The 144,179-nt window shown below is 36.1% G+C and overlaps 1 protein-coding gene and 3 long non-coding RNA genes across 6 annotated transcripts in view; 1 reads left to right on the top strand and 3 right to left on the bottom strand.

The window, feature by feature from the left end:
* LOC308188335 overlaps positions 1 to 998 on the top strand; it is a 13,604-nt gene extending 12,606 nt beyond the window's left edge. Inside the window, exon 2 of the long non-coding RNA XR_013945414.1 lies at positions 650 to 998. This is a non-coding gene — a long non-coding RNA (uncharacterized lncRNA). The remainder of the gene's footprint in view (positions 1 to 649) is intronic.
* The window catches only part of LOC308188338, a 112,703-nt gene extending 101,454 nt beyond the window's left edge, over positions 1 to 11,249 (bottom strand). The window contains exon 1 of the long non-coding RNA XR_013945417.1: positions 11,177 to 11,249. This is a non-coding gene — a long non-coding RNA (uncharacterized lncRNA). The remainder of the gene's footprint in view (positions 1 to 11,176) is intronic.
* A 38,776-nt stretch (positions 11,250 to 50,025) lies between these two features.
* Positions 50,026 to 113,975, bottom strand: HGF (hepatocyte growth factor). 3 transcript variants are annotated; one of them, XM_080557671.1, is made up of 18 exons: positions 113,571 to 113,975; positions 100,980 to 101,145; positions 96,093 to 96,205; positions 95,446 to 95,560; positions 90,750 to 90,892; positions 88,903 to 89,023; positions 84,102 to 84,220; positions 71,603 to 71,777; positions 69,482 to 69,609; positions 67,937 to 68,039; positions 65,619 to 65,758; positions 63,542 to 63,580; positions 62,973 to 63,069; positions 60,016 to 60,090; positions 59,284 to 59,430; positions 58,439 to 58,545; positions 56,356 to 56,498; positions 50,026 to 53,513 (listed from the first exon to the last, which is right to left on the bottom strand). In XM_080557671.1, the coding sequence occupies exons 1-18, from the start codon at positions 113,644 to 113,646 to the stop codon at positions 53,343 to 53,345; spliced, it is 2,178 nt and encodes a 725-aa protein (XP_080413797.1). In that variant the 5' UTR covers positions 113,647 to 113,975; the 3' UTR covers positions 50,026 to 53,342. The 3 variants fall into 3 exon arrangements, with proteins under 3 accessions (XP_080413797.1, XP_080413798.1, XP_080413796.1); XM_080557672.1 differs by having other exon boundaries at positions 56,356 to 56,501; positions 90,750 to 90,877; positions 113,571 to 113,971; XM_080557670.1 differs by having other exon boundaries at positions 56,356 to 56,501; positions 113,571 to 113,970.
* A 9,652-nt stretch (positions 113,976 to 123,627) lies between these two features.
* LOC308188336 lies at positions 123,628 to 130,712 on the bottom strand. The gene is made up of 2 exons (XR_013945415.1): positions 128,597 to 130,712; positions 123,628 to 127,337 (listed from the first exon to the last, which is right to left on the bottom strand). It is a non-coding gene; the product is annotated as an uncharacterized lncRNA (long non-coding RNA).
* Between the last annotated feature and the right edge of the window lie 13,467 nt (positions 130,713 to 144,179).

The following is a 144,179-nucleotide window of genomic DNA, read 5'->3' as shown; positions in this document are numbered from 1 at the left end:
AATTCTGCCCTGGACTGACTAGGTAAAAAAAAAAAAAAAAAGAGAAAGATAAGGAACACGTGAAATCAAAAGAGTAAAATATCCAAAGTGTAATTTTCTTCTTTTTAAAGTTATGAGAAGACTAACATAAGCTAGGAACATTAGCAGGATTTCCAGGGTCTTGATCCTACAACGTTTTCTGTTGAACAGTCTAAGGTACCTACAGAAGACCACTGAAATCAAAAAGTTATGCTTAAACACAGATGTCTGCCCAATTTCCATTGCAATACAAATGCAATGAACTGGGGGTGGGGGGGGTGGGGTGGGGGTGGGGGGAGAGTAAATGAAATAATGCTTATTTTACAAAGCAGTAATTAAAATAATTGACATTTTCATTCATTCACATGTATAATTAACCAAAAATCCATTCTTAAAGCATAATTTATCTCTTGCAAAATATGTGCTTTATACTGATGTGTGAATGCCCTAATGCTTGCATCTAAATGGCATTCCTGTTCAGTAATCCTTCTGTTAAGTGATGTTTCAATCAATGGCACTCCAGTTTAGTTTCACATACTTAACAGGCCACATCATCTTTCCACAGATACCTCCCTCACAGTTTTCACAAAGATTTAGAGGAACTTGTGTTTTTCTTTGGCTTTTTTTTCAGAGAGAGAAGTTGAAGCAGAGCATGTCTATGATGCACTGTGGAGTACTGCACAGAATTTCTGAAGTCCTGCCTCTCAGCACCTCCTGCTTTCATGGAGAAGACTCATACCACTTCATCTTAGCAGTCTCCCCATGGGAGGTTTCCATCTAGGCATGCCCAATGAGAAACCAAGTTACCAAATGTGCACTATTGGTTACATAACAATTTTTCATGTATTATAATCTATTTCAATAGTTTCTTCAGGATATGGATCTCTTGCAACAACTGTATATACAACTACTGAGGTGGTATACATTTCAGGACTTGACACTAAAATGCCTTGGAATAAAATAGAAGATGGGACAACTTAGCTTGACTGAATCAAGTTTTTATATATAAATATGTATTGCATAAATGCTGTCAGCACTGAATATCTCTGGTCGTGAGACAAAAGCTGAATACACATTCATTGATTTCAATTAAATTAATAAAAAACATATTGAATTTAATTAGTTCCAAGAGAAAAAATGACTAAACACCCAGGTGTAGTTAAATATCCTTGTCCAACAAAGGCCATACATGGTACAATAAAGTAAAAGTCAATTCAGAGACTGAGGGCTAAAATTGCTGATGTACTAACTTTCATTCATTTCTTAAATACAACCATTCACTGGCACAATTTAACCTTAAAACCTCTCAGAGCACAAAGCCAAGAACAGAAAACGGAGCTAGTCTGGACCTTCCAGATGCCTGTCTTCTAGCAGATAATGATCCTGCAGTGTGAGGGGGATTGGAAATAGATGATCTCTAAGGTCCCTTCCAACACAAACCATTCTATGATTCTGTGATCTTAAATGGAGAATTGTTCCTTTGCTTATTCCCTTCAGAGCAGATGAAAGTGTATTCAATTTAGATAACTATACAAGTCTCATTCCATTTCTGCTATTTCTCATTCAGCATCGGAAAATCATCTCTTTAATCCCTTGGATTTATGATGTTATTCTGCATCACCACCTTGGTCAGTTTCTTACTTACCTGTCTTGGTTAGAAAGGTTTTCCCACAAACATTTCCATTACTATCTCATGATGCTCCTCCACTCTGTTCCTTAAATGTATCATTTAGCTAAAAATTGCTACATAAAATTATATAAAATATAGCAATGCTGAGCAGTGTGTCCCTGCGATTTACCATGTGTAGCATATTTCTTGTCTTAAACTGCATTCTATAGCTCAGAGGCTATTTTGTGCCCTAAAACACCTGGCATGCTGTGGTTCTGATCCACTGAATCAGGTGGTATTTAATGTAAGGTGTTGATTTGGGTTTTTGTTATTAAACAAACATTCTGTCTACCTTCATTACAGTGGAAGAGTTATCTGAATATGTGTATAAAATACTGCATTTACTAAATTGCACTATAAATAATGCAAATAAAGCACAAAGAGACTATAGTAAAATTTCGCACGGCATACTTGTTTTTTGCAACCTAGAAAAATTCTCCAAGACAAATCTAAGTTGGCTGCTACAGAAAGTTGGCTTAATACCTCAAAAGAGAGTCCAGGGCACTTGTTCAAACAAATCCTGTACCTCTGGCTCTTACTGCAGCTAGAACAAAGGAAATATAACCAGGCCATGTTTTAAAGAGTGACTCTGAAGTGAGGGGCTATGTGAAAGACATGTATATTGGCAGGGGTGATTCAGATCTTCAGTTCCAATGCACTCCACCAAAATAGATTCAAGCTACTTGAACTTTGCATGACTACATCTAATTTTTCTCAAGGAGTTATCTGAACAGACATGACGAAATGTAACAATAGGTATAGTAATAGTACTATACCTTTAGGTATAGTAATAGTACCTTTCATTGTTTATTTATCTTTGGCTGTGGTGTAGTATGCTATAGGATTTGTTTTCTCCTTATCATATTAACAGTCTTCTGTTGGTTGTGCCATTTAAGTTTTACTATCTATAACAAAGGCAACATGAGAATTATGAAGTCATTGTCTATAAACGTTGCCTTCCTTGCACACATATTTGTGTTTGAATCACACTTTTCTACTGAATATACTTTGAAGTTCAATGCTAACTTGATTGCTTATGTAGAAAAAAATGGTTTACATTCACATTATTTGTTAGTATTTAGAAGCAAAAATAAAAATAACTAACTAACAAAATAAATAAATAAATCTAAATAAATCTGGTGTCTCTCAGTTCCAGAGGCACTGGGTGAACTTTAGGCTTTTCAAGATTTTCAAACAGGATGAAGAAGCATTACCATACTTGCCTGATAATATCTATCTATCTATCTATCTGTCTGTCTATCTATCTATCTATCTATTTATTATGAAAGGGAAATGAGCAAGATCTCATTGAAGTATATCAGTGACTGCTACTAGGGAGTGCTACTAGTTAGGGAGTGCTTTTTAAAAAGTATTTATGAACACAAAAACAAACAAACAAACAAAATGTTCACATTATTATTGCCAATGTGTTTTTAATTGAAATTTCAGTGTAGTAAAGAATAAAAACAGGTGAGCAGATGGAAACATGGGTATTAATTCTTGCTTTGGTACCAACATTATTTTAGTACTGAAATTCTTAGTTGAAATCTATCTTATGAAAGCCATGAGGAATCCTTGGAACTCAAGAAATTCCACTTCTGAAAAAAAATATTAGTTTTATTCTTGAACTGAAATCAAGAAAATATTGAATCAAGGCTTAAATGCTGCTGATCCAAAAACTGAAATATTTTAGAAGCTGGAAAATAATATCTTTTATTTGGAAGGTCCTAAGGTAAAATAAGTTCAGAAGTTATCCTGAATAAAATGAATATGTGAGAGATGACGTAAAAAGAATGAGTAGCTAGATTGAAAACATACAGAAAAACAGCAGTTTATAACACTGTTTTAGAAACAGGAAAAGACAGCTGGGCTTCAAAGAACTGTGCTGAAGAAAGGAGACAACTATCAAATCTGCTAAATAGAGATGATATTTTGGAAGCTCTCTAAGGTGGTTCCTCAACTGTAACTCCTCAGGGTATATTGTTCTAGTTCTGTTGACTTTGAATGACAATAAATACCTGCCAAAAATCAACCTGCAATCTACTTTTCAACAAAAAATATGAGACTACCAACTGAGTGAGAAGAACAAACTCGAAAAAATGCTTTTAAAATGTGAATAACTGTGGTATTTTGGATTCTATCCATATGAAATACTGCTCTTTTTCAAATACATGTGAGCATTTACTGGTATTAAACAGCTCTGGGAATTGTCACTGTCATGAAGGAGATTAGTGTCGTGTGCTTTCCTCATGGTATTTTCAACTTCTGAACCAGCCAATAACTAAATTTTCATAATGAAAAACGTTTGCAGTACTAATACTGATCTCATTTCTCTCTTAAATGCTAAATGAACTTTAACCTTTTGAATCTAAAAACTCTTCTTTAGAAACCAAAATCTTATCATTCATACATAGAAACAGAAAATATTGGACTTGCTAGTATCCAAGTAAAACATTGTCTTTGAAAATGAACAGGTGATAACACTATTTACATCTCTGTCTGTTCTTTTTAATCTTCTTAGATTCTTTCCAGCAGGTTTATTTTCAGACACATTAATAGAATGCTCAAAGAACAGCCTATGCCAAAGGTTTATTTACTCTAGAGAAATCAGCAGTGTTTTTTTACTTCCAGACTGGACTTTTACAACCACTCTTATGTGAACATCTTTTTTACTAGGTGAAATGAGGTGGTTTTGCATACTAAATAATGATCTATTCTATATGTATTGCATTTCTTAGTCACAGTTATCATCAATAGCATCTCAGAATTCAGGGCATCTAGGAAGGAAAAATTAGTTTCCCAAAAGAACTCTATTCTCAACATTAAAACTCAGGTCACTCTGTTGACTGTTAATGCACATGTATGTGTGCATGCTTCTTTTTGCATTGGAAATCTTATGAAAGCTGATCTGGGACAGATTTAGAAATCCAGCTAATGCCAGATCCCAACTCAAAGGCTTTTTCATCTGTTTTTCACATCACAGGCAAGTGAATGACAACTTTATCAACTTAGTTGTTGCTGAATTTTAATTAATACTAATCAATACCCATATACTTTTTTTTTTTTGGGGGGGGGGGGGGGGAGGTGTTATTGTAAGCCAATCCAGAATTATGTATAAATTTAATGTGAATGGACAGAAGGTATTATTTCCATTCAGTTTACCAACTGATTTCTATTAATCCGATTCTGTCCTGATTTTTCTATGCTAATAATAATAGAGAGGAATTATTGATGTGTTTTCCCATGTACACCCTGTACGTTAAACAATGGACTCAGTCTATATAATAACATGAAAAATCTGAAACTATTTAAATTGAATTAGGAATCCAGAAAATTAATCTCTAAATGATTAGTTCCTAGTTTCCAATTATGCTGTCAATGGATGAAGATATAAGTCATTACAATAAGCACTAGCTAACTGACATTTTTTTTTTCTGAGCATTCTCAAAGTCAAGTTAAATTCTGAATGCTCATGAAGACTGAAGTTTTCTTCTGAATATGGAATAAGTCTCCATGGATTATGTTGTGATATTTTAGCAGAAAAGTACTGGGATATTTCAAGACTTTCATTATGTATATTGCAGAATTGTCCCCGAGTCAAAACTAATGAACAAATTTTCACTTCTATACCTGATTTATCTTCAGTAGCACCCTCCTGGCCAGATTTTGTACCCCAGGGGAAACCCAGCTGTACTTGCTACTAAATGTTAATATGATATTGCCCTGTGACTGCCTTTAAACAGGCCAGACAGGATGCTTGCCTAGGAACATCCCCAAGGTACTGTCCTAGGAGAGTTGCTGGATTATTTCTTGAAAGGTCATGATGTATGTCTCTGACTTAAGTCAGGCAGGGCTTTTTTCCTCTCAGAATGCTCTTGTCATTCATATTTCATTACTTGCAAAGGAAAAGTGCAGGAAAAAAAACATTTTCCTTTAGTAAATTTAGGATCAGTTATGTCTTGTTTTATCAGGAAAGTCAAAAATGTTGATTATGAAGTTCTTCCTTTCCCTATGGAAACAAACAAATAAAACTTATTATTTCAGATTGTCAGTTCATACCTTTTTACATCAGTTTCCAAACTGAATTTGCTAACATTTGTAATGACACTAGCACTTGGAAAAGAAAAAAAAATAATTAATTAAAAAAATAAAATAAAATGTAGATAAGCATATTTTGAAAATATGCATACCTTTCTTGAGACCTGAAAAGTTTTCCTTTAATATAGTATTTAAAATGATTTCACATGCATCCCAGATACTTTGGAATGTCACATTTATAAATGAAATTTTGTTGGGATATAATTAAACTAAATTCATATGGCAAAAGCCTACTATATCAAGCAAAGGAGGCACCCATGGGAGGTAAGGTTCCAAAATTTTACCTCTTCTTTCAGCAAAAGATTCAAAAGACTTGGGATTGAGCGTCAATGGCACAATCTGGATTAGTCTGTCCTAAATCAGTTTTTATTTATAAACTGTAAATTTTAAACCTATCTTTGAGCCCCCTGTTTTAAAATAGTAAAAATTCCTGAAGGACTTAAGGGTTTGTAGAACTGTGGCTCATTAAAAGGACTTCTGCCTATTTTTACTGACACTTCTACATAGACTTATAAAAAGTTTTCTTTAATAAAATAGCTTGTAGTAGAACAGGAGTGTACTCAGTCATGCTTGTGGAATGTTTTTTTGTAAAAAGAAAATATTTTGGAAGCTACATTCATGGAATGAACACAGATTCCAAATCTGACTTTGTCCAGTGAAGATGCTAATCAGAACTTAAATGTACTTAAATGACTGAGTAGAAAGAAAATCCAGAACTCACTCGAGTCAGTGTCAAATTCTTATGAGCTGCCAACAATTCAGTAAGATTTTTTCCTTCCAACAGGAGCAGAATCATAAACTTGGCTTAGTTCTGTAGGTATAAGCTTGATCTTACTGAGATTCACTGAGTTAATGATAAATAATGAGATCACCTGTAACCTTAGGAATCATGATAAATAAAGAAAGGAGCAAGTGAGAATCCTTTTAAATACAGAGGAAGACTGTGCCATCTTTGCGCAGGTTTGGTTGACTGGCGTAACACAGAAAGTGAACTGAACCTCACTGCTAGTTCTTACTTGTGGCAAGAATTCAGTCTCCTAGCTGAACATCTTATGCAGGCACTGACTCCACTGCACCAGACTAAACAGCTGCATCAGTTTAAGGTTTAAACCCCTCATCTTTCTGCTTTGTTTTTATGCCAGAAGTTATGCAACAGAATCAGGGGTAATAGAAGCAAATGTGTTTATGCCTCAGTACAGATTCATTGGTGCAACTCCAACACTTCCAGCTTCAGTTGCCAACACATTTATTCTGTCACTCATTTTTAAACTGTCCAGCAAAGTGGTAAGGTAAAAAAATAGACAGAGACACTATGTTAAAAACATCACAGCTAGATTTTCCAGAGGTGTCAGTCCTGTGGATTTTAATAGCTTATTTTAGTGACCCTAGTGATTTACTTAATACATTTTTCAATGTTACATTTTTTGCATTGTATCTCTCATTACAATATCCTTGTGAACTCATTAAGTACCTTATGCCAACCAGGGACAAAGTAGCAGTGTTCGCATCCTCTATTTTTTCTCTCTTTAAACTACCAAGAAATTAACATCCAAAAGCCAATAACTATCCAGCTTCTTTCATAAAAAAAAGTGAGTAGGTACCCCAAGAGTTTTCAGAGGAAAGAGAACAATTTGAAGCTTGTCAGTTGTTGACTCCATCTTAAGCTTTGTTATTTCATCTTCAGAATATCTGCACTTTCATAAACAAGAATAATGATACTTTCACGGACTTGTTGCCACAAATCTCAAATCTCAAGCACGTGGACAAAATGAAACACTTCAGGCTGGGTACTAACCAGTGTATCAAGGAAACAACAACAGCTCATGCCAGCTCAATGCGTAATATTTCCTTTGGACGTTTTCAAGCATAATTTATATATATATATATATATTTTTTTTTTTGACATTTGGTGATTTTCTGCCCTCAAAGTGCTGTTAAGCTTGATAATGAATACCAGAATATCAGGGAAAAAAAATGTTTTCAAACTGTATTCAAACCTGCTCCTGCACAAGACACTTAAAACAACTAAATGTGCACTTACATGTTCTCCTGCTTCCCTTTGCTTAGAAATTGCTTAGAAACAAAACACAGTTGAAACAAACACTTCAGTAAGCTCCCTGAAATGACCCAAAGCCAGATTTCATTTTATTTTTTATTTTTTTTCCTAAGAGGCTGAAAGTACTTAGGTCATATTACAGTTCATAAAAGTTTGTTTGTTTGTCTGCCATAGCTGCAGATGACAGAGATCCAAAAACCTATTGACTTGAATAGGTTTTGGATTGACTATAGGGAAAGGATTTCCACTATAAATAGGAATGTTAAAAACAACAAGACTCCAGTTTCAGAAAAATGGTTCCAGCCTCTCTTTTTCTCTCTTGCACACACACATATTTGCCTAGGATCAAATTCTGTCTCCTTTGTTCATGTTAGATAACTATAAAATCACTTAAGCTATTCAAAGAGCAAGGTGTAATCAATATGAATGAAGCCTTAAATACTTGCCTGAGAGGTGGGAATTTTCCCTTCAGGCCTTGTTGAAAAGTTATCAGACACACCCTCAAATGAGGTCAGTAGAATCACAGGTGTTTTTATATACTATATTGTCATCAAAATAAAGCCTTTGCATTAAAATCACATTAAATTGCAAAGTCGGGTACTCAGTGGCTACAGTATGCCAAAATCCAGCGTTGCCCTTTCTTCACCATATAGAAATAACCTAGCCTCAGTCTGGCTGTGCTTTTCCAGGACTATAACTCACAGATGCAGAGTGACTATTCCAGACAGCACTCACCAACACATGCAAGTCTCAGACTTCCTTAGAACAGCTGAAAACAGGATTGAATCAGTTACTAGGAACAGAGGACTGAGGCAGAGCAGCCAAGTAGCTTGCTGATATCAATCATTTATTTTCAGCTTTCAAAAGAAAAGAAACATTTTAAGAGGGGCAGGAGTGCATGGGGAGAGTAATGGGGAGGGAGAAAGGAAGAGGGAGAAAGGAAAGGGAGCTCTGACTCAGTCAGTGAATCACTCTGTTATGGTGTGTTTTTTGGTTTGTTTGTTTGTTTTCCCTCAGCAAAAGTTCAGACTTTTTGCAAACTGGAGTTTTTCTGAACTGATAACTTAAGTAGCCCAAGGAGAAAAACAGTGATTTTCATTTTTTTTCCATGATAATCCAAACATTTTTTTAATTTTTTTTATTTATTGATTTTTTATTGGATTCATTAAATCCACAGATTTCTGTGTTAGCAAGATATTAATCTATCAGGATATTGCATAAATGAACTTGAAACAGGGGAAAAAAAAGGAAAGAAAATAAACATATTCTTTCTTTTTCAAAGAGAAAGATGAAGTTACATGCTGAACACAATGACCAAGATTTATAGAATTACCTTAGGAAATAAACATTGAAGGCTTAAGACACACAAAGTGATTGAAGCCCTTACCGGTGGACTTTGTGCACCCATCAGGACTTTCCAGAGATTATGGAGACTTATCTGCTCATTCTGGCTCTGCCACTGGCTTACTTGTTAATTACGGACCACCCATTTCTACTTCTGTCATTTTACAAATGTCCTTCTGATTCACTTTGAAACTAATGGAAGAGAAACATTATATGAGATATGCTTTACTCAATACTTTAAAAAAAATGAAAATCTGGTCACTAAATATAAAGGATGCTGTTTCAATGTACATGAGACACATTATTAGGATGTCTCATATGTGACAGCCAATTGACATACAGGCAGAGAAAACCTGTAGGCTGAAATCTATCTCACAAAAACACCTAGATTTAAATGCTACCCGGTATGTGAGGTAAAAGATAACTTTAATGGAACCTGGAGAGTTGTTTGGTGTGGGATTCAGAGACCCACACACAGGCATAGGCAAGAAGTGCCATTGGAGATACTTTGGGCAGCCTACCTTGCTTCCAGCTGCCAGAAGAATATGACTGTCCCAGAAGTTCTGCATGATATCTGCCACCTCCATGCAATTGAACCAGTTACCCTAACATATCTAAAAAATTAAATGCACATGCTCTTAAAACAAATCTTGCCCCAAATAGTTATTTACTTTGAAGGTATTTACTTTAGGATGAGTTGAATAGCCCCCTAGGTGTCATTGACTACACTGTATAAAGATTCAATTCAGTTGCCCTTTTATTGGGGTGTTTAGTGCCATCTAGGATGCCGTCAGGTGTCCTACCTGTACTCTAGTCAATGGTCCAAAAGAGCACTATGTTCCTATGGATCCCGTATCTGACCTGCCTCATCCACATGGTCATTTGGGTTACCCTAGAGCAACCATCCCAAATGTCACTACAAGCTTGTGTTGGATGATGGACACAGACTGTAATGGGAGCTGAGATCTTATTTCAGATGTAGGCACTTACATTTAGATGTTTCAGGTTATAAGTTGGATCTTATCCCTGTTTTCCAAACCCCAGTAGGAGTTTAAACTTAGAATAGATGTCAAATTTCTCTGTACTAACACTGAGGCAGATTTGTGAATGCACAACAGCAGAACCTGTGACATCTGCAGCATTTTGGTACTTAAAATCAAAACATACAGCATGTGGCAATGACCAAAATTAAAACCCAATATCCAAACCCAATTATAAAGATAGATGTCATGAGTATAATCCCATTCTTATCACTTCTCTCAGTTAAAGAGATTGGACTGAGATAACTTGAAAAACATTATGTTCTCATTCCATAAATTATTCTGTGAAATAGCACACTGTTTGAAACCAAAACTTCCTGATTAAAACCCAATGTATCTACTGCATCCTGGTGTAGCTATATTAAATGCAAACACATGATTTTAGTACTATGGACTATATCTGAATTAAACATCTGCCTGGTATTATAACATCTCTATAAAAAACTATTAGACCATCAAATTATCATTTTGCAAAGCCGAGGAATACATCCTATCTGTGGGGAATTTCAAATATTAGACTGATGTAATGTTTGTTCTTAGCCAAGTAAACTTTATGCTATTTTCTTTTTTTCATTACATATAAATTTGTACATGCATTGTTTATACATTGTATACACTAAGTAAGGCCAGGCCTTATTCACAGCTGTGAAATTAATCATCCTTTATGCACAGGGGATTTCAGGGAAAATTTTTTGGTATCAGTATTCTGACTCCTTAAAGTGTTCATTTTGTTGTGTGGTAAAGCTTTAAGGCCAGACAATGCAAATGATAAATTAAATCAATGATTATGTAACAAACTCAAAGGACAGAGGATTAAAGGTACAAGAAAAAAAGAAAAAAAAAAGCAAAAAGCACACAATTACTTCAAATATATAAAAAAGCATAAACTTACACCCTTCAAAGCATAAGTAAACCATTTAATGCATTAAATGTTTGACATAAAATATTTACCTCATAAGGAGTTCCTTCAGCAATTCCTTCTCTGATGCAGACAGCAGTGTACAACAGCAGAAAGATGTCTGTCCTGCCGGAATGTGCAGGTGACAGGAACTCACAGGGAAAAAGATCAGTGGGTGCCTCTTAAAATGCAAATCCAGATTAGTTTGTGAACAGCTTCTATGCGTCATAACACAAAAAGGGCAGCAAATTCATTTTTTACTGTCATATACCCTGAATTGCTATTTATGCTGTTGTTCTACCAGTGATTTTCTAAAATTACTATTATCATGAGGCAACAGAAAACAAAGAAGTTACAATTTGTCTTTATTTTACAATAAAGGAAATAAAAACTCTGGGTTCTAAACATGATTTTTCAGTAAAGGAACATCTGTACATTTCAAATGTGGAACCATTTCTTCTTCCAGTAAAGGAATATCTATACCTTTCACATATGGAACCATTTCTACTTCCAGATATGTTGTTTGGGATTGTTCGTAAGAAATCAATAATTAGGAGGTCTATGCACTGGCATTCATTGCTAGTGACTTATAAAACTCTAGAAAAACATAGAGTCATAGAATGGTTTGGGTTGCAAGGGAAGTTAAAGATCATCTATTTCCCCCCCGCCATGGGCAGGGACACCTTCCTCTAGATCAGGTTGCCCCAAGTCCCATCCAATCTGGCCTTGAACACTTCCAGGAATGGGACATCCACAACTTCTCTGGGCAATCTGTTCCAGTGCCTCATCATCCTCAGAGTAAAGAACGTCTTCCTAATGTTTAATGTATATCTACCCTTTTTAGTTTAAAGCCATTCCCCCTTGACCTATCACTACACCCCCTGAGAGAGTCCATCCCCAGCTTTCCTACAGGTCCCTTTTAGGTACTGGAAGACTGCAATGAGGTCTCCCCAGAGCCTTCTCTTCTCCAGGCTGAACAACCCCAACTCCTTCAGCCTGTCTTCATAAGAAACCTGTTCCAGCCCTCTGAACACCCTTGTGCCCCTCCTCTGGACATACTCTACCAAGTATATATGTTTGTCTTATGTTGCAGGACCCAGAGCTGAATGCAGTGGGGTCTTATGAGAACAGAGTAGACATGGAGAATCACCTCCCTCGACCTGTTGGTCACACTTCTTTTGATGTAGCTCATCAAAATGGTGAGCTGTCTGGGCTGCAAGTGTATATTACCAGCTCATGTAGAGATTTGCATCCACCAGTACCCCTAGTCCTTCTCCAACAGGATGTTGTTTATCCACTCATCTCCTAGCCTGTATTCATTTTTGGAATTGTTCTGATCCAGGTGCAGGACCTTGCAATTGGCACTGTTGAACTTCATGAGGTTCACACAGGTCCACCTCTCAAGCCTGTCAGGGTCTCTCTGGGTGGCATCCCTTCCCTGTAGCATGTCAACCACTTAGCTGGGTGTCATCCACAAACTTGCTGAGGATGCACTCAGTCCTACTGTTCATATTGCTGACAAAGATGTTGAATAATACTGGTCCCAGTACTGGTCCCTGAGGATCACTACTTGTTGCCAGTCTCCACCTGAGCACTGAGCTGGTGACTGCAGCTGAGTGTGACCATCCAGCCCATACCTTGTCCACCAAGTGGTCCACGCATAAAATACATGCCTATCCAAATTGGAGACAAAAATTTTGTGCAGGACAGTGTCGAATGCTTTGCACAAATCGAGGTAGATGACACCAGTTGCTCTTCCCTTATCCATAAATGCTGTAACCTCATTGTAGAAGGCCACAAATTTTTTCAGGCATGATTTTCCCTTAGTGAAGCCATGTTGACTGTCACCAGTGACCTCTTTATTTTCTATATGCCTTAGCACATTTTCCAGGAGGATCTGCTCAATGATCTTGTCAGGCACAGAGGTGAGACTGCCTAGCCTGGAGTTCCCTCACTGTTTCTTTTTTCTTTTTTTAAAAGTGGGGGTTATGTTTCCCTTTTTTTTTTTCCAGTCAGTAGTAACTTCACCAGACTCCATGACTTCTCAAATATGATGGATAGTTGCTTAGGGACTTCATCCACCACTACCAAAGGACTTATAGGACCTATGTTCCCTTGGTACAGAAGCTATAGACAAAGCAAGACTCCCATAGAACTGAAAATTACACTAGACAACGAAGAAAATCAAGTCCTGCATATCTTATCTGAATTTTTATTTTTATTTTTTTTTAAGAGATCTTGAGAGGCTTTCCAGATTTAGAAATGTTAGATAGCAGACTGTCCTATGGCTTATGCAAAATATGTTATTTCTTCACTCTCCTTTTTCAACCTTCATCTCAGGAAAGACTAGTGCAAAGGGGCTCTGGGGCAGGGTCTGCTCTCCTGTAACAGTCTTTAGTGACACGAAAGTATAAGATCAAGATCTTCAAAGATCCAACCAGTTTGTATTGCACACTTAGCAGGATGACCCATACTTAAAAAAAAAAAAAAGAAAAAAAAGAAGAAAAAAAGAGAGAGCCAACAGAGGGAGTCAGATGCCTTTGAACAGTAATTCTGAAGGATGGTATAATGAGCAGAGGAAGATCCTGTAATTACAGGACTTTTATGTATCTCTGCTTGAGGTCCATATCCTAGATCTCTCTCCGGAGCCAGGTGGTTAGCATCTTTCTAAGAAATCCTGGGAAGAGATGCAGCAGCTTCCTCTAAACATAAAGTCTCCAGTCATTTCTCTCCTTAACCACTAATTTACAGTGTAAAGCTTCCTTCTGCTTGATCTGATTCCAACATCGTACTTTTTGAATCCAACTCTAGTGTATGAAGGGGAGGTTACAAGCACATGGGATTATAGAATCATCACAGAGTCATAGAATGGCCTGGGTTGGAAGGGACCTCAAAGATCATCTTCTCAAACCCCCCTGCCATGGGCAGGAACACCATCCACTAAATCACGCTGCTCAGGGCCTCATCTGGGCAACATGTTCCAGTGCCTCACCACCCTCTGAGTGAAAAATTTCCTTCTAACCTCTGCTCTAAATCTCCCCTCTTTTAGTTTAAAACCATTCCCCCTTGTCCTTCCTGAGTAAAGAGTCCTTCTTCATCCTTTTTATAAGACCTCTTTATGTATTGATAGGCTGCAGTGAGGTCACCCCGGAGCCTTCTCTTCTTTAGGCTGAACAGCCCCAGCTCTCTCAGACTATCTTTGTATCTTTGTAGGAGAGGTGTTCCAGCCCCTTGATCATCTTTGTGGCCCTCCTCTGGACCCTCTCTATCAGTTCTACATCCTTCTTGTGCTGGGGGCTCCAGACGTGGACACAGTACTCCAAGTGGGACCTCACAAGGGCTGAGTAGAGGGGGACAATCCCCTCCCTTCACCTGCTGCCCACCCCTCTGTTGATGCAGCCCAGGATGAAGTTGGCCTTCTGAACTGCAAATACACACTGCTGACTCATGTCGAGCTTTTCATCCACCAGAACCCCAAGTTCTTCTCCTCAGGGCTGGTCTCAATGAATTCTCCTAGTATGTACTCACATCCAGGATTTCCCCAGCCCAGGTGCAGCACCCTGCATTTAGGCTTGTTGAATCTCATTAGGTTCATATTGGCCCACTTCTCAAGCCTGTCCAGGTCCCTTTAGATTGCATCCCTTCCTTCTGTCATATCAACCATACCACTCAGCTTGTTGTCATCTGCAAATTTGCTGAGGGTGCACTCAATCTCACTGTCTATGTCATTGATGAAGATATTAAACAGTACCAGTCTGACGGCAGACCCCCCGAGGTACACCACTTGTCACCAGACATAGATACATTGTTCACCACTCTCTGGGTGTGACCTTCAAGCCAATTCCTTACCCACTGAATAGTCCATCCACCAAATCCATATCTTTCCAATTTAGAGATTAGGATGTCATGTGTGACTGTGCCAAAGGCCTGGCAGAAGTCCAGATAGATGACATCAATTGGTCTTCCTTTGTCAACTGATGCTGTAACTCCATCGTAGAAAGACACCACATTGGTCAGGCATGATTTACCCTTGGTGAAGCCATGCTGGCTGTCTTGGATCACCTGTTTGTCTTACATGTACCTTGACATTGCTTCCAGGAGGATATTTTCCATAATCTTCCCAGGCACTGAGGTGAGGCTCACCAGTCTATAGTTCCCCAGGTCCTCTTTTCTACCCTTTTTAAAAATGGGAGTGATGTTTCCCTTTTTCAAGTCACCAGGGACTTCACCTTACTTCCAGGACTTTTCAAATATGATGGAGAGAGGTTTGGAAACTACATCAGCCAGCTCCTTCAGGACCCTGGGATGCACGCCATCAGTCCCCATAGACTTGTACGTGCCATCAGGTGGTCTCAAACCCGCTCTTCATTTACAGTGGGTGGGAGTTTGCTCCCCCAGCCTCCTTCTATGGGTTCAGGGAAATGAAAGACTTGGGAAGTCTGACTGTTGGTGAAGACTGAGGCAAAGAAGTTGTTGAGTACCTCTGTAGTACCTGGGAACCTCTGTAGGTCTTCATTACTATACTCCTTTTAATGAGAACAGGTTGGGAATGGAAGGAATATGATGGGAATGGTCTGACTAACGGAGTGCTAAGTGAAATGAAGGAATTACTCCATTTACAACTACATTTAAGAAAAAAAAAAAAATAAGACACCTAAGCCCAGAGAAGTATCTCAAACACTAACCTGTAGGTTCTTACCTTCAGCCTTAAGATGTATGCCAAAAGATTGTTGTGATAGAGTCTCAAATCAACTATCATCTTTGGCCTTTCCTATTAACTGCCTCAGTGCTATTTTCAGAGCTTGCCTCCAACTGAGTACACACGGAAACAGAGTAGAGATCTAATACTGCATTGTGAATGCTACCCCCACGTTTGTAGCACAGGAATTTTAGTCAATGCCTAAGCTGAATCAGCTCCTGAATCTTAAAGAAATTTAACCAAACAAAAGAAAATATTTTTTTCACTTACTGAGCATTTGAATTCAGCAGCTCTAAACTTTTTTTGAAAATTAAACTTTATGTTTATATCTCCGTTTGATGGCTTTGGGAGAAAGATCTAGATTCCTGGTTGCAGTTCTACAAAATAGTAGAGTGGAAAGAATCTTAAAAATAAGACTAAATCCAAAACTCAGCAGCTGAAAGCTGTAGAACTTGTTGTCCTTTCTGAATGTGTAAGCCCACGTACAGAACAAGAGATCATTAAAGTTAATATTACTCCATCCCATATATCCATACTAACTTTGGGACTTTACTGTTTCATACTTTTGGAGCCAATTCTTACTGAAATTATGGTGTGCCATAGAAAATGGAAATTGGAACATGCTTATTTTTTTTTAGCTCATGACAGTTGACTAGGTGAAAACATTCTGTTTTAATTAAAACAACAAAAATAGTGTTCTTTATATTTAATGGTTTTTTTTTTTTTCCCTAACAAAAGGCACAAGATTCTTACTATATAGCAAAATTTATGGCCATTTCTTGATAAAAAAGAAATTTATTTCCTGTCTACTGAATACTGTTCACATTTCTAATTCAAAAAATGGCACTTAGTAAAAAAGTAGGATTTTTTATAAAGTAGATAAACCGGATTTGACCTCATTTATGATCATCCTGAAGAAGATACTTAGAGAGAATAGGTAATATACTGAGAAATGTTAGTCTGAAGTCACAGGACAGAAAAGGGTGTTGCAGGAGACTTTTTCACAGTAAAAATACATTTCATTTTATTTAACAAAAGTAAGATGATCTACTCATAACCAAGTTATGTTATCCATTGCACTGGAAAGATCCCTCCAAACTGGAGAACTGTTCCCCATCCTACATGTCAAATATTCATTACATGGTTTTGAATGGCACCTTTAATTGCCAATTTAAATAAAAGACCATATGTCAAATATTTTGCATAACTTGTCATGAAAGCCCCAGTTATGGGTTCAGACATTTAATTCTATTTAGAAGTGCTGATTTCTTCTGAAAACACAAATGCCACAGGCATTCATTCAGAAGGACAGCTGCCAGAGAAGCAGCAGCTATGTTCTTCTCTTGATGTTTACCATGTGCCAGATCATATACTTAGATGCAAGAAACCTGGATTCAAAGTTCCTCAAAAGTGAACTCTACTACACATATTCCTCTTTCAAGAAGAGTGTCCCAAATGCCAAAATCATAAGATGTTGCCTGCTCATTCTGGCTGCGCTTCCTGAAACAGCTTCTGTCTGGAGCTTGAGCAAAGAAACTTAGTTCTCACAGTCTCAGAACAAACTGTGCACCTGATAAGACACTCTATTCCCTCTATTGTTTCTGTGCTTTTGTATTGATTTCGGCTGGAATAGAGTTAATTTTCTTCACAGTAGCTTCTATGCTGCTATGTTTTGGATTTGTGACGAGAAGAGTGAACACACTGATGTTTTAACTATTTCTGAACAGTGCATACACATTGCCATGGCCTTTTCTGTTTCTCACTCTGTCTTGTCACCAAGTAGGTTGGGCATGCACAAATTGGGAAGGAGGCACAGCCAAGACTGCTGACCCCATTTGACTAAAGTGGTTCTCCATACCATATATCATCATGCTCAGCAAAAATAAATAAAAAATTAAAATAAATAAATAAATAAATAAATAAATAAAAAGCTAGGGGAAAGAAGAAAAAAGGGGGAGATGTTTGGAGTTACGGCATTTGTCTTCCCAAGTAACTGTTGTGTGTGATGATGCCCTACTTTCCTGGAAATAGCTAAACCTTTGCCTGCCAATGAGAAGCAATGAATTAATTAATTCATTTATTTGTTTCTTTATTATTTTGCTTGCACATGCAATTTTTGCTTTACCTATTTAACTGTCTTTATCTCAACCCACAAGTTTTCTTGGTTTTACCCTTCCAATTTTCATCTGCATTCCAATGCAGATGGAGTGAGGAAGCAGCTGTGTGGTGCTTCACTACCTACTGGGGTTAACCCTCAGCAGTTTTACATGATGCCTCCTTGTATAACATGCACAGAAAGCTTTGGAGGAAGAGCTAAATCCTTTGCAAAAGATTTTTTTGCTGTCTTTTCTATAGTGATCTCCAGGTGGGCAATCATGATCCTTTCTTCACATTCAATAAATTATTAAACATTTCTCTTAAAGAAGTAAGATAATATATTGATCCTTTCAGCAGTAAGATCAATGAACATTCCATATGACCTGAAACAATGCTTCTACTCTTGCATTCTTTGTTAATGACTCTTTTTTATATTAGCATGGTGTGTGTTTGTTTGTTTGTTTGTTTTAATTTGTTTCAACAGGGATAATTTAAATAGTTTTAAAAGTTGTGAATCCTAGTCTCAGATATGGCAAAATATTCGAGCTTCTGTAATACAAAATCTTTATTGTCTTTAAATATGCTTACTGCTTACAGGTGGCAAGAAAATTGTTTTAAAATGGTATAAGACGCATAGTAAGCATGTACATCCTATCCAAAGAGACCTTAAAAGATCTACAGACATTAACCACAGAAGAACAGCACAAAGTATTAGAAACAGAAGGGTATTTATCAAGAAGTGGAAAAGTGGAAAATACTTTCAAGCAAAGGAAATGGAATAAACTGTAAACTCTGGGTAGTCTGGAATAAGATAGTCCAAAAAATCACTTTGTTGAATAATAATGCGTAAAGGATAAAAACTACTAATAAAACTTCTTTGAACACATCAAAACCAGGATACTTGCCCATTTTTCTTCAGGGTTGATAGATAAGATAAATAATATAAAATAATTTCTCCAACAAGATACAACCAGAGCAGAAATAGTGATTTGCCTTGGTGTTCGCTATGGAGGAACGTAGGTATACATTGACACTGAGCCTTTCCTTATGGCAAACACACCCAAGTAAATATCTAAAACTGAAGAGTGCTTAGATGAGTTTTAGTGTTCTGATGAGCTGTTTATCATTGATAACATGAAGAGAGCAAAGTAGTTTTCCCTTGAAATTCAAAAATGGATTATATTTGATATTGTCAGAATTGCTCCAATCAGCTTGGATACCAGAAGATGCTGAATGAAAAGTTGAGTATTCAAGGAAGCTGTCAGAAGAAATCCAGGAAAATATACACCAGTAAGCCTCTTTTGTCCTGAACCGAGCAGCTGGACTGCATAACTAAACACATGAATAAATATGATGTAATAGGGAATACTGAACATGATTTGGGGGCGGGGGGGAGGGGGAAGGGGGGGGAATCATGCATCACTGAAGATTAAGAGAATCAGGGATTACAGATGAGCTAATTGATACATTCTTTCTTCTTAGATTTTCAAAGACCTTTCAAAAGTTTCTCACCAAACTTCTTAGCCTAAAAGGAAAAGTCCCCTCACAGATTAATGCTTGGTTAAAATCTGGGAAATAAATAATGAGAACAAATAATTAGTTTAGAAATATTACTGTTGGAAGACCATGAGGATCTACACTTCAATGCATATGGCTAAACATAAATGGCTTGAGGTGAAGAAAAGCACAAATTTGTTTATTTATTTATTGATATACATGTATTCAAAGCTGCCATGCCAGAAACTGACTGCAAATAGTTGAAGATTGATTTCATGATACCAGATGATTGGATATTAAAAGGTCAAATGAAAATTAAGTGTTGACAAGTACAAAATAGTTGAAAAAAAGTCTAGCTACTTATACATCATGATAGACTCTACAATGCCCTCAATGTGGAAGGGATGTTTGGATCATTGTTACTTCTCTGCAAACATCAGATCAGTGATCACCCACAACCAGGAAAACAGAATGCTAAAAGACAGAATAAGCAGCCTTGCAACCACTGTAGAAAGCCATAGCAAACACAGGCCTTCCATTCTATGTAAAGTACTCCTCATCCTCCTCTCCAAAAAGATATAGTAAAAGCTGTAAAAGGATAGAGAGCTGTGACAAAGGTAATGAGAGGTAAGGAATGCTTCCCATATGAAAATATTTTAAATAGACTAGAACTCCTCTCAGAAAAACTAAAAAAAAAAAAAAAAAGAGAGAGACAACTGAGACAACTGAGGGTGATCTGATAGATTGGAAAATCATGAATGGGATAGAGAAAGTGACAGGGGAATAATCATTCACTATATCTTATAGTATGAGAATGAGAAAACACCAAGTAGAATTATCTGGCGGTAGGTCTAAAGGAAATAAAAGGAGTACTTTTTCACACAACACCTCATCATATTGTGGAACTCACTGCCACAGATTGCTTTCATTGCCAGAAGTGTAAATGGGTTCAAAAACACATTAAACAAATTAAGGAATGGAAGATCCATCAGAATCTAATTAACCTGATGATGTGGTGCAATCTTCAGTTTGAGAAATCCCCAACCAGTGTTGACTGGAAGCTTCATGGCTGTGCAGTTACTGAAGCATCTGCTGACCGCTATCAAGAATGCGATATTGGCACAGATGAGTTTTCAATATGAATAAAAACAGATGTTCTTATGTTCTTATATTCCTCACTTTTTTTTTTCTTTCAGTTTCTATTGAGTTCCCATTACACTGAGCACAATTCCTGACAAAGTGACAGCCTTCATCCAGCTTAATTTATCATTTGAGTCTATACGTTTCATATGCATATCCTCATTCATATTGATCCCATGGATTATGCCCATGAAGAGAAAGTAACAAAAATTTTAGGTCAAATGAGTCCAACCAGGACCACATTTTTTCCCTATATAATTTTTTCTCTTTCCCTTAGCCACAAAGGTTTCAAAATAGGCGTCTCAGTTCCATGATAACAGTTGGGTAGGGCAGATCTGAATGGTAAAGTAGTTTTAGATTCCTTTGCCTTTCTTAAAAAAAAAAAAAAAAAAAAGTGGTGAGCAGAAAGAGGAGAAGATACTTAGAAACAGGGAGGGAAACTATTAACACTAAGTTAAAAAGAAGATGAAATCATTGCTGATGATTGTTAAGACTAGAACTGCCCATGACCATAAAGATCGAGCATTTTTTATATGTATAACACACGTGAAAATTTTCAGTTTTATTTTTACTTTTGACCTACTTTTTGAGCCTCCTATATTTGAATAATATGAATAAAACATTGAAAATATATTCATTCATTATCCTGTTTACTTGCCTTTGAATGGCAGAAAAATGCTACTGAAGGGAAAAATAGTAATACTTTATAAGGAATTTAACTAAAAGTACAATGAAGATTCTTTTTCATAACTGGTAGACAAGACCCAACCAAGCTAAGAAGCAGCAGCATAGTTTTCAGGTATGGCTTGTTTTTTTGTTGGTAGTGTTTTTTGTTTTTTGGTTTTTTTTTCATCATATGCACAGTACTTTATTCCAGATACTGTACAGTATTTGTATACAGATCATTCTACAAAAAACTAATCAGTATAGGCAGCTCAGAAGTAGCACTATGAAACACATAAGAGTAAGGGGGTTGGACTAGATGATCTTTAGAGGTCCCTTCCAAACTCAGCCATTCTGTGATTCTGTGATTAACCCAAAGCTATCGGGTTCATTTAAAGAGTAGAGAAGGTAAATACAATGTCCTGTTCAGCACTGTTGCTTTAGATACAGAAAGTAAATGCTTGCAAAGAATAACAAATGCACTTTACTTGGCCATCCTGGAAAATGAGGTAAGATGCAATAACATGGTTTGATTATGCTACATGTTACTAAATATTTTGTAGAGTGTAGGTCATCATCTTTTGTCCGTTGATTTCACTCTGTTAGGTATGCCTTTAGCCCCATCTTTCCCTGTTTGGTCCAGGCACATAACTGACCTCCTCTCTAGTACAAGAGTTCAGGAAAGCATATGCTTTTCTCCAGATACAGATGAAGGGGGTCAGTCAAATAGAAATTTCTTCTGCACCATAATACCTTGTAGTTCATTGCTAGCATTTTCAGGGGGACTTTTTTTATTCCGAATCCTAATTGTCAGGGAACTGGTGAAAGGCTGATCAATGTTTTAGAAAATGTCTTTTTTTTTTTTTTTTCCCACTAAGAGACCAATATTCATTTCTTGGTATTGTTGTCAAAAATGTAAGAGCTTTTGTAGAATGTGCTTCCATGTTTACTTCACAGACAAGTCCAACCTCATCTGAAAAAAGTCAGCAAGCAATTAAGTCACTATTATAGACTCAAATCCATTGACCAATTTGGATATGTCAAAGTTCCAGGACCTATAAATGTGGGTTTTTTTTAGGTCCCTGAAGCCAGTTCTCAAAATCTGTCATGCATAAACTGGGTAGTATCTTCAACATCTTCATGTATGGCTATAATTTCACAGTTTGGTGGAAAAATGTTAACCTACAGAAACATGTCCTGATTTTCATAGGCAATGAACAATGATCCTTTTATTCCTTTTATTGACATCCTCTAGATGTAAACTTAAATCTGAAAAGCAGGTAAGATTATTTAGGTGCTTCAAGACAGATGAAAATGACCTGTGTTTGAAAATGTTGGCATACATTTTCTTTTGGAGAGAGTGGGATATATGTTTTTTTTTTCTAGCTGTCTCACAGCAGCCTCTGTGACATTCCACTTCTACTATGTCACAGTGGAAAAAAAATAATAAAAAAATTGCACTTTGATAATAGCCTGCCTGTCTTCTTGCTGGGATGTTATTACTTTAAGTTTCAAATAGTTGAAGATTGAGAAAAGGTGTTCCCTTTCAGTACTCAAATTTCATGACACACTGCTTTTTTTTTTCCTATCACAGGGGAAATCCCACACAAGAGAGAGGATGTATGAGCACAACTTGCAGTTACTTTGAGATGACAAATACCATGATGAAACAAAAGAAATTTCCCATTAAAATAAACCACATGTCAGATTTCAGCTCAGAATCAGCCAGCTCCCAGCTAAGGAAATATGCTTTAGCTGTAGATCACGGAGTAAATACATATCTGCTTTACTCAAAGTGGCCCATGGAGAAACAAACAGAAATATGAGCTGGTGCTGAGTACGAGAATAAACAGAAAAGCCTTCCAAGAGCAACCCAGCTCATGTTATTACCAATGTACCCCTGAAAGAAAAAGATGCACACTTCTCCTTGCCTTAGGCAATGCTTAATTACCTTATATCAAAATAAGCCACGGAATTCAAGGCCAAGAATACTGCACTTCAAACTGCTCAGGGTATTCTCCTGTCACTGGATATAACAGCCATGAAGAACTGAAGCTTGCAACAAGGTCCAGCAAATTATAATAGATTTCCTTTGCTATAGCTAAACAGATTTTTCAGAGACTTCTATTTAACCAGCTAGGAATAATAAAATAGCTTAAGGGAATAAAAAAAATAATGGAAGTGGGTAAGGAAAAAAAAATCCTCTTTGCTACAAGTGATTAGCATTCTCTATCCCTTAATTAGATAGAGCAGAAAGATAAGCTACATGTACAGCATTTAGGTTCATCTGTTCAGACTGTCTCCAGCCAATAATAATAATAATAATAATAATAATAATAATAATAATATGAAAGTGCTTAGAAATTTTTTGAAGGATTTTTTTTTCCTTACTACTCCATCATTTCAGTACAAGCATATATATTAACAAATTATCTTTGGACAATGCCTACCAGGAGGAAAACTCAGAACAGGAATTATATTACTGCTTCTACTTCCTGTCTTTCTTTTGCTCCCCCTTATCATACTCCATTCTCAATTTCATAAAACATAATTTTGTCTTCATTCAGACATTCAACAAAATCTACACATTTTCAGGTCAGCCTGCTTTGGTGTTATCCCTTAGCTACACATGGGGGAATAAAATATTCCAGGAAAAACAGGTGAACTAACTTTCCTGAAGTGAGAAAAAGAAGTCTTGAATGTCTGACAGAATTTCAGGCCTGATATTTAAATGTCCTCTCTGTAATGTACATCTTGTTCTTCTTGGATGAAAAGTCAATATTAATAGTTTTCTAAAATTTCTTTCAATCTATGACCCAGTCATGAGTCAATTATATAGCCCTTAGTACCTCACCAAATGTTCTTTTCTCAGATGAAGTACTTGAACAGCTTCTAAGTTCTTCTATGAATGGGACAATCACTGTCCTCACACTTCATTACAAAGAAATAGGAAGGAATTGCTGGAGGGATTCATATGTAAAGCTCCCATAAAACAAAATAAAGTAAAGAAAGAAAGAAAGAACTAAAATAATTTTCTAGTGAAGTGAAGTTTAAATAAAAATCAGACATGGTAAAAAGAGTAATGCAAATTTAATGGATATACAGTGGTGCTTCAATATGCACTGTTCTAATTGCAAGTTTATACATGTGAATAACTGGATGATAATAGAAGTGCTCATTCCTATTATGCTGTTGACTATATTTCTTTAAAAGATCCACATTTAGCAACAGCTTTACTATTTTTTTTCCCTAGAAACTCATAGTTATTACCAGGACTTGCACTTAGGTATCTTGGTTTTAAATTTAAAGGATAAATATTTATTTGATGTTAATATATTATGTTTATTACATTTAGAAAGCACACACATGTGCTATTCACATTCTTTTTGAATAGAAATTTTGAATATAAAATTTCACTTTTTAAGAAGAATACATACAAAAAAAAAAAAAGTGCTTCAGGAATTCATTTCATTCCATAGCTTATGATGTTTTCTGTAATCTGCCCCATTCAGTAAAAGTAGGGCAATCAGCTATAATAGTAATGTAAGGTACTAAAGTTGTATAAGGTAAAAGTGTTTGTATAGCTAATGATTTCAGGGATAGGATGAATTTCCAAGGTTTAAGTTCAGTTATTGGTTGTAAATAGTTTCTTTTTTATTACTCATTCTAAATAACTTAATTTATTTCTCCTGGTCTTCTCTCTCTATATATATTGCAGTATGAAATACCTCAAAGTTGTCAGCTGTCCTCCTGTGCCTTCTGACAGGTAGGCACAGAGTAATGCCCACAGAAGAGGTTTTAGTCTGGGTAACTCATTGGATAACACCAACCCCAGTTTCAATTTGCTGGGAAGTTCCTAAAATTCTCAAACTTGTTTGCCATTAAAGGCAGAGAAAATGTGGTATCCACAGTATTTTTACATGAAATTTTCACTTGTGAGGATGAAAAAGGAGAATATTTGTTTCACTTTGCTTTAAACACAAAAATACTCATAGAAGGCCATCAAGACAGAGGAGTATATTTAAATATAAAATTGGAAGTCAAAATATACTAAAGTTATAAGCAATAATGAACCACAAATTTATACAATACTTTACTTATTCCCATATAGAGATCAGCTCCAAAGTAAATTGCAGATTTTAATGAACCATGCATAAACAGATCGTGTGATGGCTCCTTTACCCGGTGACCTTCTCCTTAAACATTATTGCTCCCTCAGTGAAGCATTTAAATGGACTCCAAAGAAAAAAAAGCCCATGATCTTATATTCTTACAATCTGATTCTGGCCCACATTTTTTCTTTTTCTGCTTATAGTCTGCATGTCTGAGAATCTGCTTCAAAATGCTCTAAAAGATATTATGACTGAAACCTGTGGAAAACTGAACATAAAGACATTTTTACTCATATTTCCACATTCATTGTATCCCAGGATTTCCTCTATTTGCCATATTTTATATTTTGTTTGCATTTATTTATCTCTTAAGTGTTTGGAAAATGAATATTTCATATTAATATCACGATGTTATTTTTCTTCCTTTTCCATGTTCTACAAACAATATCACCTGCTTCTCTATTTTCTATCCCACATTATATAGCTAAACTAGTACTTCTTCACATGCAAACATCTGTTCCTTCCTCTTTGTTTCACAGTTACTAACTATCTTTCCTCTCCAAAGGTCTAATTGATAACACATTTAGTAAAAGTTAGAGTCTGGTTTTTAGGATTGATACATGTCAGACCTCAAGAAAGGTATGTCATTCAGAAGCCCAGTCTAGTTTTTCAAACTATATCTGCTGTTCTCATATGTGAATAATCACTTGTATGGCTTTTGACTGGGATAGTGTTATTTTTTTTTTCCTGTGGTTCCGTGTTTTACAGTGTTGAGAATGATGAATTGACTGGAGCATCTCTCCTATGTGAAAAGGCTGAGAGAGATGGAACTTTTCAGCCTAGAGAAAAGAAGTCTCAAGATTTTCTAACCAATTACTATAAATACCAGAAGTGATGGTGCAAAGAGGACAGAAATAGGGTCCATCCACTGGTGCATCCACAGGACTAGAGGCAATAGATACAAACTGGAACACAGTATGTTCCATCCAAAAATCAGGAAACACTTTATTGTGTGAGAGACTAAGCAATGGATAGCCCAGAGGTTACTCATAGAGGTAGTGGTCCCTAACTATTTGGAGATCTTCAAAAGCCATCTCCACATGATCCTGGACAATCTGCTCTGAGTGACCCTGCCTGAGCATGGGGTTGGACCAGATGGCCTCCAAAGATCCCTTCCAACCTTAACCATTCTGTGATTCTGTGATTCTGAGAACACACTGACTATTTACCTATTGCTAAGCAGTGCTTGCACACTGCCATGGCCATTTCTATTTCTCACTCTGTCTTGTCAGCAAGTAGGTTGAGTATGCACAAAGTGGGAAGGAGGCACAGTGAGGACAGCTGACCCCAATTGACCAAAGTGGTTTCATACCAAAGAGCATCATGTTCAAAAAAAAAAAAAAAAAAAAAAAATCTGTGGATGGTGTGATGGTGCCCTGCTTTTCCTGGAAATAGCTAAATTTTTGCCTGCCAATGTAATGAATTAATTCCTTTTTATTATTATTATCATTTTATTTTATTATTTTTTATTTTTCTTGCACATGCAACTTTTGCTTTACCTATTAAACTGTCTTTATCTCAACCCATGAGCTTTCTTGGTTTTATCCTTCCAAATTTCTTCTGCATTCCTGTGCAGATGGAGTGAGAAAGCAGCTGTGTGGTGCTTAGCTGCCTAGCAGAATTATACTACAACACCACTGAAATTTAATGTATCCAAAAATATAACAATCACTGAAAATTATATAAAAATTAAAAATTTAAAAAAAAATAAAAACCAGAAATGTGCAGAAGTTAGTGTCAGTTATTTAGAAAACAGAAGAGTAACTTTTCTATGAACAGCCCAGCTGAGTTTTAGCTATATCAAGAACTTGCAGACATCACAATTATAGTTAGATGGATCTGTATGATTTCTCCTTTTTTGGTATTACATTTCAAAAACTCTTTGTTGAAAGAAATGGCGTGATAGAGACAGAAGTGATGAATGCACTGAAAAATTGTTTCCTGTCTTAAATGACTTTATAAACCTACTGGGAAACTTTTCATGTCTACATCTGGTAGATGGTGACTAATGCAGGATAATCAAATTAGAAATCATTCAGCCAGTAGGGACTAGTGACCACACGAAGGCCTAGTGTCTAAAGCAAGATTAGAAGTTGATATGTGTAAATCACAACTGATTCTAATCAAAAACAGATGCCTGATTTTAGACAGGTCTTCGTGAACAAGAAGTCAAGAAAGCTTAGAAACAATTGAGTATATGGAGACAATGGAATGCAGACTACATGATAACACAATAATATTATCAGTCAATAATATTCTATACAATCGGGTATGTATAGTTTAAATGCACAGTATCTACCTGCTGGTTGTGTAATGAATGTAAATGAATAATACCTAATGTACACATCATGTGCAAACATCTTGTGAAAATGTGGAATTAATTATTAAATTGGACATATGAGATAATATTCTTATTCTCTTATTTTTGATGGGCTAGCACCATCAGAATTAAGCATTTGTTATTAATTTATAGACTGAAAATATGGTTTTAGTGATTACATAGATATTTTTATCCTAAACCAAACCAGAAATATACATTTTAAAAGGTTCCTAACAGTGAATATCGATAAAGAATCACAGAATATTTGGAGAAAAAAAAAAAAATTGTGGTACTTCTACATCAATTTTCTTATTTACTTCTGCAGCTCCATGGAACTTTCCTATAATCATGGAATAGTTGAGGTTGGCAGGGACCTCTGAAGATCATCTAGTCCAACCCCCTGCCAAGCAGGATCACCTAAAGCACATTGCACAGGATGGCATCCAGGCAGGTTTTGAATATCTCCAGAGAAGGAGACTGCACAACCTCTCTGGACAACCTGTTTCAGTGCTCTGTCACCCTCACAGTAAAGATGTACCCTCTCATATTCAGCCAGAAATTCCTGTGCTTCAGTTTGTGCCCATTGCTTCTTGTCCTATTACTGGGCACAACTGAAAAGAGACTGGCTCCATCCTCTCGAATAATAATTTATACATATATATATATTTATATATATATATCTTTCCTATGCTGATCCTATGTAAAATGTGTCTCAGTGTCTATTGAAGAACATGAGTTAAATAAAGGGACGGTATAGCTTTTTCTATCCTAATCATTTTCACAATCTATTGTCATAGTTCAGGAGTACTGAATATATAGATATGTCTCAGTATTTTGAAGAGCAAATACCAAACATAACCTTCTGAATTTATTTAGTGCACCTACCTTATTCACATAGTTTCAAAGAACTAAACATCATAAACCATCTGCTGTATTACACTGGTTTGAATTCATGCATTATAGAGAATGTCCTATATCTATAAGGCATGTAGATACCTATATCTACATGTAGATATCTATAGGGATATGTATATATCTAGATATATACAATGTAGATATCCAAAAGATATGTTTTGATGTAGAAGGATTTCTAGTGCTAGCAGAAGACAATTCTCTTTATAAAGCCAAGAGAATATTTCACCAGTAACAAGCACAACAATGAATATTGAGAAAACAAATTTGACATTCAGATAATTAAAGATTTTAACAAAGTGCTTGAGAAATGCCAGAGTACAAGTTAATTTTACTGAGTTCCTTTATGATTCTTCAATATTTAGTTCATTTCTACTTCTGATTACGTGATTTTCAGACACTGATTGTTTGCCATCTTCTTATTCTGAAAATTCATGTGACTCATTATAAATTACTCACACCAATTGTCCAACTAAGTCTCACATGGCTCTTTCTCCTGTATGGCTCACTGTTTAACATATAAATGATGTTTACTGGTATTTAATTATAATTTTGTACATAAATATTTCTGTGAATTGAGATTTGGAGGTACACATGCATAAACACTATATTGACAAAAATGTTCTTCTAAGCCAAAGAACAATTTGAACAAAGTAAGTTTTGGACAATAATAGTAAATACGTGAATCAGAATCTTTCCTGCAAACTGTGTAGGTGGGTAAGATTAATGGAAAAGACTGAGCGAACAATAAAGTTGCACCTCTATTTTTGCTTACTGAAAAGGGCTATCCAAAAAATCAATTGGACTATTCCATTTATATATTTTAGTTAAATATTATTTATTCAACATAGGTTTGGACACAATGTAAAAATTTATGGCTCCACTATCACATTTATGGTATATCTGGAATTCTAAGAAGGTAGATGTGATTACATTTTTGTAACAATTCTGCTCCACTGAAAACAATGTCTTACTGAAAACAGTAAGAGCAGGCTCAAGTTGCTGGCTGCTAGTAGAGCACGTATAAGTCATGTACAGTAAACATAGTGTCACTCATCCAGGGATGAAATCAAACTCCAGTGCAGAACATAGGAACTTCAGTTTACCCAACCATACACAATAGTTTCCTAAAGATCAAAACAAATGTTTGTATTTTTACTGTTTCTACAGTGACTGATAGATTAAGAGAAAAAAAAAAAAGAGTTTGTGTGAGCGTATATAAGATATATTTGGAAGGACAAATTCATGACTTAAAACACTTGTAATTAACATCTAATTACTTTTCAGCTTCTGAATGAAAGCACTTAGTAGAACCAGAAGAAATTAACAAAAGCAGAAAGTATATTGCACACTCTCAACAGATAGGATTTTTAGCATGAAAAAAAAAATTACTTATGTTAATTCTCTGAAGCAATAACATATGTTGTTTACTTATTGTTGCATCTTGCAGAAAAATGAAGTTGGCTTCAACAAATAATGAGCAGATGAATTTTCAAGAAAGAGGACTGTGCAGCTAGAATTACGAATACCAGACAGTAATGCCATTATACTGTGGGCTTAAGGTTTTACCACAGCAAATAATAGCCTACCATGCAGACAAACAAATTAGCTGATGATGGACCTCCATTCCACAACTAAGCTTTAATCTCAGACAACCAATTTAAGAAATGAGGAATCATCCTCTTGTACTACTGTGATAATATGAAAATGGTGTGGAACAGATAAGCTGAAAAGAGTTGGTCAAGTTTTTGACCTTTCTCTGAAGTGCCTTTGACATTAGCTAGATGAGAATGTGAGGACTCAACTCTTTGAATAAGTCTCCAGTGATCTAGCCCCTAGAAGGTCTCAAATAACTTTTTAATCATGACAGGCACTTTGGCCTTTCTCCCAAAACACACTAACATGTAAATTCAGCTCCTACTAAAAACTGTTAGTGGTTTGAATTCATCTCACTTAGCTTTAACCAATTTAAATACAAGGGTTTTGTCTAAACTGCTCACTTTCCAAAATTCTCACACAAGCACTTAAGACCTTTCTGTTCATGATTTTCTCTTGTGAAGTCTTTAGAATTCTGCTCTAAGGCATGCTCATTTTGAGTAAAATACTGTAAATTTGCTTAGCAGCTGTCTCATACTTTATTCCTGTCAGACTTACAAAACAGGAGTTTTTGACCATCTGATGTCTTCTAACAAGCGAGTTCAGAGAACTTGCAAGTCAGAATTGCAGGAGGATGTCTGTAATGCAGCCCTTCCTCAACACCAACCTTTTTTCTACTTGATCCCTCGGATGATGGACCATTCAGATTTTTACTCCAGTGTAACAAAATGCAACTTAAACTCATGCCCTTCACATTACAGTATGACTAAGAAGTATTCAGTGTGCTATGTAGTAAACCTTTTGGGGAGAGAGCATAAATAGGGAGACAGAAAGCACAAATTTTCTCATTTTTTTTCCAATTTTTACTGAAGCTGGTCTAATTTTTACAAAATGAAATCAGACTAAGGCATGAAGAGGATGAGGGTATTTTGCCCTAAAGGCTGTGGAAACAAGCATGAAAATATGTTTAAAATATAATGTAAGCCTAATAAGAATTTTCATGACAATAAAAAGCTACTGTAATAGAATTGACAATGTTACATTAGCAGTGGTATCAAAACATAGACACAACTACGGGTACATGTTTTGGGGTAGATTTTCTCTCTACCTCAGCTGCCATTGAGGGCAATGTTATCTCACTTTGCATCAGCTCTGTGAGAAGACTTACATTGTCAAAAAAGAAATAAAAGGAGGGACTAAACAATACAAAGGTTTCTTTGCTTTTAACTTTTCAGTCCTTATTTTAAGAGATTCCATGAAAAAGAATGGAATTAAAATATGGACCTTGGAATCAGGACTTTTGTTTCAAATAAGCCCTTGTGTCTTTGGTATTGTTGCGGCAGCTAAGCACCACACAGCTGTTCGCTCACCCTCCCCCCTCTCTCTCTGGAATGGGGGAGAGAAACAGGAAAGTGAAGCCCGTGGGTTGAGATAGAAACAGTTTATTAAGACAGGAAAATTATTATTAATAATAATAATAGTACTACTAATAATAATGTGTACAAAACAAGTGACGCACAATGCAATTGCTCACCACCCGCTGACCGATGCCCAGCCTATCCCCGAGCAGCCGGCCCCCCACCCCAGCTAGTCACCCCTATATATTGTTTAGCATGATATCAGATGGTATGGAACACCCCTTTGGCCAGTTTGGGTCAGCTGTCCTGGGTCTGTCCCCTCCCAGCTCCTGCTGCACCCCTAGCCTGCTCACTGGCAGGACAGAGCGAGAAGCTGAAAAGTCCTTGGCTTGGTGTAAACACTGCTCTGCAACAATTAAAACATCAGCATGTTATCAGCACTCTTCTCATCCTAATCCAAAACATAGCACCCTACCAGCTACTAGGAGGAAAATTAACTCTGTCCTAACTGAAACCAGGACAGGTATCCAGAGCTAATGACAAATGGCTCTGTGGATCATTCACTTTTCTGATGGAGTCACTGGGGAACTTCACTTAACAAAGTTCACGTGATCCTCTTATACTCATGGAGGAACACTGAGACAAAGCAGTAATAATTTATTTATACAAGTGATAAACTGGAGTTATGACACTTTTTCAGAGTGGGTTTGCATGATTTTGTTTCTAATTTCTGAAGAAAAGTTGAGTCATCCAACCTTTCTAGCTACATTTAATCAAAGGCAAAGTGCTAGGCAAACATATCATGAAAAGAACTATCCTTTTGGCTTATTGTTTGATATTACCAACAGGACTGTAATCAAAAAGCACTGCTATTATTGTCCTCAAGTTATTTAATAGATTAAAAACATTATGAATCATCAGAATGGGACCTATTTGTCCATATATTCTCCTTATTCCCACTGCAGATTTCCAATTCTAATGATGCTCCACCCTTTGCAGGTGGAGCTTCTGTGATTCCTCTTAGTCTGCTTCTGAAAACTCTTGCAGATCTCATGCTTATAAAATCTGGGATTATTGGTAAATATTCTTTTTTCTTCCTATCTCTTACTCCAAATTCTTCTCTCTGCCTAATGCTTTTTTTGATAAAATGTTGCCTGGGTAGCAAAAAGTTTGGAGCAGGGGATGTGAGGAGTCTGTGAGATATATTCGTCGTAAAGTTTCTGTGAGCAAGAGGTGCTCTGAAGACAGGTTATGCCTCCTTATTAAAAATTCCAAGACAAAGATAAAGAAATGGCAGGACCCATGGATAAGTCAAAATGAGCTCTTCTTTCTTCTCGCTGGTGGAACAGAGTTAGTGCAACAGGGCAAACAATATTCTGTGAAAGCACACGTGGCACCACAGTACCTATCAGTACATTCACAAGTGTCCTATTCTACTGGTGACAGTATGCTTTAGCTGATGTGTATAGTCTGCACTACAAATCAACATCATGGGTAATGTATATTGTTTTTTTTTTCTACTTGTAGCATATTTACTTTTTGTCTAGACTTGCTTTTACACATTTTCATATGATGATATCAAACATGAAACCATGTTTAGCTACATTTACGTCCACTGTATTAACTTCTGTGCTAGAAAATATTCCCCTGAACTATTGAAATTTGTTTCTGGTGTCTAAATTTCACTGGAGTTGTGTTCTCAGAAACACAGCCATGCAGAAATTGCCTTGGGATTTCATCTTCTGCCCCTTCTGATTGAAATTGTAGTACTTGAGAAGACATATCTCCCAAAATACAACAAATATTATGTTAGAGTACTTTGATAGGATGCTTCAAAAGAACAGCTATATTAACAATAGAACATGAAACAGAACCTGACTTTGAGTTTAAAAGCTCTGTGTTTAAGACTTTAAATGCTAGAATGTGAATTCAACATTTCACTGCACACATAGATTAATCTCAGAAAGTGGACTTCCATTTATGTAACCTTTAAAGCCTCAGTAGGACATCTCAGTTTATCTAATGACAAAAATTATTACATTGTCATAATGATCATACAAAATAATCACATATAAATCTGGTCAAATATTATAGTGCCAAACTAGCTAGTTAATAGCACAGACTCGAGGAAGAATATAGGGAATGTTCTTATTATGAACTGAGAGCTGAGGGATCATGTATATTCCATTTTGGTATTTCCAGGGGAAATATATATATATATATTTTTTTATATATAATATATATATTATATATATATATATATATATATACGCATATATATAGAGGTAGTACTTTACTTTAGTGCTCCATGGATTTCCAGAGGGAATAAAGTGTATGGATTATGACAATAAAACTATAATCCAGATAATGCAGAGTTGTGGACATTTTTTTAAGAAACCACCTATGTTGAATGTGATTTCAAATATCAGAACAACATGGGCTGTTATAACATCTGGTAGCCCCATAGTACAGAATGTTTCCCCAGTAATCCAGTGGTAAGTGTTTTGAGTAACAGAAGGAAAAAAGAGTGTTATGACACTTAGGGACAAATTACCTTCAAGGTTTGTGCAGACAGACCACAACAGTTAAAACCTGGAAAGAAGCAGACTTTGGTCTAGAATTCAATAAAAACAGCCAGATGGACAACAGACACAAGAATTAGCAGTAGAAAACAGCATAAATAAGAAATGACACCCCCCTTCTCAACATATATGACTTCATTAGGATTTCATTAGGAAAACAATATCTTTATTACTCTTTTTGATGCGCTAGCTTCAGAGTTCTGATGCTGTCCATAGACGTAGTTCCATGCTCTGTAAAGCACAACCATTTGTCTATTTAAATAGACAAACCCAGTCAGCGTAAGCTTGTCAAAAATCCTAGAATTGCATGCCATGCATGCAAGGATGGCAGACAGAAAAGGCTTTCTAAATTAATACAAAAAATTATGCACAAAGCATTCAATTTAGTTTAGTTTTACAGAATTATTTTTCATAGGGGTATATTTAAAAGACACTTCAGGATGGACTCAGTTGATAAAGTAGTTTAGAAATGAATGAATGATTACCATCTTAAATGACCCTTTAGGAAAGGCAGATTCTCTCTTTCTCATGTTCAGATGTCATCTACAAACATTCTGTGTTCTGCTGAAATTCTGTCATCATTTGAAGCATCAGGAGTTGGCTGTTATTGAAAGACAGATACAAATGCTGATTGTCCTTTAGATGGATAAGACATACAAATTTTGTTTTTATTTGCCTTGGGGCATAGGAGATTTGAACGATACAATGCAAGAGTCTTGATGTGAAATAAATTGGAATAATTACCATAAATGTCTAATCATACATGGCATAAAATAAACCTCAATTTCAATACATTTCAGGAAAATCTAATGAGGTCTGATGTTTACACCTATTTTCTGGCTCTAGACCAAGATTATATTCTCAACAAATCTGAGTGGCTTTGGCAGGATCAGAATCTCTGGCATTATAGCAATAAAAACATTGGAAATATATATATATATATATATATATAAAATACTTAAAAGACACAAGTTTGTCTTTTCTCTCTTTTTCTACCACTTACACTTTTTACTCGTGTTTTTAAAATTAGGTTTCACTCCCTCGGCCATCTTGATATATGAGGTTGTCTTATGTTATTGCCACATAGAGTAGCACAAGATGGAATAAATAATTTGAGTTATAAAGATTGCAAAACTCAGATAGCTAGATTTTGTTCATGAGTAAGAATTGATGCACCTATATTCATCATTCATGCCTAACAAGGTGTGTTGTATCTACCAACAGCAGGTATCTGATGAGGAAGGACAGAAGAGTCAAAAGAAGCTGTTCTATTGCTTTATTCCCTCTCTCACATAAACACCATAATGTTATCCATGCAGAACTAAAATTAACAATAACAATAACAATAATAATGCCATGAATCTCATATAAACTGGGATCTGGGATTGAGATCTCCACAGGCTACCACATTCAAATCAGCAGCTCTATTTTCCAGGACAACCTAATCCTGTATTTGTGAACTACCTTCCTTCACAGCCTTGACCTCAAGTTGATCCCAAGTACTTCTGACGAGATAGATGACAGTCTTTTAAATACAAGCAAAAGCATTACAGTTTAGGGGCAACCACACTAGAAATCTGTTTGTGTTCTGGATCAACCACAAAAGTTTTACATTGCTGTAATTTCAGCCAGCCTTGATAGAGGACAGATACATTTCGTACACTCTCTAACTGGCCCCAGTCAGTGTCTGCATAGTGATACAGGTATAGCAGACCATGGCTTCAAGGTTGAAAACATTCTGAAGGGAGGATTTAATCAGTATAAATTTTTACTCCACTTGTATCTGGTGGACTGTTGCCACCGTGTGTCAGCTACAGCTTTGGTCCTGTAGATTACCTTATTCATATTTCCAGGAGACTGGTTTGGGAAACCAGAGGAACAGTGTGCATAATATAAACATTTTCAGAGACCTGGGTGGAAGGATTACAGAAACACAGGAGGCTTCATCCTCAGCAAAACAAGTCCACATAGAATTTAAGATTGCTGAACAGTGTTTCATAAACAAAGTGAGAACAGTGAATATATACTATGAATTGAATTAATATCTTTCCCTGTTTGCCATATTAACTAAAGCACAGACTTAAATTTACACTAGAAAGCCTTATAGAAACTTGGCAGAAACACAGAACAAAACCCACAGGGAGTCAGAAAGATTGGTCAGAATTATTGTTTTATATAACACAATGAAATGCATTGGTAATAATTCAAAAGCCATTATAGAAGTCTGCACTGTCCACATAATTTCAATATATTTAAGAACAAAAAAAGAAGAAGACAGAATAGTACTTCTTACTGAGGATATTTTTACTATTCCAGACATCACATGGGAATAATAGATCTGTAGAGACAACAATAATATTTTCATAACAATGAGTGTAATCTGACTGTTATGCTGTTGGATCTAAAGTATAGTTTTCTGAATGCAATGGTCTCCATGGTTCATTTCCTCCAAATGACTACTGTGTTAGCCAAATAAGTTTTCTTCAAAAACTAAGATTTATATCACTGTTTGAGCATGTTTGTGCATGTGAGTGTTCATGTGTATAACTTAGATTTTTTACAGTGGTCTCATCTGAAGAAAAACCTCATTAAACAGTATCCTAGCTACTACAGAACATCTTACAAAGGAATGGGTATTGTTCTTTTTTGATTAACAGCTGCTTTTAGTTTAAGTAGTTTACTGTTGCTAAAAGCTCTGACAATCCAGATACTTTTAGTTATCAAGGTTTATCTCAACCTGTTAAAGTCTAGATAAGGGGTTGCCAGTTTCCCTGCTTCAAAGGAAACAAGAGTAATTGGAACTATAAACTCTCCCATTCATCATTAAAATGCACATTTTTATAGGGCTACAGAAAGCATATGTATCTTGACTTAGACAAGGCATGCATTAGACAGATTTAAACTGAGACTGCTCAATACTGCAGATCACTTGTCTGACATTTACAGATGTTAATGCGCACACACTCATTTTAGAAGAGGAGAAAATAGCACATGCTTAATCAGAAGATTATTTTACAGAATGAGGTTTTCATCCAGCGTAGTTCTTTTCTTTGTCTGAAGCCAAGGGCCCTTAGTCCTTCACCAAATGGATGTGGTACCTGCCATGATCCAGTCCTACTAATTTTCAGTGTAGTTTCTCTCACTTGTGCCTTGACATAAAGACAATGCAACATCCAAGAACCATGCACTCCTGAAGATGATTCCAAACATCATGTCTTGGCCAAGTCTGACAATTATTCATTTCTATAGTCTATTAACAAAAAGTGGAGTCTACATAGCGACTAAATAGCTCTTGTTTGTACATGATGTTCATATTTCCTTATGGCTAATTTGATGGAGTCTTCCCCTGCTTTGTAATAGCTTGCAAATTCAACAAAGAGAGAAACAATTTCAAAGTTAAGTTTACTCCTACATGTTGCCATTATCTTCAGAATATATAAACTCAACAGTCTAAAGTAAGGTTTTTCCAGAGAGTGAGTCCAAATTTTTTTTCAGTTCCTTTCCCTTGCACTCAGTAATTCTAAAATGAGTCACTGTTTCTGTCCACTGGAATGCCACAGAGAAGGTTGCCTGATAAAATTCCAATTAACACCCAAAAAAACACCCTGCACAGATATTTTAAAGATTTGATATATATGTGTTTAGATAGGTTTCCTAAGGAAGCAGATCTCACAGGTTCAGATAATCCCAGAATGTTTGATGTTGAAAGGGACCTCTGGATGGCATTTTGTCCAGCATCCCCTGTTCAAAGCACAGTAACCAAGAGCAAGTTGCCAAGGATGGTTATCCTTCCAAGAAGAGAGATTCCATAATCTCTCTAGGCAACTTGTGCCAGTGTTCAACCACCCTCACAACAAAAACTTACTTCTCTTATCTTTAATGTAAATTCATGTATTTCAATTTGTGCCCATTACCTCTTTTCCTATCACTGGATGCCACTGAAAAGAGTCTGCCTCCCTCTTCTTTACATATTCCCATTTACACTCACTGATAAGATCCCCTCTGAGCCTTTTATTCCTGAAGCTGAACAGTCCCAGTTTCCTTAGCCTCTTCTTATATGTCAGAAGAGTATTAACAGAAAAATACTTTGTTTATTGTTATTATTTGGGCTATAGATATAACACAATATAAATTTAAATAAATTTATGACAAGTCACTCAAATTTTGAATCCAGTCACATAACTAGAAATTTCATTGAAAGGAAGAGATCTGATATTAAGTCACATATAAGTTTACTAGCTTCTCTTTCAGTATTGACTCCATCAGGACCCAACAGTGTTAAAAACTTTTGATAATATTCCCTGAAATTAGCACTCCTGGAGGATTTAAATAGGATAATAAATAATCATTTATTACATTATTGTATAACAAATATTACACTAAACCATGTTATCCCTACCCAAATTATATTTTTATACTATAGAATTGTGACATTCTGTTATAAAACTTTCTGTGCATGTCTTTATATATAACTTCTTTAGAAATCCTTCTAAAGGGCTATGCAATCTGTTTTATTTTGAAAACATGCTTTGCCAGTCTCTTATTTTCTTTTATGATGTGTCTATTTTCTTCGGTTTGTTGCTGTTGTTGCTTGTCTTTGGTATAGTAATTATGTGCAAGTGGTTTGAAAGGTTCCTTCTAAAACTCCATATGTATTTTTATAACAATAGTGTTTGAGGTTTTACCTAAGCCTTATAGAAGATTTTATATTTGAAAGTTGTACAAAGAGAGACCCTTTCATTGCTATGTAATTACTTTCTATCTGTACCAGGCCCCAAAATGTGCCTGACCCATCTCATGTATCTCACATTTAAGAGTTTTCAGAACACAGTTTGAGGTGGTTGTTCAAGAATACTAAATAAATAAATAAATAAATAAATCAGTGCTGAATTTCCTCTCCTCAAAGAGCTGTTTCATGATAGAACTGAATGAATTTTAAAACTCATTTTAAGATCTGGCAATCTGAGCACCATTGGCAGATAATTTTTCAGCAAGATGAAATATGCATGTATAAGAAATAAAAAAAAACTAAGATACTTGCAGTCTAATCCATTTAGCAATCTGTCTCTAATTTTAATGATGTATTTGTCATTTTATTACTCATGAAATGTCATTTATATGAAACTGTCACTATGATATTAGAGGGGAACAGCTTGTGTTAAACTGTGTAACATCTTTGCCAACTTTGTGTTTCTTACATTCTACCTCCTTAGAATTTCCCTTACACTTCAAATATAACATGGATACTTTCCTACACGTGCCACACTTTTGTACATAGCTGCTGTAAAAAATGTGGTGGATGCAGAAACCACTGTATTTATTTAATTTGCCAATATGAGAATTATTCCGAAAAGCCCTGTGTAATAGCCTGAAGTGAAACGAAAATCCTACAGTATTCTAAAATATCTATAATTGTTTTCAATATTAGTATTGAGTAGGTGGAGCTGTAATCACTTTCAAAGAGAAACAGTGATATTAGATTTCTTTTTCTCTGAAAGATGTTTAAAATTATTGTCTTACTGACAATCACTAAACTGGAGGAAAGTTAGACCTCTCTTTTGTTGATATTCACATATTTATATCAGTAACTCTGCTTGGTTAGTTACAGTCAAATGCAGAAAAAAATCCTGGTAGTTAATAATTCCCAAATCTGTAAAATAATCTATAGAAAATACAGATAAACAAACACAAAGGCAGCACTTATTCTCTTTTTATATATATGCATACAAGGGTTTTAGTGGTCTTTAGGTTCTCATCTACCTTATAGGAGAACTCTACTAGTTTTCTCACGTTTTTCATGTTCTATTCAAAATTGTTGCTATAAATAGTTATGTGTTAGAAGAACAGCTTTCAGCTGTCTTCTTTTGTAAAATAAAGGCAATATCAGCTAATTACCTTTCTATTGTCTCGTGAGGATTCAGAAGGCAATGTAGAGCACTTCAAAGCATTAAACATAACACAGAGTTCTTATAAAGTTGTTATTGAACTCAAAGCTCCAACACAAAGAAGGAAATGTCTGTATTTGAATTAGATGAAATTGTGGCTGAATTAAGATGAAAGATGTTTGTTAAAAAGGGAGGATTTCTCAAATGAAAAGTTTTCTTTAGGAAGCTCCAAGAAATTTTATTTCAGTATTTTCTAATGGTCAGTCTTTGATTTTCATTTTGAATAAACAAACAAACAAAACAAAACAAAACAAAAAAATACCTGTCACTTAAAAAATAACCATTATTAGAAAAAAGATTGAGACTTTGAAGACTTGAATTACTGGGCAGAAGGAAGATTGTGAAAGATGTTTCATATCAAAGTTCAGGTGGATGCTACTTCACATAGGCACAAAACATTCACTGCTGTAAGAAATACCAGAAACTTTCTTCTTGATTTCATACTTTCTCCATTAAAGTAAAGAAAAATGTGTTATAATTATTTACAAATAAAGAATTGATGGGGGCTCCCTGGGTCCAGGGGACAGCAAGAACTCCATGTGGCAGGCCTCAGCAGACTGGGCCTATCATCATCAGCCAGGACCATGACAGAATGGAGGCAGCTGGGAGAGGCCCAGCTGCAGGAAATGGGGTGCCTCCATGTGGACTAAGGCCTAAACAGTTCGAGGTAGGGTTTCGGTATGGCTGGAAACTCTGTCCTGTGGCCTTCACTAGGGGAGGCCCCAGGTGCTTGAACGTTGTCCTAGGCCATGGACAGGGTTGGGGAAGCCTAAGGGAAAGGGTTTGTATTGTCATAAAAATATATAGTTTAATGGTTATAAAGAATTGATATATACACTGATCACAAAGGACGATTTAAGAACTCATTCAACAATAACTATGGAAGATTATATCTTCAGGTTTTTCCCCATGAATCCACCACTTGTCATCAGCATTTGTTTTCAGTCCACAAAGCTTCCATGTTGATCTCAAAGCTTTTGCCCTGTTTGTAGAGCTGTGGAATTGACCTTCACTTAATGACTTAGCGTGGTTGTTTTTTTTTGTTTGTTTCTTTGTTTTTTAAACTATTCAATTGGCTTGATCAAATAGTTCATATTACTTAAGTATTTGTACTATACTTTTCCTTCAATTCTTTTTCAGTCTTCAGAATTCCTTACCAGAGTGGACTACAGTTGAATTCAGAGAAGTTTGGAAAAACAAGATTTGGGACTTTTGCAAATGCACGCGTATGCTTGTATTCTATAATGTAATCATAAAAAGGTTTCAACCCTGCCACATGTGAATGTTTTAGATTTAATTCTGATCTTAGATGAAGCACGTATCAGATACAGTTATCATCATGTTATAAATATATCTCTACATTCTATCAAATAAATGTCAGGTCTCATATACAATCTGTCATTTGTAATTCTGCATCCTAAGAGATATGTCTAGACAAGTATTATAGATGCGGCAGAGATATACACTCTAAATTCTGCTCCAGACCAGAGGCCAGTTATAGGTGCTCCCCATGGACTCTGAAGTAATTGGACTGCATACTATTAAAATGCAACCATATTAGTATTTTCTTTGCATTGTTTTTCGACTACATAAAGACATATAATAAGTCTCTGGATACCAAATAACCACAACACACCTATTTCCACAGGAGTTACACAAACTGTGGTTAAACTAGAAGTAAATTTTAATCTGTGTCCTCTTACATATAGTTCCAGTTGTTAAGACTTTGAATGTCAGTTCATTTTACATTTTTTAAAAAAGGAGAGGAATATGAGGGATCCATTAACATTTTGAAGTTAGTTTCAGAACTCTTTTTATGTTTATGGTGTTTCTGGATTAGGTACTCTATAAACAAGTCCCCCCGACAATCCTTAATGACATTTAGCCAAAGCCATAATGCTTTCCAAATTTCACTGGTTTATTTGTGTCTCCAAAAGAAACCAATGGGACTTAAGTTTATGCTTGAAGCAACACATATGTTTAATTAGGGACCCAACCCAGGACTTTAACTGGTGTGTTACAGTATTATCCATTCATCTCATACATATGAGATTCTCTCTCAACATTTTGAACATTACGACAGAATTTCAAAAAGCATAAAAACACAGAGCATGATGATGTCGTACAGATTCATCTCTTGCTAGAAGTATGATGTTTTGTGCCATAGAATGTTTAAATTGAACAAAAATTAATGCTTTAGTTATCTGGTTCAGCTATCTTGTACATGATAAACTGACTGCTTTCTCTCACGCAACATGCCTAAAAGCAGTTGCGTTAGAATTCACATCAAAGATATCCTCTTAGGAGAAATATCCAGCTTTGATTCTTGCACTCTTCCAGCTACCAAAGCTTCACATAGCTAGAAGCAGAATTTGTAGGAACTATATCTTAATCTTTTTTATTTTCATGGTTTGACAGACTGCACTTCATCTGCCCAGACACAAGAATTAATCAAATGAAATAACTTTGATGAAATTTGCCAGCTGGTTTTGACTGCAATGTGGCAGTGGAAGACTGCTGTAAACATAACAGTTGAAGAAATTTATGGCAGCTCTGTATCATCAGAGGAACATAGCAAAGACAAAATCTGCTGCTGAGCCTGACCTTTGCATATCTCAGATTATTTCTATACTTCACATTGTCATTTAACTGTTTCTTACAGTGGTCCTAACTATCATCTTTATTAGCATTAACATCAATCCTATGTGGTACAGCTGAGTGACCCTCTATCACGTATTACAATAAGTACTAGGTAAGGCGACAGTCTCCTGTAATCAGACACATTCTACTTCATGTAATTTATTTTACTGGAATAAACATTACAGTTTTGGGGAAAGCCCAGCCTAATGAGTCATCCCTTAATACACCTCTGAATGGCCTGTCCATCTTTGGAGCTGCAGTTTTGTGCCAGATTGCAGGCATGTACATTTTTTATTTATTTTATTTTTGTGTGTGTGCAAAAATCTTCTATGCACAGATAGTTCTCAGTAATATAAAGTACTGAACAACATCCCTAAGGCTGTAAAGGTGAAAAGTCAGTTACTTGAGGATTGTTCTGTTTCGTCTATACTATTAAAAATATCTTCATTTCCTTAGAGCTGATATTTTATTTGTTTTGAATGTAGGACATTAGGAAAGGCCTGGAGGGAAGTCTAGCACACAAGTGACTAGTAACAATCTAATCCCCCTGTACTATTGAAGGAAAATATGTTTTGGTTTCTTTCTTCTTAGTCAAGTAAACAGATAAATATATTTCCCCTGGCTTCCATTACAGCAAGTTGGCAGTTACAGAAGAATCCTTTCAGTTTTGATTTCCTGTCAGCTTTACGAATGAATGACCGCAGAGTACAGTATTCTCTTGGTGTCGTTTTTATATACTCTATGCCTTAAAAGGAGTGTTTCTGAATACTATATTTGTTTCTGAATAGCTATATGATTTAACTTGGAGAGGCTTGTTTGTTTTCTGTATGCAGTATATTTCCACTTTTAATGAATGTGTGAAACTGGGAAAGCAATAGGAAGGATGTGGCCTGAAAGAAAACATTTTATTTATTTTTAAACTTCTCTTTCCTTGATTTTCCTCTCCTAAACTGAAGTCAAAAGACCGACTAAATGCACATATAGACATGAAGTGGTTCAGGACGCTTTTTCAATTTTCCCATAGCAGGCAGAAACCTAATAAAATGAAACCAAGATAGCTTTAAGCCCCGTGTACAAAGAGCTGATCTCAGGGAAGTTAGTGGTATGCTGTAATTTCTCTGTTTAAGCTGTTTCTTGTAGGTGGATCTTCCAGAGAATGAGGCCTGACAGCTACAGGGGTCATAACCTATGGTCAGAAGCTGCGTGTCCTAAACTGCTTCCTTACAGTTCAGTGGCCACTCCTATGGCCTGGGACCTAAAATTATTGCCCTGCTTTCTCATGTCGAAAACTCCCTGAGGAGTTTTAGACACCCCTGCAAAGATTTTCTCCTTGGAGAACTTCTCTATTTCAAATCAGGCTTCCATTCCCTACTCATGTGCAAGTAGTAGCCCATCTTGAAAAGAAATCAAAAGCTTACTGTATAAGCAGCAATCTCTTCTGAAAGTTTTTCTCTTTTCCAGAGTGACTTTTCCTTTTCTTCTCTCTCACACATCACAGAGCTTTGTCTTTGCAGGTATGGTGTCTGAAGAGAGGAAAGCAAGTGTAGAAATGTCACTCAGTGCATTTGCAGTATTTCATTCTTCACAACATGCCCAAGTAGTTCTTTGCTCTGTACTCTGCAGAATGAAAGTGTCCTGCAGTGGCAATGTTCAGTACTGTTGCTGCATCTGTGCTGAGGCACAATACAGCAATGCGGAGAGGAAAGGGGGAGGGAAAAAAAAAAAAAAGAGGCAAAATGACTAAATGACTTCATCACTTCTGTCCTCACAAAGAAGATAATGAAGAAAGCACTTTCCAGATAGAGAAAGTGAAGTGTCTTCAGTCTTCAGACAACTAAGTAGGCCAAGAAAACTTCCAAGAGAGGAGTAGAGGACATTCCAAAAAGCTGCCTTTAGCAGACTATAAATCTTACCCAGCAGACAGTTCAAACACATCACTTACACGAGTCTTACTCTTCCCTGTTTATTTTCTTCTTGTCAGTGTTAAAATGGAATAATAAAGTAGCATGTAAACAAACAAGAAAAATAAGAAAATAAGCAAGAAAAAACAGTAAAGAAGAAAAAGAATTTGAGTCCCTGTCTGTCAGCAGTGTTGAGGAGTCCCTTGGACTGCATTGTGAAAATATCACTGAATCTTCCATGTCCATTACAAGAGGAGAATTCATGAACTTATCTTAAGTGTCAGAAATAACCATTCATAAAAATACGAGAATGTCAAGACTATATTTAAATTTTGCAAACAGACGCACATCCAAAATTTCTGCTTTATACCCAAGTGAGGTAGACACTGTAAACCTTGGTTGCTTGAGCTCACATCAGCTTCATAGATTACCTCCTGTATTTAGTTAAAAATTGTTTGAAAGATAAGGAACACTTTATGCAGTGAAGAACTTGTCAAGGAAAAGGGAAACAATTTCTCTTCTCAGTGTGGAGAGGTTTGAATTGTTATGACCAGCCTCTCGGGAGCCTGCTCTAACTCTGAAAGAGTGGGAATGATACAAACCCCTGCTTTTAAAAGGGAATGTACAATCCCCAGGCAGGGAAATACCTCTTCAGAGGAAACTGCAGAGAGAGTGAGCCTGGGAAGGTAGGCAAACACACCAGAGGGAAAACAAATAGATTTCAGTTGGAAACCAGCCTGGTCTCTGTCAAACATGGTAGTAAAACTGACATAATCTTGTAGACTGAGTTGGTAAGATCTTCACGTTATGATGGAAGGCTTACTGATAAGAACATTTTATAGTAGATTTAATGCAATGCTAATAAAAAAAAAAAAGTGTGGTTTTTTGTTTGTTTGTTTCTTTGTTTGTTTTTAAGCGCATGTGTAAGCCTGACAGGAAGATACAGCTAAATGAGAAACTTCAGTAGAAAGTTAAAGGAATTACTGCTCAGGGATTAGAGTTAGGGAGTTATATGGACTAGGGAGTCATTAGGAGTAAATGGTATCAGAGGGGATTAAAAAATACCATGTTTACAGATACAGCCCAGCCTCTGTGCTAGATAAAGTAAGATACCAGCCTGGAAACCCATCCGGCATTGTAGAAGAGACTCATAATCAAATTAGTTAAGATGGCAACACAGAAAGAGCTCCAGTTCAGTACTGGAATCAGGTTTCTACAGGAAAAAAAAAAAAAAAAAAAAAAAAAAGCCTTAAAGGTAGAATTAACACTAAATCCTGTCTCTACTGATAGCTAACAATATTAAAGTGTAATAAAAAGGAAAAAAAGCATCTGGAAGGGTCTCCGAGGGCCTGTGCACCATTTCAATAAGCACTGTGGATGCAAATGGTTAGTACTGATTGTCTAGAGGGTTTGGATATCTTAAGAGCCGTGGTTGAGCTTGTTCACCTCTAACATTTAGGGCCTCAATGTTCAGACTATAGTTGCACTGATGGGTCCAAACCTGAATACAGCTGGTTGAACACTAATCAGATTTACTCATTTGCTTCCAATGACAGGACCCATATAGTGCTTTAGACAGAATAGCTGCATATGTATATACACACACACAGATAGGCACAGACAAAGGCATGTAAACAGGCTGCCAGTGCAGAAGTGATTGGATTGGTTTGGATCAACTAGTTATCTGTATGAATTTGTATGGGTGTGGGGTGCATACATTTGTGTGTCCCTCTGTGTGGTTTAGTGCTCAGTCACATTAAGCCTCTGGCTATCTATGAACAGTTTGGTGTGGATGGCTGCAGAGCATCTCCCTAGGGATAACTGAACCTCACTAATGTAGGATATGTAGAAGCCATTTAACCCCTAGCATCTGCCTTTCCCTGTGTTAATATACCTGAGAGCAAGCAAGAAACAGTAATGAGGATAATTGCAGTCTGAAAGCTGTGAATATTTCAAGACTGCAACAACTTCTCCCCTCCTACAGGCATTCTTATAAACATATTCCAAAGATGTTCAACAGCAAAAGCTAAGGCTATGTAGGGACTTTGTCAACAGAAAATTAAACTTCAAAGAACTATAGGATCAGGCAATAATGGAGATCCATTTAGGGATGCACAGGGAAAATAAGGACTTTCAAATTAATGCTTGATACAAAGCTACCACAAGCAGCAACTTTTCTGAGCTTTCATTTAAGAAAGAGAGGGAGAAGGAGAGGGAGAGAGAAGAAATTATATAGTTGCAGTTTATAGTTATATAGTTATATAGTTCCTGCTCTATGAAGTTACAGCACTGTTAAACTGAATGCTGAACAGCAGATGGCATATTTACACCCAGTATATAAGACTATTGTTGACATGGTTTGTAATAGCAATGTTGATCTAAATGCCTATTTCCTCAGAATGTGTATCATCCTGACATTAATCCACAAGGAAAGAAAACCATCTGGAAAATTTTCAGTTATCTGAACTGAATTAAATACTGTAAACTCACATGTTACTCAAGGGAAAACTTCCCTCAAGTGGAAAGGACTTTTTGTGCTGTACACTAGTCTCACCTAATCCCATGTGTGCACCCAATGCCGTATTTCCTGCCTTATTTTTAATAAAATTGCTATGAGTTGCACTCTCTTGTATAACTTTTCTCCCAGTAAGATATATTAAATCACCCAACAGAGGGCAACACCAGCTTAAATAGACACAACTTGAGATATCTCAAGCCATCCCCTAAAACACTTGGGTTCTGAAGTGGTACAGTTTTTTTCCCTCGTGGAAAGTTTATACCTTGAGGATATATGTGTATAAAAACTACATTAAAACTAACTGCATCCATCATGTTGTCATTGTTTTTATTGTTGTTATTATTATCATCATCATCATTTTAATGAAAACAAGATTTGAATGGAAGCAAATGAACCAATCCTTTTATTCAATTAGATTCTGACTGAACAAAGCTGATAGTCTTCACTGGAAATTCGATGTGCACGTTTGAAGAAAGCATATGCTTTTCTCCTCTGCCACGCAGGATCAATCTGGAACATGCCCTGAGTGCTTGACAAAGCCAGATTCTGAAACAGTTTATGAGAAGGTTGAGGGGTTCAGGAGGAGGACTTAGGACCTAGCTATTAGCCCTAGATAATTCTTTGACATTAATTTCCATGCTAGTAGGATCAGGTCGTCAGACACAGAAGCACAGCATGCACTACATCTTTGACCATATGGAGAAGTCATTGCACCTTTCCAAGTGTTCTGAACCAGAGTGAATCAGCTTTAGGAAAGCTAGGGCTATTAAGATATTCTATTGCAGCTTTTCACACCACATATTGTATTATAAAAATTGAGACAGCATTTAAAAAAAAAAAAAAATCTGTTCATTTTAGGGCTTACTTTGGTGTTAACCTTTTTATGATATGTCTTTTTCCTTCCAGCTGTTTTCTTTCATATTTATTGCAAGTGCTTTTTATTGGAGCATAGCTGTCCAGAAATCGGTGCTTTTGAAGGCAGAGTTGATACACAACTGAACTCTTCTAAATGGCCTGCTCTGTTTACATGAGGCTTGTTAAACAACAAAGAGCAGAAAGCAAGTTCTGAGCATTGATGTGGATTTCATCATTTATCATCTGCAGAGTACAATGTCCTTGCAACTTCAAAAGATAAAACCTTAACAGAAGATTGTAATAGAAAGAAATATTGCTTTTTAAATCTTTGTTGTGCAAATTGCTGTACAAGCAGTTAATTCTCCTGGCTCCCAGGAGGTAGACCAGTCACCTGAACATCTTTAATACTTTGAATGTAAAACTGTAGGTCTGGTTTTGACATGTGGGAGATTTCTACTTTTATAATTTTGGAAGCATTCCTGCACATTTGAAGTTATTGACAAGTTTCCCATTGATTTCAGAAGTTTTTGATAAAATCCACTGTTTTTATGAATTAATGAGAAAGTCCCCTTTTTGGACTACAAATATAAAGAATGAGATGTTTACCATGGAAGATCAAAATCAGACTTCAAACACTCTGTACAAGATCATCGGAAGAATGATTCACTCTTGATATAGCTGGAGTTGTTAGCAAATTTATATTTAAATCACCAAAATTTCAGTGAAACCAGAAATGCTTAGAACTTAGAAATTTCAGATGGAGGCGCTCATCCAGTGATGCTAGTAAGGCTCATGCTTGTCTCCTTTTTTGCTAGCTATTGCTATTGGTTGGTTTTGATATCAAGTGCAGCAGCAACAATAGCCCCTAGGTTTGTGCAAGGTATCCTCTTTTGCATCAGTTTATGTACCACCAGTAGGACTAAGAGACATAGTGAGGGAAGCCATTTCCTGAAATGTAATTAAGTATATTAAAAGAAATACTTAAAATGCCAAGCCTCCCATACTGACATTGTAAGGAACTACAACCTTTTGGCAAATGCTCTTGTTTAGATTAAACACATCCTTTCCACCCCAAATTACTCTCTCCATAATATGCTTAGGCCATTGTCTGTGCAGAATTCCAGCAGGAACCTCTTGGGGATACTCAACAGTATCACATCCTGGATTTGGTTTTATCTTTCATTTTATGTGTGGTCTTGCTATTAGATGCATGAAGATCTTTAAAATACCGGCCCTCCTTACGCTGCACAGTAAAATCCCTCACTGAAATTAGTACTGGGAGACACTCATTTTCATTGGGAGACACTCATTTTTCTAAGCCTAGCAATGCAGTTCCAAACCTTCTTCTTTAAATAAGAAATATAATGCTAATTATGTAGATGTACTTTTTTTTTTATAAAATACTTTATTAAGAATAATAAGAATAAACAAGGTTACAAAAATACCGACTTTATTAACTAATGAAGATGCCATTAATTACAGAAGATTTGCAATACGAGTTATAACCACAGTGTTCCCTTTTCATTAGGCTTTCAACTAGTTGTCTTTAATGGGAGCATTAATTTTCTCACTTAAATATGAAAAAATACTCTTATCATACACTGAATTCCAGAGGCAGCTCCCTGAAGTTAGATCCCACACAAGGAAACACCATACATAAATGCCCAAGAGTGTATCTAAAAAGGAACACCATAAAATATTAGGATGAAAAGCCATGTCAGTTCCTGCCAGCAGCCCCAACATTCATAAAACAATAATATACCAGTGCACATAAGGGAGGAAGAAAATAATCAGTAAGGAAAGAAGACTAAATAACCAATCCTACTGGTTTTATACAGGTTCCATGGGGGTGAACTGGTTTACAACCAGCCTTCCAGAAGGATGGCAATAAAGCCTCGCCTGCTGTTTCAGTTGCTGTGAAGTCCAGAACTGGTGGGCTTTTCCGTGTACAAGGATGCATATAGTTCAGTGCACAGCTGTAGGGAAAAGCATTGAGCAAATTTCAGCCCCCGCTTTTTGACAATCACATTCACTGATTTCAAGGGACATTTTGCCTGAGTAGATTTTGACCGTCAGAGACATATTTGGACCCTCACCTGAAAAAGTGAGTACCTCTGTCAAGTACAAACAACAAAGATCTGCAGAATGTCTCAGGGAATTTTAGTCTTAAGCTAGAGAAGATTTCAGCAATAGCAGCAAAAATCTGGACCAGTACATTCCCAATGAGAGCAACAGTTTCTCTGAGAGTCATGAGGTTTATGAGAGAAAAAGAAATAGGGAAAAAGCTTTTTTAAGGGAAAAATATATTCATTAATGAAAGGAAGAAGTGTCAGTCTGTTCCAATGACCAAAGAAAATCAGTAATTAATTCAAACTAACTTCAGTAGCACAAATCAGGTCTTAGGTTTGAATCCCAAAATTTCATAACCAGTTACTACACTTTTCAGAGTCCATGAACTAGTTGCAGTAAGGAAAATGAAGATGACATTCAATGGAGTCTAAGAATGTTCTTCTTAGATAAGGGTTTAAGTTCTGTACCCTTTAATTTTAATATGAGTAAAATCATATCTACAAAATAAATTCCAGATCCCACTGAAGTTAGTAAGAGGCCTTCCAGAAATTTAGATGGGCACTAGATCAGGTCCCCCTGCTATTATAGAGAGAAATATGTTAGAACAATTGAAAAAAAAAAAAAAGTATCTATAGAGTGTACTTTCTTAAGAGAATCCTGTAGTTATAACAGTTGCCTGGTACGGTACCATTGGTACCAACAAGAAATATTCACAGGAATAAATGAAGTACAAATTCATTACCACATATCATTATTTTTCTCTTCACTTGCTCTTCAGAGCCTCATGTGCCCTCGATACTAAGTTAGGGAGAGCAAGAACACCTGATGAGCAAGTGCATACAAACATGTTAAGTTCTGGAGCAGCAACTCTGCAAAAATTTTACTGAGGCGCTGTCCAGAACAAACAGGTAAAAATCCTTACACATTGTCTAACAAAAAACAGTATTTTTATCATATATATATATATGTGTGTGTATATATATATATAGAAATCACAGTCTTCTGCACAGCAGAAGCTTATAACTAAAATATTTTAGGGTTCAATTTCTTAGATAGACTTAAAATGCCTGCAAATATAATACAGTGAGCACATAATTCTTAGAATACAAAAAGTGAACATGGAATTATATATTTCATCCACATTCTACTTGTGATTGATAACAAAACTCACTTGGAGTTTTTTCAAAAGTCTCTCTTAAAAAGTTAATCCTTTCAGTATGCTATGGTCCGTATACACTTAGTAAGAATACACCGTTTACATACATAGCAATAATTAATTGTAAATACAACAGGCTAAATCCTGCCCTCTTTAGGCCTGGTGAGTGAGAGAGCCCAAAAGGAGCATAAAGCCTTCAGAGGCAGACAGAATAGATCAAGACAGACTATCCATGTAGCATCCACAACCTCAGATCCCTTGTACAGGGAAGTTGCATCTTGTCCAAAGAGACTATTTACATCAGGAAAAATTTCAGTTCTGCTTGCTAAAAGACTTCTTCCTATGCACCAGTAAACTGCTGGATGCTTGACACAAATCTCAGCAAGCCAAGCCACTTAAGCATGGGCTGAAACTCATCCTAGTCCACCAGCATATTTGAGTCCCACTGAAATCAAAGTGCACTGCTGAAGAAAATAATTTGGTGAGTCAACATAAGCACCGCCTCCCGTGACAGCTCCCCTGAAGCTGTTACTTTCTGCCAGGGCAGAATTCAGCCCTGCATTTTTTGAATTAAATGAAATGTTCTTTTTTATATATACATCATGATGTCAGCTTAGCGGCTATGCAGTTAGATATGATATGCATACCTTACAATTTGCTACTGGAAACATATAAAATTACATAGTCACAAGTGAAGTAACAGTGCAGTTACTTATGCGATTACAGTAGTAAAAATAACTGGATATATGTTGTATCGGCTTTCAAGAAATTACAACCCCCTATAATAACATATTGCCATCTGCTAATTGTGTAATGATTCCAGACATACAGCTAAATGCCTGAAGCAGAACAAGCAGTTTTCACAGATGCTGAATAGTTGTTCCCTTTCCCAATCAACATAAAGGAATGATAGTTCTACATACAGACAGGAAACACAAGATACTAAACAACTGGTGATGTTTTCCATATTTCATACAAGATCAGATCCCTGCAATAATTTTATTACCCTGAAAGGACCTATACAAAGGATATGTTTTTAACCAATCTAAGGTAAGGTCTTATCAAATATCTGAAGTCTCTGAAAAGACTATTAATGTATAACTAACTTTTACCAGTACTGAGTCTCTCAGTCAGGCGTTAGATTCAACTATACTTCTTCCTGATATAAACAGAGTTATTTTAATGAAATACCTAGGAGCATGTGAATTTTTAACACTTGCCTCTTGAGAAAGATTTGGGCATATTTAGTTGAAATTTCTTTTAATGGCAAAAATCTGTCAATGGTTAATCAAGATTAATCTTTTTAAGTCTTATCAGATACACTTTTTAGCATTGTAAATTCACAGTTACTTCTGTGACTAACTGTGAACAAATTATAGTTTGCTAACCAATCCGTTTCTATATCTCTTCCTTGATCCAGAGGGTTTTTGATATATCTCTTGTGGGACCAAGTACAGAATTAAAAGGGACCAAGTGCAGAACTAGAGCCTACAGATACTGTGTAAAAAGAAGTGATATCAACTTCTACGAGAGCTCTACTGAAGGAAGGCTTGTCAAAATTGGTCAACAATGAAAAGACTAATTTCTAAAGGGACTATTTTTCAATGAAATATTGAAATATTTGACCTCTCATAAAGGGGTAAGAGAAATATGGTCATATATGCTGTCGTTGATAGACGTATATATCTCTCAGTAGGTCTTTTGTCATATATGAAGAGAAATACATGGCTCACAGAAAGAATAAGATGTGTTAAATAGAGCTATAATTTGTTTCTCCTTTAAAGATAATCTGAAGAGCAGCATAAAAGAGGTCATATGATCTTTTTCTACAAAACCATTTATCATACAGTAATAATATTTTTGCAAAATTGTTTACCCATTCAAGTATCTTCAGGAGATATGTCACCATACTTGCATATACCGTAAGTCACTCCAATATTTATAAAACAACACTGATAGACAAAACACTGAAAACATCCATAAATATTAAAAGAAGCTCAACAAACTTGACTATCAAGTAGTTAAAAAATTGTTGATCTTTACATTACACATTAATTCTATGCTGTCCAAAATCTGTGAATGGAAGTTCTTGAGTTTTTCAGGGTTTTCTGTAGGTCATCATGATCTTGTGTATCCACCGGGAATAATATGAGACCCGAACAAAAATCCCAGGACGATTTCGAATGGCGCATCCACGGCCAGGAACAATGACACCCACTACTATTTTCAGCCTGTTTTGTTCACAAACCAAGGGACCACCATAATCACGCTAAAAAAAAATAATAAAGAAAAAAAATTAATTTCCGAAAGTGTTACAAGGAACAGTTCCCACCTGTCCTTTATTGCCTGGTTTCTCTTTGGTAGGACCTAGCTTAATGAACGGGCATTAGAGTTATACTTACCATAGGACAAAACATAGCTTCCAATATCTCTTTCACAGCCAGAATCGACATGCAAGTAATCCTTCTTTACATATGATTCTAGTGACTTCAGACTACCAGCTCTTACTTTCCTGTTTTAGCTAACTGCAAGTACAATATTTGTTTATGTGCAAATAAGCGAGATGAGGAAGAAGTGAGCTGACTGATAAATATATTTGTTGTGATAACAGACTTTGTTTCAAAGTTTACTGACAGAACAAGGTGGTTATCCCTCTGGCTGTATTCCAAGGCATTAGGATGAGAATCTATGTGTACTAATAGGCAGGGGAAAAGAAAAACAACAAAAAAAAGTAGTATTTTGCAGTGTAAAAAATGCAACTTGTTAAAACACTCATGTTCATTATTCTGTGTGAATGAGACAAGTATGCACCTCTGCATGTACTCAGTGGAAAATTTGTGCATGTCCAACTCAGATCAAAGTCTTTTTTAGCACTAAAATCCATACAGATTAAATTAGATTCAAAGTGTAATTTAGGTACATTCACGTAGATTCAGAATTTGAGCACAGATACTGAAGTTTTAAATCAGGCAAATCTTAATCTAGCAAATTAGCAGCAAAAGTAGGCAGTAAATGTTTGTATTAGATAGTGAGACTGTTTAAAAGGATAAAAGTTAACAATTAGCATTTTATTCTTTCTGACTCACCAGAAGAGTGGCAATGCTTGTCCTTTATTTGTTCAATTAGCTTGATCTGATTGATAGCAATAGTCAGGTAGCTATTGAGGGGTGGTAGTGGTTGTAAACCTCATGTAAGGATGAGAATTCAGCTATGTGTGCATTTGTAGTTTGTGTTGGCTATGCAAAATAGTATGGAGGAGGTCAGTCCGTGAGAGATCATCAGAATTATTGCCCCTGAGAATGATCAGAAGGTTTGGATTATGCTTGCAGCAATGGCTTGACCCATGTGGCTTATGGATGAGTAAGCAACGAGTGATTTTAAATCTGTTTGTCATAGACAGATTTAGTTGGTTATTAGTGTGCCTCATAGGGTTAAAAGAGATAATGTAGGTGGTCTTATAGGGGTCCTATCAGTAAGGTAACCTGTATAATACCATACTCACCTAATTTGAGCAGTAGGGCACTGAGTAGTATTGAGCCTCCAAGGGGGGCTTTGGGGAGTCATAGGTGTAGGCTGTATAGTAAGGTTTCTAATATGAAACTGTAGTTGAGTTATATTCACATAGATCTGGGGCTCGAACACAGTCATTTCTACCCAGGGAAATTTACACTGAATCTAGAAAGCTAGCTGCAAAACTAGGCATTAAATGTGTTAGGTAGTGAGATACGGTTTCAAAAAATAAAAGCTAACATTTCACATTGTATTCTCTCTGGATCACCAGAGAAACAACAATGCCTGACCTTTATTTGGTTATTTTTTTTTCCCCCCAACTGATTACGGATTAATTCCCACATGAACAATGAACTATGTCAGTATCATCAAAGCTACTCATAAAACATTTTTAAGAGTGGAGTTTCACCTGCCAATCTGATTTTGTTTCTCTGCCTGTTCTTTGCTTAGGAAAATAGCTTCAAAGGGGAGCTCAGGGAGCCGGAAACCATGTGGTGATTAAGACTGATTGCTAATATTAATTCAGTCCATTTCTCCTTGCAGGGGAAAACAAAGTGCAGGAACCCCAGCAGACTTCCATGCAAATGTTTCATTTAGAAACCTTAACATGATGAAATATTTGATTTTCAAGAAAACAACAACAACAAAAAACACTACACTTTGCTGTAGTAAGAGGATCCGGTGGGGTATTAATAATAAAAGGAAGAGGCCTCAGCCTGATGAAGACTTAGTTTCACCATGGTTTGGTAGTACCCCTGGGTAGGGAAAATTTCACTGGTTAACATTGGTATTAAGAAATAATCTCTTTTTCTCCGAGTATTGAATACATAATAATACTCAGGACTGCCTTCTTTCTAGACGTCACTTCTTCAGGCAGATTTTCCACACACAAAGATATCTTCCTACCATAAATGATTTACTGCATTTCTCCACAGATGTCGTTTCTCTAACATCAACACTAGTACCAAGAAAACCAGCTGTATCAAATTACACTATCACTGAAGTGCTTTCTCCTCTACTCAATATATTATGGCTCAGGCTTGATTAGGGAGAAAAAATCCTCCTCTCTTCTGTCTAATACTGAATCTCATGTTTTTTGGATCTTTCTTTCATAACTTTACTAACTCCACTGAGCTTTTTGATTTTATTTATTTTTTCTTGTTCTTTATTTTGTGTGGAAAACTTTATCTAGCTACCCAGTTAAATTTGCTCCAGTCTTTGTGGTCTGTACAATAAGGGCTAAAATGGTCTGTGTGCTAGCAATAACAACTTATTTTGATTGAGTGGAAAGCAAATTTATCTCAGTCTAGCAAAGTGTTTAGGCACCTGAGTATATTTAACACGTATGTAAGTCCTTTGCTGATGTGGCAGTATAGTGCGATTGAAGCAAAGGAACTTCTTCCCGCACTGGCAGAAAATAGATCACTAGAAATGCAAATCATTTTCCAATGCAGAATATTCACATATGTATTCTGTGATTCTGTGTATTGCGTACAAGTTTGATGTAGAGAGAATAATTTAAAAACTCTAGTAAATTATTTCTGAGAAAGAAATAACCATGTCGATGGCTTTAATACACTCATAGGAAATGTAATATTTACCTCACAAGGCCCAGCACCAATGGTTTCAGCCACTGCACATATTTCTGACTCATTCACAGTGATCTTCCCTTTGAGATATTGGTTGCATTTCTCATTCCCCAAAATAAACAGGTTTGCTACTCGGAGAAGTCCATCATAGTTAACTACTAGGATTGAAAAGAGAATGAAAACTTTACTCTCTTTTAGGAAAAAAAAAAAAAAGTATTGAAGATCCAGTCTGGATAAGTTTACTCACATAACTTTATTCTTTTCACTTTTCCCTGGTACTCACATTTTCATTCATCCTCACTGTTATGCATATAATCAAACATATCATGTCTTTTGGATTTTGTATATTTGCTACAAACAAAATTTGCAAGAAATTTGCTTTGTGCCGTGTCTCTTCAGTTCTCTGAGAATATCTGGAGATTTTTTTTATATTAGAAGAAATGGCTAGATAACTACATTTCTACAAATTCTACAATTTACTACCAGCTTGCCTCGGCACATCATTGATAGCAGGAAAAGTGAGAAATGTTGTCACTCTCTTCAGCAGAGCAAGGACTTCATTCCATGCCTTAAACGGGGGTTAATGTGCAACAGTGGCTTCTCTGGCCTAGGGAAGGACGTGTGACTTGAAAAATACTATTACAGTGCAGGGTCTTTCTCATTCAGTGCTGGCTCAGCTACACTGAATGACTTTGTGCCTGCAAGGGCAGAGCCACAGCTTTATGCAATCTCCATTCATCAGCATGAAGGTCATGAAGCAGGAGCCCTGTGGAGCTTGTTCTTGTTCTACATGTCAAAAGACAAGTCTGTACAAGCTGCAAAGACAAATAGAAGGCCCAGACCTGCCCATTCTCTTCACAGCTATCAATAAAAAGTGCCAGCCTTGCCCTTCACTGAATTGTTATCCTGTTTTCTTAAAGAAAAGAAGAAATAAAAAAATAAAAAATAAAAATTTTTTTTAAAAAGTGTAACACTTTTTCCTTCCCTGACTGGGATGCTATGAGGATTATATTAAGTAGCGTATAAAATATAGTACAAAGTCCTTAGATGACAGATGTTACGTATTTATGGTATCACATAACTCCACAGCATTGCAAATTCCATTATCAGTTCTCTTAAGCTAAGCTTTTCTGTGATGCTGCCCCAGTCCTACTTCCCTGTCCCCCAGACAGCCATTCCCCTCAGAAGAAGGCTAGTATGTCCACGCTGGGAACATCAAAGGCAGTCATCTGGGGGAGGACTGGTACAGATTACTTGCCACCCACAAAGAAATGTGGAGTAATGGTTACAAGGGAGAGAACCTCAGAATTACAGTCTAGTTTCTGCTCTGCTTCCAGGACAGCATGAGTACATTGCTGCTGCTTACTCAGGGTCTGTGGCAAAATAACATTTGAGCACAGTAATTATTGCAATAATTATTGTCAACTGGCAGCTATTAACTTTATCATCAACACATCATTAGCCAGATAGAGTATTTACCAGACTAAATAAATGTCTGTTCTGTCACATATTTGTATTTACTTCACACAAAAAACTGTGCTTAATAAACATCAGTAAGGTTGCAAAGTCAAGTACTCAAAAGTTAGGAAATGCCAGACAGGGCTGCCTGTGTATCCTTAATATACTGTCTTTGTGTAAATTAATTATAATAATGTCTTTGATTACATGATGCTGTATTAATTTTTCCAAAGGGTGGCCTGCTTTGGGATATAGAAAAAAGGTGCTCAAGTAGATGGATGAGAAGTTTTCAAAAAAGGGTTAGAACTCTTCAAAACAATTCTGACAGATTTTTTAAACATGGAAAACAATATTTTTATAGTTTGTTCTTTGAAGCATTTGCATCATTTTGCCTGTCTTTGGAGGAAAAAAAAAATAAATAAAAGATGGGGTAGAAAATATTTCAAATGAAATTATCTTAGATAAAATGCTTAAAGGATTACAAAATTAAAAAAAAAAAAAGTTGAAACTGCATTTTATAATAAAAAGTTTTGGACAAGCATAGCATGAGGCAATACCACCAGCCTCTCCTATAATAATAAGAGGAAGGAAGTTAGCTGTCAATGTTTTCATTTAGTTTTTAAAAATAATTTCTTACATCCAGTGTATCCCCATCCATAAACACTGCAACTGGTCTTCTCTGGAATGGTACATCCAGAAATGGGCAACCGGATTATTTCTACAAAAGTTGTCAATATGGCAGGTCTGAAAAGAGAAAATGAACAATAGACATAAGGAATTTTACTTCACATTCTATAGTCTACCCTAAAAATCATTTTAAGTGCTATTATAGACCACAGCAGTTAAAAACTGTGCCAATTCTTTACCTTTCTCTTCCTTCTTTGAAGAATATGATGGATTCTTCTACCTATTTTTTGTGTTACAGCTGTGAACTGTCAAAAAAATTCTTGAAATGCTATCACCACTTTTATGCTATTTAACTTGAGTTTTCATCTTCAGAAGTAATGATGACATTTCATTTGAATATATAGTTTTGTTAATACAGAGAAAGTTTGAAAGCTTATATGTACACAAATATCTTAGTTGAAATCTGCTGCTTATTCTATAAATGAAAAGCATATAGTAGCCAATGTGTGTGTATATATATATATATATATATATAAAAATACAAAGCACTGTAAATTAAACTTGGTTATTGGGGGAAAAAGTATTTAGGCACTGTATTTCAGAAGTAACATCTGTTCTAAGTAAAGTGAATAAACATGAATTTTTGCATATATCAAGTGAAATCCATCCACTTAATATATTATTTCTTTATGTGCCCAGCAACAACTGACATGAACATCTTACTGTTAGAAGTTTAACCTTTAGAGATGTCATCTGCAATATCACAACTGTACAGAACTGAATTTGCAATGCTTATTTTGGAAGAATTTCATACAGTAGCTGAAAATCCTGGAATTAGCAATAGTAGCTACTAACCTGCTAAGTTTCAGCAAGACCAAATCTGACCCTGCAGGACCATATACCAGCTGAGAGATATTCAGAACTTGTCTATGCTTCTCCTCTCCCTTTCCTTTGATATTATGGACTCCAAGCCAGGCTTTGTAGTCTTTCAAATCTTTGTACCTAAAGTAGGCAAAGCTGGTTAGAATTTTGCTGAATGTATAACAGAATAACTCAAAAAACTCTGCTTACTATGATTGTACTAGAAGATCTTAACTAACAGTCTTCACTAGAAGTGGATCTACACTGCCAATTGTTATTCCAAAATCAACATGCTCAAATGTATGCTTTTGGTCTAAAGTTACTACATAATTTTATTGTTAACCATGACTAAAATGTAATTTTTGTTTCCTACTAGTATCCAAACATTTAGAGGCTTGGAAAGTATGAACCTTGAAACTTTTCAAGATTTGCCTAAGAATTCTATTTTATTGTGTCTAGTTCAGCAGAAGCATGGGATTATTTTCATAAAGAGGCAATTGTGTAACTCTTACACTTGGAAAACATACCTCTATGTAAAATAAAGTTTTAGCCTAACAATAATAATAACAGAAAATGGCAAGGTCCCACAGGAATTTTTATATCAGGTGAGCAGTGTTAAAGCCAAAAAGGAGTGAAAACTGTTGCATTTAAGTTAAGGAATTGTTGTGCTTTTAAATAACAAAAGATACATATATTTCAATATTGCAAAGCTACAGACTACTGTACCGAGAAGGGAAACACTGTCTTGCTGTTAGAACCCACTCTTCCTTTATCAAAGTACCTCCACAGATATGCTTATTCCTGAAAAATAAAATAAAATAAATTATATATATTTTTTTCTTTCTACCTGGACAAAATCTCTAGAGTGTTGCTGTCAGCTTTCATTTATGTATTCCCCAGGTGTAGGGAAAGGTGGCTGAATGACAGCCTGTGAAAACATTTCACTGTCCATTTGCTATACATTTTGAATACATGTAGTAGCATGACTTTCCAGATTTGCTTCAGTTTGTATAAGCCAGGAGGAAAGAGAAAATCAGTTACTTTATTTATTTAGTGTTTTCAAAGATGGATTTATAAGAAAGCTATCTTAAAAAAATAAAACAAATAAAATAAAAACAATAAAACAAAACAAAACAAAATAAAATAAAATAAAATAAAGTGGACTTCTTTGTGATAGGAACTGGACTGAAACATTCAATCAAGACCCCAAACTGCCAACAGATGTAAACAATATTTTTCAAGTAAGTATTATTCAAAGCATTATTCAAAGTGTTATTGACCTCAAGGTGGAGAGTTACTATTTGATTACCAGTCCTATGAGATTTCCATCCCCACATACTTCAGTTGGAAACAATCTGCAATGTATGACATCCTACACATGATTATAGAAAACCTGCAGTATCATATATCAAGTAAAATTAAAACAATTAAACATGACATTTTTTTTCAAAAAAAAAGCTGACTTTGGAATGCAGATTAATTAGTTTCCTTCTTTGTGCCTCCAAAATCACATTTATTTTCTACAGCTCTTTGGAAAGTGAATCAAAACTGTCAGCAATTTGGGAGAAGCTTGAAATCTTACAAATTATAAATTCAAATCACACAAATGTTCACAGTTTTACAGGAATTGTTGGAAGAAGTCCAGACTCAAAATAGAGTTTAAAGAAAGCAGAATAGCACAGATGCTTTCTTGTTTTGTGTTTTTTGATTGTTTGTTTGTTTTCATTTTGTTTTGTTGTTCGGGGTCTTTTATTATTATTATTATTATTTTTGGTTGTATTTTGGTTGAGGAACAGACTGTCTGGTCCAAGAGGCTGGGGTCTATAAAATCTTGATTCTATCCCGTTTTACTATAAAAAATGTCACAAAAAGGAACATAAATGTGGTTCCTTCATGTATATATCATTATTTATCAATGCAACTTTACAAGATTTCATGATCTCCTTTACCAGACTGACGAGCAGACAGATGAAGGTTACACTTCTTATTTAAATGTAGCGCAAAATCCAAAGCTGATTTCCTGGAATGGATGAAATTCCTCCAAATATATTTAAATACACTTGATAACAGAATCTGGATCATATGTATAGGAAAGCATGTCACTGATTAATTTAATTAATTAATTTTATAAGTGGGCATTGATTGCAAATATGCAAGTTTGTAAGCAGCACTAGGACTTTACCATTCAGACACAGCACTTCTATTTTGAGATGTATAGTTAGACTTTTTCAGAATAAAAGTTAGGATACAGAATCATTTATGAACCCTCTACGCCTCCAAGAAAAATTCTGGAGTCATTAAGATTTTGTTTCAGACAAAAGTCTATCTGCTTCCCTGGTAACAATACAAAATAAAAGTACATTTTTTAACCTACATGTTAGACTTATGTAATACTTAAAAATATATTTTGCTTCTGGCGTATTTGAGGAATCTCTTTTTTTTAAAAAAAAAAAAAAAAAAAACACCCCCAAGAAAACACCTTCAGTCATTTATGAACTTAATGGAATTCTGTAGCATAGCACAAAACCCAGGGTCAATTTGCTTAATTTTAGCTATTTACATTTTAGGCACTCAGATATAATTCACCTTTCTTGTCTAAAAGTTCATCAGCCATCAAGGCTGCTTTAAAAACAGTGGCAAGATAAACTTTTTGAGAGTGATTCAGCATTTCAGTCCCTCTATATGTTTATTTAGTCCAGGAATAGAATGATGTTCCTCTAGAAATTTATTTATCGGCCATCTGCTAAACTTTTAGAAAGATATAGACCACTATGATATGAGCCCATGAGATGGGAACATTGACAAGGATGGGAAGGACTCCCAGCATTTCTCTAGCAATGAAGAAATATAGAAAATAGACTTTTTGTCTTTTCTTTTGCCCCAAAGTATTAGTTAAAACATGTTTTTAAAAGGGATGACATAAGCTAATAGTAATAAGCTGTACTGTAATCTGTACTAGAAGAGCAAAACAAACAAACAAACAAAAAAAGATGCTTGAGATCTATTTCCTGCTATCCATTAGTGATTCATACTTCTAGCTGATGAGTTATTAACCAAAGAGTAATGAACTCAAGAAGCAGTAATTCTGTGTTCTGGCTTTTACACAGTAGCAAACTAAGATCTGCCATAATGTAATGCACATTTCCAGATGTACATGTTAGGGTCTTGATTTACCGAGTGAAAGAAATTTCCTTATAGCTCCTACTTATTTTTTAATACAAAATACATTTCAATTGCATGCAATTTTATGAGCAGAAAGGTAAATTAAGCACGGGTGTATATCCTGAATCCAATACTTCATATCTAAATGCAGTGCTGTTAAAATACTTATATTGACATGAACCTCAATTTTCTTCTAGCATTCTATAAAATAAACAGCTTAAGGCAGGGTGTTAAGCTAATGACAAAAAGATCTACAGTAGCCGATCTAAAGAATCCAAGGACTAGAATGCTGTGTATGCTTTAGAAGCTTATATGTGTAAGTTAGCAATAATTAACATATAACTGTTTCATTGATGGACTGAAAACTATGGAAACACCAGATGTTTCAGGAATGCTGATTTCCTTTTTTTACAGGATTTAACTGCAATCTACAAGTATCCTTACTATGATCAACTTTTTCTATAGTTCCAAAACAAATATCCTATTAGATGCTTTGTCCTTTTTATCAAAGTGATAATTACCTGTATGTCAAACTAACCACCCATCCTTCGTTAGTTTGAGTTGGGATTCCATTTACAACTCTCAAATGTTTTGTTGAGGCACAAGGAATGACAGTATCTGAAAGCAGGTCCAGAGATCACATTTTACTAAAAACAGCGGTAGGAAACCTGTGCAGTTACACATAAGGACCACAAGAAGGTCAATATTTATCATGGGTAGGGTGTTCTTTCCTGAGCTAATGAAATATGTTTCTAAAGTATCAAAACTACTTCAGTGAAGCTGGTTCACTCTATAGAGATATTTGTAGGGAATATAAAATACATATTTTTAAGTTTATTACAAACATTTCCATATTTATAAAGTAAACTGAAAGTCATTACTATATCTCGCCAATTGCGAGATAGGAAGATGAGAATAAAAAGTATAGTAAAGCTATTCTACATTTGCCTTTTTTTTACAGCTTTTTTTTTTTTCCCAAGCTGTACATTTTGTATCTTTAATTGATCTTTTTTTTCCTTCCCAATCAGAAAGAAATGGCTACTCTTGCAGAATATAATGCATGCAGTGCACAGTACATCTGCAAACTTACCATCCACACTGGTTGTAGTAGGAGTTGTATCACCTTCACCTAGACAGACACATAAGATGCATACACAATACAAAATTAAAACACATCTAAAACCTGAACATAGTCAAAATAAACAGCAAAATGCATATTGTTAATTTTAATATTTCATGAAGTTTAAAATTTCAGTGATTTCATTCTGTAAAAGCACAGTTTGGTCAGGTTAAATAGGATGGAAGAATTTCATACCAATAAAATGGAATAAGAATTAAACATTTTGCAACAGTAGTTTCAAGCATTTCTCATCTTGGCTGAATCTTGAATACATCAGGCTCTCTGAAATGCTCAATTTCTACATTTCATTTAAGCCAAGGCAGAAAAATGAAATTGTCTTTTTTTCTGTAAGCGTACAGGAACAGTAGAAGTCATGTCATTAAACATAGATCAACTTTAAAGAAATTTTCTAATTTCCTTAGAAGTCTTTGTAACTTAAAAAAAATCCCACTATATGTTGCTATCACAAAGAACTTATCCTTATGAAATTGTATTCCCCAAAATCTGGATTTGTTTTTCCATCTAGTCGTGATGAAGTTAAAATAAGGTTGCTTAAATTGTCTTCAAAATTTTTGCCTTCCATAAAGTCTGCAGTGTGGCCTAGTGATATGAGCTAGATGTATGGATGTAGTTACTGAAAATTTGTGTGGGCAAAATTTAACCTGTCTTATCTAACTAGATTTCTGTCATTACCCAAATATATAAATGTGTGTAAAGATATATATATATATATAAATTTCAACTATATATAGTTAAAATTATGTGTATATATATGCATATGAATATGTATATGTGTATACGTATGTGTATATACATAGCAAAGTTTGAACAGATCAGTTAAAGACACCAAGTACACTTGGTAACTACCAACATTTTGTTCATACTGCTTAAACTGGTTACCAGTACATGAATAAGCTATTAATAGTTTAACACTAGTCCACACAAGTTGCAATTCTAAAACAGACATATTCCAGCATTAGAATCCAGTTATCACAATACTAACCATTACCTACAATACAAACATGACAAATATTTTTTGTGAATATTGCCTTAGGAATTGATAGAATTAACTAAGAAAGAATGAATAAAATTTATATTCAGTCAGTCATTGTTCTTTATCTACATTGACATTTGCACATTTTGTTTACTATTCACATAGATGCCAAAAAAAATCACCTGAGATTTCTAATATCACCTCATAGAAATGCTGCAGTTCAGACTATGAGGAAATGCAGTGAATTACTGCTAGGAATGAATTTAACATTATCCTCAACCTCTAGAGATCACAGACATATTCAAACGCCTGATTTATCATTTAAATGTTCTCCAAGGATATATACCACTGTGATTTAGAAATAGGAATTAAAGAGAAAAATCTTGAACCTAAATGTGAATTGCACATTTTTTTCAGCATTAATGTATTTTTTCCACCTACCTTCAGTTTATTACTGAATTCTCTATGACTTTTAATTCTGTATAGTTGAGCTATTTAGCTTTATAACATGCAACTTTAGAGGAGTGATTTTCTTAATTCTTGCCAGGAGTTAAATCATCCCCAAAACATCCAAAAGCAGGATCTAATCTATATAGCACATATACACATCATCATACATATAGTGAGTTATCCTCACTTGATAAATACAGAACACACAAACAGACCATGAAGCTCATGCCACAGAAGATAGCTGTCCCTGGGTTTCTTAAGGCCACAGCCTGCATTCTAACCACTAGACAATTCTTTGTTTCCATCCAGCCCTCATTCAATAGCTAGATCCGCTGGAATACGTTTGACTATTTGTAATAGCCCTTTTATGCTCCTGCTGTATAAATAAGCCCTGAAAACTCCAAACTGGTCAAGGAAAAAGACCCCTTGTTCAAACATTGCACAAGCAGCTTCTCTCCATTCCTTTTTAGTCATATGTAATTGATTCTTGATATAATTACACATTTTCTGCTGCCACAAGTGACAACAGAAAGGTATACACTGACACCATGGTTTCACTGAGACCGCACAGTTGACAATGCCTGAGGCATACCAAGTACTCACATCGAGAAATAGGGCAGTAATCCCAGGGAACGAGAGGATCATCTGTGTAACACCAGGGACCATGAAAATCATCATCTGGATTGCGGCAATAGTTTTTCTTCAGTTTACTAACATCTGGTTCTCTGAATATTTGTATATGCCTACAGGGAAAAAAAAATCAAAGTGTTGAAAAGCTTTATACTATAGCCCAGATTTTCAAAGGTTAAATATTGCTTTGCCCCACATTGTAATATTAGCTGATTGAGAAGCCTACAGGTCAGTGTTTAGGGCTGGTTAAAATCAAAATGAAGTTGAGTCACAAATATTCACTGGATCTGTGTCCAACTTTCCTCTGGTTGGTATTTTAAGCAATGAGTGGACTTGCTGGAAGGTTTCTAGATCTCTCTCACTCGAGCTAAAATCCCTGGATACCCTCAGGAGGGATCTTTAAACTGATTATAAGAGTGTTTATGCTGCATTCAGCAAATATTCAGGCCTGTTCTGGGAACACAGGTTAACTTCTCCCTGCATGTTTACAGTTAACAGAAGGGAGCACTGAATCAGCACAGAAGAAAGCTGAATTTTAGGTAAAGGAAGGACAAATGCAATAAAGTTAAGCAACTGGAAAAGAAAAATTTGAATGTCTCAAACTACAGTGAAAGGCGACCTAAGCTGCAAACCCACATGAAGCATTTAACTAAACGTGAAAGTCTGAGGTGACAATCTGAAGCAGAGAAAGATGTTTATTTCTGGTCTTTCAGACAGGAGCGTACACGTTTCTTAAGTTACAGTTGTGCTTCCCTCATAGTTAATAACTGACCATGCAAGTTGCTTCTAGCACACCCAAAACCAGAGTAACTGCTGAAGTGAGACAAATACCTCCCCAAGGAAGTTCCCAGATAAAAAATTAGTGACAGTAAGAGAAGAAAGGCTGATCTGTCCTCAAGATGACGTGAATGCAATTGCATCAGGCATCCAGTTGGTACAAGGTTAAAGCTAACTCATTCACAGCTAACTGAAGAATTCTCTGAGCTCTCCGAAGGCCTGACCTTAAACCTCTGCCTTCCTTAGACGGACAGTAGACTGGAATATATACGCTGTCTCTGACTCTGTGTAGGGGAAACCACACATAGTCCAGCTGGTGATTCTAGACAATGCCACTGAAATCTGTCTTCAGTAATACAGCTTCTCTGGAGACTGACTTACTGATTTACTTTGTTCCTGTTACTCCTGAAATTTATTAATCTACTCTACTGAACAAACAGAGACAACATTGATGATCCTAGCATGATTGAAAAAGTCTTAGAAACTCACAGCTCCTTTTGTACTTTCTGCTGATTCATTTTTACCTGAACAAGTAAAGCAAAAAAACTTGATATTTTCACTACTTGAAAAAGAAACCAAAGCAACAAAACACAATAGAAACTGCAATTTACTTTAATTGCATTTGATGTCAATGTCATTAGATCATAGACCCATGATTAAATTTCAGTTTGCATGGGACCACAGGAGGTTTCAAGTCCAAGACATGCTTGAAGCAAGATGAGCTAAGAGAACAGATCAAGTTGTATGGGAATTTACGTTGTTCAGAACTTTGAAAAAAGGCAAATATAAATATTAAGCAAATGTAACATAACCATTTCCTGCTTTATTTCTTATCGTCTCACAGACAAAAAACACCACCACCACCACCAACAAAAAACATTCAAGGACAAAGATGGGGCAAACCAGACCAGTAAACTAAACACTAAGTAAAATGCTGAAGCCTGCAATTAGTGGTTAGTCTGAATAAACATGTTGTGTAATATATTTGAACACTGAAAGAGAAAGAGGGGAGGGGAGGGGAGGGGAGGGGAGGGGAGGGGAGGGGAGGGGAGGGGAGGGGAGGGGAGGAGAGGGGAGGAGAGGAGAGGAGAGGAGAGGAGAGGAGAGGAGAGGAGAGGAGAGGAGAGGAGAGGAGAGGAGAGGAGAGGAGAGGAGAGGAGAGGAGAGGAGAGGAGAGGAGAGGAGAGGAGAGGAGAGGAGAGGAGAGGAGAGGAGAGGAGAGGAGAGGAGAGGAGAGGAGAGGAGAGGAGAGGAGGGGAGGGGAGGGGAGGGGAGGGGAGGGGAGGGGAGGGGAGGGGAGGGGAGGGGAGGGGAGGGGAGGGGAGGGGAAGAGGAGAGGAGGGGAGGGGAGGGGAAGAGGAGGGGAGGGGAGGGGAGGGGAAGGGAGAAAAATTGCTACGATCCAGGGTATAAGGGTCTATGTTAGAATCACTGCAGAAGAAAGAGATGCCATCTGGAGGTAGTATTTATTCAGGACTCACTGAACCATCTCTGTCTATTTCGTATGCACTCACCTACGTAAGTCTTCAATATTCTTGTCCCATGTGGAGCAAGTTAGCCCAAATCTTGTCTTGGATAGATTTCCCATGTAGCTCTTGCCATTGCCACGATAACAATCTGAATAAGACATGTTGAGACAAAGAAAAATGGAGGGTGATTGTGCAACACTGAAGAGAAAACTCTTGCTTTCCATCAGTAACCCAAATAATTAAAACCAAGTTTTGTATTTAGCAAAGACTATATGATATAAATCAGGCACCAATATAAATCAAATCAAAATGAAAATGAGAAAAAAAAATGAGAAAGTTTTCAAATTTAGATACATAATCCCCTGCTTGAGACCTTCATTCTCAGCACAGTAGCATTTTTGTCTTACTGAGATAAACTGGGAGAATTTATTTCATAAATAGTTACTTTATGGTTAATTTAGAATGGTCACACCAAATATTCTAAAAGTTGTCAGGAACTTTTTTATACAAACTGCCATCCTTCCTCTTCCCTCCCCCAGAACAGACTCTCTGCCAGCCTACCTTCAACAGCCTAACTACATGCAGACTCTGGATACTGGTTACATTTTAAAATTCTTGATTTAAGTTCTATTTTAGCAGAATCAAAAAAATCAACATGGCTTTAATTTTAATGTAATTCGAAAACTTGCCTGTTCACTCTAGTAGAAGTCATGTTTAATTCATGCTTTTATCACAAGCCTTTTTGAGACTTTTCAAGAGGATTATTTAAAATGATCATTACTCTAAAGACTTTTTGTATAAAGCATTTCATTTCATATTCATCAGTAGTTTTACTTTTTGATAATTGATACATTAATTTAAAAAAAATAAATAAATCAAAATGTAATCCTTGCTCTGACACAGCTCTTGTAACTGCAAGTCTTTATGTCTTAAGAGATAAATTAGCTAAAATTTATAGATGAAGATCGTATACACTGAAGTTGGGTAATAGGTTGCAATAGGTTGCAGTTTATGGTATGATTGACATAAATTCTCAGCGCGCAGTAATACTCCCTAGAGTGATACCAAGACCAAGACTTAGGAATGACTCTAGGGAGTGTCTGTGGACTTTACAGACAGAGGTAATAATTTAAAGAGGAAAGGGAAGTCCTATGTGTTTTTTTTTTTTTTTCAGTTTAAAACCTTTTAGTCAAGGGGATATATGAAAAAATAAATAGACCACATTTGGTGGCCTCACTTGCAGTTACAGAAAGACTGTAAACCAAGAAATTGTGGGAAATAACTCAGTTTTGGGAAAGGCCTTTCAAATTAAGAAAGGTAGCAGAGTGCAGATTCACCTTGTCTAAAAATCAGATCCCATAGTAAATTTTTACTGCAGCTTTTCTTGCTGGAATTAACACATGAACTGAGAAATGAATCTCATTTACACCATGATGAATCCCAAGTATGCAAATAACACAAAAGCAGAACTACACAGGTGTAATGCAGATGTACTGAGATCAGCTTCTTCAGTTTGCATGCCTGCCTATCTGCTATTTGGAAGAGTACAGCATTCACTTAAAATCACGTTATCACCTTTCCCTCTGTTACCTTGTTCATTTGATACATCACACTTAGGAATCTGGGAGCAATAACCAATCCGGATGTTTGGGTCAGTAGTAAAACACCAGGGTGATTCAGATCCATCTGGATTTCGGCAGTAGTTCTCCCTCAAATCCCTATAAAAATAAATATGTTAGCTCACAGCATGGAACACCTAAAACCACTGATGCATTCTATTGCTTTTTATTATGAATTAGTAATAATATAGGCTCCTTAAGGTCTATGTGTTACTGATCATTGTCAGGTGCAGGGAGATGAGGAGCCAGTAGGAACACAGTGTCCAGAAAATATTGTAATTGTAATGAGAACATGGTTCTGAGAATTCGTTTTTAGTGGACTTGTGTTTTGACTGGCTATAAGATTTCATTTGAAGATTAATAATATTTTCAATATAGTTTATTTTCATTCATGATTCTCCATCAAAATTTGCATGCAAGCTGACATTGGATACACCTGCAATCCATTACAAGTGCTTTTAAATACAAACATTACCACAGTGCTTAAAATTCCCTGTACTTGAATGGTTCTGCTGAGCTTAGAGAAACAAAGTCCTAAAGATTGTCAGTGATTCATTTAAGAAAATGAATCTTGGAATACAAAAAAATATATGCTGAAATTCTATACAGCTGTTACATTTAAAATAAAAGTTGGCCACAAGGGAACATCTTAAATGTGTCTTGCAGCTTGAATTAAATAGTCAAACCTCTTAAATGTAACTTTTATTTTCCCATCTCCTGACAGTTGTTGCCATGTTCTGTGCAATGCTGTATTTCACTGCATTTTTCCATCTGCAACACTTACTGATAATAGACTATGGAAAGAATTGTCCTAGTGCTGTAATTCTTCCTCTGTGTTTTGAACATTCATACAAGTGGTTTTATTGATTTAGCTCAAGATATTGGCCTAAACAGCCACTGTGCTCTCAAGCATAGGCTGAATAAAAAGGTCTAATATTGGCAGCCACTCTACACTGCTAAGAAAATTGTTAAAACCTTTGTGGGTTTTAACCTTTAGGGCCTAATCCTGCAGCAGTGTTGTATAGGTACAGCACGAAATGATTTAAGCAATGATTGATTGTCTGAGAAACACCTGTGGGATTGGGCTCAAGCACTAATTTATGGGTAAATTCAGGATGGTCCTGAGACTGACAGAGGAGGTTTAGTGTCAGTCCAATTTTCTAATAGAATGATTATTGTCATGTTTTCATATTTACTGTGCACAATATTTGTTTTGCTTAAACAAACTACTGTTAAAGAGTGAATCTGAGCTGAAACTGGAATCTTTTCTTTACTTTGCAAGATCCACACCATTGAATGCCAGCACAAGTCCAGATTAATATTTAGCTGTCAGTAAAGATATTTCATGTAAACTGAGCTTTAAGTCCATGCTGGTTGGCTTGGTTTCCTCTACACTCATTAGAAAAAGGACTGAACGAGTGTGATTAAGGTAACTGCTTAAAATAAGTAGATAATTCATATACTAGAAATGTATCTCACTTTTTGGTAACTGTACAGGAAGTTTAGATGAACCATGGTCCTTCAGGTAAAATCAGGCCTATTCGTGTAAATACATTTAGTTACGAGACAGAAAAATGATTAAACCCACAGAAAATAAAAGAAGTATCATCAAATATTATAAATGCCAAGTATTGCCAGTGAGATTATATTTAGGTAACATTTAGGGCACGTTAAGTTAAATTCAGTAACCAAACTGCAAACAAGTACTTATCCCCATGAAAGAAAAACAATAGTAATGTACAAGCACTGCTGGAATTCAGGTTCCACCCTGGGAAACATCTATTAAATGTTCAATCAATTAAACACAAGCTTGATGATAATGTTCATTAAAAACAAATAAACAAACAAAACTACATTTTCACACAAATGCATTTAGAAACTACAGTTTCACACAAAATCATTTAGAAACAGTATTTTGGTATAGGAAGAATTGATTTTCCCATATTCAAAAGTTTTCTAGCAAGCAAAGTAAATTCATCCCACTTCGGAGTGAGGGGCAGGGATCCCACAGCCTACTTTGGTGGCATGAAGTTTAAAAACAACAAGAACTGCTCTTTGCCTACTGCAGTAACACCTGCCTGTGTCTACTCACTTGCACTTGAAGTTCTCAGGAGTGATGTTGTGCTGGTGAGGAAACTGAGAGTCCCACCTTTGGCACTGGATTCCACTCCATATGGTGTTGACCGTGCCGCGGTAGCCCTCACCCTGCCCCTGGATGCACGTTGTTGTCTCAGCCACTGCCTCTGTGCTGTTCATGATACCTGCATCTGCAGAAGAGATGCTGTTTTATTTTCTTAGAATTGAGACTGGTTCAAAGTATTAGGTTTGTACTCTGCATTGCAGGTCAAATTGTGGGAACTGGAGTTCTTTGGTGATATTGCCACTCTGATGCCTTTTACAGAATAATTATCTCCTCTTCCCATTGGCAACATCCATGAGATCAAAATGGGTATTGGGCCTTATGCTAGTTTATCCACCTGCAGGCCAAGACTCTAAAAACTGTGTAACATTTAAGAGCTTTTCTTAGATAGTTGGCCCATTTATATAATATTGAAAGTCAAACAATTTTCTTAGTTATTGTTTCCAGTTAAGCAAATATTTTCTCATTTGCTTAGCTTTGCACACTGAGTGACCACCCATGTGTGCACTGCTAAACATGTTAAAATATGTTTGCAGGATGAGAAGAAACTGATTGTTTTTCTCCATAGAATTCCCAGAATATCAAATCAAAGAGTAAAAAAAAATAAAAAAGAGGAAAAAAAATCTTATTCTTATTGTAAAGTAATGTGCTAAATCCTCCCCGAAGTTTCTCTTTTTGTATCTCATATACTCAGAGAAAAAAAAAAAAAAAGAGAGAAAAAAAAAAAAGAAAGAAAAAAAAAAGGCTTGTTTTTAGAAATCAAATATCATTATTCTCTAAAGAGAGACAAACATTTTAAAGACCAAGAAATTCATCAGACTAAAGATCTTTTACAGATGGTGATATAGTCTGCATTCATCCTAGTATGGTCCATCTTTAACTAAATTCAGAAAAACAGTGGTTTCTGAAATGACTTATTCACATAACTTGAAAGTCTGTTATTATTTCTTATGCAATTTTCATAATTGGAAATTAATGGCACAGATGTTGCATCGGATATATACAAAGTAGTACAAAACTAAATATACTACAGTAAAAACAGTGCAACTACAATGTCCCCAAAAGCTTCCAACACAATATTTTTTTTAAGTAACTGTCCATCTGTTGGTAATTGCTATTGTTCACAAGACTAAACCTATTAATTATCCTAAAAGTATTGTTGTCAGCAGTAAGTACGTTAATAAAGTTTTCAAATTACTTTTCTGCAAATAGTCCGGTGATTAGAACAATATTCATGTGTTTTACTCATAATATATTTCATGCCTGGTACTTCAGCCAGTTCTGTGAACTTGTGGAGAATATGGTTCTCAAGGAAACCAAATGTCATAACAGATGGGTTTGGTTGATTTGCTGTCTAATCCTCTATGTTAAAGATCACTTTTCTGTCAGATGATAACATCAAGTTCTGAAGTTGAATTGTACATTTCTCCATGCTGGAGAAAAATTCCGCTTTTCTCTTCATCTGGTTGATGTTTTTACATCAGAATTTCATAGTCAAATTTATTTCCTGTCCTTCCATCCCAAGGCAACTTGTCTGCAAAAGTTGTCCCGTTTCAATGGGATTATGAATTCTAAGCTCACCCCAAAATGAAAAAGACCTTGCTCTGCAAGCATCCCAAGCAGGCTTCTGGAAGCTGATAAATTTACTCTTCTTGATGGGGTCATCAAAAAGACTTGTAGCTATTAACTATATTTTAAATAATTATTATTCATTTGATACATAATTGGACAACAACAACAATAAAAAAAAAGACAAAATTGTACATCTAATAGAAATACGCAGCTGCATTTCAGCTTTCCACCATTACTAACCTACAAAAATAAATTGAAAGCATATTCCAAGAGAGCTCTTAAACTGATTAGACTGAAGATCACTACACCACATTCAAATACATATTTGTCTTTTCAAAAATATATGAAAATATATAAGAAATATATGAAAATATAAAAGATCTATAAATATATATATATAAAGGAAAGAAACATAGCATACAATTTGGAATAAGAAAGAATCAGCCACCATTATAAATTTCAGCATACAGAAGACATCCTGTCTGAATAATACTTCCAAAGTAAATTAATAAATTGCAACTATACAACTCTAGCAAAAAAGACTTGTAGTATTACTATTACCAGTAATTATGCATAAATATTCAACTTAACACAAGTTTATCTTATACAAAACAAGCTCTATACAAAGACCGGACATACTCAGGAAGTTAATATTTCAATTGTAACTTATAATTCAATAGAGTAGCACATCTACTCCTTACCCATGATGTGGAAAAAGTAATTAGATTGTTTTTTACATATTTTTGTTCTTTTTTTTTTTAATCACATGCCTGAAATGAAAAAATAAAATAAAATAAAATAAAATAAAATAAAATAAAATAAATAATGCACCAATTGATTTTAGAATGGTCACATTATTTTGTAAAGAATTCCTTCTTCTTACATACCTAAAGGTACAAAGCTCATCATCAAACTTTTCACTACATGCCCTGAGAGTGAACTCTATCTGTAGATCATATATTACATTAATTTGCTTGTGTTAAAATATTCTCATTAAAGGAACTTCTAACCAAATTTTCCGATTATTATGAATACTTGCACAGCCAAGTCACTACTGGAAAGCCTTACATAATGATGGCTAAGAGACAATTTTTTTCAGAATCTGCAAATGAGGTTTAACAAAAGCAAGTATAGAGCCCAGCACCTGGGAAGGAACAACCCCATGTATCATTACAGGCTGGGGGATGAGCTGCTGGGGAGGAGCTCTGCAGAGAAGGACCTGGGGTTCCTGGTGGACGACAGGTTGGCCATGAGCCAGCAGTGTGCCCTGGTGGCCAAGAAGGCCAATGGGATCCTGGCGTGCATAAAAAGGAGCATGGCCAGCAGGTTAAGGGAGGTGATCCTCCCCCTATACTCTGCCCTGGTCAGCCCTCACCTGGAGTACTGTGTCCAGTTCTGGGCTCCCCAGTACAAAAAAAGACAGGGATCTCCTGGAAAGAGTCCAGCGGAGAGCCACAAAGATGATACAGGGCTTGGAGCATCTCCCCCGTGAGGAAAGGCTGAGAGACCTGGGTCTGTTCAGCCTGGAGAAAAGAAGACTGATAGGGGATCTTATCAATGTTTATAAATACCTGAATTGTGGGAGACAAAGGGATATGGCCAACCTCTTTTCAGTAGTGTGTGAGGACAGGGCAAGGAGCAATGGCCACAAAATGGATCACAGGAAGTGATCCACACCAACATGCGAAAGAACTTCTTCACGGTGAAGGTGACAGAGCACTGGAACAGGCTGCCCAGGAAGGTTGTGGAGTCTTTTTCCCTGCAGAAATTCAAGACCCATCTGGATGCCTACCTGGGCAACTTTCTCTAGGGAACCCGCTTTGGCAGGGGGGTTGGACCCGATGATCTCTCGAGGTCCCTTCCAACCCCTACAATTCTGTGATTCTGTGATTATCTACTGCCACTTTGTGGCACCTCTCAGTGAGAATTCTAGTCTTTAAAGGATCATTAAAATATTTTTATTTGAACTAATAAAGCAATCCTATCATTCCAAAATGTTTACAGGACTCTCCCTGAATTCCTCTTACTATACCTGCATTTCTTACAAATGCCTAGATTTCAAACATGAAAAAAGAGACCTAAAAATGTTACTGAAATATAATTCTAAAATGTAATTCTGAAATTCTCAGGGCTTGTGCCCTCAGAAACGAACTCTCCTAGTCCAGTTCTTGAGTCTCAGCAAGCTCAGAAAAAAGTTCAACAAATTCTGCTGGTTATTACCACAAAGAGGAACTATGGGAATGATCTTTGTTCACGGGAACAAAGAGTAAGCTGGACACACACAGTGGCGTACTTGAGGAACAATGACTGCCTTAGTAGGCATTACAGAGGTGTTCTGCAGACCATAAGGCAGTTGCCAAACTTTAAGAAATTCCCAGGTTGTCTAAGTCTACAACTTATAGTCGTCTTCATAAATAGTCATCTAAATAGTCGTCTTCACTCAGTAGTGGTCTTGTCCTTGAGGTGAATTACTTCTGTCACCCACACAACCAAGTACAGTAATTCCAAGCATACATACCAGGTATGCAGAGTACTGATGAAAGTGAGTCCTACTTCTGAGAGCACACTCAGCAGTTCTCTTAGAAGATGGACACAAGATAATGCCAAAATCAGTAAGGAATCCCATCTTCATCCTAGAAATTCCTCTAAAGTATAAATAAAGACCTGCAACTCTGAGGGCTTGTTTCAGGGAGAAAACTATTATGAATTAAGTTAGAAAATGAATTTAAATTCAATAAGCTATACTCCCTATCTAAGCAGGTACTTTAATTTCATGTTAGAAGTACCATTTTGGTTCCAGTTCAGCCTTCCAAACTGAGAAAAAAAATACTTTTAAAGGAAGATCACACACACAAAAAATCATCTTATAAAAGACTGCTATTTATGATTTATTGATTGCCACTTCTTATTGCTGTAGAAAACTTCATTATGAACAGAATAATGTTAATTTTCAGCAGCATTTTACTACTTTTGAACTTCGATACAATTATTTTTAAATTCTGCAAGACTCAAATTAGCTGTGTAATTCAGACACCTGCTTAAGGATTTCTTGTTAGTAGTATTTTTACTTTCACATGTTCATGCTGAGGTCCCCAACCAAAATATAACAATGTAAAAGTATCCTTTTTCCATAAAGCCTTCCTTATCTTGATATCTCAAATCAAATAACTATTAATAATGGACAGCTCATGTATTCGAAGATGCTTGAATAGAGAGATGAAACATTATTCAGAGCTTCATGTGTAAAGCCACAGACAGTCTTCTCAGTACTGGTTCTCACAGTAATGCCAGCATGAGGGAATCAGCAGGGGCCTTGAGTCATTCTACAGCTGAAGCAACCAGCCAGGGTACTATTTCTGTCTTTAACCCCAATAATCCAGAAGTAAATCCTGCAAAAATTAGGTCAATAGATAAACTCCTACCAACTTAAAAGAAGGCAGGGATTTTGCTGGACTAATACTGTTCTTTCACGGTAATACTATCTAAGTATTTTTGGACAAGACATGGTTTGAAAAGAAACATAGTTCTAAATGATTTAATTGGGGAAAAAAATCTACAATTGCTTATCTTGTTGCAGTATTTTCTTAGTGCTTCACTCAATAATAGGAAAATGTATTTCATTTATAAAGAAAAATCATAAAATGTAGATTTCAAAAGAGGTGATTAAACCAATGAAGAAACTGTTTTGAATACAAGATCCTCTTTAAACACAATCAATGCCATTCTGCACGTCAATGAGAAACTCATTGACTTTCAGGTTATGAGCTACATGCTTAGTAACAAGACTTCCAGGCATCCGTACCTCAGGCTATTCAATATACAGTGCTGGGTAATACCAGTGTGGCAGTTCTTTTCTTTCCATGTTTCTTTCAGTGCAAATACTCATATATTCACGTATGTAGGACATATTTTTCTCATAGTATAGAAAACATGGAAAAAAAATAAAAACAGAAAACAAAACAAAATAACAACAACAAAACACTGATCCTGAAGCATTAAAGAGAAAGGGTTTGGTCTGGCTTTGTATTGTTTCAGTGAGAACACAAGAGAAGGTGAAGAAATAAATTAGACCCAAGCTGAAGAATCACAGTACTGAAGAATACGTTGTCACCTAACCTTTCTGGGTTGTTCCAATATCTGCAACTAAGCTTTAAATACAGTTTTGGTTTTAATCCATTCAAAATCTTGATCTGGATTCAGATTTTCACAGTTAGAACTTCTCTGCAGGTTCAGAGGAGCTTTTAAATCTCACTTTCAAAACTCTTATAGAAATAGCTAAAAGAATCTCAGAAAGACTCTCTTTGAGGAAACATAGAATAAAGCAACGGAATATGCAATGAATGCTACAGCTCTGCTATGTTTCCATGTAAAGCAAGGTGGAAGGTAATACTTTATCTACTACTAAACACCAGTCTCTTCTCACTCACTCTGTTCCATAAACATCTTTATCTTACATAAATATTATGTTTAAACTGAGTGGCACATTTATTTGTTTACATACTGTGATTGAACAAATAACTCCTTTATCAAAACTTCACATTCAAATGGGCAGTTTAAATATCTGTTTTAAAAAGATGAGTAATCTAATATTGGTGATTTTTTTGGCCTTTCCAAAAGTTGTAGATACACTGCAACGTTTAATTTTACACCCAGATTCTCACTTCGCTGTTTCATTACTTGCTTTCCATCAAACTCAGGCCGTTATTGAATTATCTCAGGGAATTTAGGTCTCCAGTCACCCATGCCTATTGCCTAGGAGCAAAGACTAAATCCACAATAAAATCAGCTGGGTTGGCTGGAAATCAGGTAAGCAGCAACTAAACACTGTCCTTAACATAATAATTGCATGTAGCTCTGCACCTTTCAAATGACTGACAAATGTAGCTTCCTCATTTGTGGGCCTTAGCACCTCTCTGTTTTATAGTTCATCCATAGAAAGATGGCTTTTTAAAAAAAAAAAAAAATATATTAGCTACCCACTCCTTTCTTCCCTGTAGTCCATATCCTCATTCATGGCAAAATAATAGCCATTTTCTTTTTTCAAACTTGCTGTTATTGCTTCCATTTCTTCATTTCATCCTACACTTCTTATTGCTATTATAGTTGTCTTTTTATCCTCTCTTCTAACTAAAAATTGTCTCAAGCCAAAACCACAGACACATATGTGAGCAACTTCAAACCAATCCTGGGGTCCCTGAAGGCTTAATCCAGATCCAATTTTTGCAGCTTGAGCCATCTCTAATCCCTAATTGATCCTGTCATCTCTTTCTCACAGCCCTGGCTGTAAGCCACCATGTTTTATGCTGCCTTCTGTGCTTGGAAATAAAGTTACAATGCCCTCCTGTCTCTTCAGTCTTAAAAACATATTTATTTTATGAATGCTTCCTTCCACTGACTTTTTTTGCCTAAAATTTTGTATATGAGCTGTTGTCAGCATTTTGGCTATAGAGCATACTAGCACTCATGACATCTAGCTAAAGCCACAAGCAGCATGCTGCCTTGTGGTCACTCCCCCAAAGAGAGGACACCTACGTTTTTGTACATTGTCCAAGGCCTTGGATTTGCAGAGCACTTTTTTTTAATTAGTATTTCTTGTAAAATATATAAACAGTCCTCAACATAGGAATTAAAAACCTGTGTGAGAATCCAAACCACAAAGCTATAAAGACATATAACTCATGATGTTCTCTGTTTAGTGTACTGAAACTGCACACAGACACAGCTTCAGAAAATGGAACAGCCACTGAAACCCAGAATGGTCTAGTGTTTTGGGCTCCCTGCTAGGTGGCGGGAAAACAGTTTTTCTATGTGCCTCAAGAAAGACAGAAAACTCAGAACGTGGCACTGATATTTTGCCTTGACTTTCCAGTCACCGAGCTGCTGATATAACTGTAATATCTGCAATTAATTCCTTCTTTTGTTTATAAAAGCAGTGGGCAGCACTGCTTCTTGTGTAGAGGGCAATGCCATATGCTAAACATTCTTTGAAAATATCAACACTTTTGAGATCATTACTTCTGTACTCTTCCTCATATAAATTTCTTCAGGAATTTCCAAAGATCTAGTTTTCTGCAGTGAAAATACTGCAGTATTAACTGAAGTGAAATTGCATGTGAAATTTCCACTGATCTTAATATACTTTCTAGCTGAAGATCAAAGAAAGAATTTACATTTAATGTTATGAACTTATGCCTAGAAATGAGATAAAAAGTTTTCATCACAACATTAAAATCATTACATTGTTGATTTATATTTTTCATTTACATTTGGTGATGCTGGTATTGGAATTATATTTTCTTCAGAACTATGATATAATTGTGATTTATGCAGAAAAAGGTAACATTACAGTAGTTTGCTCTCCCACCCAATGATTTTATAAAACTTAGTTCAAGCTGTAAATACTAAGAGCTACATGGACTGTAAGCTTGCGTGACCAGCAAAGCCAGATGTGAATCCTCAGAACACTGACACATCAGCTCAGGAAATGCCAAAGGATAAAGGTTTATAAAAGTTGCATTTGTGAAACAGTCAGCTGTAACTTAGGAATATTTTTATTTTCGTAATAAAATCACATCTACCACAGGAAAAGAATAAATCTATTAGACTGCATATGATTCATGTATTATCTAATATTTAGAGAAATGTGGGAAGCTCAGCTATGTTAAAAGAAAAATAACTGTTTAATGAAAGACAATTCGGTTACAGAGTTAAACAAGATTGCTTTCATAATGTAAAAAGGCTGAATGTAAATGTTCAGAGAATCAAAAACTCTAGATATGATTGCATGAATCAGTATTGTAGTTCACAGACAAGATTTTCAAGATGGATGGATTTAATGGGTGCCTGACACAAAAGAAGTATTGGTGTCCTGTTAAGTTTCCTCAGTCTCTGTAGGGTCTGATTACTGACATTATCCGAAGTCGCAAATTATTATCACTTTTCCACGATGGAATAATTTTACTAATTTTAACTAATTTGTACTGGATTTACAATGATTTATAAGAGTGCAGAAAAAATTCACTTACTCCCTGCCAGGGAGTACATTAAGAGTATTCATACTCAACCTTTGCATTTTAGGTAGTTGACTGACTGACAAGAAGTGACTGACACCCCAAGACATTGCACTGTCCCAAACCAAGAGCAAGCAAGGAGACAATACTCTGAATGATGGATTGGGGAAGTACAAGACAAGGTATAATTTGGTTTGTTAAGAATTCCAAAGTAAAGACAGAGAATCCCTTGCTTCCACTTTTAGTTAGCCACTGCTCACTGCTCATGCCAGAGCCATTCCCTTCTCTCTCTCTCCCCAGTGTATACTTATAGGCTGATGTACTGAATGCCTTCTTTGCCTCAGTCTTTACCAGCAAGAGTGGCTTTCAGGAATCCCAGGTCCCAGAGACCAGGCTGAGTGGCTGGAGCAAGGAAGATGTACCCTTAGAGGAAAACGATCAGGTCAGGGAACACTTGCACAAACTGTACATTCAGAAGTCCATGTGCCCTGATGAGATGAATCCACAAGTTCTGAGTGAGCTGGCAGATGTGATTGTGAGACCATTTTCTATAGTCTTTTGTCAACTGGGAAAAGTGCCTGAAGACTGGTGAAAAGCAAATGTCACTCATCTTTAAAAATGGCAAGAAAGAGGACCCAGGGAACTACATGCTGGTCAGCCTCACCCCAGTCCCTGGGAAGATGTTGGAACAGCTAATCCTGAAAACCATTTCCAAGCACATGATGGAGAAGAAAATCATTATCACTCAGCATTGATTGACCAAGAAGAAGTCATGTCTGACCAAGCTGGTAAGCTTCAATTGAAATCACCAGTCTGATGGATATGGGTAGTGCAGTGGATATTGTCTTATTGAACTTCAGTAAGGTCTTTGACACTGTCCCCCATAAGATGCTCATAGAAAAGCTGTTGAAGTATGGGCTGGATGAGCAGGCAGTGAGGTGGATTGAAAACTGGCTGACCAGCAGGACCCAGAGGATCAGTGGTGCAAAGTCTAGCTGGAGGCCAGTAAAAAGTGGAGTACCTCAGGGGTCAATACGGGATTTAGACCTGTTTAACATCTTCATTAATGGTCTCGACAACGGAGCCGAGTGCAGTAAATTCACAGATGACATGAAACGGGAGGAGTGTCTGACTCACCAAAGGGCTGTGCAGCCATACAAAGGGACCCTGGCAAGCTGCAGGGGTGGGCTGACAAGAATCTCATAAAGTTCAGCAAGAAGTGTGGAGTTCTACATCTGGAAAGGAACAACTCCAGGCACCAGGATATGCTGTAAGCTACACAACTTTCAGCTTTCTGTCCATCCTAGTGGACACCAAGTTGAACATGAGTCAGTAATGCGCCCTTGCCGCTAAAGGCTAATGGTATCCTTGCTGCTTTAAGCAAAGTATCACCAGCAGGTCAAGAGAGATGATCATTCCCCTCCACTTAGCATTGGTGAGGCCACACCTGGAGTACTGTGTCCATTCCTGGGCCCCCAATACAAGAGAGACTTGGACATACTGGAAAAGGTCCAACAGAGGGCCACCATGATGATCAAAGGAATGGAGCACCTCTCCTGTGAGGAGAGGCTGAGAGAGCTGGGACTATTCAACCTGGAGAAGAGAAGGCTCAAGGGGGATCTTATCAATGTCTATAAACACCTGAAAGGAGGACGCAATTAAGACATAGACAACCTCTTTTAAGTGGTGCCCAATGACAGGACAAGAGTAATGGGTAGAAACTGGCGCACAAGAGGTTCCATCTAAACATCAGGAAGCACTTCTGTACTGTCATGAACAAGTGGAATGGGTTGCCCAGAGAGGTTGTAGAGTCTCCCATCTTGAAAACTTTAGAAAGCTGTCTAGACACGGTCCTGGGCAACCAGCTCTGAGTGTACCTGCTTGAGCAAGGAAATGGCCAGATGACCTCCAGAAGTGCCTTCCAACATCAACCATTCTGTGATTCTTTGATATATAAATATGTATCCAAAATTAAACAAACAAACAAACAAACAAACCACACAGGATTATGTTGTGAAAACATGCTTTTGTATAAGGTCCGCCACTGTCACTTTTTTGTCTAGATTTGAGACACACTCATAGCTGTTTATCTTGATTTAAGCAAATAATAATAGTAATACAGAGATGTCTGAAAATCAAAGAAAATATTAAATAAAAATAATTCGTTTTTTCTTTCCTTTTTTTGAAAAGTAAATTCAGTTTCAGATGAGCTTAAAATGTTCTTTTTAATAGAATCTAGTCTCTTCTTCTATCCTTTTCCTAAGAGAGCTAAATAAATTTTACAATGACAGAAGCCTACTGAAGTGACACTTAGAGCTAGATGAAAAGCAGAATGTCTAGTTCTGAGGATTTTTTTTTTCTTAACACTTAATTTTGGTCAAAATTTGAGCAGAACAACAATGGAATTTGTAGTTTCCCAAACTCTGCAGATCTAAGAGAAACTGACTTTCTTCTGAGCAAACAGGACACTGTGCTTTTCACTGGGAAACTTCCCCTTGCCTCTTCTTTACAGAAAATCTAAAACTACTGTTTTCCCTTTCCTGCCTGTGTTCCTGGCAGCTCTGCCACAGGGCTGGGACGTATGAAGCTGACAGACTTTTACAGTAGGGATTCTGTCAGAGTCATGTCTTGTTTTCAGAAGTTGCCTCTACTCCCAATAATTTTTCAACACCAGGTTTTGAGTAAAGTGAAAAACTCCCTGAGTATTATGAGACAGTCTTTAATAATTTGCTAACACATTGATTATGTCACAGGATGGCAATTCTTTTAGGGAAAAAAAAAAATTGTATCCTAGATCTGACAATGAGAAGTATTGGAGATAGGATAGGAGACTATCACCTGTAGATCCCACATCTCATTCGCTGTATAAATTGCAATCTATGAATGAGGCAAGGAATTTCAGAAATGCAAATCTTGGTTCCCTGACAGAAACTTGTCCCTACAAAACTTATTTCTAGCAGCTACCTCAGCTCCAACATTCCCATAAAACTCTAGAAAAATTACTTCACTGCAGTTTTCAAGAGGGGTTCAATATTTTATCTTCCTCATTGTCCTTGTACTGCTCAATTAAGATACCTAATTATCAGTAGAATTAAGCTGGCACAGATATCACAAAGTCATCAGAATCTGAACTTTGAACATAGGATGTGTCCCACAATGGTAAAGTCTCTAAAAATATTAATATAAAGCATCTCAAAGTGGGCATCTAATATTTGCATATCTTAATATCACTTTGATTCGATCCCCTGTCTGTAAAATGAAGATAACAAAAGCCACCATTTCATAGTTGCAGAATGAAACTAAATTAATTGCCTGTGGAGTTCTTTGATACCAGAGGGATGAATATCACAAAGAAACCCATGGGAAATAAATAATCCTGTCTTCAACACAAAGCTGAATAGTGTGCAGGAAGCAAGGCCTAGAACTGCACAATGCACAAGAGGAAAATAAAGCAAAGAAGATTTGCTAATAGAGCACTGAGTAGGGAAGGAGGACTACTCAAAATTGTTATAAATGAATCTACTCTCAAACTGTAATGCTGAAGCTCAACATGGTCAAACTAATATTCCACATGAGATCTTCATGCTAACATTGCCTGATTTTGTTAGTTCTTGATTTTACTACATTTTCATAGGTCCCTGTATATAAGATATGCACATATATGTATATTCCAGTGCTAAGTAGCACACAACTTTTTTTATTTCCTATCCAAATTAAATACAATGTCATTATAAGAACTCCTCATTGAAAGCTATGTTTTAAGTCAACAAAGTACAATGAATGAACTGTCTACGGTCCTATATTGCTTGAACTATCTGCGTCCAAATTTTGAAAAGGAAAAGGAAGTAATAAATTTTGCTTGAACTCACCACACGTTTTAATTGCACAGAACTCCCAGGGGGTGTTAGGGTCAAGAGTGTAGCACCATGGTCTCAGCTTGCCATCAGGATTGCGGCAGTAATTATCATCAAAGCCCTTGTCAGGATATCTGCAAACCACAACGAGAAACGTGTCAAGCAAGTCTTCCTGGCAATACTACACAGGCTTGTATACGGTACATAAAGGACTGGCTTCAGCAGAGGCAAACAAGAATCAGTTCCTATTAACCTCTGGTCTGATCCTGTGAGATGGATCAGATACTCCTTACCACTATTACAAGTTAATAAAACAAAATCACTTTCCAAGTGTGCTACAGAATCAGGCCTCCACAGAAGGGATTCCCTGCTGTGCTAATGCAAAGGCCACCGGATGGAGTAACTGCTAATTGCTAAACTCTTGCTCTTGTGTCTGTCAACTGATGACCAGACTCTAAAGCCACTCTTTTTTTTTTTTTTCTGAAATAGCCCAATTAAGTGTGGATTATATAAACACTGCCTGGCAGGCCGGACTCATTAAGAAAACAGGTTTTTCAGTGCAACAGCCCTGCGTTCAAATTGGAAGCTATTTTCAATAGCTTTGTTACTAATGATAGCTCCATTTTCGTAACAGAGCTAGTTCTAGGTCATGCCCTCATTTCAAGCATTGAGGAAAAAAAGGAGGAAAATAAGGAATTAACTTCCGTCTCACTTTATCTCATTAGGATTTAAAACTATTGTACCATTTAATTATTTCCACGTTCCTGCTGCCACTATTGAGCTGTCAGGCAGAGATTCAAGATAAGGAGGCTCTTTTTGTATAAAAGTCCCATACAAACATCAATGAAATTAAAGAGAAGGAGATAAATGAAAAAAAAATAATTTCACCAGTGCATACAAATTGTCTTGGCTTTCCAGTTTTAAGGAAACTCGTTTGTAAAAGAAACAAAAAGTAGACTTGCCCCTGAGGAAAACATGAAATATATGTAAGAGAACAAAGAACTTAACCACCTAGGAACCTGAACCCATTTACAACTGCAAGCAGATGTGTTTCACACAAGCATTGGAAAATATGATTTGCAAGCATGTGTTTTTGCTAGGATGTTTTTTTTCTATCAGACAATTACCCTAATGTTGACTCATACATTTGCAACATGATCTCCCACTCCTTTGGATAAATCAGGCTCCTTCATCTATGCAAGGGACAGCAACAGGATTCAAGTAGAATTCAAAAGAAACCCAAGGAAATATCTCACAAAAATGAAAATTTAAAGGAAGCTGAAGATGTGGTAGTTTCAGATTTAGCAGCAGTACCCCATTTTCTGTTAGGTAGAAGAGAAACTGTAAAGGAACATACTGAGTCCAAGGATTTCAGAAGCAAACAGTTAACAGGCTAACAGTGTAGCTGAAAACATAATGGCTTTGGGCACCTGTTAAGTGCAGTGATGAAGTTTGATGTCAGCAGTGTATGCTCCAAGTAACATAGCAGTACATGTTACCACGGTGAGTCCAAGAATGGCAAGGTCCCTGCAGTCATAGCTCCCTAAAGCCACTCAGGAAAACAGGGTATGTGAAGAATCCACTTTCAAGAAGGACGTCTTGCATAGCATTGAACATTCTATCCTTCCTAGTATTGTTGGCATGTCAAAATGGTATCAGTAAGTAGCTGACACTTAATAGATATAATAGTTCTTCAGGGATCTAGCTCTGACCATCATTGTCAGACAGAGCGCTGTTCATGAACTGCATCTTTCCACCTACTGTATCTACTTAGAGAAGGGTACAAAGATATTTCCAGAACCCACAACCTTTCCAGTCACTGGTTCTTCCCACAGAATTCTCAGGCCCATTTCTGCCTTCTTTTATATTTAGCAAGCAACAGTTTCTCAGTTCCTACAGAAAAGGCAAACACCTTTAAGACACAAATATGAGGGATCAGATAGACAATGAGGCTTCAAACTATTCCACACATTTCCACAACACAAGATTCCCCGAGAGCTTGTCCCTTTGCTCTGCAGATTTGTTCTCCCTGTAATTCACTTGGGCACAGATCTCTTGCTCACACCCAACAAAGACCCCAAGGTTTCCAAGATCTTTCAGAACCTTTGAAACAGCAGTAGCTGCACTTTCCTGCTGAAACTGAAATGAAGCATAAAGATACACATCTGGTGTCAAAATCAAGACTTTTTTCTCAGTTTCTAAGAAAAAAAAAAAGGATGCTAGATGAAGAGACATTTATTCTCTTTAAAGAGACAGATGCTGATGTCTAGCTCTGCTGTGACTAAACTGAAACTTAAGTGTCTGAAACTGTTGCCTTACCAATATTTCTTTTCCCTTTTTTTTTAAATTTTAAAAGGCATGCAGTACTGAAAATTTATTTTTGTATAATACAGATTTTTCTTAATGGAGATATGAACCAGATTATGTTAATAAAAGAATACCTACATCTATTAAACCCATATATTGCACTTCAACCCTACATTCCTTTACTCAATAACCACCTATTTCCACAGCATATTTGTTTCTGAGCAGAAAATATAAGTGTAAGAGGAGAGAACTGCTGCTTCTCAATGCTTTTCAATGTCTGTCTAAGCCTCTGTCTAAGACCTCAATGGTCTATATTCCACATTGAGGCATAATCCTACCTAACATGAGGGAGTTCGAGCTTCTGCATCCACTAAAGGCTAAAAATGGGTCATCCAGGAGTTGTTTGGGGGAATTCCTACTGCTAGCTTCAATCACATGTAACAGGTATTAAGAATTCTCTTCAGTAATTCCTCTGAAGGGAATAAATCTGGAAAAATTCACTGAGGTGACAAAAATGAAAAGTGACATGTATTCACCCTGAGCTGAAAGCAGGTAGATTATGGAGCACTTGAAAAGATTATTAGTCTTACCTCTCTTTCTTCATCATTGCAATTGATGCATCCATAAATGCAAATAAGTTAAAATCTTTCCAGCTATACTAGTCCTTCTTGGTTTCCAGGTTATTCACATTACTCCTAGATAATATAGAACAAGCCCCTGAAGAGACTGCTGTATTTTAATTGATCATTTGTTCCAGACTTCCTCCCTTATTTGCAACTTAAATGTTCATTAAAATGTGAATATAATAAAATAAAATAATAAAATAAAATAAAGAGCTAAGATAATCGAAGTGTAATTGTCACTACCTTTAGTGATCATTTCATAAAGTTAATTAACATCAGTGTCTTAGAAATATCCTGGAGTGTACAGTTGTGAAAGCATTAACAGATTGGTTCAATCCATATGGATTGCTTTTCAATACCTTTTTTTTTTCAAAAAAAAAAAAAAAAAAAAGAAAAGAAACAGTCTGAACATGATCAGGAAGATATTTTCAGTGGGAAATGTTTAAGGAGGAAAGTGATTACTAGTGAGACTGCAACTAGTCTGAAAAGTCATTTTGTGAACAAACCAAAACTAACAGAAAAATAGTTTCCTTCTGACAGTAAAATTATTATTGTTTGTACCCAGAAGTTCTATAAATGAATCATTCCTAAGGAAAAAAATTCTTTCTCTGACTTATCCTAGAATGCACAGCAAGTGCATGGCAAAACTCAGAAACAGATTATCTTCAGTCCCAGACTGCTAATACAAAATATTTATTGTAGCAGAGCCATGGGAGACCCTGCTATTATTCATGAAGCAGATCATCTGAGCCAAGAGGGAAAAAAGTTTATATCACATAAACTCAAAAATTGCAGACACTTAATGTTTTACTGAAAAAATAACTAAATAAATAAATAATCAGACTTTCTAAAATCTATTAGTACTGTATTTCAGAGTGTAAAAATTAGGCTATATTTAATGGAACACTTAAAAATATATGAAGATACTTTCAGTGAAAGATCTCAAACATTCTGAGATTGTTGATTCTTGCAGTCTTTCTCCAGCAGCTGGAGGTTATTCAATCCATTTTAAAAGTGAAGTTAATCCAAAAGCCAGAGTAAAACAAAAAGAAATCTAAGTCCAATTTAAGAGAGACACAAATGTCCTCCTGCATGGCCTAAACCTACCCACAAAATCCTTCCAGAATGGTGTGTTACAGATGACCCTCTGCAGTTAGGTGAATTCTACCCTCTAGGAAAAATCCTAAAGGAGATACGATTTGTCTTGCTATTACTGAATATATATATGTATATATATAAGTATAAATTTAAGTCTTACATATATAAAAGTCTAAAACATTAATCCATAAAATGCTAAACAGAATGATTGTTTTTCCAGGTAGAACTAACGCAGTGGTCAAACAGATTGGATACATAAAGCTGGTTAGAGCAGAACACCAGCTACAGTTTTAAAGCTGTTCAATAGTACAAAAAAGGATCATACTGTGTAATGTCACACATTTATATTCACTAAGTGTATTAAGAACTCTAACATAAAGAAAAAATACAATTTTTATTGTTACTTACTCTGTAATGTTTTTAAGGTATTTTAAGCTAAGTGAAGCTGTATAACAATATATGCAGAAACATTCAGAGGTGACTTCTTTTACTGATATTGAGGCTAGGGAGGAAATTTTGACCAACTAATGCATTGCATGTAAATCACTGCACTACACAGAATTAGGATGGAGCCACAGCTCCACAAAATAGTCACTAGTCTCCTTCCTGCATCTCCATCATAACTGTAACCAACCTGCACATATCATGGGCCAGATCCCCAAAGAGCTAAAACTAATAAACTCCATTAATTTCATCTCAGATAATGCTTATTTTGCCCAGCTGCTTCCAGAATATGTATAATTTTCAAATTAAAACCACAGAGATTTGCTTGGGAGTGAGGAGATTACCTCTCAGGACGAAATTTGTGTTTGTGTGGCCTCTGAAGATCCCAGCGCTGACACTCCTTGCCTGACTCAGTATGATCCATTGGCCCTCTGTAACTCTCTCCATTGCAGGTCATGCATTCAACTAGAAACAAACAAACAAACAAATAGCATACTAGTTATTTTTTATGCTGGTGAATTTTGACACACACACACACACAAATCATATCCCTGCTGTTATAAATTGAAAGCAACGTAGAAGGACATAAAACCTGTTACCTTTTAAGTCAGGGATCCTTGGTATGGGAAATGTCCCTTGGAATTGCATCTCTCCCTTAGATCTAATCCAGATGCCTAAGTCTGGTACCTCTTCATGGGACTCTTATGGTTTGGAAGCAGGTAGGTGTGAGCTGTTAGAGGCTCATGTTCCTAGCTGCTTTCTAATCTTTCCTATTACAGAGATTTCGTCGAGTTCTTCTGCTCTCTAATGTCCTGCACACCCAGTTGAAAATGTTACAGTTACAGGGAGAGACACACACCTGAGGAAGGATTATTATTTAGAGGTAATATTTTCTAAATAACTAGCATTTATAATTCTAAATCACTCTAAGTCATACAGAGCTGTGTAATAACACCAGGTTAAGTGCAGAATAATGTCTGAATGAGAAATTTCAGGATGTACTGTCTCTTTAAATTCTTAGCATTTTTAGTTACATATGATGCTGTTTCTTTTTGATACTAATTCTTTTTGGCAGCTTAATTGATGATACATTTTCAGTCTTGGTTTAAGAAAGTGGGGGGTGGCAGGAGAGTGAGCAAAAGCCACTACAGGGATTTGAAATTGCAGCTGAACAAAATATGCTACATAATATAGAATGAGAAGTCTTAAAATATAGCATAAAATCACCATAATTAACTACAGACACATTTCTCAAGTGCCCCCTAATTAGAGTAGTCGTAATTAAGGAGCACTTAATAAGTATTAATTTATGCAACTACAAATCTCACTCTTCAGTCAAAATATCCGCTACCAAAGTCTTGATCCTGCAGTGAGCTCCAGGTCTTATCCCATTTGAAGCTGCCTTAAACTGATCTTTAAATGTTATCTCTTAATAGATTTTCAAGCTCCTTGTAAATCATTCTCTTCCTTCCTCCTTTCCCTTGCATAGCTATTGAACATAACATATTAGCTGGAAAATTGAAGGCATCCTATCTTGAGAATTTAAACGGGTTGATTGACTGGAACTGAATTGGCTGACTAGCAAGATGTGGAGTTTGGTTTAGAAGTTAACAAAACATGAAAGTCAACAAAAGTGATGGTACGCATCAATTTGTTTTCAGATTCTGTGACTTGAAAGTGTAAAGGGATTGCCTTTCTAAAATGTTTTACTTGTTTACAGCATTTTTCATTTGATAAACAAAATGTGTGTTTACTTTAAACATTTGTCCTGTAATTCACTACCCATATACTTTCATCAAAAAGAAGGAAAGCTGATTTAATCATGGAATGCAACTAGACAATTTTATCATCCAGTTGTGCTGAAATTGTTAAAGGATTTACTGTAAACTAGGTAATGAAATAAGGGACACATTTGTGCACTCAGCACTACTTCAATGTTTCAGCTTCTCCATGACCTGACCAAAAGCTGCTGAGCCTGAAAGCTTGTTCAGGTTTTCCAGATTACCAGAATGTAAAAAGACCTTTTTTCTCTAACAACTGCATTTCTTGCTACAGCATTCATTCTTAATAAGAAATCACCTTTCCTTGCTGCAAAGTCCATAGGTGAGTGTTACTGAAGATAACAGAAGTTCTGTGTACCTGCTCTCTGTACAAGAAAACGCAACTTTCCACATGAGCACTGCCACATTACCTTCTGAGCAGAGGGGGATGTCACAGACTTCGTGGCGTGTCTCTGGGCTGGTGGTGAAACACCACGGCCCTCCCTCTTCCCCTCGGGGGTTTCGGCAGTAGTTTTCCCGCAGGTCTTTACCCCGATAGCTCGAAGGCAAAAAGCTAGTTTTAAAATGACAATCATTACAGTATAAGAGCATGCAAACTTCAGTGTTAATCATACTATTTTTATAAACAGCTAGAAACAATCACATTTCAGCTTCCTTCTCCCTCCACCCTCCCTCCACTCTGCCTGCACACACAATAATATATGTCCATACACAAATACACATCTTCAGTCAGGATTACTCAATCAATGGCCCAAGTCTGGGATAATTTGTCTGGCCTGTAGCTTACTCTAGCAAGTTTTACTCCCATCCCTCAAGCACCCAGAGACAGCTATCTGCTACAGAGCTGGTGGCAGCAGCATACTCCCTGCCACCCCTTGCTTCTCTCTTCTTCACCAGCTTGTAACTACTCACAGAGCAGTAGAATACCCCTGGAAAAGGCAGGTGGAATTTATTATGGGCATAGGTGTAAAATTCATTGGGTCCATTGGCCCATCAGACCTGCTGTTCATACACACCTTGTGTGCATGTAGCAGGCTCAGCCCAGCCAGGATGGTGTGTACCTGCTCCACATAGCTTACAAACAGAGAGGTCTCTTCCCATGCCTGGTCAGGCAACAGCTAGACCTGAGTACCAGGAAATTAGTGTGAACAAGGTTGAGTGTTGTGACACAACACACCAAGAGGTCTTCACTACCTGAGGCCACAACTGCTTTGAATTTAAGCATCAGAAATTACCCCAGGTACTGCCTTAGCTGTCTTGCTTCATGTTCTGCCAGAAAGCCCAACTGTTGTCACCATAGGGTCTGCTACATAGAGATCTACTTGTCAGTGCTTTTGTACAAAGTAAGTCATTTAACAGGAACCTTGCTGACTAAAACTTTGATGACTAAAACTTTGCTTACCCTTTCACTATATTTTCTGCTTTTGGTGCAAGGCCTATTAAACAGCAACATCCCTTGGCATTTTTCCTTTACATCAGAGGTTTTCAAGGCAATGTTAAGCACTTTATTTGTCTTTAGGGATTGAATAGAAATGTGTATTGATACTATATGTTTGCCCTAACACACATTTTCAGTATGAGACTTCCATTTCAATGCCCAGTCCATCAAATATAAACTCTCTAGGGCCAAGGTTTTGTCTTCTTATCTGCCTGGAAAGTGATGTGCTTACCTCTAGAGACGCTCACACATTCACCCAGACATATATATACATAGGCATGTATATATATTTATAAGTAAAAGTAATAATAATTGTTTTTCCCCACAATTTAGGTGGGGAAACAGCTAACCCTGTAGTAAGGAGCCTGACCTAAGAGTTTATCACCACACAAGCTGTACTTTACAGACAAACCCAGTGTTTTTTCACTGGCAGTTTCCTTGCAATGTTACTCCAACATCGGGTAAATTATAATTCTGGATTATGTTCAATCCTATGAAAATTTCATTTTTTTCTTGGTTAATTGAAAAATTGTGCAAAACACCTTGGGGATCACACAAAACCTGTAATTCAATTTAATAAATTAGTTTCATTTTTGTGACTTCTAAGATTTTTTGCATTTTTTTCTTCAATATGCTTAGATTCTGGTAGAATATCACAAGTAAAGTGCACTTTTTATCCCAATAACTTATTCTGCATTTTTTATACTTTAAAAAAAAATAATAGTAATCTTTTTTATCTGTAATCACCAAGGGAATAAAAAGTATCTCTATTTTAGTGAAAAAAATGGTATAAAATTTTATCTAACTTTCTTTAGAGGAATGTAGAAACTTGCAGCTCAGGAATCCAAACTAAGCACTGGGGGCAGTCTTTATGATGCTGATGTAGTTTATATACAAAAGCAAAAGAGAAATATATAGTCCCTGCTGTCCTTGGCAAATTCCATGTTATGAATGAATAAATAAATAAATAAATGGAGAGAAAAAGAAAATTCCCGCAATTCCAATGTGACATTTTAATCATGTTTTATTCCAGTTAATGAAATCTTTGAATTAACTGAAGTGGAAAATACCTCTGTTAATCACATTGTGGTTCTAGTCAAGGCAACGTGGAAACGCTACTTAAAAGTGCCTTTCTTATTTTTGGTGCTTGAAGAGAATAATTTCTGTGTCATCACTGCTGCTTATGAAATTGTTGCTTCTGTTTCTCTTCTGTAGTCTTGTAAAATAAATCTCTCAAAAAAATTTAACTAAAGACAGTCCTGGACAAACTTTTCTGATGGGGCATTTCAATCTGTATATGCTTTAATGTGGTGTGTCAGTGCAGGTTAGAAAAAGTTATTTAATTTTCCTGCTGGAAAATCTTTCTGCCCAGAAAATACAGGAGAAAAAACATCTCAAATTATGTCAGATATACTATCACAACATTAAATAAAAATAAAAATAAAAAATGGATAACATTAAAAACTCAAGATGGGTCAGATACACAAATGGATTCAACAGGTATTGAAGCAACATTCTTGAGGGAGGAAATGATGAGACAGAGTAAAGACTCACCCAAAATTATACAATAGAGCCACTCCTAAATCTGTGTACTGATTTAGTTCAACTACATTAGCTAAGGAAAAAGAGAAGAGAGACAGAAACTGAAGCCAGTAAGAGTAATGGTAAAAGCAGATTCAACAACAGCTAAAGTTGCTGGAAGCTAGCAAAAAGCCTGTGAAGTATTGGTCTACTCTTAGACCATCTCTCTTTGACCTTTTTTGTATTATTTTGAGCCATTTAGGTAATAAGTTCTTAAGAAACAAAAATATATAGAGAGAGTTTTGTAAGCTGTGCTAGGATAGAAACTAAAATAATGTAATCCTGATTTCAGTTGGGAGTCTCCAGGTTCTACTGGAATACAAATTAATTAAATATATCATTAGTTAAATCCAAACACAAGTTTAAAGTCTGAAGTTATTTTATTTTTTTCTGGAAAGATCAAGAAAAAATCAATAAAGTACATCTCTCCTTTGAACATGAAAAAAAAAGGGGGATTTATTTTCTAAATTGCACTTGGTGATAATCAGATGTTGAGAAAAACTGACCTAAAAATCTAAGCCTTTCATACTAATAAGTTCCAAACACACCACTACTGTCTGCTTCTTCCCATCTCCCTCACGTCTCTGATGATGAAATCATATTTTCTGATGTTGAAAAACAAAATTAGCATTCAGCCACCTCATTTATCCAGTGACCTTTTAAAAATTAAACTTATTGCACAAGACAGGAGAAAAGTCATTCTCATAAAATTCATCATAGAAGAGTGGCTGTCTCTCAGCAGATAGAGCTGTGTTTGCTACAGATTGAAATTAAATTTCAGTTTAGTGATACATAATATATACCCTCCATACACTTTTCCTTCTTTTATTATACAGTCATGTGTGTATTATATGAAATTAATGCTCATTCCTGGTGTGATTATTGAGAATTATTTCATTTTTAAAAGATGAAGATTGTATACCTCAAGGTATTGAGTCTCAAGAGGTCATTGCCATGTGAGGTGATGGCATTTATCATATGATCACAATTAAGCATGGGTCTAGTCCAACACTGAAAATCAGACACACTATATTGTAAGCCGTCACGTCCAATCAAGTCCAAGCCTGAGGAGCAGTCTCCAGTTTGGCTCTTCCTAAACAAAGTGCTGATGCTGAGAGAACAGACCAAAAGTCAGCAACGTGAATGGGAAATTATTGGGTGAGAGGACATGTCTTTTTTGGATCTTAAGAGTTTATAATCTAACCGTCTGAAAGAAATGGCCAAAGAGTGGGAAAGTACCTCTTTTTTTTTTTTCTTTTTTTTTTTTCTTTTTTTTTTTTTTTTCCTAGTTTCCAGCAACTTTTGCTATGGTTGAATCTACTTTTATCATTACTCTTCCTGGCTTCAGTTTTTCATTTTCTTCTCTTTTCCTTAGCTAGTGTAGCTGAAATCAGGCTGCTCTCAGGGTATAGATATGTCCTCAGTTCCCACTATATCAGGTCTTAAACTCAAAAGTTGTCCCATATCTGCTGCATCAGTTTTTAGTTATTGTGCTTGTATGATCTGAAGGAAAGGATTTAAATCATTCAATCAATAATTTCAGTGTATTTATTGCCTGATCTAAGTGCTTTATAGAGTTTGACATATACTACAAATAATACAGAATGAACAAGATCTATACAAAATATAGTAACAATAATTGTATACTGATCAAATAGGTGGGCTAATATTCCCAATAGCCTTTGTTTCTCATACTGTATTTTTTAAATGACCCATTTCCTAGGAGCCCATTAGAAAACAGTGATAAACTTCCAGACTCCAGGCTGAAGTAATGCAGCTGTTTTGCTACTGCCAGGAGCTGAGATCAAAAGGGTATAAAAAGCTAAAAAAAAATCCAACACAGGGGAAGAAAGGATCCAGACACACAGGCTAGCCCTGGGAGAGAACTCTGTAGAAAGACTGAGAAGGTAAGGATTTTCTGAGACCTAGAGAATGACATCTTTTGGGAAAAGGCAAGAGTACACCTAGGAGATTTTGTTGTTTAAGATCAATGTTCTCATAAATTCCTTGTCTACTAATAAGTAAAACTGTGCTTTGTAGAAGCTGTCTGAGCATTATTCCCACTGTCTCTGCTCCTGAACTCTTACCTGTGCTCATGGGGAATCATTGAGTTCCAGGCCTGACACTGAATACCGCTTTTGGTGACAGATATCGTCCCTTTGTAATCTGCTCCTTTTCCAATTATACAATTCCTGACATAGTCTATTGAAAGAAAAGGGAAGAAAATTAGGAGTTTGGTTAAACATTTTCTCAATGTATTTAAAAATAAATCTCACTGTCAGTTTTCACATTAAATATATTTTTCATATTCTTTAAAGACATCATTATTCAAAAAACTTTCATTGTCCACATGTATTTTTTCTTTTTCTTTTTTTTTTCTTTTTTTTTTTTTTCAAATGAGTGATCACTAACTGACTGACAAAGAACGCTATCAAAAATATTATCAAAGTGTCTGACTGACCAAAAGTACTTGACTCAGGACTTAACACCTTGACTTATTAAGAAGGTTAAAAAAAAGCAACATTAAGTCAGTAACAGTAAGACACACAACCGAGATTTTAAGTTCTGCAACACAGGAACAATATTTGTAAATAAAGATGTAAGTTGTAGCTTTCAGAATGTATGAAACCATATTATACCCAGAATGCCTCTACAGCCAAAAAGTCACTGAGTGACCTCTGCTTTTGTTCCCTTCCATAGCTGGAAAAACAAAATCAGTAAATAAATCAGTTACCCTTCTTTTCAAACAGATCAAACGCATGGTCTTGCTTCTTTCTCACACCATTTGTCAAGCTGTTGAAGGATAACCAATGGCACCGTTTTGTAACTCTGTCATAAGCAAAGGCCCTGCAAAGAAAATCTTGATGAGAAAAAAATCTCTGTGTGGTTTATAATAATGACACATGGCTTGCCAAGGAGCATGCAATGACATCAGATTTATTTTTACTGGGAAAGTCAGAGAAACAGCCCCAATTACTATTTAAACCCACAACTGTGATGACAAGAACAAAGAAACAAAGAAATTAATGTGATGTGGCCACTACATTAAATACTAGCTTGGTTGTTCACACTAATCTAAGAGTTCCCTTGTCATTAAAGGTCTTTATTTTAAAAGTGAGATAAATGTGACCGAGACAGCATTTGTGTCCCCATTTATGTTGCTTTCTGCAGGAAAAAAAAATAATCTATCTATCTATCTATATATTCTATAACATCTTCTCTGTTGTACTTACAATATGCTTGTGAAATAGTTAACAGTTAATAGTTTATCCACTCTGATGGCTTGAGAAAAAATGAGGCAAAAGGAGTTCTGTTTCTTGCCTAGAACAACAGAGCTATTTGAAAACAAGGTTATATTTTTTATGAATAATCTAAATTGTGATAGTGCACCTACTGCTTATCCTTGCTTTGCGTTAGTTTTCTTTTTTTCTTTTTTCTCTCTCTTATTTTTAACTGCTTTAAAGAGTAGAGTACTTCAAAAATATTTCAGTAATAGTGTTTAATTGAGTGAAATTGGGGGGGTGGGGTAAAGAAGGCAAGAAAGGCGAACAGAAATCAGAAAAGTAAGAGAACTTTCTGTCAATATTTTCAATGAAATATAAAGAGCTTTTCCTCCCAACATCATTTTCAAAGAAATTTCTTTAAGTGTAGGTAAAATATGCTTAAGGGTTTTAAAAACACTTAACTGTCTGGATCGGGACAACAATTATTCCAATTAACAAACAAACGACTACAACAACAACAACAACAAAAGAATAAGCAAAAATTAAACAAAGATTTTTTTGCCTTAATTTTTCAATAGAAAAAAATAATAAATCACTCACATGACTCTATTTTCTTTAGCCCACAACACAATCTGTGTTTCTAACTAGCAGCCATCGGTCATCTCAAATCTCAGCTATTTTGTCCTGACCTGAGAAGCCATTTTAACACTGCCTAATAGTATGCAAAAGCCACACAGATTTCTAACACTTCATCTTTACTTTGGCTATGTACTGCACCCCCAACTCACAGCTCTTGCTTTCCATTTAATTCCCCTCTTGCCACACAAGTTTTTCTGTGTGAGATCTTGCTGGCTTCAGTTAAAAATATTACAAGATCTTATCCAACCTCCCCACTCTTCCCTCTTTCAAACATCCTCTTCATTTTCTTTTCCATCACCAAACAGATTTTTCATCCAACTGCTCTCTACTCTGTTGACTCCAAATGTTTCCAACCTGCTAACCTTCATCCTTCTGCCTTTGTTCAGCCTTCTGTTCTCTTCTGGCTAGTTCTCAAATATGAGCGTATCCAAGTGCTTCCAACTCCATCTTCACAAAAATATCCTTGACCTTTCAAGCCTTTCCAATTACATTCTCCTTTCCCCTCCTCCCTCCTAAAGTGGGAATGCAGAATGCACTGTTTACAAACAATTCTTTCAGTTTTTGCCTTTCAGTTGCCTTTTGGTTTCTTTCCAGCTTGGCTTCAGTCACTTTTGTACATAAAAGTTTCTACAAATCTTTTCTTGGACCCAAATCGAGAGGGTTTTTACACTTCCAAAGTCAACATATTTAAGCAAATTCTTGGTCTTTCTTCTACTGATACTGCCGATCACAACAATTTTTGTTGTTGCTGTTTGTACTGAGATAGTAGAGTTTCTGACCAGACTCTGGAATCCTGTGGTCTACACTAGAGCCCCTTGCTGTCTAAATATGAAACTAGAAGACACAACAGAAAGTAAGAAGGTAACAAAGGATTAGACAGGTACAGCTTTGTAGGTAAGGAAGTGACATGTATGCAACAGTCATCTGCACAGTCAGTATAATAGTAGCTATATATTGTTTTTCTCACCCTTAAAAAAATGTGGGAAAAGCTGCAAGGATAACTTAAGGAAAACAGCAGGGGTAATGGACTGCAACTAGTAGTGAAACAAAGGAATAAGAACAGCTCAGCAGTAGGTAAAAAAAGCTGATAAGGAATGCAGAAAATGTTGAACAGATAATTATGAAGTAAAAAAAAAAAAAGTGAATCTAAGGGATACTTTGTTGGGAGGGTTGGATTTTAGCAATAGTGTTATGTAGGAAAAATGAGTCTGTGTAAGGCTCTTGCAACTCTATTAAAGATGATCAAGATCTATGCAAACATGACAGCAAGAGAAAGGAAGAAAGGTCATCTCTGAGAAGTGGTATATTATAACTTCAACAGTTTATCATAAATAAATAAATCAAAAGCTTTTTTTTTTCTTTTTTTCTTTTTTTTCTTTTCCCAGCAATCTAGGAATGGCTGATCCTTTATAAGTCTGTAATGCCTGGACTCCACTAATTTACCACTTTCTGGTGGAAAAGAACCAGAGCAACGTTAAACCCTCATCTTGGTTGGGTACCTCACAGGAAAGAGACTCATGGGGTACTGCTTCAAGTACTATTGTCATAATTATGTTATGAAGTATTTCTATTTTATCCTATCATAATTCTTAAACAAACTGAGTTTGCATCTAGAAAATAAAGATCAACATTAGTGTTGTTACCCAAGTGATAGAGAACTACTTCTTGGATCAGTACTACCATTAGAATCAAGTCACAAAAATGTCAATAAACAAAGGAAAATCCAAGTCTTATGTTTCACATATATAAAATGTCATTTTATGCCACTTCTCTTCTAGGTTTTGTATGATCACACAGCAGCCAGTAAACTAATTGGTTTTAATTTCAGTTAGCAACACATTTTACCCTGTACTAACCGTACGCTGGCATGAAGTTAAAGACTGGTGATCCTAAGAATAAAAGGGAAACATTAGCAATCACTGTTTCCTTTAAAAGGGAACACGTCAAATATGTGTTTACAGTAGCATCAAAGAACTATGCACAGTATAAAAGGATTCATCTGGGACCAAATGAAACCACAAGAATGTTCCCAGATACAGAGAATCTCTCTTGCTGCACAGAGATAGCACAGGCAAGCCCTAATCACCTACACCTATGCTGCTAGCCTTGCTGGCTAAACAACTATAGGAAAAAATGGGAAATTCAGAGCATGAGCAGTCAGATTTGTAATTATTTTTTTCATTTTCAGTGTAAAATAGACATATATGACTGATTGCAGTGATCCTATCTGTGAGCAGAATTCTTCCAAGCTCTGTTCTCAAAGTCCGTCATTGCTCCTTTATATTCTTTTATTGACTGATTACAGCAGAGAGAGTTTGCCCCTTAATGAATCTGTCATACAATGACAGGGACTGACTGTCCCAACAAAAAAAAAAAAAAAAACTTTCATAAATGAAACAGAAATGAAAATGCAGAGAGGTTCTAGAATATTATTCATGTAAAGTGGAATCAATGAATATATTAACATACTTATTATTTTCAGAACATTAAATGTACCAGCCAGAGTAGCTACAATTAGAAGATCCTTGAAACAATCTTCCTGAGCAGATATTGGAATTTTCTTGGCACTATTTAGTATTTTTTTATACTGTAAAACTTAATTTTGTACTACTCCTTGCCACTGAACACCAGAACTGAAGGATTTCTTATTGCATGGAGTACAACCTGATCCACTTGGTAATGATGTGAGTGGAAGCTCTGCCAATAGGAAAAGGAGTTGCTTGTACCATGTGAAAAATATCAGTGACTGGAAAATATGTAAACTCCGCTTATTGTTTGCATATGTAAATAGTCAAAGTACAAAATAATAAAAACTACATCTCCAGATCTCCTTTAATTTGGAATTAAAGGCTTAAAAAAAGATTAAATTTCAATGGAGGACCTTTTCTGCCAAGAAAGAGCTTTTATCACATTTGATCGGACTTCTATTTGTAATAAGTCTTTTTTTTTTTTTTAATATTTCAAGATCAGGCTGACATTTAGCCCAATGCTTACTAGTACAGAAGCCATTCATTCTCTCCAAGATTCTCCTGTGTTCATTTATTGCTAATGGTCTAGACTAGGAGAGGCCAGGGAAACAATTCAAGTCTAATAAACAGGAAAAATAACAGTGATTTGTTCCAAAAAATAGTAGAGAATATGTACTAGGCAGACAAGCAATCAGCTGCATGATGTGTTTGTAAGAGACAGCAGATGCTGTAGAATAGCTATCATATACTTGTAATGATTGTACAGCTGAGAAGGTTTGAATCCATTGTATCAAATTCATAGTACTTGCCAGTGAACTTCAGCAGTGTATGTATCTGTGTTCCATGTGTGAAGTTCCCATTGACTTTAGTGGGAGTAATGTGCAAAAAATGAAGATAGAATATGGTCTGAAGTGGTGCTGAAATACTGCAGCTGTGATGTGTGACAATAACCATTTTATAAGAGAGATAAAAATCCCAGAAATGTTCACTGAACACTACAGTGCAGCACAAATCATCGACATCTTAAAATGAGTATATTTCTCAGCTATATTATGGAAAACACTACAGATTGGACAAGCTAAAAAGACAGAACAACTCAGATAAAGCTTCAGAAATGACATATTCTCTGGACAGGTAGAACAATGCCAAAGAAATCAAAACAGTGCAGTCTTTAGATTGTCCTCAGTACAAGCTACAGCTGATGACGATTACAGAGAAACCTTTGCCCAAAGAGTATTAGATAAGAATCTATTAGGAAAAATGTGATAATAATAGAGATACATAACTTACTTGCAAGTGAATGAAAGACCTTTGTTCCTGCTGCATCTCTTGGCACACTGCTCAGTGGTATTTAACAGCTTGGTTTTAACTTCCAGTGTTTTGTTTACTTTGATGAGCATCAACTCTCCTGTTTTTTTGTAGTCATGAAGAGGATTTCTCCTTTTTCCTTTACCATCTAAGAAAAAAGCAAAGAAGAAAAAAAAAAAGTTAAGAACAGTACTGAGATGACAGATTGCATTAGAAATGAATATAATTTATTAAAGAATTATAGGAACGTTGGTACGAAACTTCTTGTAAATAATTACCAAACTTATGTAAAGAATTACATAATACTAGAAAAGTGTAAGAGGAAAGTTTTTCACCCTGTGAATATTTTTTTCAGAACCTGAAAATATGCTTGCCATACATCACAAAAACTGATATCTTATAAACATTTCCAATAAAAACTGAAGTGATAAAGTTAAACAAATGTCTACTTTTAATGGACAGACTGGAGTTAAAATTAGAAAGGGAGGAATAAAAATGTTATAGAGAATTATAGTTTGAATGGGATAAACTGTTCTTAAAACAGCGAACATTTTAACACAAATTGAGAGCAGATTTGGAGCCTGAAAGTAACATAAAATATTCATTTTTCCCGTCTTTTTCCCATCTTTTCCCATCCTAGTGAAGGCTCAGTGAGAATGTTGTGTTCAGTTTAGATGTGAATGAATGAGTGTTGTGAGCCTACAGAAAAGAAGAGGAGGGGAGGCAGAAGCCATAACCTGGAAATAGTCTGCACTGTTACAAAGATTTCTACAGAAAGATCTGTTTTCCATGTCTCTGTTGAAAGACCCAGGGGAAGAGGTATAAAATGGAGCAGGCAAGATTGGCTAGAGAAGTTTGGCTGAAGTGCCAGAGGAAAAGTCTTTGATTTTTGCAAGAAAAACCCACGATTTTTCCAGTTTGTATGCATATGTTTGTTTGCTTTTCCCATAGAAACCAGTCTGCCATTGTAGGCTCCTCCATCATCAGTGAAGGCAGATGAGTACCTCTGGAGAGTGATTCTCACTATTCTAAGACACATGAGTAACACAGGAAGGATAAATTGCCCTTTGGATCTACTTACCTTATTTCACTCAAGGATCCAATATGATCTTTTTGGATTAGATGGCTAATGCAGTAAAAGTTAGGTGAACAAATCACTCCTTCATTTACAAACTAGGTAACAGTACTTTTCATAACATATTTCAATATAACTGTTTTCAGCTGTCCTTTCATTTTTTTTCTTCAAAGGATCAGCCACAGTAACAGAACATGAATGCTCAGGACTAATTTACTAAATTTTGCCAGAGCTTGCAAATATATGAATCCTCACCCTAGTGCGCCATTCTCCTGAATAGGTAGGTCATTTCTTATACAGGTGCAAAGTGCACGTAGGTCAGCAATTTTTGTTTGGTACACTCTACACAGAAGTTCAGAATAATTCCACAAGTTGTAAAAGTTCAATAGCTGAGCTCTCTGTGAATCCAAATGAGTTACTGACAACTGCACACATTATGAAGCTAAAGAGGGTTGTTCCTTTGGCAGAACTTCCATCCTGATGGTTAAGGGAGCTCACATTTTCACTGGATTTAGCTAAATCACACCTCTCAGTGGTGAGTTATCCCTAAAACACCTAAAAATAGACCAAAGACATTTAAAGTAGATTTCATCAAGCTTCAGTTACTAAAGGTGAAGGGTGGGGGGGCATGACTGAGAGAGGAAGAGGGAAATAGAGAGAAGATCAAAGGAATAGAATCTCTGCTGCAATAAACCTATAAAAAATCTTCACCACATTCTACTCTTCTTTTAAAACTGATGAACTGTGAGCAATGGTATTCCCCTGTACCTAATAGCACATAATTTTAATTCCAACTACAAGTATTTTCAGAAAATATAAAGAAATTATTAATTTCCCCCTAAATCCCTAGTATTGTTACAGGAATCCCTATTATTGTTATAGAAAGAAGCTTTTTGCTGAAAAGATCAAATAATAACTTTGGTGCTGTGTCTGGGACCCATATAAGTTATTATAAGCATTTTCAGCCTTGCATTTACACAATGCATATGTACCCAAAATGACTCATGTTTATGGAAATGTTATGCTGAGACTCTGGCTATAAGGATTAGCATTGCTACTGGAAAATATTGTCTTTACACTGAAGCTGCTTTTTGTTGTTGTTGTTCTTGGGTGAAAGAGCCAAAGTGCTGCAATAAGGATTGCATCTGCTCTTTAAGACAAACACAGAAAAATAAATCTTCCATTAAGATTTTGTGGTAAATGTCTCAATCTATTATCTTAGAAGATGTCATTATTTCTATGTTTTCTTAGCCAACATTTTTATATTAAATGAAGGTAAGAATCTGTACAGAAATATCAAAGTATTTTCTTTTAGTTCGTGATGCTAACATTTGCCATCTACCAATAAGTGTCATTATCTTAATTCTCTATGATAACAACTTCTTAAAGTCACCAGCAAGCATGCAAGAATATCATCCAAAAAAAATATATATATACATATATCACGAAATTCTGCTCTGCCGCCTGACAGGCATGGTTCACAGTTGTGCTTTTTTTTTTTTTTTTTTTCCTGAGCAGTTGTCCAAAGAGAATTGTGGGTTTGATCTTGCATTTAGCAATTCATAACAGCCTGATTTACTTTAGCTTTCAAACAACAACATTCTATGACTTTGCCTATAATCCAAAAGGCAAAGGGCCAAATGCGTGGTGTGACTTTGTTAGAACCATCTGAATAATGCAAAGCATTACTTTTACACCGCAAAGAAAATAAATAAATAAATAAATAAATAACCCTAAGTGGTTTTATTATTAAAATATTAAATAAAATAGTGCCCAAGAAATATTCTACATCAAAGACTATAATGCAATATTCTATAACTGACACTCCTAATTTTTGACTGTCATTCATATCAGTTTCCTAAACTTTGATTAATCAGGACTTTTGCTTATTTTGTGGGTTATGTCCTCTGACGCTTCTCATACTTGAATATCAGATTACTGGGGAAGTCTGTCATTCCATTTAAATTTGAAAATAAGAAGAGCTGACTCAAACACAAAAGAATCCGTTCAAATACAGATCAACATTTTTTTTCTTCAACAGAAGAAAACTAACCAACTAATGAAAATTAATTAACTAAATATATTTCTTTGGCTGACTAAATATATTTCTTTATGTCAAGTACTCCTCAAAAAGGTGAGGGTGGTGCCTCTTTCTGTCTCTTAACATGATAGCAAACATGGTCAGACAGAACACAGAGCTCAGCCAGTGCCCAGGGAAGTGGGAACTACCATGTTTACTCTAGCTGGATGCTGCAGGGGGAAAGTATTCCACCATCTCATCTTGTACCTCCACAGTCTTCCCAATGGGTCTCTACCACTTTCGTAAAATGTGTTAAACATTCACTTAAGAAAAAATTTCCTTACAAAAAGAAGGAAACAAGAACCAACTCTGGGTTCCCTTACTACATTTTCCATATGAAGTTTCTGTGTAGTCTTCTCAGATAGGGAGTATTAACTGAGATTATTCAAACTGTAGAGCATCAGGGGGAAACTATTTCCAAAAATATTTTTTTCCTGTAGCAGTTTCAGTCCACACCATATATGTAATTGAAAATATGGTAAAGAAAATATAAATAAAGAAAATTTTAATTCTGCAGCCATAATGTAACTTCCTAGGAAGTTGTGGTACCTGTATTCTATGCCCTATTTAACTGCAATTATTTTAATTATTTTTATACTTTAAAAAAATAAAACAGGTATAACAGCCAGGAATGAGAGTAATAATCAATGTCATAGAAATGTAGATACTTCCTCGATTAACAAATTAAGTTTGACATAGCGAAGACATTTGTATTTTCATGTCTTCCAGCCTCTAGGTATTTTCTAACCACTGGGCTAATGGGAAAATAGCAGCAACGTCATTTCCTTTTTCTCTTTTGTCCCTGTTTACCACACCAAAAAGGGATTTGTACTCACCCTATCATCATACCACTCAGTCCCAACACTGGGTATGTTCTATACCCCAATGCAAAAATTCACACCTAGTAGAAAACAGTAAGTCTGATACTAAGCTGTAAGAGAGTCAAGAACTTCAGTATAAAAGTAGTTTCAGGTGATTTAGAGCTTAAATACATTAACAAGTCAAGTATTAGACTCTCAGGTTTTAGCCTGATCACTAAAAGGATTTGTTTTTCTATTAGAAGTTTTGTAGTAAAAAAAGTGGGCAAATTATACCATTGTTGCATCAACCAAGAGCATGCAGGATATCAACAGGCCTAAAGATTACCTTTGTGCATTATAATGAGATCAAAACACTACTTGTATTGTCTACAGCAAAATTTTACAATGAATTTATCTGACATTATCTACATCATCGGTAATCCCTTTCTCCTTCCTGCATCAGTCCAGCTTTTTCTAATATAGTTGTATATTTAGGCTTAGGAGTCATAGTCTTACAGAGTACAACTGGAGCATACTGCTGTCTCCCTCAAAAAAATACCCACTTTTATGGACTTGCCATAGACTATACAAAGCTTTTATTAATAAAGACTTGTGATGCATTCAGCATGTCAGCTTTCAGGGTTTCCAAGTCTCACTCCCATCTATGCAATAGTTAGTGCTCTCTTAAAGAACCACATAATGGAGACTTGTGATCATGTCAGAAGCCTCATTCTGTTATAATGTGAGAAGCCTCATTCCTTTCTTTTCTTTCTAATTTTGCATCCCACTTTATTAAACAGAACAAGCACATAACAACTCAACACCAAATTATCCAAATGAGAAGATAAATAAATTTAAATTCAAGGTTTATGTTTGAATCAAGATCCTTAATGAAATCTTGTTGTTTTGGTGTGGAGTTTTATTTCCTGATTTTGTTTGTTTACACTTGCAGAGCTGGATTACATCTTTTAGAACTTGAGCAGTTTCCCAAGTAATTTGCTTTGTTGTGTTAAACTTCCAACTGACGGGGGTAATGAAAGATTTTAATTCTATTATGATAGATACTGACGTAAGTAAGTTGCAGATCTTTATATGGTAGATGGAAAAAGACATTCGTAATTTTCAGTTTTGAAAAAACAAACAAACAAACAAACAAAACACATATGGACAGCCGCATAACAGCACCGTTTATTATGTTTCTTGGATGTCAAAGATAAGCTAAGACTATGGGGAAAAAAAAAATCAAGAGAGGAAGATACCTAAATTCTTCTAGGATGGAAGATGCTGACAGAAAATTTAAGGAATCGATTACAGTCCTGCCAAATAGTGGAAAAAAAAAAAAAAAAAAAAAAAAAGAAAAGCAAAACAATATGGCACTGGTGAGAAAAAATTGAGAAGAGGGAAGTTGCCCACACACTGTGCAGGAAGCTCAGAGACTGAAAATTTAAAGAATAGTCAAGTGAAGAGAAATGGTCATATAAAGTGATATAAATATTTCAGAAATATAGAAGAGACATAGAATCATAGAATCATAGAATCATTAAGGTTGGAAAAGACCTTCAGAAGACCTTCATCTGTTCCAACCATCACCCTACTACCAATGTCACCCACTAAACCATGTCCCTAAGCACCAGGTCCTTCAACACCCCCAGGGACAGTGATGCCACCACTTCCCTGGGCAACCCATTTCAATGCCTGAGTCCCTTTCTTTAGTATCAATAGGCATTTTAAAATGCTGTTCAATATTTTTGCATCATGTATGAAATGAAACAAAGTCATTTGCACTTGAGCATTTAACAGATGGACTAAATAGAAATTGAATTATTCATTTTATAACTGATAACCAGGTCAGAAGGTCAAAATAAGATTAGATATTAGCTTATTTTTTCAAAGAACAATCATCACTGCAAGCCAAAGTAAACTGAATTTCCTGTTGAGCTAGGAAAAAAGAAATATGTGAACTCAATTTCATGTGAAATTCAGGAGGGAAAGAAGTTTGAATTTACAGGGGAAAATGAGAAGTTTACCATCACATGAAAGACCTTCAGAAAAGCAAACAAACAAACAAAAACAAAATAAAAAACACTTAACTGCATCTGAAATAAAGGGAAGCACAGCTCAACACAGTAAATATAACAAGCATTTTATCAGGAAACAACATACTAAAAAAGTTGAGAGTTTACACCCAAGCAGAGCATATTCATATGTATCTTAAGGGGGGGAGGGGAAGAGAGAAAAAAAGATGCAAATTTTAGATCTCAATAAAATATACACAGCAAAAGTATGCAAAACCATGGTTATCAGAATGTCTACAGATATTTTTCAGAAGAGATATCAAAACCGAATGCTTATCTCAGTGTAAATAATGACAATTTAATACAAAATAAAAAATAAAGCTTTATCATATGCATTAAAATGCATTTGGCAAAACTTGTGTAAAAGCAAAAATTGTTGAATAGAGTTTGCAATAACGCGAGAGTCCTTACTATACATGGATTGAAGAACAGTAAGCAAATGTGGTGAGGTATTTAATTCGTCTATAAAACATGATGGAAGGGTTATTTTGAATTAAATTCAATAATGTATCTCCAGGACAATGATATAAAACACTAAGGGCAAATTGTATATTGGTTCAGGTCCCAGTACGATACCACAAATATACTGGTTTCATTATGAATAAAACAAACTTGAAAGTATGTGCTATCAAATGGTTTCAGACACCACATGCAAAGTGTATTTCATTGTTTAACAGTATAGTGACTGTAAAAGAAAAAAATATATATATATATAAAAAATGGTGCATGTTGATACCAAAATATTTTATATGGTCTTATTATTATCTGTAAGAATATTCAGGAAGCAGTTCTTTAAACAAATATTTTCACGACAGTTTTCTCTCTTAAACCAAGTCCTGGAAGAGTCGCTTTGATAAAGTGAATAAGTGCTCATCATTTTAAATTTACTTTTAACTTAGTTTCAACTTACTTTCACTTATTTTGACTACTCCTTATGCTTGTTTCAAGTATCAAAAATATCCAGTTTCCTGGCTAGAATGCAAAAAAAATGAACAATGTTTCCAAATCATTTTGGAGAGAAGGAAGGAAGGAAGGAAGGAAGGAAGGAAGGAAGGAAGGAAGAGAAAAAGAAAGAAAAGAAAGAAAGAAAAGAAAGAAAAGAAAGAAAGAAAGAAAGAAAGAAAGAAAGAAAGAAAGAAAGAAAGAAAGAAAGAAAGAAAGAAAGAAAGAAAGAAAGAAAGAAAGAAAGAAAGAAAGAAAGAAAGAAAGAAAGAAGAAAGAAAGAAAGTAAGAAAGAAAGAAAGGGAAACAGAAACAATTCTGAAATGTATCCAAGAAAATAAGTTTGTAGATTGAATTGACTTAGATGCCAGATTAAGTTGAATGCCTTTATTCATGTAAGACAATAATTTGGCATTAAAAATGTTTACCAACCATACCTATAAAAACTGCAGTCAGCCATATAGATGGAATGTCATCAAAATAAAACCAGCTGTCCAAAGAGTCATCGTTAACTTGTGACAATTAAATAGTTTTTCAGAAAGGTATCTGGAGGACCACATGATTTTTTTTTAACTTTTGAATTTTATTTTCTTGGCAAAAGAGACTTCATGAAAAAAAAAAAAAATCCACAATTTTTAGAAAACAGATTAAAATAGAAATATATCATACAGAGATAATTTTTTCCTTATTTTTATGTTGGCATTCAGTTTAGTTGTTGAGCAGATTCAGGAAATGCAAAAAGATTTTTCTTTTTGGCTTTACATTGCATATTACCACTCACTCAAACACCCACACCCACACACGCACCCATACACACATATCCCTCCTTAGCAGCTGCAAAGAGTGCCATTTTCTCTGGAACCCAACTTCACGTTTGCTAAGTTCTGCCTTTGTAACCCTCTCCTATAGTCAGTGTGAAAACTTAAGAAATAAAAGATAACATTAAAAACTGATAGCATGTTCTAAAATTGGATGTTAGATGCAAATGGACAGCTCTTTTTCTTCCAAGAAAAGGTTATCTGCACAGCAGGATGCTGGGACCCATTGGCAGAAACAAATGGTCTGCAGTTTGTACTCTGACTTGTTGTATGTAACCTCTGGCTAAATTACAAAGAGCATTTTCCATTGTAAGATTTGTCTTCTTATGCATTTGCACAAGAATTAAATCCTTTATATTTCACATAATGTTCCACAATCTTTACAAGCTTTCGGTGCTTCCTCTAAGGCACCCAGCGCATTGTGCACTCAGCCACCACTGAAGGGGTCCAAGTTTGGAGCAGGGAGTATAGAGAAAAGCACAGGCAGGCAGGGCAGGGATTCAGGCGAAGCAGAGTGACCAGCTGCTAAGGGCAGCAAAACGGACCCTGTGAGGAGCGGTGAGTCTTACTGCATGTTGTATGTCTAAAAATAGTGCTGCTGGCCAACGCAAGGAGTCATAGGAAGAGCTGGAGCTGATGGGAGAAGGAGGGAGCAGCCAGTCCCCAGCCAGGCCAGCAGCACTGAGGACTGCCAGGCATGGCCAGGCTCATCAGACAGCACATGGGTGGAGGCCCACAAGCCATTTGATTCCATCTCCTGTAGCTAGATTTTGCCAGCATATTTAAGTAATCTGGAGCATGCTCCTAGCTCTGCTTCACTGCAGCATTGCTTTATGTGTTGGGTACTAACCATGTTCAGGAATACTTCTACTGTCCTCTAACAGGACTGCCAAAAACCCCCACAGAAAGGAGAGAGGTGAAGGCAAGGATGTCTTCATTTCTTCACAATGCTTTGGAGCTGTCCTAATTCCGCACTGCAAAGTACGAACATTACTCACATCTGGAGGACGCCAATTCTCCTACCATTCCTGCTTCCCAAGCAAGTGCAGAAATCAATCCTTTCTCGCCTCCATTCTGCCTTGTAGCTTCTGCCCATCTACCCCCACCTGAAGACTGGTAGGGAGAAAGTAACATTCCAATGCTCATCCAGTACAAGCAATTGCAAAAAGTTCAGGGCAACCCTCTCTTTCCCACATAGAGCTTTCACCTATCAAGGGGCCCAGTTATCCTACCTTCAAATCTCCTTAGAAAAGTCTGAAATGCTTAAGTGGCAAACTAATGTTCAGCGTAAAGATCCAAAGGGGAGATATTATGTTCTCTGAGGGAGACTGTACATTTCCCTTCCAACCCTGGCCTCAGTTGAAGTATTACAATAATGACAGATGAGCTCGTCCAATAAGAGGCTTTCCTTTCCTTGACTTCAGTGCACGATTTTCCAGAGTTTTATGCAACATTTTAATCTCACGTCTTTCAACTCTAGGTTCTCCTGCTAGGTTGCTTATGAAAATGACATTAATAGAAACAGAAAATCTGTTAAGCAGGGTAAGAACTGTATTATATGTGAGAGCAAAACAAGCAGCCCCTGGCACTGAGCACCAAAAGGATTCCATTAAACAGAAGGAATACAGTCTTCCAACTGGCAGAGTATCATTTCACTTTGTTGACAGTATATAGAATAATGATTATCTACAGCTGGGTTAGGGAAGTATAAATCACATTAAATTTTTAAAATATATGTAGCTATGCAGACCACAGGAATACACAACATTCATACATCGATTATTGCTATGGTATTTTTTTAAGGAACAGTTATTTATAGGAACTAAGTGCAACTGCCACATCTTCATTAGAAACTGCTTCAGATGATCCAAACTACAGAAAGTGCTGAGAAGTTTGAATAAAGAAACACACTCAGATGCCAGTCTTTTCACAGGAAAATATCTTTAATTTAAATAAATCTTTAGCATTCATTCTTTTCTTTTTTTCATTCAATATGCCAATCTGTTTTTTACTTTCAGTAAGAAATCAGACTTAGACTTACAGAGACCTGCAGGATATTGATAATGACTAGGCAAGTAGTCTATAGAAACCTTGCACATTTACCTCTTTCACCAATCAAGATCTTACGTATGAAAAAGAAACTCAAAAACTCATATTGTGGATAGCCTGCTGACATGAAAATTTCTTGCTGTTTTCTTCACCTTCCTTTTTTTTTTTTTTTTTTTTTAATCCATTAATATAACCCCACATGTATTAGAAAACTCAGCAACACAGGACATTGTCTTTGCACAGAACTTAGGATGTTGGATTCCAAACCTACAAGATCAACTCATAGAAGAAACAACACTCATTTTTAGGTAAATTTAAAATCAGCTTTGACAGAACAGTAATAGAAAAAGTATGGACATGCATTACCAAAGGATTTTCATATATATATATATATTTAAATTCTCTTTTCATCACTTAGCCTGTTTTTTCATAGATAAAAATATTAAGTATATATACACATACATTAAGCTTTCTTGAAAACATCTCAGTAAAAATAATTCAAAATCCTGTACAAAAGATACCATCTATGTTTAGAAAGCTACCAATATATTTTCAGAAGCTAACAAAACTTTCTCTTGCATACATTATACCAATCCTGAAACTTTTGTTGAAGATCACCTCTTTTTACAAAGCAAAGAAAGCACAATGGCTGCATGTAGTAAGAGTCATCTTTCTTACCCATAAGGCAAACAATAGGATTGATTAATATTAAGGCGGGTGGGGGAGGAAAGTTAAGAAAGGGAGTGTTGCCAAGAAACTGCCACTATGAAAGTTGGCCAGAAAACAAGTCCTACTCTATGAAAAATTCTGAAGTTTTGGAAATCTAATTTTCCTCCACATCAGGATGAACCATGCCCTCCTAAACTGAAGAGTCTATTGGTTAGGGCACAACCGTAATCATCAACCTACTGATACTCACAGTATCTGTCTCTCAATCTCTCCTGTTGGAATATTAGATAGATGAAATATTCATTGAGCTTGGGAAAGTATAGACCCTGCTAACAGCCTACAGTCAGGCAGAACAAGGACTTTGTCTCATTCAAGAAAAGTGTCCTGACCATCCAGAGATTAAGCATGACCTAGCTTCTTATGAATTTGGCTATAGACCAGTTTCTGTCTAGTTGGCCCACTGAATAAAGTTTCAGGAGGCTGTTCTGCTTTTTTCAAGCTAGCCCATCAGTTGATGAGTTTCTGTCTCAGGTGAAGATTTTTCACTAGCAGGTACCCCTTGCTATTGTGAATGTCTTTGCTGCAAATTTGTTATTAATTTGATATGGAGGAACCAAGCCAAAGCCATTTTCTGTTTAAAATGAAAAGTTTTGATGGGTCAGCATTTTCCGGGGGGGCGGGGGGGCGGGGGGGGGGGGGGGGGGGGGACGACTCAGAAAATTCCAAACTAGCTCTAGTCATCACTTTTTCTGAAAGGTCACATGTCCACAAAATGGAAACTGCAATGTGCACGGAAAAGCAGTTTAGAAAAACATAGTAGCATAGTGTCCGTATCTCTGTTTCACCTGCTACTAATGCCTGTATTAGTAATGCAAAAACAAAATTGTCACTGAGCAGACTGAGCACAGAAGGTCTTGTGAGAAGTTCAACATCATACAGAACCACACTCACCGTAGGTGAAAAATGACAGGTTTTACTACATGGGATGCTGCCATTCTTTTTTTTTTAACTTGCCCACTGTGTTTACAATAAATAAAAAAATTAATAAATCCACTTTTAAATCCTATATATATATATATAATTTTAATTTAAAAAATGTAATTATGTCTTGGAAGCCATCAACCACTTGCCATACCCAGTGCTTGATGCCTTCTGACATGACCACAGGACCCAAGCAGTGTTGTGTGCCTGCTCGCACTCTGCCCACTCCTGGCAGATCCTTTCCCTGAATTGTGGCTGCCTTTTGTTTCTGTCTGTGCAAAGGTCTGACCCTAACAATGTTGGCGGAAGGAAGGAAGGAAGGAAAGGTTTGTAGAAACCTTTGCAAACTCTTTTTTCCTCAAACGTCTCCCCAGAGGGCCAATAGAAACACAGAGTTAGCTCTTCAGATATCCAGTCCAAGGGGGACACTTCAGGAAAGAAATTCAGCTAAAGAGCTTCCAGCACTTGATGACTTATTGTTTGTTCCTTCCCCCCCCCCGCTCCCGGGCTTCATCAGGAACATCTAATTAAATTACATGTATTTCAGTCTGGAAATAGCATGTCCATACTGCTGAACTTTGGCAAGGACCTTCCCTTTCTTATACTATCTTATACTATCTCTTGCTTTGGGTATTCCTTGTCAATTTATGTAACCTAACGTTTATTCTACCACTTGGAAATGAAGGGCAGATGTTCCCTCATGCCCTGACAGTGGCCAGGAGCTGTCTCTCCCGCTCCCACTTCCTCAGATCTTCCCATCCTGAGAGAGCCCCCTCGCTGGGAGGGGAGGTGGCGGGATGCAGCGACATCCCCGCAAGCCACCACCAGCTCCTCCTGTCCCCTCAAAGCCCTGGACGAGCAAACTCTGCCGCAAACAGAGCTCAGCCTGCCCCGACACCCAGGCATCTCACCCCCGGCCGCTGCCGGTGCCTGCCCTCAGCGCAGGTATTGCTGAGGGGAGCCGGGGATGTTGGGGTCTCCCCGCTCGCTGCACCGCCCCCGCCGCGACTGTGAGGGAGAGAGGGGAAACGCCGCGGCCGTGAGGTGGCGGGGGTGTCCCCGGAGAAGTGACAGAAAAACTAACCTGCCGCAGGGATGGTGATGGGAAGCAGCAGCAGCTGATGGAGCAGCAAGGCTGGCAGGAGTTGGGTGGCCCACATGGTGCCGGCGGCCCCCCCTCCGGCGGGCTGGCGGGGAGGAGGAGAGGAGATGGCTCCTCGGAAGGACCCTTGTGCACAGCCGGTCACTCGAGGAGGCAGAGTGAGCCGAGCTGCTTTTTATTGCGATGATCTAAGTTTGTTGTGTGATTAACTGGAAAGATCTGGGTCCCAACTCCCTCTTACGGTAAGAAACTGTTTAACAACATCCCCTCTCTGCCTCCTCTCCCCCACCCCTCCCCTCCCCAGGAGCTGCCTCCCCTCCCGCCCCGCAGCCAGCCCAGGGAGGGGGCTCCCACAACCGCCTCCCTCTCTCCCTCCCTCCTTCCTCCCCACCGCATCCCTCCCTCCCTGGATCCCTCCCGGGGCTCAGGGGGAGCAGCCAGGCTGACCGGGTCCCGCAGAGCTTACTCCGGGGCTAGTGTCTGCTGCTGCACAGCCCTCCCAACCCCCCCTTCCCCACTCCTGGCCCCCAACCCTTCTTTGTCCTCTCACCTGCAGCCAGAACACCTCTTCCTGCCCACAGACATCTCCCCTCACAGTCGCCCTTTCTCCACCTGCTCTTTGGCCTCATACGCAGGCAGGACCCTCAACCATGGCTGTTTAAGCAGGACTCCTGCTGCCCCATAGCCAGGAACAAAGCAAGACCGTTTCCTGGTTAAGAAGCACAACTTTCCTCCGACCTGTCCGTGGCTCCCCCTTGGCCACTGGCCTGGCCTTTCCATCACCCTCTTTGGCCATCTGACAAGTGCCACTTCCCCAAAATTGTGGCAACTCTGGGGAATCTAAAGTTCAAGTATCAGCTGGCTGGTGTTTCTCTGTGGAGACAAACCGCAGTCCAAAGCGAGGCCCGACCTTCCTTCTATTGCTGGCAAAATGACTCTAATTCTTCTATTACGCTTCCTTTTAACTTCATGGAAGAAATGGCGTTGGAGTTTGTTTAAAAGCATGAGACCGGCCTTCGCTACATGTGAGTGTTCAAAAATAAACACTTCAGGAAAAGTTTTGCTGTAATTTAAACCATTTCTTTCTCCCATGCACCCACCTATGGTCTATTGCATAAGTGTATGACAACACAGGCAGTAGGAAAACCTTTCTTTCCATTTTCTGCAAATAAACAAGAGACCTGCATGTGGACCCCTGCCATGTGAGTCAGAAATGGGTCTTCTCCAGTCCAGTTTCCCTTGCCCAGACTTACTATCCATCCTGCTCATAAACACCTTTGAGTGAAAGAGTTTTTCTCAAAACTGTTGTTTTCAAAGGCAAAAATGTTCATAGTTTTTTATTCATTTTTTCCTTTATTTCCAAAAATATACGTGTTTTTTTTTTTCTTTCCTTTCGCCCAAGTTATACCCAATATCAAAAAAAAATATTTCTATTTGGAAATAAATTACTGTCTGGGTAAGTGAAAGAAAGGGGACAATAGGGAGTTGAGAGAGAGTCTGTGAAGAAAATATTTTGAACATTTGGTGTTACAGGAAAAACATTCATGTGAAAAAAAAAAAATCATTTCTTAAATTTTTTTTTTTTGCTGTTCTTGTTTTTTCTCCAAAGAATAAAGCTTTATTTGCTGGAGTTTCATAGAGAAGCACAACCTGAGAGCAGAGAATTTGTATTCCTTATGCCATTGACCTTGTGCGAAATCCTTGTCCGCTGCAAATAATAGAACATGGATATCTCAGTTTCTGTTTTCTGTTCTTCTGCTTGTGCTTTAAGATAGACATAAATATAAACAATAAGCAACAAAAATAATCATGGCACCATGCTGAGCCCAAAATAGTCACATTCCGTTAACCAGATGCATTTGACTTGTTGTCCATGCATGTGATGATTGACCTTTCTTTGTATAAAGCCCCAAATTATGCACCATTAAAGTCAAGTAGATTTTTTGCCACCGACTTCCCTAAGGTGGAGTATTTGGTCTGTAGTCAGATTTCTCCTGAATTTTAGGAGGGTTTTATGCTGTGTCTCATGGGGAGTAGTATGCTCCCTAATGGAGAAAATATTTTGCTGTATGGATTCCTATTATTAATACATAGTCCTGTGTATTATTCATAATGTATTTGCAGTTCTGACTGAGAGTTCAGGTCGTGGGCATAAGCTTCTTTGCCTGCAGATATTATTCTGGGCATGTGCAACTCCTTAGATATGGTTTTCTCTTTGACCAGTTTTGGGAGCCTGCTGGAGAACACCTTTGCTTTTTACAAAAGTCGTACTGCCCTTCAGTGAAAAATAAGGCATGCAGAGTGAAGGTCCAGAGACTGAAGAGAAATTAGAAAGGAAAAAGATCTTTTAGGTGCTACATTCAGATGATATATTCATATGCAGTCAAGGCAAAGATTTGCATCTGGATCTGGGAACTGACAATGCTCGTTGGTCCCACATCATATACTGCGAAATGTAGTATGATCCTTTTTCTGTCTTCTTGCCCCATGTATTTTACAAGTGAAGCATAATATTTTAGTTCAGTTCAGTCAAATTTTATCTTTAAATGAAATTCAATCTGAAGAAAGGCTGTAAAAATTGCATTTCGTGCTCATGTTTTCTAAAGAGAATTCAATGTCAGGTTTTAGTCTGCATATAGAGAAACTAAAGAGCTAAATAGGATAACCAAAAGTTGTAGGTTTTATGCAAGAATATTTTGTTGTGTGTTATGATTTCTGTCCTTTTTAGTGTATGCTTTCAGACCTATAAATCTTTTTCTCTTATTTCATTTTTCATTTTTTGGGGGGTGGGGGGGGGGGGAGTGTAGCTGAGGGTGATGCTTTTGGTATTCTTTTTCTTTTTTCTTCTTTTTTGGCTTCTAATTTCTTTGGCCACCTTGTAAACTTGCCCTGATAACCTGGCTTACAAACCAGTATAGTTCTCTATTAGGAAAGTAGCATAACATTTCTGTAGACTAGATCTAAAAAGAAAAGTGTTACTGCACGCTTTACCAAAGATATATTGGCTCTAGACTGCCTACATGAGTAAAAAAGTTTGAAAAAGTTTTATTTTGGTTGGAAAAGTAAGCAGACATGACCAAATACATAGAAACTGCTATTTTTATATATCCTTTTCTGACCATAACCACAGTTGGATCTGTTTTTCAGATGTAACTTGCTACTCAGAAATGCTAAATATTCAAAATTTTGGCAGGAATTTGCACACGCACTCACAGAGTAATACCAAGTCACAATTAGCTTTAAAGGAAAGCTTTCCTAAATGAACCAGCATCTGTCATATGAATTACCTATTGTGTCCAAAATAAACCTTTTTTCTTCTTGATTTAACCTCTTCTATATGTAGCACTCCTTATGCTAAAGTTTCATTGGATAATGAGCCCAATAACAAGCACATTTAGTAATTATTGTTCAATGTCATGTTGATTAATGAAAAAGTTCTTAAGTATAAACCAAAAAATTGTGGTTCATCTTATCTACGGGATCTACTCTTATTTATTTTTTATTTTTTATTTATTTTTTTAATAAATTGAGCTTGAGAGTAGGAAAAAAAAAGACCAAGGTATAGACTGGAGACTGAATCTCCCTATTCAATGCTGTTGAGAAATGCAGAGTTTAACAGAACTACATGTCAAGTGTCAGTCCCTGCTGAGGCACTTGAGCCAGAGTCCCAGCTGGTCACATGGCACCTTCTAGCCCAAGCCCCAGGCTTTCTTCATTTCTTCTTGCAGGAAAAAAAAAAAAAAAAAAAAAAAAAAAAAAAAAAAAAGTAAATGGGGGGGAATAGTGGAAAGGAAAGGAAAAGGGGGAAGAAGAGGATAACAAGATCCTAGCACAGGGATTAATGTGTCTGGTGTCTGGCAGAAGCTCAACCACCCCCTGAGTCCATCATTTTAGATTCAGCCAAGAGGATTTTGCATGTCATCATGCTAAATGCTGCAGATCTGAACTGCTGGTCCCAGAGGGCAAATTCACCACACCAGTCATGTGTTTACACCTCCATGCAGTGAAGCAGGAGAGTTTGGCATCTCAGATGAGGCTTCATGCTGATTAGACACCAGGGAGACTTTAGGATGATGGCAAGAACTACACCTCCCTCTGCAATGTAGGCACTCAGCTACATGGCATTCACAGATAAAATCCCACATGGATTTAATACCCTAAACTATACAGCCTTAAACTTTTTCCTTCAGCCGATGTCATAGCTTATAAAAAAAAAAAAAAAAAAAAAGAGTTAGGGGTTATTGCCTGGCCTTGTAGGAACAAGACATAGTACGATTTGGATTGAACCTCTACAATTGCATTTTACCCAAAAGCAAGCATTTGTAAACAGGCTTCATACTTCAACTGAGCACTTTCATGGCACAAACCATGAAAAACAATGCAAGACATGCATACAATGTTAAACAATCTAGAATATTACATTATACATAGATGCATGCTCCTGCGGAATTAAAAGCATGCTTCTGAAGTTGTTGAGATTAAAACAGAATATGATCTCCCAAGTGACTTGGTTGTGTTTCATTCCACTTATTAAAATTAACATATGTTCATAATATCCCAATATGTATAATTCACAATTTTGCCCACACAATTCACAATTTTGCCACACTCTCAGGTACTGTGTCCTACTCTCAGGTCTGAGTCCTAAACCTAGTCTGGTAATCCAGGGTTCATCCCTGCAGTCTTTTACTGGCATAAATACCTTACGGCTTTCCTATCTAAGACATACTTTAACTGCTTTTTACATGTACGTTATATGCCGATTAAGAATAGGTAAGTTGAGTAACAAAAATAATAATAATTTAAGTTCTAGTATAAAAGCCATGTAAACCATTTATGGCATGGTGCCCAATGGCAGCTGATTCTGAATGAATCCTTCCAGATTAGTTTGGAATTGACAATTTTCAATATATTGGGAAAAAAAAAATAAAAAGCAAGAATTTATGTACACCAAGTTGATATTAGTAGGAATTTTTTTGATCAATTTTTTTTAATATCTTAACACCTAAAGGCTTTGTTTACATGAAGCTAAATCCTTCAAACTAATTTACATTAATGAAAACATTATTTTCAGAAAAAATCCCAGTAATATCCATGCTAAGCTTTTTGGAGTGTGCTGCATTGTGGCTAAATGTTCTTAGGATCTGGCCTTTCGACTGTGGAAGGCAAAACAATCCCTCTACTCTACTCTACTCAGAAGTGTTCCTTGTATATATTGAGAGTTTACATGTATGAATTGAGGATGTTAAACTTTTTGTTTAATTTCTTTGTTTGTTTTGTTTCCCCATCTATTAATCTCTGCAATGCCAAAACTTCTAGAAAAGATAAATGCCACAAAATTCTGATGTGCTTTGTCTGTATTACTCAGGGCCTAATGTGATTCTCAAAACCTTTACAGTAGATTTTTTTTTGTCCAAGAATGTAAGAAAAAAATGAACCTCTCTTTGACCTTTTTTCTACTAAAATCAAGTTGTGGTACTGGCCATTGGAAAAACAAACAGAAGCTGAATACATTCAATATGAGGCAACAGCCCCAGAAGCCCTTAATTTACATGCCATAGGTACTGAGTTAGTTCTCTGAGGATAGTTACTCTCCATACTATTTAACTATTCAAAGATCTGTACATTTGTGCTTCACCATAAGAATTCAATTTTTAGCAAATTAAAGAAGTGCTTTTTCATGCTTATGAGAAGATGTATTCTCCATGACAGAGTAATCTGAAAATCACGTTTGGCTAAACTTATCTTCCAGTCTCCAGGGTTCTTCTTCCTTTATTTTTTCTTTTTTTTATAGTTTTTTTTTCTTTCTTACTCACAAAACCTTGATTCCTTTAAATATTTATATAAATTACAAATATTCATTACAATAAAGGAAAACTAGACTACATTTATGTGTATACATCAAATATATTTCTACTCTATCTTACTGTTGGAAAAGCTTTTCAATATCAGCCTACAATGTCCAACTACTAAGATAATCACCTATCTCCTGCTTTTTAAACCAGTTTTATGATTTTAGTACCTGAGCTAAGGTGTGTAAATAAGTGATTTTAACAAGACAGTAATGCTCACTCTGCAACTTGGATATGTACAAATCATACAGGTCCCTTTACCTTATATTTTAATTCAATGAAAACCAAGATAGTATCAAAAAGAAAAATAGATAAATAAATAAATAAATAAATAAAATAGTATACCTGTCTGAATATATATATATTTTGTCATTTAACTGGCTAAATTTTAAAACTGAGGAATAGTTTTTCTAAGATCTTTTTTACATATTAAATCACAAATTGAAAAATAATTTGTAGATTTCATAGAGATTTTTTTTCAGTAATTGTTCTTACTATAAAAATATATTTAAGTATTTCATATAAAGACATTATTTTACTAATAAACCTAAACAAACAAAAAAACATAAACAAAACAACCTTCTAAACAAAAAAAATATATATATGTATACTTACAAAGGAAAAAGAATGTTATTACAAGTACATATACTTGTTTAAACTTAAGTGTGTGCCTTTCAGTAGGAAAAAATAAAAATAAAACAGGCTTTCTCTGCGCAGAGAAATGAAATTGTTGGCAGACAGCAAAGGGTCCTTGTTGTCCAATATGATACTTCTATAAAACAAACATCACTGAGACCTGTATAAGAAGATCTTACCAAAACTGATGCTGAAAAAAAGTCACAAAAATAATATAAAGAGTTGTTTGTTTGTTTGTTTTTTTTAATTAAAAATATTGCAGGAAAAAAAAAATTAATAGCTCAGATTGGTAGACATTTTATATTTTGAAAATATATTTTCAAAATGTTTAGAGAAACAAGGAATAAAATTAATCTGAATTTTGACTATGATTTATACATTATGGAATGACTTCAGCAATTCAAAAATACGGAGGCAAAAGTATTAGTCCTTTGAATTCCAGAGTATGAAGTCTTCTAGAATTTGCTTAGAGTAAATTCTATAGGTTTTCATATCAAAGAGAAGAATTTCTACCTAGGGTTCTGTTAAAGATTTTAGAAAGAAACCTAAATGGGGATTCATCAGTTTCTTTGCAAATTCTCAGATATGAGGGTGTATTAATAGCATCTCAGAGAAAACACAAACAAAAAAGAACTCACAATTGATGGCCATAAAGCTCTGATCTTTCCTGGTTTAAGGTTTGTAACCCCAGAGACAGAAAGCTTGCCAAGACGTCAGAAAAGATGTTATCAGAGGAAAAATCTCAGCTTGAATTCTTTTCAAGAACAAGCTTAGGGTACTTTATTTGAATCAAAGTCTCCTTGTTTGGGATATGAGCTTTGTAATGCAGCTACTGGAAAATAGTCAAGTAGGCAAAAGAGACATGGTTGCAGAATCAGGACAGGAACTCTCAAAGGAAGACTAGGGCAAACTTAAATTTTTTATCTGCATTCATTTCTTCCAAAGAGAAACAAACTTTTCTTTTTTTTTTTTTTTAGCACAGTTTTTTCTCTTAAAGGTTTGACCACGAGCTCTGCCATGTTAGAACTGAAATGACGCTGATATGCCAATAAACCATACGCACGTTTTGTCTGTTCTATGTTTAGTATTTCATATCTCAACACTATCGTATCTATTTTACCTGAACCCCACTTTTCATAGAGTTTAATTATTACTAAGGGTTCTTGTGGTGGTTTTTGTTTGTTTTGTTTTGTTTTTTTTTTCCTTGTAAGTGAAATTTGCATATGGATGATTAGGCTTCAGTGTAAATTAAATGAAAGTGATAAGTGATAGATTATATTCTTGCCTTGCCATGTTCTCCTCCTGGGGACTTTGTTATGAAATTGTGCAGCAAAAATAAGATTAAAGAAGAATTTAGAAGTCCATTGTCTAAATTACAATTCCAAAGCTGTCTGCTTGTTCATGTGCATCAGCTTTGCTCTGCTTTCCCAAAGTTGTGATCCCATTCTTCATGTCCAAAATGAAACTTATAATTTAAAGAATAAGTTTTTGAATTTGAAATGCTACTGTTAAGCAAGCTGATATGGTGGTCTATTTCAATATTTTTTTTTATCAGATTCTTGAGTAAAATTCTCTTCAAAAAAACAAAACAAAACAAACAAAAAACAGTATGACATGAATAGATACAGAGCATTTACAACAGTAGCATAGAAAAACACTTTATATAAATATTTTTTATTTTTTTTTCCTGCTGAGTACCTGTTGTGGTCTATCCTAAACTGAAGACTTTCCTAAAATAGTAATGTACAGGTTAATATTCATTGTAAATATACCTCCAAAGATTAGCAACCCTCATTTTTAAAATAAGAATCTATAGATTACGTCAAAGGACGAGTCCATGCAGAATATGAATTTTATTTGACAGTACCCAATGAATAACATCTACGGAAAAGTATAAAAACAGAGCAAGCTTGCAGTGATACTTCATTAGAATGGTTCCCAACATGCCAACATTTCTGGTCATCCAATTTTTTGTGCTGCAAAATTAATGACCTTTGCAGTGTTTTATGATTTTTTTTCTCTCTTTATGCTGCCTATCATAGTTCCAGTGTAAACGTTACTCAGCCAAACATAAATATGAGCTAAATTACCTGGACAAGGAATTTTCAATTATACAATTTTGTAAGTAGTTTTTGATGTCTGATACAAAATGTTTCACATATAAAAGCCTGGAAAATGATAGCCGTTTTATATACTATGGAAAAATAAATGCTCAGTATTGCAATTTTGTTACCATTCCTTAAGATGAAAACAAACAAGCAAACAAATAAAACAATAAACCACTGCCCTTTAAGTGATTTTTATGCAAACACTTGAACAATTTCTGAATGAGAAAATGAAACTGTCACTTCTGAAAATGCGTAGATTTCCATGCCACATATCCGATTAGTTAATTTTTAACATTCCAATGTCTTTACTCAGCTATTCCCAGTAGATCAGAAAATGTGGTTTCAATTCACATATTAAAGAATGATAACAAACTGTCTTTATTTTTTCCTAAGATTTTTTTTACGCATATGTCCTTTAGTTATGGAAGCACTTACAATAAACCACTGAGAGTGTGCATTGAGTACCCACAGGAAATAGAGGGCTGTGTCACTCCACTTGAGTAGAACAACATTTAAAACTAGTTTTCTTATAGTTTATCCAGGAAAAAAAAAAAAAAAAAAAGTAAATCTGGATTTTATTTCCCAGAATTAAAATAGCAAGCACACTATCTAGTGTAAACTTGTACTTTATCACAAGGATGTCTGTTATAGTCCCATTGAAAGTGCTGGTGTAGAAAAGTGACTATATATCTGGAAATAATTTCCCAGTTTTTAACAGAAGACATAAGTAACCAACATTTTGAATGCTTTATATCACACTTAACAAAAAAAAAAAAAAGACACTAATTACTCTGGTAAACCACTTATATGCCTCATTACCAGTAGCTGTCAGTGTATTTGGAATTTAATCCTGATATTTTCCTTTCTTTCTTTCTTTCTTGCCCTCTTGTGCTCTTGCACTTCCTTCCTTCCTTCCTTCCTTCCTTCCTTCCTTCCTTCCTTCCTTCCTTCCTTCCTTCCTTCCTTCCTCGTTCTCTCTCTTTTTCTTCTTTCTTTCTTTCTTTCTTTCTTTCTTTCTTTCTTTCTTTCTTTCTTTCTTTCTTTCTTTCTTTCTTTCTTTCTTTCTTTCTTTCTTTCTTTCTTTCTTTCTTTCTTTCTTTCTTTCTTTCTTTCTTTTTCTTTCTTTCTTTCTTTCTCTTTCTTTCTTTTTTCCTTTTTTTCTTTCTTTCTTTCTTTCTTTCTTTCTTTCTTTCTTTCTTTCTTTCTTTCTTTCTTTCTTTCTTTTTCTTTCTTTCTTTTTCTTTTTTCTTTCTTTTTCTTTTTCTTTCTTTTTCTTTCTTTCTTTTTTCTTTCTTTCTTTTTCTTTTTCTTTCTCTTTCTTTCTTTCTTTCTTTCTTTCTTTCTTTTTCTTTCTTTCATTTTCTTTTTCTTTCTTTCTTTCTTTCTTTCTTTCTTTCTTTCTTTCTTTCTTTCTTTCTTTCTTTCTTTCTCTCTCTCTCTCTCTCTCTCTTTCTCTCTCTCTTTCTCTCTCTCTTTCTCTCTTTCTCTCTTTCTCTCTCTTTCTCTCTCTCTTGACCTCAATTACTCTTTCCCTTAACATTTTTCTCTCAGTCTTTCTGTTTTTCTTTCCTGGTTTATTTCTGTCTTTCTCTGTCTCTTTCTTATTCTCTTACTCTCTTCTGGGAGTTTTATTAAAAACAAACATTATTACAGGACTCTTCCTGTAATTCCTTCCTATTCCTTCCTATTGTCAATTTAAAAATATACAGGCTAATTTTTATTAATTACTTTTGCCTATAAAACAGACGCTAGAAGAAAAGTTTACAAAGTATTGTGAATTTGTGGGAAAAAAATAGTGTGCAATTTCAGCTAGTATGCATTTTAGGAGGCATATCAAGCTGTAGTAACTATTAACTTGTTGACTGTCTTCTTTTTTGACTTCGTAGACACCCAAGTAACTGCTGAAATGTGAAGTTACAATAGGAACAGAAAAAATACTTCTTCAAAGTGCAATAGATTTTCAAATAAACTTTTTCAGGAGTTAAAGATATAATAACAGCTTGAAAAGTTCTATCATTTACATCAGGGTATCCATATAGTGCAGATAAAGTACTAGCATGATAAATAGCCTGTTACAACTTTATTTCCAAGGTTCTCTTGCAGAAAAGTTGAGGAATGGGGGCTAACAGTGGAGACCAGCCCACAATGATCACATCTTAGGCATCACAGTTGAAAGCAAGAGGGAAACAGAAAGGATTATTCGCCCCAGCATGTGGTATTATGTTATGAAGTTTCTCTGTAAAACAGAATGGCTTATGCGAAATTAGAAAAAAACCAACTTTGGAATTACAACAATTTCTTCTTTTTGGCCTGCAGAATGCTACTGAGATTATATAATACCTAGCTTGTATGTACATATACATAGCTTCAGAAAAAGATGTGAAAGTCTATTTGACATCCTAATTCTCATGAATTTCCATTCCACTGTGTTTTTGAAAAATATAGCAGGTCTTTGCCCTAGACTTCATTCTTCATCATCAATAGTATAAACTAATTGTTGTTCTATGTGACACATTTAAAGAGGTAATAAAATATGTTCACAAATTTAATGTTATGTCCATTTTAAATCTATGGGGCTGCTGCTGTTTTTCGACAAGGCAAATGGGACTATTTTTATTAAAACAGATAAGGCAATTCAAAGAACAGAGACTCTAGAACAATTTACAAACTATTGATCAAATAATACATAGACTGAAGTGGAAAACCCATTTAATTTTATCCTAAGCCAAAATGCAACAAAATTACTTAAATTCAAACCTCAGTTTTGAAAAATTTATTCTGAATGAACAGCTAGTTTTTGTGATGTAATTCAAAGAAGAGTGAAAAAACAAACAAACAAAAAATAAAGTAAAAATAAAATTAAAAGGAAAAAAGAAAAAAAAAAAAAACACATTAAACTGAGAATCCTAGGTCATCTGGCCAGCAAAAAATCCAGTGAAATAACAAACTCAGTGAAATGAGTATTCAATCAGATATGCTATAACTACAGCAGGAAGGAAAATCATTTTCAGCAGTACATCACATACTTTAAGCTAAAACTGATCACATGCTTGATGAACAACAAGGCAAGAACAAGACCTTTTTTATAAGTAAAGTCTCTGCAGAAATATGGGTGTGGAACTGCAACTAAAGCAAAGGGGTAAAGCAGTTTTTTGTGTGCGTTTTTTTGTTTTGTTGTTTTGTTTTGATTTTGTTTTGTTTTTAAATGTGGTAATAGAGCACAAATGCATCGATGTTTTAAAGGAGTCACTGTATCATATCCAAATTTAATAAGTCAGAGAGAACAAACTATAGTTACAATACGTTCCACTTAACGTCTAAATAATAAATGCAGATGTACCATCTGTGTTTGAAATGGAAGGTTGCCTACCCACAAATACATTTTAAATGGCCTTTTTTATATATATATATAAGCCAGATAAGTGAAAGTGAAAATAAGAAACATAAGAAAACTTTCAGATATCTTCTAGAATCCAGGCAGTCTGTAAAATATTACAAGAGAGCCAAATCACTGATACGTATGATCATATCATAAATAGATGGGGAAACATATATTATTGCTTGACTCACACTGTATTTCTGCCATGTTATACCTCACATTTCTAACATGTTTCTATATACTTCTGTATTTCAGTGCTCTGGCCTTGCCATGCAAAGCCCAGCTTCCTGGGTGCTACCAGCTGGGCCAGAGGCAGAATGCTCAATGGTGAACTCTGAAAAACACACATGCCAATTTGCCATGTAACATCACGTATTACTGGCATATACATATTGACTGACCACAAAGAAACCAAATAAAGCATATAACTCCATGCTACAGCTCTTTTCCCAATGAAAATATTTACATGTTCCTCTCGATTCTATCTATCTATTAATTTTTGGTGGTATTCATTTCATTTAATGCCAGATATCTATGTTTTCAATTATGTCCGAGCTGATCACTCTAGATTTCGCTGTAGCACTGTTAGAAATCAATAGGCATTTGGGGACACAATTAATCTGACTGCATAGAATAAAATGATGGTTGCCTTGAAAGTACCCTAGGAGTATTTACTTCCTCTCACTCAGATCCCTGATCTTCTCAGTGTCCTCAACATATCTCCTCTTAGATGAAATTTGAATTGATTTTGATTGCAAGAGGAAAATGAAAGTAACAGATAAAGATAATAGAGAAAATGCTAAGAATTAAGGGAATAGATATGATGAGGCAAAAAAGTAGGTAAAGTACAAAAATTATTTTGTTCAAATGCACTAGAAACATTCTAATGAGCTAGAAAACCATCCTGAAACTGGTGGACTCAAATGAAACTGCTGTGCTCATGTATTAATTACATAATACATAATCCTCAGGAATTTGCAGAGAATTTACTGCACATTTCAAATCTCCATTTGAAAGACTGGTCACATGCTGACTCAGTACAGCACCCAGACTTGAATCCATCCTGCAAATCAGCAAACAGAAATGAAGGTTTCTTAAGTCTTAAAACTTCCCAAGTGTTCTACTTATCATGCTACCACAAAAGAAAACGCAGACCCTAGCTGCAATATTTCAGTATTTGTTTCAAAGTCTATTGTTTTTCATAAGGGTGGCAGTTACCCTAATACTGAAAAGGAAGCCACGGATCAAACCTCTAACTCTGGAGAAGAACAAGGTTTAACTCCCATACTTAAGCTTTTCTAGTTGGCTAGCTCTATGCAAATCTTTTTTTAGTATCCAGCTTCAACATATACTGATACAAGGCAAATTATCTCAAATTTGCATCTTTCTGTTTCTAGATCTAGAAACAGGAGAGCCACAGCATTCCCATGTTGTCTTTCAACTAATTGCAGTTCCTGAGAATAAATTAAATCTGTTAGGCATCTCACCTCACAAGTACAGATTTATTTCTTCAGGAGCCAAAGACCATACCTCAGAATTGTTGTACTCTGTTCTTGTGAATGTGACAGCATGATCAGAGGTAACTAAAAGGGTATTTGCAATTTGGAATATGATGCAACTTTTCAAATTTGTCTAAGGAGCTCAGGCTTTCATTTCTGTGTTATACACTCCTTATAGGGTACTAGTTTCCTAGTTCTAAAAACTACAGTCCTTGCCTTTCACAAAAGTTCTGTGTTGAATTTGTCACTACTGATGACAACGGAGACAAATGGAGCTACAAAGAGAGAATGATAAAATCTATGAGATTTGAAACATTTATGTGATTGAGAATGCTATTTTGAATGCACTAAATTTCCAGAATATGATCAATTAAAAAAAAAAAAAAACTCTTTTGTTAATACTTATAGCATATATACATTACATCAATCTATTTACAGAATGTTGAACATTAATTAAAAATGGCAGGGAATTTCCAGGTCAATTTTAAATTAGGAAGAAAAGAAAAAAAGAAGAAGAAAAAAAAGAGAATACATTCCAAAACCTCTTCATTCTATTTTTAAGGAGCAATTATAAAATAATATGAACTTTTTGACAGATATCAGAGTTTAAAATGATATTTTCCAGTTTGAAGAAGTTTCTAGATATTTTAACTGAAAGTGAGAATTAATGTGTAACAGAAAGAATTATAAAGTAAAAGAGAATTAAAATAGTGAACCATTTTATCTGCTGCAATTCAATACATTTTTGATACTAGTTCCCCAAAATATCAGATTTTATTATTTCTTAAAAGACAGGAAATACCTAGAAAAGTAAAACAAACAAAATAGCAAAGACACACACAAAACAAACAAACAAACAAAAATCTTCTGATAACAAAAAAGCTATTTCCTGTGTAGCTATGTTTCTGATTAATAAGTTATGAACCAAGAGGTCAAGAGGTCAATGAAACCAGTGTACTTGTCATGAGGACAATGCACTGAAGTTATAAATTAATGCATAATTATGCATTACCTAATTTTTATGTATTCTCTCTGATGTTCTGTGGTTTGTGTTGTTAATGTAGGAATCCATATGGGAATATGTGAGCATGATATGTAAATCTGGATCTGCATTATGTCCATGAATAAATTTCTTAATCTCACTCACTTTAGTTATTGATTGCAACAATCCCTTCCCATAATATCCAGAAGGTGTTGTGAGGCTCTATTCATTCATTAAAAGCATGAAATCTGCTGTGACAGCTTTGCATAGTCCATACTAGAAGTCTATAACTATACAAAATTATGTGCTCATAGGATTATAACCCATATGGGGAAATAGTATTTCTTCTTTATATTTGTATAATCCTGTTTAACAGCCTCAAATCATAACTAGATAAAGTAGGAGCTTCCCTGCCAACACTTAAAAGTACTAATACTGCAAATTTTATTTGCTCTGGTATTATAACTTGCAGTCTTCATCATTTTTTCTTAATTAAGTCACTGATTTTATAGGTAGCAGTCAAAAAGGTACAAGAAATACAGTGTTTCTTACAGTGTTGGAGCCAGAATTTCACACAGAATATTTTCTTTTCTTTTCTTTTCTTTTCTTTTCTTTTCTTTTCTTTTCTTTTCTTTTCTTTTCTTTTCTTTTCTTTTCTTTTCTTTTCTTTTCTTTTCTTTTCTTTTCTTTTCTTTTCTTTTCTTTTCTTTTCTTTTCTTTTCTTTTCTTTTCTTTTCTTTTCTTTTCTTTTCTTTTCTTTTCTTTTCTTTTCTTTTCTTTTCTTTTCTTTTCTTTTCTTTTCTTTTCTTTTCTTTTCTTTTTTCTTTTCTTTTCTTTTCTTTTCTTTTCTTTTCTTTTCTTTTCTTTTCTTTTCTTTTCTTTTCTTTTCTTTTCTTTTCTTTTCTTTTCTTTTCTTTTCTTTTCTTTTCTTTTCTTTTCTTTTCTTTTCTTTTCTTTTCTTTTTTCTTTTCTTTTCTTTTCTTTTCTTTTCTTTTCTTTTCTTTTCTTTTCTTTTCTTTTCTTTTCTTTTCTTTTCTTTTCTTTTCTTTTCTTTTCTTTTCTTTTCTTTTCTTTTCTTTTCTTTTCTTTTCTTTTCTTTTCTTTTCTTTTCTTTTTATTAAGAATAAAGAATATTTCTCCTTCACTTTTCTTCTTCCTCACATCATTTTAAGTTTTGGCTTTACAGTTACTTGGTTTCATTTACGTTTTATGTGGGAGTAGGACATTCTTGGGGTGTGGGGGAAGCCAAAGAAAACTAGGATTCAAAATAAATAATTCTCAGCTTAACAGCCCTCATTAGATCCGCAAATTTCTCTCTTAAACATTCAGATATATGACTGTACATGAAAATCAGATGGGCATGAGGAAATTATTACATGTGGCCAAATGCAGTTGTGATCTAAGCAAACAGCAGTTGTGATCACAGCAAACAGCTGTGGTTCAGATGAGAAAATTTCTGAGAAACAAAATTGTTAAATCCAAACAGAAAACCTTGTGGGCAAAGGTAAATATGTCTTAGCACCTTGCAGCTTTTATTTGTTATTGTCAGCACTGACAATGCATAGTGTCTTAAGACATGCTGTTCTTCCTTTTGAGAGTAACTTACAAGACGGGAGATAATGAATACACAAAATACAAGATCTGAGTGGTAATTGTTGCTGAAACATGTAGTAAATGGCAAGATAAGTCCTCTTAGCCTTTAACCCTAATTACTACAGACATTTACAGGAATTCATGATAATCCAGTGCTTGCACAGGGGACAATTCCACATATATATATTTTTATTTATAGATATTTGTTTTGTGATAGAATAGTTCAGCTGGAAGGTACCTTCAAAGATCATTGAATCCAACCATCTTCAGGGCTAAAAAAAGGTTGAAGCATATTATTAAGGCTGTTATCCAGATGCTTCATGAACACTGATAGGACACCAACCACTTCTCTAGAAAGCCTGTTCTAGTGTGTGACCACCCTCACAGTAAAGAAATTTTCCCTAATATTCAGTCTGAACCTCCCCTGGCACAGCTTTGTGCCATTCCCACACATCCTGTCACCAGGGAGAAGAGAGCAGCCTGTCCTTCCCACTTCCCCTCTTCAGAAAGTTGGAGAGAATTTAGGTCATCTCTCAGCCTCCTTTTCTCTCCTCCAGACTAGACAACCTAAGTGCTCTCACCCTCTCCACACTCCTGTGTGTGCCATTCAGCCCTTTTACCAGCTTTGCTGCCCTCCTCTGAATTAATTCAAGTATCTTAACATCATTTACAGATCATGGAGCCCAGAACTGCCCACAATATTCAAGATGAGGCCACACCAACACTAAATACACTGGGAGAATCTCCTCTTTTGCCTATCTGCCTATGATGTGTTTAAACGCACACCAAAATGCTAGGCTGCCAGGGCATGCTGCTGGCTCATGTGGAGCCTGCTGTCACCAGTGCTCCCAGGTCCCTTTCTGCTGAGCTGCTCTCCAGCCACACATCTCCCAGTCTGTCCCTATGTCTGGCATTACAACATTTCAGGTGCAGAAACCAACATTTACCTTTGTTGAACTTCACACTGTTGATGATTGCCCAATGCTCCAAACTTTCTATATCTCTCTGCAAGCCTCTCATCCCTCCAAAGACAAGGACTCTCAGCTTAGGATCATCTGCAAACTTGCAAAGGATACATTCCACTCCTGCATCCAGATCAATAATATGAGCTGAAAATGTCACTGACACTCAGCACCAACCTGTTCCTGCATCAGTGTATCTAAGGTAAAATCTGTCAATTGATTTAAATATAAACAGTTGCAAGGACTATTAAAAATTCCAAATTTAAAAAATTGAAGTGGATGTATGAGGCTCATAATATTTCACTGAGCCTGACTGCAGTTTTTTCTTTTGTTTGAATCCCTAAGTTGCTTTTTGAGTCTACGGCAAAGTTTGCTCCTCTCTTAAAGAGCACTTCCTTGCCACAGAAAAAAGCATGCCATAATATTTCAGTGCCCACAAACCTGCCTCACAGAGGGCCTATTTGGACACATCCACCTCCATCTAAATTTGTGTTTCTTTCTGAGGCAAGAGTCATTGAGTTCTACACTGAGACTCTTCCCAGCCACATCTGAAACCGACTGCAAGCCAACAACTCTGATTTGTTCTATTCCTTGCTTATGTATCTTATATAAACATACAGAGAGAGAGATCCTGTTTAGATTTTAGGTTTACATGAAAATAGTGTATAAGTGGGGTATAAATGTGGTCACTTCAATGTAGTATACGAAGCAACATCATTTGAAACCAGCAACCAGTTTGATTTGTATGTCTTCTTTCACATTTTGTCATCAATAATAGTTCAATTTGCAATTAGTTCAATGTGCAATTTTTCTCACCAATTAAGATCCCTTGCAGAGTTCAGCTCTTTCATTATAAAATTCAGTAATGGCACATTCTTTCATTTCCACAGGTTTGTTTAGAGCATCTGAAGTGCAGAAGTCACAGACTGGGTGAAAAAGGAATGAGATATTTACTACCAGTTAGTCTCTGGAACAAGACCATCAAAATTAAATGAGAGGGGAAAAAAAAAAAAAAAGAAAGAAAAAGAAAGAGGAATGAGGCCAGATGTCCATTGGTAAGGCAGTTGAGAAGGAGACTTAGCAGTTCATTTGAGCGAGACAAAGTCTGAGAAAATGGCTGCTATGTGGATACATACATAGTTAGGCCAGTAAACATTTCAGTTTGTTTTGGTTTTGGTACTTCTTAGAAAACTAAGAAAAAAAGGATAAGATTAATTATATTTAATTTTAATGTACACGTTTGTCAAGTTAAATGCCTATTTAATCTTGCTTAGATGTTTAACTTCACCAATTAAGTATAATTGAATATATCCCTTCATCTTTTACTCTCCAACCAGATTTCAATCTGAAAACTAATTTTTAACATTATGTACAATAGCATTTTATAGAGAGATCAATTTAAAAGGAAATCTGACATTCTGCAAATGCTTGTAATTTTTGTCTGTTGTAACTTGACATTTTTCTATGTGACTTCCTATTAGTATTTACTTAGTTACATTTTTGTTTCTTTTATCCCTTTCTTCTCCATTGCAATCACTCACTAATTATTAAGGGATATTCTTAAATATGTGTTCTTCACAGCCACTAAATTTGTGGCACATTATCCTTTATCTCCTCAATCAAGGTCCCTAAACTTGGCTACTCAAGGTGGAATTGCAGTTCTTAAAGGAAACCAGAATGCCTAACTTTGAACTTCATGACTTGTCTTGTTTCCAGAAAATTCCATTTCTTATCACAGAATCACAGAATCATCCAGGTTGGAAGAGACCTCCAAGATCACCGAGTCCAACCTCTGACCTAACACTAACAAATCCTCTACTAAACTATATCACTAACCTCTACATCTAAACGTCTTTTAAAGACCTCCAGGGTTGGTGACTCAACCACATCCCTGGGCAGCCTATTCCAATGCCTAACAACCCTTTCCGTAAAGAAGTCTTCCTAATATCCAACCTAAACCTCCCCTGGCACAACTTTAGCCCATTCCCCCTTGTCCTGTCACCAGGCACGTGGGAGAATAGACCAACCCCCACCTCATTGCAGCCTCCTTTAAGGTATCTGTAGAGTGGGATAAGGTCACCCCTGAGCCTCTTCTTTTCCAAACTGAACAATCCCAGCTCCCTCAGCTGCTCCTCGTATGATGCTCTGCCTCAGATATTTCCTTGACGATTGTTTTCTTCAGAAGGTGAATATGTTATGTAAGACTGTGAAGTATTTAAGTAATACTTTAATGTGAATGGAAGCCACATAGCTTGACAATGCTTGAGCTTTTTTTTTTTAATTGATTTACAGTCCATTCAATGTAAACTCTAGAAGTCACTTATTTTAAATCTACACTAAGGAGTTCTTAAATCCATGCTCTCAAGACTATTAAAGCACTTATTTTAAATACACAGCATGTAAGTGAGTTCACGTATTTTAAATATTCTTCTTACAACAGTATTTTTATTTAGAGAGGATTTGCAGTCTTCTTTATAAATGTTATTTTAGGCCTCAAAAAAATTATTTACTTCTTCTGGCTACAATTATATAAAGGAAGGAACTATGACAAAGAGATTATGAGACTGAAATTATTCATTTTCACAGAATCACAATGTTTGGGCTTGGAAGGGACATCTGGAGGTCATCTAGTCTAATCCTCTTGCTCAAACACAGATACCTAGAAACAATTGTCAAAGACCACATTCAGATGATTTTTGAATATCTCCAAGAATGGAGATTCCACAACTTCTCTGGTAACCTGTTCCAGTGTTTGGTCACCCTCACAGTAAAGCGTTTCCTGATGTTCAGATAGAACATCCTGTGTTTCAGTTTGTGCCCATTGCCCCTTGTCCTGCCACCGTGCACCACTGAAAAGATGCTGACTCCATCTTCCTTGCACCCTCCCTTCAGGTATTTATATACATTGATGAGATCCTTACTGAGTTTGCTCTTCTACAGGCTAAACAGTCCCAGCCCACTCAACCTTTCTTCATATGAGATGATCAGCCCCTTAATTATTTTTATGGCCTTTTTCTGGACTCTCTCCAGTATGTCCATGTCTCTCCTGTACTGGGGATCCCAGAACTGGACAGAGTACTCTAGGTGTGGCCTCACCAGTGTTGAGTAGAAGGGAAAGATCACCTCCCTTAACCTGCTCGCAACACTTCCTAATGCAGCCCAGGGTACCACTGCACCTTTCTGCTGCAAGGGCACATTGCTGACTCATGTTCAACTTGGTGTCCAGCAGGACCCCCATGTCCTTTTCTGCCGAGCTGCTTTCCAGTTGTGTAGACCACAGCATGTACTAGTGCCTGAGGTTGTTCCTCCCCAGGTGCACTTCTTTGCACTTTGCATTTCTCCTGGTTGAACCAAATAAGGTTTCTGTCATGCCATTTCTCTAGACTGTCAAGGTCCTTCTGAATGGCAGGAAAACTCTCTGGCCTACCAAACACTGCTCCCAGTTTTGTGTCATCTGCAAACTTGCTAAGGGTACACTCTGCCCCATCATCCAGATCATTAATGAGGATGCTAAACAGGATTGGACCCCACATTGACACCTGGAGTACACAGCTAGTTGTAGGCCTCCGAATAGAATTTGTGCCACTAACTGGGCCTGGCCATTCAGCCAGATTTCAATCCACCTCATTGTCTGCTGCTCATCTAACCCATATTTCGTCAGTTTCTCTGTGAGAATCTTATGAGACACTGTATAAAAAGTCTTAGTGAAGTCTAGAAAGACAATATTCACTGCTCTACCCTGATCTACCAAGCCAGTGATTTCTTCATAGAAGCTTATTAAGTTGGTCAAGCATGACTTCGCCATGAGGAATCCATGATGACAACGCCTTACTGCATTCTTGTTCATGCACCTGGAAAAGTTGTTCTATGTGCTAGGATTAATTGGTCCATCAGCTTGCCAAAGATCAAGGTGAGGCTGACCAGCATGTAGTTCACTGTGTCCTCCTTCCTGCCCTTCTTGAAGATAGAAGTGACATTAGCTTTCTTCCATTTCTTAAGCATCTCTCCCAGTTGCCATGGCCTTTCAAAGATAATTGAGAATGTCTTCACAATGATATCAGCCAGGTCCCTCAGCTCTTATAGGTACATCCATCCCATCAGAGCCCATGGACATCCATCATGCGTGTATAATTTGATTAAGTATTCCCTGACCTGATCCTCTTCCACCAAGGGAGAGGATCCTTGGTCCATACTTTCCCCCAGTCCCTGTATGGAGCCTGGTATTCCTGAAGGTCAGTTTCATTTAATTTCTTTAAAGACTGACATGAAGAGGGCATTCAGTACCTTAGCCTCTTCCGTGTTCAGGTTTCCCATTTCATTCATAAGTAGACTCATGTTTTTCCTAGTTTTCCTTTTGTTATCTATGAACATTGAGAAGGCCTTCCTGTATTCCTCACAGTTTACCTGTCCCAGCTTCCACCTTCTGTATACTTCCCTTTCATGTCTGAGTTTTGTCAGGAGCTCCTTGTCCATCCATGCAAACCTCCTGGCATTTTTGCCTGACTTTCTGCTTGTTGAGATGGACTGCTCTTGATCTTGGATTAGGTGATCCCTGAATATCAATCAGTTTTTCTGGGCCACTCTTTCCTCCAGGGCCCACCCCATCTACCAAGCACATCCCTGAAGAGGCCAAAGACTTTTGTCTTTTCAATTTCTCTACCACACCTCAGGAGAAAAATCCATGATTCATAATTTCAGAACTGAAATTTATTCAGATGAGTGGGATTCCACTCCAGACTTAGACACATGAATTTTTGTCTACTTCTTGATATCATTAGAGATGCATTACCAGAGAACAGTAATATCTATCCAACTTTGAACAGGATAAACAGACTAAACTATTTTCAGCTATATCCATCGAGGAAGCTGTATGAATTTAGAATAATGAATTTAGTAATAAAGAAAAAGGCACCTGATTTTTTTCCTGCTTCTACATTTATGAGTGATGAACTACAGTACAATTCTCGGTTATGAGATCCACATGTAAGTCCTGTCACATTGTACTGCTGAACTTAATTTTATTCCTAGCACTTCAGTCCTCTAATTCATCATCCTTTAGATGACAGTGTTTATATTTAAACTGGGTGATGTTAGAGTTCTAGCCCCATTTCAGGGTAAGATCCAGGCACATAGCAGCCTCACATCTGCCAAGCTTCAGTTTACAGAAAAAAAATATTCAGATAACTGGACCAGAAGGGAACTGTGATATATTTCAGATAGGTCATCAAAACAGTTCCAGGACTGGCATATTTGGTGGCCACCTGAAACCCAGTCTAAATACACCCAGCATTTCTTAACACAATAGCATGCTCTATGGAAACGTCTACTCTTAATCCTATAGTCGCTAATTAGAAATACTAAACATCATTAGCTCCAAAAAAATGTCACTGTCTCTATCCTGATAATCACCTTCATAACAACCTACTGTTATCTTGTCTTCAAAAATTCATAACTCATTTACTACATACTGTAGTAAAATTAAAACTTTTGTATGTGGCATAATATCATATGCTCTCTCAGTGTGTGCACTATATAGAAAACAATGGTATCAAAAAGTTCCTGTTGGCATGGCATGATTAACTTTAAAAAATGTATTGTGTATTATGCATTTTTCTGTTTATTGTGAAGTCTTCAACTACTATTTCCTCCAGATGTTCCATATTATGAAGGCCAAACTATTGTTCCTCAGCCACTTATCTAATTTTTTCTGCTTTTAAATAAAAATTATGCATTGTGTAGCTTTTACTTATATAAGACACTTTTCAACTTGACTTTTTTTTATTATTTCTTGATACATTTCATGAGTCAGTTTTCTTAAAGGTCTAGAACGATGTTTACCAGCCCTAACACATTCAGCATATAAATTCAAAACACATAGAAACAGGCACTGCCCAAAGACCTACTCATCAATGGAGAGATAGGAATTTTCAGATTCCTGTTCAGATCTAGGGAGTTTGAACTGATGTCTACAGTAGCTTTTTGCCAATTGATTTTAAAGAGAATGGGAAAAACAGGCTTCTGATTGTTTTGTTTAAGTGTTTAACACTGGAGAAACTCAGCCAGAGTTCTAAGTGCACTCATGGGTCCAAATGTCCTGCTCAAATCTGGGGCTGCCCACATACTGTCATTGGCCCAGGACCCCATTCTAGTCCCCAGGTGCCATCACTCAGTTCTCCAACAAGGCTGCAGGATGCCATCCCCTGCCTGGCCACAGGGCCCACCAAGCCAGGACCAACCCTGTTGGCTGATGTCCAGCTGGGCTTAGGCCCGTTCCTGTCCCCCATTCCTGGTCCATGTCTGACCCTGTTTTGCCTCATGAGACCGAAACCCTGGAGCCAACATCCCACTCCCATTCGTAGGGAGGTTCCCAGTGCCTGGGGCAGGGTTTGCCCCTGGCTGCCCCACAGTCTGCCCTTCCTCTGGCTGGGAAGGATAGACCCTTATTGCCAGTCCTTGCCTGGCTGTTCCAGGGACACCCTGCTGCCCCCAGCCCATGGCCCATACAGACCCCTTATGGATTTTAGATTTATTTCTATTGCACATGTGGCACTTTTTTACTCTCTCTCTCTTCATTTCAAGTTACTCTGTTGAATGCTGGAGTTTGGTACCACATTAGATTGTTTTTAACCTCTGCCCTTCACTGGACAGGAGCCAGACTTCCAAGTTTTAGACATTATTAGAAGAGACTTTTTCTTACTTGTTTTGAATTAATTTGCAAATGAAAACCCATAATGACTTTTTGAAATTGTCATTTGTGCTTGCACTTTTTGACTTTTAAAATATAGCTTTCTTTAATGATCTGTCCTTTCTCCACTCCAAATAGGCTCCTTGTTTATTTCTAATATCCTTTTTATGAGATGGTTGTTTATCGAATTAGGTCTCTAAAAAGTTTTCTTAAAAGTTTTTTCTCTCTGCATGAGATGCAAGTCACAGATAATTTTTGTACTCTTGACTTAGATAAATTCCAGTCTTTTTCCCCACGGAAGATCTTGAGTAATTTAGTCCAGTTAGCTTCATTAATTAATTTCCATAATTCTCAAAGTTTGTACTTTGGAAACTAGAAACAAAACAAATCCTTAGCTCCTGACCCATCCTGCTGAAGTCATTTAGAGGGGAATGAGACCAGAATGGTAATACTTCCCTGTTTGCACAATGTATTCATAAAGTGATTTATACTACTCCAGTCAAAATGCAAGCACTTCTGTTGATATTGAGTTTAATTGGGCACAGTAATGACTAAAGGCTCTTAAAGGTCACTGCATCCAGATGTTCAGCTATTAGTCACCATCACCCAACAAACTTTCTACAGTAAATAAAGATAAAATAGGGAAACACTGCAACCTTCAACAAAATTACTGTGGGGTACTGGTAGGATTATATACTTCTGCTTTCTCATCAGCTAAGTTAAATTCCCTCAGAGAACACAATCTTACTGAAAGTAAATTTTACCCTATAAGGAAGAACCGGCCTGTGCTTCATTCAAATAGGCTTTATTTTCATGAGTAATACAATTAAAAATTGAAACTTATAGTCTCTATAACAATTCTGATGTTTTACCCATTGCATAATCAGAGTATTTCTTGTTCAATGCTGCAATGGGTGCACACTCTTGCCTTTGAAATTTTAAGCAACTCACATCTTTCTCGACACAGTTTAGGAGCTAATATTAAGAATCTTTTCTTTTTCTATTTTAAAAACACATCCTATTGAAATCAAGGTCAGTCTTCATTACACATGGCCTATTAACAGCTAGTTTATTGATCATTAAAAAATAAACTTTTTACAAAAACTGAATATAAAAACAGGAAACCAGTTTTGATAAACTGACTGCCTCTGATAATATTTCATGCTCTTGCATAGTATTTTAGTATGTTAACCTAAAATAACTTTTCAATCTTTTTTCTGCTCTCTTCCTAAATATGTACAAAGGCATTTTAGATTTTTGTAAGAGAGTGATCTTTCAGCTTCTCATCTTGTACCATTACTCACTTTGAAAAAAATACAAAGAAATTCTCACCACTTAGAAACTAGTGCAGGATTTAATTTTAGTAGCCAAGAAAATATAAATAGATAAATAAATAAATAAATAAACAAATGTTGAAATCATTTTAATTCTGAGAAAACTTGAAATCAAACAATTTAAAAAGTCGGTGCCATTTTGCCCTCAGCCTTCTCTTATAGACATAAATTGGTGATACTTATTCACTCAGGGGATGAAGAGAAAGGTAATTGGAAATTGAAGCTACCACCGATCAAACATTCATCATTGAATTCTGTGTGTTTTTCATATATAACTGGAATTCTCATAATAAAAATGTTATGAGAAGGCAACATTTCTTAGATATTTTTGTTTACCATGATACACTTACAGAAGTGCTATAAGAAATCTCTAATTTTAATCAGATATATACCATGGAACATCCTTACACTGCAGAAGGAACCAAGGCCATTGAATCTTCTTTCCAATCCATCTTTACAATGTTTCATCCAAAAGACTGTGCTCCTTATTTATCAGCACTCTGTTTCCCCAGTGAGATAAACAGCATTCTTTAGAAGATATATTGCCAGACTTTACAGTAGAATTCATTTGCTAGAGTGATAAATCTAGAGCTAAGCCTGAGTACAGTCTCATTTAATCCGAGAACATTGTCACAATTTATGTAATGGGCTGCTCTAAAGGTTAACAAGAAAACATCCTCTCTCTTTTTTTTTTTTAAATGTCAGCCAAATATTTTATAGATTTCTCTCCATCCCCTTTTGTAGCCCCTTTAGTTAAATTAGTGCAGCTGTCTGAGAGATCAGATTTAAGGCCTTTCAATGTTCCCTTGATCTCAGAACAGATGCCTCAGGAGTACTGCCAGGCAAAAGGTAAATTGAACTAATGCAGCATATTTTCTAAGGATATTATATACACAGAAGTGACAGGTGGGTAGGTAAGAATTCGGTCTCTCTATTAAGAGACTTTTAAAATTCTGGAAACAAGCCTGTAGTGTCCAAAGCAGATCCAGCTAAAATACAATGAAACAGTACTGTCCTTTATTTAGCATTGATATTGAATGGTGATAATGTACTTTGCAAAAGAGCACTTTGAGACTCTGGAGAGCTCAGATAAAAACATGACCTTTAGTCATACAACAACAACAAAGTCTTTTCCATGCGCTTAATATTTTTCCTTTGCTATCTGTTGAAGGCCAATTTTCTAGAATTACTCTTGCAGTCTAAAATGGAATACAGTACCATGTTTTGGGCTGGATGATCAGAGATTATCAGTTTTGTGCACCTCCACAAATGAAACCATTCAGCCACAGACAACTTCAACCCATCTGAAAACAAGAAACCACTGAAATAAAGGAGCAAAAATTTTCTTTCCCCGTATTTCTTTCTCATAAAGGACAGCTATACTGTAAACAGGCTGTTTGGCTCAGGGAACAAATCACCTGAGTAGGAAATAAGGCCTCTGTCCAGCTGCTGGTATTTATGTACCAAGTGAAATTCAAAAACTGTTATGAGATTACTCCAAACACCAATTCATGGCGGGAAAAGGGAGATCTGTCCCCAAAGCTTTGACCATTAGACAGCAGATGAGTAGCATAACTTTCATAGAAAAGAGTGATCCCCATCCTACTCTTCCAAAAAGAACTGTTAGAACATGATTTTTCTCATGGTCTTCTTCCCTCCGTATATAAGCAGCAATATTCTCGTTTCTGCTCTAGACCCCTGATGGAGCGGTCAGAGATTCATCAGATAAGTCCTTTCTGTGCCTAATTTTATTCTGGAAAATAAGTCAATATAGATGTGAAATGTACATAGTACATATGAAAAATAAGGAGACATATTTTGTGTGCTAATAAACCCTACTATGATCTGTTCTTATTTTGCAAACACCTGAAGAAATGGGGTAGTAGAAGGGCTGGTATAGCTAAGCTACATGACAGCACCATAAATATTTTGGATGTGTCATAGCTGTGAAACATAATAGCTAAATCTTACTAGGTATTTCATCGGATTTAAGGTTTATTTAGCATATTGTCTATGTACACCTGACAAGAGTGACTTAAGGACAGGCAGAATGACTATGAATTCAAAAAAATATACAGTGTTTTTGTTTCAGTTTTTCTGTTGCCAATAGCTTTCTACTTTTGATTCGTCAGTTGTGATCTTTAAGGATGGCATCCACTAAAAGTGTTTTATAAATTATTTTCATAGTGTGGTCAGTTATAGGCATGGAAATGCTTTTTAAACAGACATCAGACATTTAAGAACATGAGATGATCATACTCCAGTGACTGTGAAATGATCAATATCATATAACTGGTGCAGAGGCACAGTGTATCATACAGGCATACACTGAAGCACCTAAAATGTGCTACAGATAAATCAGTTAAAAGTGTTATCCTATAGTGTTGCCATTGGCATTTGCCAACATAAATAAAACCTACTTTACTAGAAATTGTCATCAGTTTCTCATTTGTGCTGTAAAATTAGCAACTCCAGCATTGTTGGGAACAGGGAGGAGAAAACACACTACAGTTTGAAGTTTTCTGAGTTTAAAAAATGTGTTTTCAAACACTGGGTGTTTTACTACATTAGCTTAAGCATTGTGAAACATCCCATCCACCCTTGTAATTAAGCTACTGTTTATTTGTTTTTATGGAGTTTAAATTAAAACCATGATTTTTCCTACCTAAAGGGAAGCCAGGGTTGAGCAAACATCAAGAAAATCATAAAAGAGAAACTTCTGTATGATGTTGCTTGTTTTTCCTATAAAATATAAAGGGTGAAATCCTAGCCTATTGAAGTCATTGGGAGATTTGTAATTGACTTTGAAGGGCTGAGATTTCACCCTTAAGAAACACGGCTAAATTTTCCAAAAGCACTGTCTGATTTGGAGTTGCTTGTATGTGCCTGCTTGATCCTTTGACTGTGCTGAGCTTTAAGGCTCTAGAACTCAGAGTTGCTGATGCTCAGCACCTCTAAAATAGGCTCTGACTTGTCTTAATTTGGATGCTTAAATCATCACTGAACCAAGAATTAAAAGCTGGCTTTGGAAATTTTTAGCCTACTTCTTTAAAAAGTGTTAAAAAAAAAAAAAAAAAGAAAGAAAAAGAAAAGAAGAAGAACTTACTCTGCATATCACAAGCTTTGTTATTGTTATTAAAATAAGCTGTGTGGAATAAATTGAGAGCAGAAGTGAAAATTGGCAAAAGATATGATCATGAAAATTGCAGATTTTCAGTGCTGCCCTGGTTTTTGTAATGCTACTTCATTGAACATGTTGAAAAACGGGAAAAGAGCTAGTGGGATACTTCATCAGACACTGTTAAGAAATATGAAGAGTCTGAAACTACAGAAAACAGAAGTGACACATTTACAGCATTTGCAAAGGAGAGGTAGGGAGGCTTAATATATTTAAAGAACACATTTAAATTTAGATCAGTAGTTTCATACTGTTTAAACAATTTCTTCATCACAAACTGTAATTTTTAATTCCTAAACTCATGTGTTTTCCATGTTGCTATCCTATCAATCATTAGCAATAGAAACCTGTAAGCAGAATCATATGTAATTGCAAATAAAAAGTCCTTAGAGAGTATCAGTTGAGTTCCTGAAATTATTACACGAAGGGTACAAAATTATCTCTGCTTTATCTATCTCCAGAGGGTGTTATGAGTTTATTCTCACGCTTTCTCCTTTGTTGCAACACAGGGCACAGCAGAAGAGGAAAGGGGATAAATTTATAATAAGAAAAAAAAAAAAGAAAAAAATGAGAAAGAAAAAAAAGAAAAAACAACAAAACCAAGATTTAACTCACAATTCAACTGAACTCTTATTGGAATAGATTTAAAACAAATTTATCATATCTCCATATTGGTAGAAGAAGGGTCCAGAGATGCTCCAGTATGCATTTCTTCCACTGGGAGTATGGAGTATTTGGGAAAAAAAGATGAAACCAATTTGACTCCTCAGATATTACATTGTAAAAAATATCTACAAAGAAATCTGAAACATCCATAATAATGCCACCCATTTTATCCAAAATCCAACTCATTCCTTTTCGTTACCTCAAAAAAAGAAGACAAAGGCCATACTAGGATAGGGTGCATACCAGGCCAACATAGTACTGGGGCACCACATTCTTACAGCCATGGGAAAACAAAGATTGATGTCACCTTTGACACCATCACCTTTGACTTCTTCTCAACAACCTGATACAGCTGAGGTGTAAGTGCAAGCCCAGAGTAAAGCTTAAACTCATCCCTTTGGTGCCTCAGCAGATGAAACTGCCAACTCTGCCACAAGACCTTTACCCCTATGCCTATTTTACACCCCAAATGAAAAGAAAGGCATACCTACCAAACAAACTGAGGTGGTTTGATGGTATGTCAGAGACAGAACACTTCCAAGAGGGAAAATATTTATGATGGGTACAGTGTGACTCAATAGGTGATTCTTCTTCTAATGTTGAGCTAAGTAGACAAGAAGAATTGTTCTGGGGGAAAAAAAAAATACAGATCCAAGATGATGTCTCCTTTCTTTTCTTAAACACATTGCAGAAAGTAATTAATATAAAAATTATGTCAGTTATGATGTGTTCAGATCATCTTAGCTTAATGGAAGATTCACCTCATGGATATAATTTTTGACCTCTTACATAATTGGTCCAAACTCCAAAAGACAGGATTTTATGGCCAATATTAGTGAGGTCTTGATGAGAATGAATATATATATATATACACACATAGTTGTTTTTTTTTGTTGTTGTTTTTTTTTCCTCTCTGTATTTAAAAATTTCCACATCTTGTGACTTTTTTAAAAAGGTCAGCCCAAGAAATAGCTGAGGTTTAAAAGTTTCAACATGACATGGAAATAGTTGACACTGTACTGCAATGTACAGTCTTGTTCCAGACAAAACCAGATACATGATTTGAAAATTGCCTGATGAGCACTCTTAGGATTGAGGTTCTCTCTCTTTTTTTTTTTTTTTAATTAACTTGTTGAAGACTTTATTCTGTTTCCAGTTTATTTTACACAGTCTTAGATATAATTGTGCAGAATGTAGCTAAACTGGGAGCCAGTGAACCAGTGAGCTTTCAGTAAATTTTGTAAGCAAAGGAATTAATCATAATATGAACCCTAAATTAATTAATCATGAAAACATTTATATTTCAGTGATATATGAACTATGAACATGCATATTATTTGTATTGGTTAAGGCCCACTTTTAAACAATATATAAGAAAAAATATTTTGAATTTCTTTTATTTTAGAAAACTTTCATGCCTGTTGTGTACAACTGCAATTTCTACAAGTAAATTCTAACCTATCCCCCCTGAATATATATATAACTCTTTAAAATTGTAACACAATTTTAAAGGAAAAGCTTTCCAACAAGAGCTGGAGTTAATGGATATAGAAAAATGCTTTCTGGTGTAATACAGAAAGATGCAGACCTTGTATATAATCTGAAGAATCTGTAAAGATCTGTACTCTGTAGAGTCAAGCAAATGCAGACCGTACATGTATTTATGCTTAAGATAAATGCTATGCAGGACCAATACAAATGTCTGCAAATGGAAACT

Source organism: Anser brachyrhynchus, assembly GCF_964034855.1.
Source record: "Anser brachyrhynchus genome assembly, chromosome: 1".
Lineage (NCBI taxonomy): Eukaryota > Metazoa > Chordata > Aves > Anseriformes > Anatidae > Anser > Anser brachyrhynchus.
This window is presented reverse-complemented; position numbering and strand designations above follow the sequence as displayed.

Bases quoted from the DNA above. Each gene is read 5' to 3' on its own strand.
- HGF (XM_080557670.1), bottom strand. From the start codon at position 113,646: ATGTGGGCCACCCAACTCCTGCCAGCCTTGCTGCTCCATCAGCTGCTG. The intron at 101,146-113,570 runs GTTAGTTTTTCT...CTTTTTTCTTAG, and splicing joins CATCACCATCCCTGCGGCAG to ATGGTAAAGGAAAAAGGAGA. The intron at 63,581-65,618 runs GTGAGTACTTGG...GTGTCTGTCTAG, and splicing joins TTACTGCCCTATTTCTCGAT to GTGAAGGTGATACAACTCCT.